We start from the raw sequence: 144,179 nt of genomic DNA, 5'->3' as shown, positions 1-144,179 counted from the left end.
GTTTATGGCCTTAAAGCATTAAGCAAACCTAATATCTGACCTGCATGATTTAGACTAAATGTATTTATTTTATTAATAATCTTTAAAGCTGTGTTTATTTCCCAAAGATTACTAAAGTTACATGAACTAAAAAGCATTACAGTTTTTATTTTTCTTCCAAAATATTTTATATAAGCACTTTGATTTAAGCCAATTAATTAGAGCTCTTATATATAAACGTTACACACACAACACATATATAACTACACAGACAGAAGAAGATTACTACAGTAGTTGTAAAACTTTTCATTTGCCAGTTTTAAAGTTTCTTAATTGGATTACTGGCTTTAGGGTGGAGTCCTTGAAAGAACAGGGCCAGGAATGGGTCTCTGGTGTCTTCTGTTTTTCCCAAGGAGTCCCAGGCTCTTAGAGCTTCAATATTCACTTTTAATTAAGCTGACTTTTAACCATAGCACTCTTTAACAAAATCCTTTTAAAATTTCTTATTACCTAACTTTAGCCAGGCCAAACAGCTGATATTTCTGGCTTTTAAACTTTACCAAAAGTAACCTCACAGGTGCTTTGAGAAAGGAAAATTCAAGACAACTGGTGGAGGGGAAGAGAATCAAAAAATGGCCAAGTTCTCCCAAATATCAACCAGAAAGTCTCATCCCCTAAGCTAGGGATTGAACCCTGAACTCAGGCCACCATTGTGAAAAGAGAAAGCACGGCCACATGGTTACAAGTTCAATCTCCCAAATACATAACTGAACATTTTGCTGGGCCATCTTGAACATCAGGCTTATGGGGTTTTAGGCATGCATTTTATCCTAAGGTACCACTCTTTATTACAGAACAATGCAGAAAGACACACAAAGCACACCAGATTCACTACAGCTTAAGACCAGCCTCAGAATTTTTTCATATTAATCAAAACTTTACAGAGGAGATAAGCAGTATCTTTTTACCCCTCATTTAACCAGTTTGCACAGAGAAAAAGAGGGAGAAAAGCCAGAAATCTGACTACCTAGGAATTCTAACACTTTTGCCAGCATACTAGGCTTCCCTAAGCAGCCCTAGTGACCTAGCTTGCTGCACCATCAACCTTGGGGCCAAGCCGCATAAAAAAGGAAAATTATCTTTTTTTTGTTCTGCCCAGAGCAAAATATGTGTGATGAAACGTAGACATTAGCCACTCTGCTTAACTCCCAATATCAAACTGTCAAGGCTTAAATTTGCCCTCAGATGAGCCCCATCATCTTTAATCCAACCTCTGACTACGAATTTCAACACGTGGTTTCTGGGCAAGATGGTTGCCCTGGGTAACAGAAAAGATAGGAAAGGAAAAGTAGAGAAAGAAAAGTATTGCCTGTGGCAGGGTGGGGAAGGTGAAGAGCTCAAGGAGGCCAGATAAAGACCTACCCACTGCAGTGACACTGAAAAGTTCAGGCAGCCACTGTCAGTAGCAAAGGGATCTTTTCCAGCAGTCCCATCAGGTCTCAAGTTTCCCCTTTTGGGGAGGAAAAAGCTCCCCATATCCCATGGTCCTGTAAATGCCTTATCCTGTCACCCATATCTGTCAGCAAAAAGTATAAGACAGATTAATCCAAAGGGAATAGCAGTTAACATGCCATAGTGCCAAACACATTCTTAGCCAAAAGGGACTTTACTGAGAGCCCTCATTTTTAAATGTACTTCAATGAATTGTTGTTCATTTGGAATGTTCTACAGTAAGTTATCTTTAGTAAGATTTTGCCATTTCTGTAAGACTTCACTGCCTTCTGGGCATAATGTATAAGCTAGAAAGAACCCAGTTTTCCAGAAATTAAGGATCCCATTTTTACCTAAAATATTGGCTTTAATCTCAGGTTCTCTTGATTGACTTAGCCAATGATTTTTCCTAAGCATGCAAGCAAAAGGAAACAAAGGGGTAGAACACAAAAATCCCCATGAATTTTCAAAAGCCAAATTTTATAACCCCTGCAATATTACTGCTTAATACCAGTTCCTTTCTGACCAAGTCAGATATATGGAGCCTCTAACTTGATCCAAGCCAGTTAATTCCTGGATCAAATCCATTCCTGGACCCAGCCCAGATTCTGTTGTGACTTCAAACCCAGTTTGGATCAGAAAGTTGCTTGAAGAAACTCAGAGGGCTAAAAGCACAAATCCATGGAGCTCTGAAATCTGAGAGAGAGAGAGCTTACCCATCATCCCCAGCTGCTCTGAGAGATTAATGGACAAAAGTGGGTCCTGCAGGCACCTTTTTGTTCACTCAGTGCTCCTAGGGCTTGCTAGAAGCTCTACTTTGGATCGCACTTCTGATACCGTCTGATAACAGAAAAACTTCAGCCAAAATAAATTTAAAGGAGTTTAATTGAGCAATGAGCAATTCATGGATCAGGCAGCCCCCAGAATCACAGCAGATTTAGAGACTCCAGCACAGCAACATGGTGGAAGATTTATAGACAAAAATGGGAAATGACATACAGAAATCAGAAGTGAGGTACAGAATGGCTGGATTGGTTACAGGTTGGCATTTGCCTTATTTGAACACAGTTTAAATACTCAGCAGTGTATGAATTGTTGAAGTATGGCTACTGGGACTGGCTAAGACTCAGCTATTGTTACAGACACATACTCCTAAGTTAGGTTTTCAATATTGTCTACCTATTAAACTAGGTTGCAGTTTGTCCATATGGACTCATATATAGAAGTACAGAGTCCCTTCTCAGGCCATATTTAGTTCGCTTTAACAGGAGAAACTTAGTTTACAGTTCAGCTTTGAAACAAACACAATAACAGTTTTTTCCCAAAACAAACCTTACGATTGTTTGAAATGCTTGTTCCCCAGTGCTGTAAAGAAATAGCACTTGAACATAAATTTAATTTACTCAGCAAGGCCATTTTTATACTTTCTGTAGAAAGGATACACTCGCTAGCAGTTTTGCCAAGAGAGTACAAGGAACAAAGGAGACAGGGTTATTTATAACCTGACGTGTCCACCCTACCACTGTGTCCAGTTTCCACTGGCTAGAACGGGACCTTACATTCTGTATTTGTCCTGATTGGCTAGCAACTTAGAATTTTTTAAAAGTAAAGGTAATGAGAACAAAGGAAGGAGGAAGTAACTTGTGGAATGCTGAGAAAGGTAAAAACACCTTCAAATAAGGAAGAGGAATAGGCTATGACCTAATGCTTGCCTGGACCAGTATAAGCATGCTAGGGCAAATATTTAGGCTAAATTGTGGGAGCTAAGAACAAAAAGTGTATTGATTTCTTTATCATGGCTAGCAGATATTTAAGAATGTTAGCACAGGTCTTTGAATACATTTTGCATCTAAGAGAAGTTACTATTTATTCCTAATTAAATGGGGAGGAAAGTCTTTGAAGAGGAACCTCTACTTTACTTTTTACAATTCCCCCTCTTTTTATTTTATAATTCCTCTTCAAACTTCTTTAATATGTTTTGACTTAATTGCTTTGTTTGTCCTCCTAAGAGAAGTAATTTTTCCAAATAGGGTGGAGGAGAGTTAGGAGTTAACTCTGTAAGAGTGGTAGAGACAAGTTTTTGTATAAAACTTTGAAGGCAGTGAATAATATAACAGCCTACAAGAATAAGTACACCAATAACAAGAACAAACAAGGTGAGAATTGATGTTAAAATTTTATTTTATCCACTGAACCAATGTTTCATCATTTTAGAAAAAGGGTTATTTATTTTAGACTTTTTGGCAAGTTTATCAGATAGGGCTGTTAATCCTTGTAGCACTTTTGTTATAGTTCCGTCGGGGCAGTATTATTAGGAACAAAGGTACAACATTGAGTTTTAATTATGACACAAACAACTTTTTTTGCTAATGTTATATTTAAAGCTATTCTATTTTTCTAGGCCATCTGATTTCTAGGTCCTAATTGCTTAGCTATCTCTTTGATGGCATCCCCAGTGTAATTTATGAATCATTGATGATTGTAATAGATATAGTTTATGTAGTCTAATTTTTTTTTATTTACCTACTGGAACAACGTGGATTTAAATTCTGCAGCTATTTGATTTTGTGCTTTAAACTTATTTGGCATTCTCACAGGACCTTAATAGCATTCATATAAACCTGAGGATTAAAGGACTCATAAGGAGTTTCCTTTGGCCTGCAGTGTTTTGTTTTTACCTTTTTAGATTGATGAAATGCCAGGGTGAAGGGGATAGCCAATTGGATTAGAGCCCAAGTACTCCTCCAATTATTTGGCAAGGTGTCCAGTAAAGGTCCTCCACAGTACCACCATACATTTGCTTGGGGATGGCTAAGCATGGATGGATGGGCAAGCTCTTAGAAAGGCTTGAGCTCCTTGCATCCTTTTATGCTTCCAACGAACACCGAATTTTCCCCCTCCCATGAGATGCATGAAGTAAACTTGGCATTTAGATGTGGAAGCTGGATTGCCCTCAGGGGCTGACCTGCAGGGTGTTGAATTTCAGGAAATTGCAGAGAGAGCTCAGCATGATGGATTATCCCAAGCAGTGGGATTCTGAAAAAGACCCACCATACAGTCCATATCTGGTTGACGAGGAGACCATCTGAGTGGAAAGGGGATAATCTGGGCCTCTGGCCTACCGTGCATACAAGCGTAATAATCGCTTTTATTTAAAGTGTGAACAGAGTATTTAATCCATTCCAACCAGGCATTTGCATCTTGATATTTTGTCTTGATGGCTAAGGTCTCTCTTAGATCTATTATTTTTACAATAGGCACCCTAGTTTTATTAGATGTAGGAGCACCCGGTGTGGGATCTAGAACTGAGGCTACTGAAGAAGGAAAGATGGGGGAATAATGCATATTTTAAAAATACCTAGGGGGTCTTTTCCATTTATGTCAATCCCCATACCATAGAAGTGACTAAGGGCAGGTCTAGAGTTAGTTAAGGTAGAGGTGGTGATACAGAGAAGGACAGGGTTACATTGATAAGGCTGAGAGTTACAAGGGGTAGTCATTTTAGTGAAATAGATGAGGGGTTTTAGATCTGCACAAATCTTTTTCGTGGAAGTCCAACTTTGCTCCTGAGTAGTTTAAAGGATGGAGTCCCATTTACTACAAGGTTGCCAGGCCATAGGAGCAGAAAATCAGCATCTTGGCTTTAGGTCATTACAACAATGAGTGCTAGGGGAAACTGTGTCAATTAGAGGGCTGGGACATAAATATTTGTGTAAAAAGGCTAGCTGTTATTGATCTTTTACATTTCCACAAGGTATGACAGAGCAAGCATTAAAGGCAATGGTCTAAGGTGTGTCAGACTTAGTTATATTAATAACAAGGGAACTAGTGACAGAATAAGGAAAGGAAGCAATATAGAAGGTATATGAAAGTTAAGCTTTCTTTAACTTAGGGCCTGATCCTAGTACAGTAATGCATGATTCTGAGAGGAGGATGTTTTCTTGACTTGAGTATGTTGGGTCCATTTTTCTCTTGGCTGTGTGGACGGCAGTCTCAGTGGTTAACAGCATAAAATAGGGTTCTTCCCAGGGTGGCTTGAGGTTTTTCTATCTTTTGATAAGGACTTGGTTTTCAGGCTGGTGCTTGTGTGCTGGATTTCTAGGGGTGGTACCTGTGCTAAAAGACTTTTAGTTCCAAGGGAAGGGAAAGTGGAAGATAAATTAAGTATATAATTTCTGCTGCATATCCTGGGGCTTGAGGCCCCATGGTGATGCCTCCCACTCCATTCCTGCTCAGCACCACCCAGGGGATGCTGCGGCCCTGCCCCCTTTTAATGTCTTGGCCTTCTTGTGGCCTTCACCACCCCTGCACGCTGTGGCCTTGGGGTTGAGGGGCCTTGTGACTTACCTGGCTGCCTTTTGGGACTTAAGAAAGCTAAACACCAGGCTGGGTGCGGTGGCCCACACCTGTAATCCCAGCACTTTGGGAGGCTGAGGCAGGCGGATCACGAGGTCAGGACATCAAGACCATCCTGGCTAACACGGTGAAACCCCATCTCTAATAAAAATACAAAAAAAAAAAAAAGCCAGGCATGGTGGCAGGCGCCTGTAGTTCCAGCTACTAGGGAGGCTAAGGCAGGAGAATGGTGGGAACCCGGGAGGTGGAGCTTGCAGTGAGCCGAGATCACACCACTGCACTCCAGCCTGGACGACAGAGTGAGATTCCGTCTCAAAAAAAAAAAAAGAAAGAAGGAAAGCTAAACACCACTTTATATTTGACAATGTTTTTTGTATGATTTTATACCAGATAAGTTAAATTTTACCTCTATATTAATGTGCTATTAATGTGAAACTTAATTTTCATAAAATCTTATTGTCATTTTTTCCACTTTTAATGTCTGACTATAAGGTAAGACTTTTATAGACTCTTTTTAACTTTTTATAATTTTTGTTAAAGAGCAGGTTAGTGCTTTAAGAAAAATTTATTGTGCTTTTATGTTAATGTCCAGTTCACAGAAAAACTGGATGATACCCCTTTAGCTTTAGCCAATATGTTTACACAAAGAATTTCCTTTACAATTAACATTTTAAAACTTGTTTAAACCTTTAAAACAAAATTTTTTAAACCTTTTTTTTTTATTATTATACTTTAAGTTTTAGGGTACATGTGCACATTGTGCAGGTTAGTTACATATGTACACATGTGCCGTGCTGGTGTGCTGCACCCACTTAAACCTTTTAATGTAGGTAAAAATCCATATTCTTATGCCTCCTTATAATCCTGTTATTAAAAGTATATTTTATCTTTCTTACATACCTTGTACATAATCTGGGTTTTTAAAAATAATTTTACATCCAAGAGGCCTAATTATTTTTAAATTATACAATATTTCTTGCATAAATTCCCTTTTATAGCATTTCTTATGACTTTCACAGACAATCTTCAACATGTCTTAACTTTCTGCCTTCCTTTTACATTATTTCTTTTCCTAGTTTCACCCTCTGTGTCTTCCTTTGATTTCTGTCTCTTCCAGTTTCTCTCTTTCTTACTCTTTCCCTTGATTTCTCTATCATTTGCACTCTATTTTCCTCTCTCTCTGTGTCATCCCATTTCCCTTTCCCCTCCCGAGTTCTCCCACTCCTGCCACCAGCAGGGCCAGGCCACAGCATGGGCCCCACCCCTGTGCACATGCTGCCATCTGTTTCTCCTATTTTTTTTCTCCCGATTCCCCTTTTTGCTTTTTTCCTTTCTTCTTACTTAGTTTCTCGGGGTGGGTGGGATTTGCGCAGCTGCAGTCCGGGCCCCGGGCAGTCACCAGCCCAGAGGCTTGGCAGATGCCTGCCACAAATTGCAAGAATTATGCCCCTTTCACCTCCTCTGCTCTCCCCCTGGCACTGGTCCCTGCCCTCTTTTTCACACAGAGCCAGGCTGGGGAGTGGGACCTAACTCTTGGTGTGCCTGCCTGGCTGTTTGGTGCCGTGTTTGCTGTTTTTGCTTTCTTTCTCTCTGAATTCCTCTCCTAGTTTCTTTTTCCTCTCTGCTGGTCTTTCCTTTGTCTTTGCCAGTGACCTATGCTGCTGTTTTCCCCTCTCTTTCCCCTTCCCCTAGGGGAGGGACCAGCGGGAGTGGAGCTACTGTTTCTTCCCCTAAGGGGAAAGGAAAGGGGATTCTGAATATTTTTCTTACTACGGGAGGTTTGTGTGAGGTTCAACCCCCACTCATGGGGATTTCTCACCTCTTTCTTATGTTCAACCCCCGTCCATGGGGATTTCTCACCTCTTTCTGAGGTTCAAGCCCCCCTCATGGGGATTTCTCACCTCTTTCTAAGGTTCAAACCCTCTCGTGGGGATTTCTCACCTCTTTCTGAGGTTCAAAGCCCCTCATGGGGATTTCTCACCTCTTTCTGAGCTTCAACCCCCCCTTCCCATGGGGATTTCTCACCTCTTTCTGAGGCTCAACCCCCACCCCCCGTGGGGATTTCTCACCTCTTTCTGAGGCTCAACAACCCGCCGTGGGGATTTCTCACCTCTTTCTGAGGTTCAAACGCCCGTCGTGGGGATTTCTCACCTCTTTCTGAGGTTCAACCCACCCCCATGGGGATTTCTCACCTCTTTCTGAGGTTCAAACCCCCTCATGGGGATTTCTCACCTCTTTCTGAGGTTCAAACGCCCGTCATGGGGATTTCTCACCTCTTTCTGAGGTTCAACCCCCACCATGGGGATTTCTCACCTCTTTCTGAGGCTCAACTCCCCCTCATGGGGACTTCTCACCTCTTTCTGAGGCTCAACCCCCCACCATGGGGATGTCTCACCTCCTTCTGAGGTTCAAACCCCCGCCTCCATGGGGACTTCTCACCTCTTTCTGAGGTTCCATCCCCCCTCATGGGGGTTTCTCACCTCTTTCTGAGGTTCAACCCCCCCTCATGGGGATTTCTCACCTCTGTCTGAGGTTCAACCCCCCCTCTTGGGGATTTCTCACCTCTTTCTGAGGTTCAACCCCTCCACGTGGTTTTCTCACCTCTTTCTGAGGTTCAACCCCCCACATTGGGATTTCTCACCTGTTTCTGAGGTTCAGCCCCCCACCCATGGGGATTTCTCACTTCTTTCTGAGGTTCAAGCCCCACCCCCATGGGTATTTCTCACCTCTTTTTAACCTGCAAGACATCCCGACTAAGGAATACTTCACGGCCCTGCTGTGGCTTTCTTTCCCTAGTCCCAACTAAGGAATGCTTACTGCCCCTGTGGTTTCTCTGTCCTTGGTATGTCCTAACCAAGGAATGCTTTACAGTCCTGTGGCTTTTTCCTTAGTCCCGACCACCAAGGAAATACTTTACTGGCCCCTGCGGCTTCTCCTTCCTTGGTCTGTGCACAGAGTTGTCGCCACGGTATGTGGCTAGGTTGCTGGCCAGTTAGTTTCTTTCTTTTCTTTTCTCTGCGTTGCTGAGAGTCCGAGTTCATTCCTCACACTGGGTGGGTCTCAATTTCTCATCCCTGAGGCCACCGCAATGAGGCGGAAGAGCACACTCCCTCCTGAGAGAGGACTGGAGACCGCCCCTGGAGGAGAATACATCCCCGTATGGATTGCCACCGAATTGTTTGAAATGCTTGTTCCCCAGTGCCATAAAGAAATAGCACTTGAACATAAATTTAATTTACTCAGCAAGGCCATTTTTATACTTTCCGTAGAAATGATACACTCACCAGCAGTTTTGCCATGAGAGCACACTGAACAAAGGAGACAGGGTTATTTATAACCTGACATGTCCATCCTACTGCTGTGTCCGATTTCCACTGGCTGGAATGGGACCTTACGTTCTGTATTTGTCCCAACTGGTTAGCAACTTAGAACTTTTTAAAAGAGGCAAAGGTAGAGGGGAACAAAGGAAGGAAGAAGTAACTTGTGGAATGCTGAGAAAGGTAAAAACACCTTCAAATAAGGAAGAGGAATATGCTATGACCTAATGCTTGCTTGGACCAGTATAAGTATCTCAAGGCAAATATTTAGGCTAAATTGTGGGAGCTGAGAGCATAAAGTGCATTGATTTCTTTATCACGGCTAGCAGATATTTAAGAATGTTAGCACAGGTCTTTGAATAAATTTTGCTTCTAAGAGAAGTTACTATTTATTTCTAATTAAATGGGGAGGAAAGTCTTTGAAGAGGAAACTCTGCTTTACTTTTTATGTCTGTGGACTAGACCAGCTAAAGCTGCAAGATTAGAAGTTATGGTAATCTTACTAAATTCAAGATGTAGCTATCTTTATTAAACCAATATCAATGTCTTATTTATTAAAAATTACAGAAACAAAGATCATTCTGTCTTGGGCTGGGTTTATAGTTTTGTAACCCCTATGCCCAATTTTGACACCTTGTAGTATTTGGCAGGGATAAGTATGAAATTGCTTGATTAATAAATGCAACAAATATGTATGCTGGCAATTCTTCAGACATTTCTAATATTACTTTACCAATAATTTTAAAGCTAGCTTATTTACTAAAGATTTTGCTTATGTAAATAAGAAAGCATTTGACTAGTCTTTTCTTTTTTCCTGATAAAGTATCTGATTCAAGTGTTTTTATTTTCTTAAGCCAATTAATTAGAGCTCTTTTATATCAGTAGCGAAACATTGTGTTTGCAATGCATAAATACCTAAATGTATTAGGCATGCCGATAGAAGTACATTTTATAGATTTATAAAAACCTTTTGTTTTTCCCTATCTGAGACTTTCATATTCTTGATAACCTGTTTCACAACCCTAGGCAGTAGTCAGTTAAATAGCCTTAAATTTGCATATTAAAGTAAACAACTCAAGTGAAATTCAAATAGCAAAATTTACATCATAAGGTACAGAAAGAGTAAGTTTGGTGGTGCTGTAGGAAGATTAAAGGTGGATGCAAAATCAAACATAAAATTATAGAAATCTATCATAGGATTGTATAAGGAGACCAATTTTATTTAAATAGGGACTATCTATGGATCTCCAAGCTCTGGGCAGAGCCCATACTGAATTGTAAATCTTCAAAAAGGGAAAATTATTATGAGGTTAGACCATGTGATGCTTTTACACTTGAAAAAAAATTTTTAAAGACACTTTTAAGTGTCTAAACCACACTCTTCCTTTAAAACCCAAGAGTAACTTCTCTTGTGGTAATGATTTTAGTCAAAAATAAAAAAACAGTTAACATAATATAAAACTAAGCAGTTTAAGAACTGAGACATATGTGGCTAGGTTGCTGGCCAGTTTCTTTCTTTTTTTTTCTCTGCATTGCTGAGAGTCCAGGTTTATTCGTCACACTCGGTGGGTCTCAATTTCTCATCCCTGAAGCCACTGCAATGAGGCAGAAGAGCACGCTCCCTCCTGAGAGAGGACTGGAGACCGCCCCTGGAGGAGAATATATCCCTGTAATTAAATACATTCCCCATAAGGAAAAACAGGTTTCTCCCCAAAAGGGAGTCTGGTGCTTTCATTTTCTTTAAGGAGCCCCAGGCTATTATAAAGTATTTTAAGTCCCTTATGCAGCAGCGGGTGCAAGAGAAAGGAGAGACAGCAGAAGTAAATGAAGAAAACAGAATTCAGTCAACTAAGGAAGAAAAAAACAACTTTTGCTCAAAAAGAGACATGGTTTTAGGAGAAAAACAAAAACAAAAACATGAAGGCCTTTTAAATACGGGCACACACATATGCACACACACACACACACACATCTTGGATGTTAGCTTTTAATTAAGCTGACTTTTAACCACTGAGTTGCTTTAAAAAAATCTTTTAAAATCTCATTACCATATTTCAACTAGGACAAATTGCTGCAATTTCAGAAGTATAGCCATTGCTCTTTCAGCTTGGTCTGGCTAGTAAAAGGTGGCCTTGTTATGTAAATAAAGCCCCTTGGTAGTCAAAATGAAAAATCTTTCCTCTTTTTTTTCCCCTTTTGCTGGCCATTTTTTTCCCCCGACCACACCACCTTTTTTTTTTTTTTTTTTTTTGGTAGGAATTTAGCTACTTCAGAGGCCTCGTTCCCTGTAATTTGGAACTTCCTTCAGATTTAATCAGGTCAGATAGAGCTGATCAAACCCAGTGGTAAAAAGACCAAAACAACAACAAAAACAGAAACAACCAGCAGCAAATAAAAAAGTTAAGCAAAACAAGTGATCACACAACTTATATAGTTACTGAGCGCTCTAATGGTAAGGAGAAATTAAGACCAACTGGTTGTTAATCTTAACTTTAGCCAAGACAAACCACAATTCACTTACTTATCTAGGATTGGGTCTCAAGCTGAAGACTGCTCTCTACCTTCCTAGAAGCAGGGAAAGAAAACCTCTTCTTCCCTGTTGGAAGCAAGCTCAAACTCCCCAAAGGAGTTACCTGCTGTTAGATATGAGTTCTAAATTTCTTTTCAAATAATTAATATGTCAGTATGTTCAATTCTTTGCCTTCTACTTTTAAACTTAACTTCCTCGTAAAGCAACATTTTTCAATTACCTGCTCCACCCTGACTCATTTTGATCACCTGCTCCACCCTAACTCATTCCAATCACCTGCTGCACCCTAACTCATTCCAATTACCTGCTACCAGCTCTGCCCTGACTCCCACCAAAGCACTCACTCCCTCATTCTCTTTAAATTAGCCAGCCAATCAGAATTAGCTTAGCCAGTGCTGTCTAACCCTAGCCAATAGGGGAATGACACAGCAGCAGGGGCCACGTGCATCAGGGATAAGAACCCCTTCCCCTCCCTTGTCCAGGTGTGCGCTCACCATTGCTCCAACTGTAAGGGTGCACCCTTCTATAGAAGTACCTTGCCTTGCTGAGAATTAAAAGAAAATTTTACATTCGAGTGCTGTTTCTTTTGCGGCACCAAAACTTTATATATAACACTGCCTACCATCGTCGTGGAAGCAGAAAAACTTGCCTTCCTTGTGTTGGAAACAAGTAAAACTCCAAAAAAAAAAAAAGTTGTACAGCAAAATAAACTAGTTCTCAACCAAATTTTGGGAGATCAGGGATTCTCTGGAGGGGATGCTTCCAGGCCTCAGCAAATTGTTCTATTGGTTTGAGTCATAAAGATTGCTGAAGCTGGTACCAAGCACCCATAGGAGATTTGTCAAAGGTGAAGGACACCTACACTCAGAATCCCTCCGTGGTTACCAAAATGTGAACCCCCAAATTCTGAGACAGGTCTCAGTTAATTTAGAAAGTTTATTTTGCCAAGGTTGAGGACACACGCCCATGACGTAGCCTCAGGAGGTCCTGATGACATGTGCCTAAGGTGGTCAGAGCACAGTTTGGTTTTATACATTTTAGGAAGATATGAGCCATCAATCGACATATGTAAGATGAACATTGGTTTGGTCTGGAAAGGTGGGACAACTTGAAGCAGGGAGGGGGCTTCCAGGTCATAGGTAGATAAGAGACAAATGGTTGCATTCTTTTGAGTTTCTGATTATCCTCTCCCAAGGAGGCAATCAGATAGGCATTTATCTTAGTGAGCAGAGGGGTGACTTTGAATAGAATGGGAGGCAGGTTTGCCCTAAGTAGTTCTCAGCTTGGCTTTTCCCTTTAGTTTAGTGATTTTGGGGGCCCAGGATATTTTCCTTTCACAGAAGCTAAAAGTTTCTTTGATCAAATAATCAATTTATTTTATTTCCACAGAAAGGATTTCTGTGTGCTTTTCTCCAAAGATTTTTGTATTCTTTTTAATAATTGTTTTTCCTCTGTTTTCTTTAACTATCACAGATAAGGAATGGTAAAGAGATTTTGGTAACTATTCTGACTTTCAGAACACTTTGTTGTTTCTTTTGTTGAGTAATAGAATTTCTTTTTGATTTTTAGAATTTCTAGCAATCAAAGTAATGCTCAATGAAAGAAAATTTGGAAAAAAAAAAAAACAGCAAGGAGGGAAGAATTGTCACCTTGAGTCACATCCCAAAGTCAAACATTACATTTCCAGTTTCTTCTTTTCTATGCTTAGGCTTTGAAAAGACAAAGAGTAATACTTATTGCACATGTTTCTGCATTACTATAAAGGTAAATTCATATCCAGTTACTTGAAATAAAATGCCTGCAAAATCCTGTCCTCTCATCTGCCATTGATAACAGCAAATTTTTCTGTTATGCAGCACAGTGATGAGTTCCATTCTTCATCCTTTGTTGGTGACCATAGGATTCCTTTCTCTTTGAGCCTTGAAATTATACTATATAATTTTTTTCTTCTTTTTCATGGCATTTCTATACCTTTACTGCAATTCTAGCATTATTTATAATATAATATAATAAAACACTGTGAAGAGTTTTATTTTCTCATGTTGTAAACATACTCATATATAACTTTACATTTTACTCTTTTCACTATTATATTTTTGCATATTATTTCAGTTTCTATAAATAAAAACTTAAATGTCTAAATAATAGTCCATCAAAAGTACTGTCTATAATTTAACTACTTTCTAACTATTGGAGTTTTAAGTTGTTTTTTGATTTTAGCATTATAAATGTAAATAACTTTGATCATAAAAAGCTTCAGAATGTTTTGAAGAATAAAAGATCTGTCTTTTCCCAGAACATACCTATTTATTTAGGTTAAGCTGAAAAGTCAATTTTTTTTTTTTTTGATAGGACGCAAAGTCTTGTTGATACTTACAGACTGCAGAGAAAATATAAAACAAAGGTACAGCCTTTATGCTTGAAGGACATACATGTTTTGTTGTTCCTCTTCTGGAGATGGCAAGCCTGTCTCATCTTTATTATGCTAGGAGGAATACAGGAGCTGCCACCATTGCTCAGCTTCTAGTTCACTTTCTGCCGACTTTTGGAGTTTTCACACATTGACTAAGGACCATAAGTATAAAGCTCTGGTATTTTTATCTCTGGAGCTTGTGGGTCCCTAAGGCTAAGTGTGAAGCATGCAGTACTTTTTTCCAAAGATTTTAACAACACCTTACATGATTGTTATTACTTGACTCCTTTGGGTAAGAGGAAACCAAGTGAAGGAACAAGGGTGCCTCTCAAGTATGGTAACTCAACGACACGCCCAGCAACTGTGTTCAAAATAGAGCTCAGAATCTAGCTTTAGTCTTTCAACACAAGAAAGATAGCAATCTCAAGAAATATGCTTTGTATTTGAATTTGGATTGGAGTAGATTGTTTGTTCAGATTCTCTAGGCTGGATACTCCCTCTCATTTTATTTTTTTAGTTTTCTTTTTTTGAGATGGAGTCTCACTCTATTTGCCCAGGCTGGAGTGCAGTGACACGATCTTGGCTCACTGCAACCTCTGCCTCCCGGGTTCAAGCCATTCTCATGCTTCAGCCTCCCGAGTAGCTGGGATATCCCTCTCTTGCTTTCTTTATCCTTATTTTCCCTCTCTCTCTGGAAACTTTTCTATTTTGTTTTATTTGAGATAGACTCTGTGTTGCCCAGGCTGCAGTGCAGTGATGTAATCTTGTCTCACTGCAACCTCCACCTCCCCAACTTCACTCCTTCAGAGTAACTGAGACTACAGGGGTGCCACCATGTTCTCCGCTGGAAACATTATGTTTGATTATCATCAAAATACTGGGGAGAGGGGCAGTGTTATCGGCCTCTAGTGGGTAATGGCCAGGGATGCTGCTTCACTGTGGGGGCTACAATGCACAGGATAGCCCCCACAATGAAGAATTATGGAGTCCAAACTGTCCATAGTGCCGTCATTAAAAATGCCGCTGTACATAACAAATGTGTACCTCTATGAGATGGATACTGGCCTTCCCTGATTTATTAAAAGCAAAGGGCAAGAAATAATTGGCCTAAACTCTGAAGTTACCTAATATCTTGCATGTAGTATTTTGAGAGTAATGACCATAGAAGGCATATTATACCAGGATAAATAAATATGCGGAAACTTCTGTTGTAGTTAGAAGGAGAATTTGGCAGCGCCAGGTACTCACGCCTGTAATCCCAGCACTTGGGGAGGCCAAGGCAGGCAGATTACCTGCCGTCAGGATTTCGAGACCAATCTGGCCAAAATGGTGAAGCCCTATCTCTGCTAAAAATATGATTAGCCGAGCCTGGTGGCGCACACCTGTAATCCCAGCTACTCAGGAGGCTGAGGCAAGGAGAATCGCTTGAACCCGGGAGGCAGAAGTTGCAGTGAGTCGAGATTGTGCCACTACACTCCAGCCTGGGTGACACAGTGAGACTCAGTCTCAAAAAAAAAAAAAAAAAAAGGAGTATTTAACTGTTTTTGATGTGTGGATCATTTTTATTACTTTCATAGTATGTCAGCACTGGAAGGAACTTTAGAGATAACCTAATCAACACCACATTTTTCCTTTGTACATAGGAAACTGAATTCCAAAAAGGAAACGAACTAACTCAAATTTTCCCTGATCTGGGATTACAAGCGTCAGCTCATTATTCCTGCAATAAAACCGATTGGCCAGGAGTTAACAGAAGACTTCTAAAAAATGAAAACCCCTGGCCGGGCGCGGTGGCTCACGCCTGTAATCCCAGCACTTTGGGACGCCGAGGCAGGTGGATCACGAGGTCAGGAGATCGAGACCATCCCGGCTAACACTGTGAAACCCCCGCCTCTACTAAAAATACAAAAAATTAGCCGGGCGTGTTGGCGGGCGCCTGTAGTCCCAGCTACTCGGGAGGCTGAGGCAGGAGAATGGCGTGAACCCGGGAGGCGGAGCTTGCAGTGAGCCGAGATGGCGCCACTGCACTCCGGCCTGGAAGACAGTGAGACTCCGTCTCAAAAAAAAAAAAATTAAAACCCCTGTCTCTGATAAAAGACATTTTAAAGATTAAACAAATTATGTATATGATTCTTTTTAAATATATTTGCTCCTTCTGAAGCACGTTGCATAAAGAGCATACGTTGAAAGTAACACAGAAAATTAAATTCTTCTACTACTTAACTTCTCTAAGCCTCATGTTTGTTCTTCTACAAGATAAAATGGGGGAAATAATTTCCACTTTACAGAAAGGAATAGATGAAGCAAACTAAAGTTTATCAAGTTGATGGGCAAAAAGTAGGATCTCAACAAATGATAATTGGCGTATCAGTTTAAGTTATGGATTGCAAGCAACAGAAACAAATTCTGGCCAATTAAAGTAGAAAAAGAATTACTGAAAGAAAATTGGGTAGCACAATGAAGTATAAGAATGCCTGGAGAATGTGAATTGGAAATGGCCAAGAATAAAGGAAGGCTGCATAGTCAGAATCACAAGCAAAATTGCGAAATTGCACCTCAGTTGAGTGAGGACACCATTTCCTGCTGCCACTACAGAACACGAGTGCACCAGCTTCTACCACAAACCTGAATCTAGCACAACACCAACACTAGCATGGCTGCTGCTGAAACTGCTATCTTCACTCCCTCTCCAATCCCTACCAAAAGGAATTCTCCCAATCCTGCCTCACTATCTCCATGTTAAAAATTTCAGGTGGATAATTCTAGTTAGCTGAGTCTAGGTCACAGCCCTGTGCTCTACCTGTCACAGAGTCAGGAAAGTGATCATCTGACATTTTCAGATTATGGAAGAAGAATTCTCTCTCTCACCAAGTAACATAAAATGGGAAATTCCCTAGAGGAAGGGAGCTCAAATATGGAGAGTATCCCACGTGTAGTGACAAATTTTCACTATAGAAGTCTTTTCATCCTAACTCCCTCTGCTCACCATGGCCACAAAAGCCAAACAAATTCTGAGTGAGTTACAATCATCTGGGGACAAAACAAATACTATCTCCAACAATTGTTGTGATAGAGCTTTTTGTGTAATAGTTTCACTACACTTTTCTGACTTTTAGTTTCTTTTTCTTTTTCCTTTTTTTTTTTTCTTTTTTTGAGACGGAGTTTCGCTCTCATTGCCCAGGCTGGAGTGCAATGGTGCAATCTCGGCTCCCTGCAACCTCTGCCTCCCAGGTTCAAGTGATTCTCATGCCTCAGCCTCCTGAGTAGCTGGGATTACAGGTGCATGCCACCACGCCTGGCTCATTTTTGTATTTTTAGTAGAGACGGGGTTTCACCACGTTGCCTAGGGTGGTCTCGAACTCCTGACCTCAGGTGATCTGCCCGCCTCGACCTCCCAAAGTGCTGGGATTACAGGCATGAGCCATGGCACCCGGCTGAAATTTCTAATTAGATAACTTACACTTTTCAGTCAAAACTCGAAAAAATAATTATTGTTGAAGGGTATTTGGAATACAACTGTTTGGGAGGCCCTTAGTAGACTAATTTATAAAAAAAAAAAACAGAAGGTGATGAAGGAAAGTCTATGTTTGATCCATACAGTCTGACACTTGAGAAATAAACAGTGACTTCACAGTGGACAAAAGAAGAAGAAAACATGAGTAGGAACCTCTGATACTACTGTTGATAAATGGTGGTTTCAGACAAGGCTGAAGCAAACCTGGAGCTGTGGGAAGTGGTAGATGAAGGATGTACATCGGGGAAAAGGGGAAAAGCAGGTATAGTCTGTCTTTGATAGTGTAAGGAAATAAAAATATAATAACAATGGTTTTTAAAAAATTTATTATGTTTTGATTTTAGGTTGAATGTACTATACAAAACATAGTATCTAGTAAATTTTAACAATGGAATAAGCAAAAGAATCCTTGAAGCCTAAATTATAATGGATTTATTAGTCAAATAAGCCAGATCATTGTAAAATAAAACTTCAGGTTTGGAAAAGAAAGACTAATATGTAATTTATAGATATCCTAATCTCTGAGGCAATATAAAAATATATTAATATTTAGCTATGCTCTCTAGCATGTATCACAAGTATGTCTTGAAAAGTGAAGTGACTGTTAGTTTCCTAGGTAGAATGATCAAATACCTTCATTATTGAAGTTATCACACAAATAGTTATAGCATTCCTACCACATTCTAGGTCCTGTGTTAGGACCTGGGATACAAAGATAAGTAAGATACAGTTATTGTTGCCAAGGAACTCACAGTCTAACAAGCTCCAAAATAATATGATAAATGCGGTAAAAGATATTTACAGGAAACTAATTGGGGATGGAGCCCATAGCATCATATGAGGAGAAAGAAGGAAGGCTTCCTGGAAGAGGAGGTGTCTGAGCTAATTCTAAATCACTGTACCAAAATTCTCAAGTTTTAAAAACAAGAGAGCAAACAGTTGTCCTGTTTTTTGTTTGTTTGTTTTTGAGACATGATCTCATTATGTTGCCCAGGAGGGTCTCAAACTCCTAGATTCAAGAAATCCTCCCACCTCAGCCTCTCAAGTAGCTGTGACTACAGGTGCACACCGCCACACCCAGATCCCTTTGTTTATATAAGGGAAATAATCAGGAGAATAAGGCTAATAAATCCCTTTGGATTCCTAAACTTACTTCTTTAGCATATGTATCTGAAATTTTCAAAACTGTTGGTAATATGAATAATAAATTCAATAAATATAAATAATATGTATGAATACAACACTCCAAACCTTTCCTACATTGATTAAATAAAATGCTAGTGGATTTTTACTTTCTTCATTCACCATACATACAACTTGTTATAGCCACTAACAGCATATACTTAACCCCTTCTCTTGGTAGGGTTACTGGAAACTAAATGAAACACGTGAAGTTAGGTACAGGGCCTGGAACACAGTAGAGTTCAATAAGTGATAATCTCCCTCTCCAGTCCAAGGTGGGTCTTATACACCCTTTTATTACAGTGCCCTTGCAATCAATGATGCTCCATAAATATTTAAACTATACACTGACCCCGCAGTTAATTACCAGTACCTATCAAAGAAATCCTTAGCATCGTCTCTCTTTCCCCAATTTCCTCAGTCTCCAACCAATTTATTTTTAGTAATGCCTTGTGACAAAACTCTGTAGGGATAAGTTCCTAAAACAAGAGTGTCACATTTAAGTTATATTTTTTAAAAATCACATAAGCATGATTCATAAAACAGTTATTGGAAGCTTCTGCCAATCCAAGTGCAAATAGAAGTATCAAGACTTTAATATCTGTGGAAAAACAAATCGCTCAAGTATTGACATTACATGCAATCTCCAATTCCAGAGTAGGTAAGGATAAGGCAGTAAGTGTAGATAGAGTACACCGACAACAGATGGCAGCACTTGAACATCAAGCCCCGATGATAAGCCCTCCTTTTCACATCCATGTTCTGCTGTGACTTGCAGATTTGCATAACCTCAATCAAGGTGGGCAAAAGATTATGTCTACATACTATGGTAATGAGAAGGGACAACATGACATGAAACTCGTCTGAGACACAGATGAGTCTATGACTTGTTGAAGTTGTAAAGGTAATAGATACGAAGCTGGGTTCTGCAATCTTGAAAATGGGGGTACCCACAAACCATTAGAGCACTGGAAACATATAAACACTTAAAATGTCACTCAGCTGCACCCACACAATGTAGCTGGAAGTTGATTTTTTAAAGAAATGAAATTTATACTCAAGTGTGGTTCATATAAATTAGAGTTACAAGTAATAGAAAATGAGTTATTACAATTTTTGGTAATGGTTCTTATATGTTAATAGATTTGTATATGGTTTCTAACTAGGAAGAAATTAAAAAGAACTTTTGGAACTGACTTGCTAGTTTATTATACTGCTAACTTTTACAAGAAGAAATAGATTCCTTCATTCTTCTGTATTACATGGTTAACAGCAACAACTTAGGAGAAAAAGACACCTAGATTGATATACTACCTCAATCACTTTCTAGTTTTGTGACCTTACCAAGACACTTAAGCTGTCTGTGACTTTAGCTGTTAAAAAGTGATTACTGGGTGTGGTGGCTCACACCTGTAATCCCAGCACTTTTGGAGGCCTAAGCAGGAGGACTGTTTGAGTCCAGGAGTTCCAGACCAGCCTGGTCAACAAAGTGAGGCTGCAGTGAGCTGTGATCGTGCCACTGCACTGCAGCATGGGCGACAGAGCAAGATCCTGTCTCAACAACAACAACAATAAAAGACGTGATCATACCTACCTCATAGGATTTTGTAAGGATCAAAGAATTAAAGAAAATAGCATAATGCCTAACACATAGTAAGGACTCAATAATTGAAAGCTATTATAATTGTGGTTCGATGTATTCTCCCCATGCCCTGCTAATTTTAAATTATTTACTTCACGTTCCTGAAAATGCATTGCTAACTGTATTATGTGTAGATAAAGTGGCTGGGAGCTTGATAGCTGTAGCAATGTTTTTGCAAATATTGTAGATGAAAATAAAGCTAATTTTGGAAGGGAATGGGGAAAGATGTAAATTTTAGTTTTACATTATTTATTGTGTACTAAAACCTGTATGAAGGTCCCTACTTAAGTCTAAGGTCAGGATCTCATGATCCATTTTGATTAGCTAAGTTTGCTCAAGCCAAAGGACTTTATTGCTTCATGCTAACCAGTCTGCCATGCAGTACAAAGACTGCAATAATAAAATTGTGATTTCTTGCTCCTCAGTTGCCTTGCATCAGCGAAGGGCACACAATGCAGGCTTTGGGTTGTGATTAACTGTAAGGGTCTGCCCCAAGAACAGATAACAGCAGACTGCACTCAGCTAAATATGCTTCTAGGTAATGCAGGAGTTTCCATCAGCCTACTCTAATCACACAGGTTTCTCTTTCCCTTTCTAGGACTGTCTACCCTTGAACTGGAAGTAGGCAGAATGTAAAGAGAGGAGTTGCTGGATACTTTTAAAGGCACTGAAAAATTCAAGTTAAAGTTATAGTTGAGAGGTAGTAGCCTCACTAGCCTATCTTGAGTAAGGGTCATGTCTCATTCATTTTTGTGTCTTCAATGTCGCAACAGAGCTCTGCATTCAATATATTTGTAAATATATGAATTCACAATTTTGATTTTCTGAAATGTCACGTGTGAGGACACTACCAGTTTTCAAATAAATACACCTTTTAAAGTACAGTTATGTGCCAAATAACAAGGCTTCAGCAATGAATGGATCGCATAAACTATGGTGATCCTATAAGAGTATATGACTGTACCTTTTCTATGTTTAGATATGTTTAAGTACACAAATAGTTACCACTGTGTTATAATCGCCTACCGTATCCAGAATGGCAACATGCTGTACAGGTTTACAGCCTAAGAGCAATAGGCTACATCATATAGCCTGGGTGTGTAGTAGGCTATACTATCTAGGTTTGTGTTTAAATACACTCTAGGATGTTCCCTAAGGGATGATTAACCTAAGGACACATTCCTAAGAACATATCCCCATCTTAAGTGAAGCACTACTGTAGTTGCTTTTGAAATGTGTGACCTATGGTGTATTAAGAGGAATACCGTGTGCCAAGAAGTGACGCTAAGCGTTTTACCTTACAACTGAGTTAAGTAAAATTTGGAAACTTGGTTTCGAGGTTAATACATGAAAGGCGACACAGGTAGTATGTGACAGAGGGTAAGAATTGAATCCAGGTCTACCTGACTCTTAATCACAAGACAAAAAGTCTTCTATTAATTCCGCAAAATCTGGTCAGCCGCTTCAATGCGCAGCTTTAGGCAGTCCACACCTGGAATTTGGGGTCTGGTTTACCAAGAACAGCCAGTGTGTACACCCACTCCATCCTATCCAGGAACTGGAATCGAGAAGGTAAAACGTGGCTATTGCGCATGCTCACACCGCCCTTCCTTGCTCTCCCCTCCCTGACCCTAGATGCCACCGCAGCAACTTTCTGGGAGGATTTTGGAACGGCTCCCGCCAACTGTTAAGTCAAACCGGCGGAAATCCTTCCTTTCTGCGACGTGGACACCTTTCTCATCCTCGGGCCTTTCCAACCAGGATGCAGAAACCACGCGCCTCCGTTTCTCAGGGATTCAAGCCGTAGTTTGCCAGTTGTTAATATGGCCGCTGACAGGCCGCTCCCAAGCTGAGGCCTTTCATAGGCCAAGATCGCATCCTGTCCCCGCCTATTTTGTCCCTCGTGGCTGCGTCCGCCCAGCTCTTCGCTACGCATGCGCAGCGGGGGCAGGCTGGGAGGTGGGACGGACTGAGTCTTCCGTGTGTCGCCGCCGTTGCCGCCTCAGCTTCAGCCTCGTTACTCCTGCGGTTCTGTGGCTGTGCTGCTGGCGTTAACGGCGCGAGGTGAAGGGAGGTGACGGAGTGTGCCCGCGCGCGCGGGGGTCCCCTCAGTCCCAGCAGTTCCCTTCGTGCGCGGGGGGCGGCGAGGGTCTTCAGCAGTCGGGAGAGGCCCTTGACGGCGCCATGTCGGCGGGCGGTCCATGCCCAGCAGCAGCCGGAGGGGGCCCAGGGGGCGCCTCCTGCTCCGTGGGGGCCCCTGGCGGGGTATCCATGTTCCGGTGGCTGGAGGTGCTGGAGAAGGAGTTCGACAAAGCTTTTGTGGATGTGGATCTGCTCCTGGGAGAGATCGATCCAGACCAGGCGGACATCACTTATGAGGGGCGACAGAAGATGACCAGCCTGAGCTCCTGCTTTGCACAGCTTTGCCACAAAGCCCAGTCTGTGTCTCAAATCAACCACAAGCTGGAGGTGAGCCGTGGGTGCTGGCGGCTATGGCATCCAACCCCAGGCTGCCCGGTGGCGTCAGATCCCATTTAACGCTCCAGTGAAACGACCCTAGAAAACTGCCCACCGGGGCTTCAAATGTGATGGGAGAGTGCATGTCTGAGGAGTGAGGTGAGGGTGGGGGACAAAAAGGGCCCTAGACCGACGTGTGAGTTCCCGGGGTACTGTCGTCCACCTTCCTAGTATCTCTCTGAGGAGGAAACTAATTACATACACCAGCCTCCATTGCACATGTTACATTAACAAACCTAACAAAGATTCTCTGTCATGAAAATACCGTAGGCCACCTTTTGACAATTGAGTTTTGCAGATCTGCTTTCACATTGATAAACCGAATTTGTATATGTTAAGACAGATACAGCACTGATTATTTTCATTTTAATTATTCCAGGTCAGCGCCTATGATTGCATACAGAGACATGCATAAACCATTTAGGGGAATCTGATCAAAGCTCTTAGGAAAATTTCGTGGTGCATAACGATAGTATCACTGTCTCGGTTTACATCCATAGTTGGTTGTTAAATTACAGGCAGATACCTCCAGAGAGCTCCCTGCAATTATTGAAATTACTTCTGACCTTGAGTTTTTATATGCTTGTACATTACTGTGTAATTTTCCAAAGTCTGGATTTATTTTTGAGAGAGTGTAAAGAATCATTTGCTTTAATCTCTGATCCTGGGTGTGGGTGAGGGTGGAGTGGCTGTGGTTCAAAAAAACAAAAAAAAACTATCATATTGTGCAGAAAATTTTAAAAGGACATTATTAAAATATTTAGAAATCAAGATAGATTAACATTATTGCATAAAGAGTACTTTCTAACTAGGCAATTTCAGAGAATGGGTCTTTCTTTTCAAAAAGTGTAATAGATAAAAATGGGATAATCAGTGATGTGCAAAACTCTGAACATGCTTTCCTAAGAAATCATCATTACTCGTTGTCATTGACAGTGCCCATTATATCTATATCAATATGAATGTCAGTTAAACATCCTCTCCTTGCCTAGTGGTCAGCATTCTTTCTCTCCTATTAGCCATGAAATATGTGGCATAATTAATCTTTGATTAACATAGATTTACATATCCAAGAATTGTGGCTCTTCTCCACTGCGAGAACTGTTAATTTCTTCTATCCTTTTTGAAAAGATTAGAAAGTGCTAATATGAAGGTAATCACTTCTTACTGTAGGTAAATGAAAACATCTCTTGATTTCTTTATTGGTAGTAATTTCCACAAGAAAGCTATTTTTCTCAGATAGTGAAATTGCATTTAATGTTTTCTAGAAATAGTACTTTAGCTTTATTTCATCTTATTTTATCTTATTATATTTTTTTCAAAAAAGAGATGGAGTGCTTTGTTGCCCAGTTTGGTCTTGAATTCCTGGCCTCAGGTGATCCTCCTTGCCTTGGCCTCCCAAAGTGCTTTGATTACAGACATGAGCTACTGTGCCTGGCCATTAGTTCTCTAGCTTTAAACAACAAAGATCAAGAGTAGCCTTTACCACATGGTATAATCCGAATGTGTCCCCCAAATTTCATGTATGGGAAACTTAATCCCCAATGTGACAGTATTGAATCTCCAATGTGGGGCCTTTAAGAGGAGACTGGATCATGAGTACTCTGTTCTTATGAATGGATTAATCCACTTATAGATTGATTTGTTATTGGATAAATGGATGAATGAGTTATCATAGGAGTGTAGAACTGGTGGTTTATAAGAAGAGGAAGAAAGACCTGAGTAAGCATGTTAGCATGCTCAGCCTCCTTGCCATGTGACACCCTATGCTGCCTCCATACTCTGCACAGATCCCCTGCCAGCAAGAAGGCTCTCGACTTCTCGAGATCTGGCCCCTCGACCTTGGACTTCTCTGTCTCCATAACTGTAAGAAATACATTCCTTTTCTTTATAAATTACCTAGTTTCTGGTATTCTGTTATAAGAAACAGAAAGTGGACTAAAACATCACACGAGAAATTTCATATCATTTACAACTGCAGTATCAACTGGGCATTAACAACTTTTTAAAAATGAAACAATATTTTATTTATTTTTAAAATGACCTAAGGAAACTTTAAACAGGGATTTGATGTCAGATATAAAAATTGAAATTGGGAGGAAGGATAATTTTCTGAGTAGGAGGCTGTGCTCCATTTTTTTTGTCTTTAAATATTTTAGATGAGTATTCAGAATTGTAATAAATTATGCATGTTCTTTTTTCAGAAATTAAAATCACACATTCTGACTTTATGTCCTGGTTTAGGAGGTTGCATTGTTTCTCAAAATAGGAAATGCTAGCATATCACAATGTGAGCATATTTTTTATGCTTGAAACTGTTGATTTAAAGATCTTAGGAAAATGGGGAGGGGAAAAATCCTAATGATTTTGGTTTGTTTGTTCATTTGTTTGTGTTTTTTCAGTTACAGTCAACTTATTTGTCTTTGATGTTAATCTGTACACGTTTAGCAGCTTCTGCCGTTTTTATGGAATCAATTGTGTATTGCTGTGGAAAGAAGCTCATTGTCAGCAGTGCCTTTCAAAGTAGACTTGCTGCTGTTCCATCTACAGAATTTCAGTGGTTGCTCCATATATTGTTTGAAAGCTTGAAACAATTTCCTTATTTTCTTGCCCTTTTTTACTTTTTAGGAAAAGGATTGAATTTGTTCTATTGTTTTAATTATATGGACATTAAGACATATTTGAAACCACTTATGGTTTAATATGACAAACGTGACATTCAGTGGTTTCAGAGGTTAATACCTTTAATCATATTACTGTAATAAAATATTTTTATATAATGAAGAAACAGATACCTCCAATTTGGGTAATTTATAATGTAGTTAACATTAAACACTATATTTATTATTAAAATATTAAATTTTGCTGCAAAAAAATCATAGGTTACTTTTTTACTTGAATAGGCTATTAGGGCTATTCTTTTTTATTTTTAATTGACATAATAATCACACCTGTTTAGGGGGCACAGTGTGGTATTTGGATACACATAATAATGATGAAATTAGGGTAATTAGCATATCCGTCACCTCAAACATTATTCATGTTAGAAACAATTCAAAACCTGCTCTTCTAGCTGTTTGAAAATATACATTAAGCTACTATTAACTGTAATTATCTTATGGTGCTATAGAATACTAGAACTTTTTCCTCTTATTTAGCTATAATTTTGTTACCCCGGGCTGTGGACCAGTACTGGTCCGTGGCTTCTTAGGAACTGGCTGAACAGCAGGAGGTGAGCAGTGGGCAAGAGAGCATTACAGCCTGACCTCTGGCTCCTGTCAAATCAGTGGTGGCACTAGATTCTCATATAGATTCTCATAGTAGCACAAATCCTGTTCCTGTTGTGAACTGCACATGCGAAATATCTGGGTTGCCAGCTTCTTGTGAGAGTCTAATGTCTTTTGTTGAAACCATCCCCACGCTGTCCTGTGGAAAAATTGTCTTCCACAAAACCAGTCCCTGATGCCAAAAAGGTTGGTGACCGCTGTGTTAACCAACATCTTCCTACCCGCCTCACCCTTCCCAACTTAACAGTAACCACTGTTCTATTCTCTACTTCTATGAGGTCAACTTTTTTTTTTCTTTTTTTGAGACAGGGCCTCACTCTGTTACCCAGGCTGGAGTGCAGTGGTGCAATCATAGCTCACTGTGGCCTCCAACTCCCAGCTCAGTTGATCCCTCTGCTTCAGCCTCCCAAGTAGCTTGGACTACAGGCATGAGCTACTATACTCAGCTAATTTTTCTTTTTTTCTTTTTTTTTTTTTTTTTTAGTAGAGATGGGGTTTTACTATGTTGCTTAGGCTGGTCTTGAACTCATGGGCTCAAGAGATCCTCCTGCCTCAACCTCTCAAAATGCTGGTATTACAGGTATGGGCCACCATGCCTGGTAGATCAATTTTTTTAGCTTCTACGTTTGAGTGAGAACATGCATTATGTATCTTTCTGTGCCTTGCTTATTTTACTTAATGTCCTCCAAGCTCATCCATGTGGTCTTCAATGCAGGATTTCATTCTTTTTTATGGCTAAGTAGTATTCCTTTGTGTATATATACCCCTTTTTTTTTTTTTAATCTATTCATCTGTTGTAGAAATATAGATTGCTTCTGTATCTTGGCTATTGTGAATAGTGTTGCAGTAAACATGGGAGTGCACATATTGTTCAAGATACTGATTTCCTTTTTAGGGGGCATATATCCCTAGTGTATATGTTCTATTTTTAGTTTTTTGAGAACATAGATTACATCTTAAAATTAAATACAAATGATATCCATGGGACTGCTTTTTGCCATAGCAATATTTGGGAAGAGTCATATCTGAGGAGAATGGAATAGCAGAGAATATCAGTGTATTTTGAGGTGGTGCCATTTCAGATTGCTCACATCTCTCACACTTTCCACGTGCTTGTGAGTTTTTGCTGTCATGAGCCACTTGATCATGGCTATGCTAGAATCATAGGCATTGATTGGAATAGTAGTGGCACTGTGGAAGAAAAAAAAAAAGAAACTTTTTATCTGAAGAATGTGCCCCCCTTCACCACTTCTATTCAATGTAGTACTAGAAGTCCTAGCCAGAGCAATCAGGCAAGAGAAAGAAATAAAGGACATCCAAATGGTTAAAGAGGAAGTCAGACTGTTGCTGTTTGCTGATGACATGATAGTATACCTAGAAAACCCTAAGGATTCATCCATAAAGCTCTTAGAACTGGTAAATGAATTCAGCAAAGTTTCAGGATACAAAATTAATGTACACAAGTGAGTAGCCCTCCTATATACCAACAGTGACCAAACTGAGAATCAAATCAAGAACTCAGCCACTTTTATAAGACCTGCAAAAAAAATTAAAATACTTTGGAATATACTTAACCAAGGAGATGAAAGACCTACACAAAGAAAACTATAAAACACTGCTGAAAGAAATCATAGGTGATACAAACAAATGGAAACACATCCCATGCTCATGAATGGGTAGAATCAATATTGTGAAAATGACCATACCGCCAAAAGCAATCTACAAATGCAATGCAATTCCCATCAAAATACCACCATCATTCTTCACAGAACTAGAAAAAACAATCCTAAAATTCATATGGAACCAAAAAAAGCCCACATAACCAAAGCAAGACTAAGCAAAAAGAACAAATCTGGAGGCATTAGGTTACCTGACTTTATACTATAAGGCCAAAGTCACCAAAACAGCATGATACTGGTATAAAAACAGACATATAGACAAATGCAACAGAATAGAGAACCCAGAAATAAAGCCAAATACTTACAGTCAACTGATCTTTGACAAAGCAAACAAAAACATAAAGTGAGGAAAGGACACCCTATTCAACAAATGTTGCTGGGACAATTGGCAAGCCACATGTAGAAAAATGAAACTGGATCCTCCTCTCTTACCATATATAAAAATCAACTCAAGATGGATCAAAGACTTAAATCTAAGACCTGAAACCATAAAAATTCTAGAAGATAACATTGGAAAAACCCTTTTAGATATTGGCTTAGGCAAAGACTTCATGACTAAGAACCCAAAAGCAAACACAACAAAAACAAAGATAAATAGATGGGACTTAATTAAACTAAAAACTTTGTACACAGCAAAAGAAATAATCAGAGTAAACAGACAACCCACAGAGTGGGAGAAAATCTTCACAGTCTGTACATCTGACAAAGGACTAATATCCAGAATCTACAAGGAACTCAAAACAAATCAAGAAAAAAACAAACAATCCCATCAAAAAGAGGGCTAGGGACATGAATTGATAATTCTCTAAAGAAGATATACAAATGGCCAACAAACTTGAAAAAATGCTCAACAACACTAATGATCAGAGGAATGCAAATCAAAACCACAATGCAATACTACCTTACTCCTGCAAGAATGGCTATAATCAAAAAAATAAAAAAAATAGATGTTGGCACAGATGTGGTGAAAAGGGAACACTTTTACACTGTTGGTGGGAATGTAAACTAGTACAACCACTATGAAAAACAGTGTGGAGATTCCTCAAAGAACTAAAAGTAGATCTACCATTTGATCCAGCAACCCCACTCCTGGGTATTTACCCAGAGGAAAAGAAGTCATTATATGAAAAAGATACTTGCAAACACGTTTATACTAGCACAACTCATAATTGCAAAAATATGGAACCAGCCCAAATACCCATCAATCAATAAGTGGATTAAAAAAATATGGTGTGTATATATACAGACACCTGGAATACTACTCAGCCATAAAAAGGAATGAAATAGTGGCACTTGCAGCAACCTGGGTGGAATTGATTGGAGACCATTATCTAAATGAAGTAACTCAGGAGTGGAAAACAAAATGTATGTTCTCACTCATACATAGGAGCTAAGCTAGGAGGATGCAAAGGCATATGAATGATACAATGGACTTTGGGGATCTGGAGTAAAGGGTGGGAAGGGGATGAGGGATAAAAGATGACACATTGGATACAGTGTACACTGCTTAGGTGATGGGTGCACCAGAATCTCAGAAATCACCACTAAATAACTTATTCACGTAACCAAACCCCACCTGTTCCCCAGAAACCTATTGAAAAAACAAAACAAAACAAAACCCAAACAAACAAAACAAAACACAACTGAATTCCTTTCCATTGTGAGACCTAGAGAGGCATTGGAATGAAACCGCAGTTATGGCACTCCCTTTTGACCTAAGCAGTTATCTCTGGAAGCCACCTTCTATGTAGGATTTAGACTAACTGACGCCACGTAGCCATAAAATACCATATGCTGGACACCATAAGTCATACCTTATAGTGCAACAATGAATAGCCAGTCACTAATCAGTGATTGTAAACCAATGAGAATTCTTATCAAGCAACTTTGTATCTGCCTTGTTCCTTTTTCCCTTTAAAATCTGCTTGTAACTCAGGTGCCAGAGCACTCCCCAGGCATCTGGGAAATATGTGTTGAGTAACTGTCCTCATTTTGGCTCAGGTAAACTAAAGTATATTTTGTGCCTCAGCCTTTTCCTTTTAGGTTTACAGTAGGAATAGTAATACTAGCAGTAGTAGGTGTGTTGGAATAGAATAAAGATTGTGAACCAATACTTTAAAAAATTCACCTCTGCCTTGAAAGAGTGTTCTGCCTGTTACTCCTTTTTTAAAGTAACAGCACAACAATACACCTTCTTTCACATCCTCCTTTCCCTCAGCAATTGCTCCGTTAGTATCTCTTTGAAGTGATTTACTATTCATAGCCAACAGTAGAGAAACTTTTAACTTTGATCTAGAGCCACATTGATAATGAACTGGTGATATGCTTGTCCCTTTGCTGCTTTAAATCTGTCCTGTTTTTAAATAGGCTGTTTTGCAACATTGAAGCTTAAGTTTAATATTGATCCAGTACGCACTTATGAACACGAATTATGTGCCAGATGCTGTATTGGGCACTTGGGATACAATGGAGAGCAAAAAAGGGATGTAGTCATGGCTTTTATGGAGTTTAGATTATATTGGAGGAATTTGTTGGGAGAATAATCATGTAAATGAGAAATTGCAACTTTGATGAATACTATGAAAGGTACATAAGAGTAAATGAGACCCTATTTTGGGATGTCAGAGAAGGCTTCCCTGAGGAAGTTATTGAGCTAAGACATAAAGGAATTATGTGTAAATAGGAATGAATTAAGCTAAGAGAAATAGGAATGCCATTCAACATTGCAGTAGAGGGAATGGGAAGTGAAAAGCACCTGTGGTGGGCAAGCGCATAGTGCATTTGAAGATTCGAGAGATAGTTGGTATGTGTAACAAGAGAAGAGGGCAAAAGAAGCAAGGCACAAGATAAGTTTGAACAGACAGGGAGGGACTATTTCTACATGACTTTATGGCCATGCAAAAATATTTGGGGCTTTATCATAATCGTGGGAAGTCTTTTAAACCAGTTTGTAGCCTCAGATATGAAGTTAGAATAGTTCACTCTGACTGTGGTATGGAGAAAATTGCAGAGAATGACATGAAGGAATGCAGAAAATTGTTTAGAAGGTTTCTGTTTATGTGAGATTATGATAGTGTGGAGTAAGATAATAGAGGTAGGAGAAGGTATTCAGAACAAGAGAAACTGGAGAGGTAAAAATAAAAAAAACCTAGAGATGGATTGGAACAGAGGGATGAGGGAGTTCAGGATAAATCCAAGTGACAATCTTGTGCAGCTGGTTGCCTGAATAGATAGATGAATGTGTTATATTATTAGCAATAACAATATTGCCAACTTTATTGATCAGTTACCATGGGCCAACCTCTCTTCTGAGTCTTTTACATAGACTGATTCATCCAATTCTCACAACAGTCCTGGAAACAGGTTTATTAGTATAGTTACTCCAACTTTACAGGGATTAAGTAAGAGGCCTAAGGCTACGGAGCTAGAGAAATCAGTCTCTGCACAAACACATTATGTCTGATGGGGGATGGAGGAGGTGGAGAGAAAAGCAGACAGAAAGAGTGAGTGTGGCTGAATAGATAGCAAGAAGTGAGATTGTAGGGTACAAGGGAGGTTTTGTTTTCATTTTGTTTTTAAATAAAAACAAATAAAACATAAGTCTGTGAGAAGCATCTACTTGAAAGAAAAGCCAAATATAGAAAAAGAGTGGGGTAGTTAATATTAGTAAGATTTTGTAATAGCTACTTAGAAGAGGGAGAGAATGCGAGCGGACAGTAGGAGGTTGTGGAAGTTTCTGTTTGATGGCTTTTATTTTTCTGTAAAATAGGAGCCCACGTCAGTTGCTGAAAGTAGGTGAGAGTAAGAGCATGAGGCTAGTAGAAGAGGTTTGAGATAGTTATGGAAGAGTGGGAGAGCCAGTTGGCCAGAGAAACAGGACTGCCAGGCATTGTTGAGGAATGGCTTGGGGTTAGTTATCATAAATTATGGTGCAACCGGTCTGTACTGTTGTGTGATTTTCTCTAGCAATGCATATCTGTTTAGGTACAGGCACAGTAATGAGAGTAATAACTAGGTTTATTCAATGTTATAGCAAAGGAGTTTGTTATACAGACAAGTGTGTTATTGAAGTGAAAGTGGTAATGGGGCTGATGAAAAGGAGATAAATTGAAGACTAAGGAAGGAGAATTGACAGGATTTGATAATTATGTAGATGCAGGAGATAAGAGAAAGGGTTAAGGATAACACTGCATTTCTGTTTGGGAAATGATTGATTAGTATCTGTAGTGGGTTGAATCGTATCCCTCCAAAATTCATATCCACCCCCAAAACCTCAGAATGTGACCTTATTTAGAAAGAGGGTCTTTGCAGGTGTAATTATGTAAAGATGGAGGTAAGATTATAGTGGATTAGAGGGGGCCCTAAATCCAATGAAAGTGTGCTGATAGGAGACAGAAAAGGCCACACACAGACACAGAGAAGAAGGCTATGTGATGATAGAAGCAGAGATTGGAGTGATGTATCTACAAGCCAAGGGATGCCAGTGATTGCCAACAGCACCAAAAGCTAGGAGAGAGGCACAGGATCTCCAGAAAGAGCCAGCCCTGTCAATACCTTATTTCAAACTTGGGGCATCCTGAAATGTGAAAGAATAAACTTATGTTGTTGTTTTAAGCCACCACGTTTGTGGTAATTTTTTTTTTTTTTTGACAGAGTCTCACTCTGTTGCCCATGCTGGAGTGCAGTGGCACAATCTCGGCTCACTGCAACCTCTGCTTCCTGGGTTCAAGCAATTCTCCTGCCTCAGCCTCCTGAGCAGCTGGGATTGCAGGCGCCAGCCACCATGCCCGGCTAATTTTTATATTTTTAGTAGAGACAAGGTTTCACCATGTTGGCCAGGTTCGTCTCGAACTCCTGACTTCAAGTGATCCTCCCGCCTTGGCCTCCCAAAGTGCTGGGATTACAGGCGTGAGCCACCGTGCCCAGCCTTGTGCTAATTTTTTGTAACAGCCCTAGGAAGTTTATACATTACTATTTACTGAAGTAAGGAATACAGGAAAAGGAGGAGCAGGTCTGGGAAAGATAATGAGATAAGATTAGGATATTTTGCATAATTAAGGTCCTTATTCTTCTTGCGTGTTCCTAACATAGTCTCCTAATCATTATTCCTTCCAAACCATCCTTTGGTTGCCTGATCATTCTAGAGTGATTCATATTAGTGGTTTGTATTTAAAAAGACAAACCTAATTCTGTCATTCTTCTTTCTGTATCTCTCTAAAATTCAAATTCTTTGGCCTGGTGATCAGTGTGCCTGTCTGTCTCTCCTTATCTCTTATCACCCCTTCTTAGCTGCTTTTGCCTCAATAAAACTGGTCTATTTGCAGTTCTGTAAATAGGCCTTGCTCTTTTATGGCACCTGTACTTTCACATAGGCTTTGGTGTATAATGCCTTCTCTGTACCCTTTGTCTACAGTATCAAACACACACTCATCTTTCAAGACTCCACTTACATCATTGTCTCAGAGAGGGCTTTCCTTACTCCACTCCTCTCTGCTCTTTATAGGCAGAGGCTGCCCTAAGCCCTTGAACTTATTTGTACTGCTAGATTTGTTACATTGTACTATAATTAGCGGTTACCACATCTTTCTACCTCTAGAATGTAAGCTGTTTGAAGGTCAGAACCATGTTTTAGGGGAAATAGTTTGAACCATGAAATGCTTTGTGAAGCTGATTTAGAAGGCAGCATTATCTTTTTGTGAACTTATTTTGGTTTCTAGGAGCTTTTTGTTTGTTTTTTGTATTCTTTGCTTCCATGCTCCCAAACCACATTGCTGAGTACTTCCTTTGGTATAGATATCAGATTGGTTTATATAAGGATTACAGAATTGGTATTTGGCCCCTTTTTAAAATTGGACATTTGGGGCCGGGTGTGGTGGTTCACGCCTGTAATCCCAGCACTTTGGGAGACTGAGGTGGGCAGATCACCTGAGGTCAGGAGTTCGAGATCAGCCTGGCTAACATGGTGAAACCCCATCTCTACTAAATATACAAAATTAGCTGGGTGTGGTGGCGCATGCTTGTAATCCCAGCTACTCGGGAGGCTGAGGCAGGAGAATCGCTTGAACCTGGGAGGTGGAGGTTGCATTGAGCTGGGATCATGCCACTGCACTCCAGCCTGGGCAACGGCGTGAGACTCCTTCTCCAAAAAAAAAAAAAAAAAAATTTGGAACTGATGTGTTAAATACCAGTCATTTTGATCTAGTTATTCCCTATTTCACCTGTCAGGTGTTTTCATATCTCACCTTTCCCTTTCCACTCCCTGTATTAGCAGATCTCCATTCAAAGCTCAGAGAACTTCTTTCTGACTACCTCCCCTTACCTCTTTTTGAATTGGTACATCACACGTCTTTCAAATAGTGCTTACCACACGTTGCATCACAATTGGAAATGTAATCTTTTTATTTATTTATTTTTTTTTTTGAGGCAGGGTCCCACTCTGTTGCCCAGGCTGGAGTGTAGTGACACGATCATGGCTTACTGCAGCCTCGACCTCCCGGGCTCAAGTGATCCTCTGACCTCAGCCTCCTGAGTACCTGGGACTACAGCCATATACCACCACGCCCAGCTAATTCTTGGTGATTTTTGTAGAGACAGGGTCTCACTATGTTGCCCAGGCTGGTCTCGATCTCCTAAGCTCAAGCAATCCACCCACCTTGGGCTCCCAAAGTGCTGGGATTAAGGTGTGAGCCACCATGCCCAGCCTGGAAATACATTCTTATCTTTTCCTAATAGAGAACTTCTAGAATCCATGTCTTATTCATCTTTTTGTCCCCAGATTGTGGTACACAGTGAGTACTCAATGTTTATTTGAATGAATGAATTTTTTGAAACGCATCTGGTGTTCTGCTATAAATCTTCAAAGATTACCCACAATCATTCTGTAATATAAGCTTCATGAGAGCTAGGATGGTATCTGTCTTGTTGACTCTATATTCATGTATACAGTGCCTGCTCCATTGCTGAAAGACTGATCTTCAGGTTCATTTATTCCCCTGGTATGTAATTCACAAGCATATAATTTGTGAGTTAATATTTCATGGTATCTTATTTTGGGAAAAAATTGAAACTGATTGAAAATAACTTTAAACATCATGAAATAAGAATATTGAGTATGGATTTAGTACTTGTGATATTCCTAAAATATTGAGTAGGTTGATTCTCCTCCCCACCCCATCTCCAGTTTGATCATGGAGCAACTGAGTGCTTTGAAATTAAAATGGAAACATTTTTTATTGATTGGATCTTCATTTGAGGTTTACGGCAAATTACTTGTCAGATTTATCAACTGGTTTCCATTTCACATCCCCCAACTCAGTTCATTCATGTTGTCTCTCATATTACACATAGCTGCCTTTTAAAAAAAAAACATTAGGGCTGGGCGCAGTGGCTCACGCCTGTAGTCCCAACACTTTGGGAAGCTGAGGTGGGCGTTATCACCTGAGGTCAAGAGTTCGAGACCAGCCTGACCAACATGGTGAAACCCCATCTCTACTAAAAATAAAATATTTGCCAGGAATGGTGGTACATGCCTGTAATCCCAGCTCCTGGGGAGGCTGAGGCAGGAGAATCACTTGAACCCGGGAGGTGGAGGTTGCAGTGAGCCGAGATTGCACCATTGCACTCCAGCCTGGGCAACAAGAGCGAAACTCCATCTCAACAAAATAAATAAATAAAAAATAAGAAAACATAAATTCATCAATTGCTTTTTGAATAAAATTCAAGCTCTTAATTTTGGCAGACAGGCTCTGCATGATCTGACATTTGGGTATCCCTACTATGATGTATCTTACCATTCTTTCCTCTTACTCTATCTCAAGCTTGTCTAACCCGCAGCCTGTGGGCTGCATGTGGCCCAGAACAGCTTTGGATGCAGCCCAACACAAATTCGTACACTTTCTTAAAACATTATGAGATTTTTTTGAGTGATTTGTTTTTTCTTTTTAATTTTAGCTCACAGCTATCATTAGTGTTAGTGTATTTTGTGCGTGGCCCAAGACAATTCTCCCAGTGTGGCCCAGGGAAGCCAAAAGATTGCCTACCCCTACTCTATATGGTGGAGCCACATGAGCCTTTTTTCAGAAAGTCTAAGTCAAGGTTCTCAGACTTTTTGGTTTCTGGAGTCCTTTGCATTCTTACAAATTTTGAGAACCCCAAAGAGCTCTTTTTTTTTTTTTAATGTGGGTTATATGTATAAATATATAAAAATATAAAATATAAAAAAAGTATAAATGTAGAATTTATTGTATTAGAAATTAAACTGAGAAAACCTTATTACATCATTTAAAAATAACTACAATAAACTCATTACATGTTAATATAAATGATTTTAAATTAAAATGTAATTATATTTTCTAAAACCAAAAACTGTTTTAGAAGAATAGCATTGTTTTATATTTTTTCAAACCTTTAAATTCCTGGCTTAATAGAGGATAACTCACGCCTGTAATCCTTGCACTTTGGGAGGCTGAGGCGGGCAGATCACTTGAGGTCAGGAGTTCAAAACCAGTCTGGCCAACATGGTGAAACCCCATCTCTACTAAAAATACAAAAATTAGCTGGGCGTGGTGGCGGGCAGTGGTAATCCCAGCTACTCAGGAGGCTAAGGCAGGAGAATCTCTTGAACCTGGGACGTGGAGGTTGCAGTGAGCCAAGATCATGCCACTACACTCCAGCCTGGCCTGGGTGACAGAGTGAGACAATGTCTCAAAAAAAAAAAGTTTGCTGAGGCCTCCCCAGCCATGCTTCCTGTACAGCTTGTGGAACCATGAGGCATTTAAACCTCTTTTGTTTATAATAATAATATTTATAAATTACCCAGTCCCAGGTATTTCTTTATAGCAGTGAAGACTAATACAGAGGCCAAGGTGAGAGCATCACTTTAGACTAGGAGTTCAAGACTAGCCTGAGCAACATAGTGAGACCTATTTTTAAATAAATACAAAAAATACAAAAAAATTTAAAAATGACCATGTGCTTATGTAGTCCTAGCTACCCAGGAGGCTGAGGTGGGAGGATTATTTCTACTCAGGAGTTCCAAGTCCCCAGTGAGCTGTGATCATGCCACTGCAGCCCAGCTTGGACAACACAGTGAGACCTTGTCTCAAAAAAAAAAAAAAGTAAAACAAAACATCAACAGTGACAAAAACTACAAGTGCATAGCAGCAAAGACTACAATGACTACTGATGGAGCTTGGTGCCACTGCATTGACTTGTACTAAAATCCCAACATTTTACTCATCATTACTTTTGTACCTTCAGTATGTCAACGTAGTGAAAAAGACAAATAATGTTTTATTATAATGAAAATAGTTTTGACCTTTCAGATCCCCTGAAAATGTCCCATAGACCTTGGGACCTGCTGCTTTAGTAATAATCAAAACTCTTCCCAGAAGAATAGCCATACACTTCCACTCTGCTAATTCTCTTAGTTTTCTTTCATACAGCTCATTACAATTTGTAGTTTTATATATATATATATATATATATATATATATATATATATATATATAACTGTTTGGGGGGTTGGTTTTTTTAAGAAATGGGGGTTTTGCTGTGTTGCCCAGACTGGCCTCAAACTCTGGGCTCAAGTGATCCTCCTGCCTTAGCTTCTCTAGTAGTTATGTATGCCTGGTTTACTGGCTTTTTAATGACCATGGTGAAGTTACCTAACCTCTCTGTACTTCAGTTGTCATATCTGGATAAAAAGTGCGTCTCTCAGAGTATATTATGAGGATTACATTTGCTTGTCTAGACTGTAGAATGTTATTTTTTGGGGGAGAACTAATGGCAGATGAACTTAGTGGTCATTATGGTTGGATGGAAAAAAAATAGAGTGAACTGATACAGCTTTCTCACAGAACTTTCATAGACCAGATAACTGCTTCAACAGCTGACCTGAAGTAAGGAGGAGTATTATTTCCTATCTTGAGGGATGGCAGAGATTTTCAATTTGACCTTTGAATATATTTTCTGTTTGGTCATAGTCTTGTGTTTTAGAGTAAGACTCATTAGATTTCTGTGATTTTGACCACCTCAGGCACATAGAAGAAAGAAAAAATAGAGGGAGATTTTTTATAATAAAGTGAATGAGTTAAATGATATTTTGAAGGTGTACAAGAAAAGGAATGGATCAAAATGGCTTTCATTAGTTACATTTTCTTCTTGACTTTTGTCACAAGAGAAAAGGTCTTATGAAGAATGGTTCTGCCTCTGTTGTCTGTCAGGTAGCTTAGGATCTTTTATGTAAGAATCTCTGTTCCTAGCACTTTGGGAGGCTGAGGCGGGCGGATCACGAGGTCAGGAGATCGAGACCATCCTGGCTAACACAGTGAAACCCCGTCTCTACTAAAAATACAAAAAATTAGCTGGGAGTGGTGGTGGGCACCCGTAGTCCCAGCTAACTTGGGAGGCTGAGGCAAGAGAATGGCGTGAACCTGGGAGGTGGAGCTTGCAGTGAGCCAAGATCATGCCACTGCACTCCAGCTTGGGTGACACAGCGAGACTCCATCTCAAAAAAAAAAAAAAAAAGAATCCCTGTGATGCATTCTTTTAAAAGTTTAGTTCCAGGAAAAAAGACAGTTTTGCCAGATAAAATGGAATTGCCTCCTCTAATGAGAAAAGGGGATTTGCATAATCTGTAAAGATTCTCTTATTAATTGGAAGCTCAATTTACTATATTAAATTTAATATAGTACTCAATAACTAATACGCTAGTATTTTTTATAGTGTTATCCTGCCATCTCTATATGATTTTTATTTTTTACATTTTTGTTTTTTTGACTATATGAGGTTTAAAGCCTTTTGAAAAGTAGATGGATGTCTATGATAAATTTGGGATATTGACACTAAATGGTATAATTGCTAGAGATTTAAATTCCAATCTGTACTTTCATCCTAAATTAACATTTTAAAACATAAAGAGAATACAGATATTTAAAAGGTGAAGTGATTACTTTTTGTACACATACTTTAAAACAAAAGGTGTAGAAGCAATTATAGGTAGATGTGACATAATATTTACACCTTTATCAGCAGCTTTTTGTGCTATAGTTCATTATAGTTAAATTGCCATGTGGAGTCAACTATTTTCTTCATAATTCCTAAACAACTTGGGGAATGTATGCTTTGTTTGCTTGCATATCTGTACCTGCATCTGTTCCTGTTTGCATGCCTACAGGTGTGTCTGTGTATTCATACCTGTGTATGCTCACAAGTACCAGTGCCTGTCTTTGTGCATGTGTATGGGTATGGGGTGTGTGTATGGGGTTCAGAATCTGCTGTTTAGTTAAAGCTTTGTCTAGTTCTGATATTTGGGGAATATGCTGTCATTTGGAGCTCATGGACTACATCTTCCCCATTTTTTCTATTATTGCCAGAATTACAAAGGATGTCAGGAGGAGGTCTGAGTTTTAATACCATGCAATTTGTAATTTGGGGCATCTCACATAATCTCTTAGGTCTCAGTTTCTTCATGTGTAAAATAAAGATGTTTTAGGTTGTTAGCTTGGACCTTCTAAAACTTTATCAAAAGAGCTCTATGGCATGCTAAAAGTAATGATTGAGCTGCATCCAATTTTCATGCTGTGCAACTTGATGTTCACAAATTTCTTGGCTTAGTTTGCTCCTCCTTCAAAACATGAGGCTTTTGAGGGGTGCTTAAGGTAAAATAATTGGAGTATTTATCCATAAGACAGTTAAAAAAATAAAAACCTGCTTATATTTAAAATGAAAATTGTGTAGTTGTTGTGTATTCTTAGAAAATAATACAGGTAGAGGATTAAAGTTTAGGCAAGTGGATTAATAGGAAACTGTGAATAAAAAAATTACTTTGATTTTGGTGCCTGACCTCCAGAGAGTGAAGGAGGCTTAGAATTAAGTTGATCACCAGTAGCCAGTATTTAAACCAGTTATGCCTCTTATGTTAATTTGTTTTTGTGTCACTATAAAGAAATATCAAACGGGGATAATTTATAAAAATTTTAATTGACTCACAGTTCTGCAGGCTGTACAGACAGCATGATGCCAGCATCTTCTGGTGAGGTCCTCAGTGAGCCTACAGTCATAGTGGAAGGCGAAGGCGGGAGCAGATGGATCACATGCAAGAAAAGAAGCAAGAGTAAGGTGGGGGAGGTCACAGACTTTCCAACAACCAGATCTCGTATGAACTGAGTGAGAATTCAGTTACCACCAAGGGGATGGTGCTAAACCATTCATGAGGAATTTGCCCCATGATCCATCCAGTCACTTCTCACCAGGCCCCATCTCTAACATTGGGAATCACATTTCAACATGAGATTTGGAGGGGACGGGCATCCAAACTATATCACCTGTGTAGTGAAGCCTCCATAAAAACCTAAAAGGACAGGGTTAGGAGAGCTTCTGGATAGATGAACACATGGAAGTTCATGGAGGCTGGTGCCCCCAGGGAAGGCATGGAGGCTCTGTGTCCCTTACCCCAGTCCTTATTCTGTGCATCTCTTTATCAGTATCCTTTGTAACATCCTTCATAATAAAATGGTAAATGTGCTTCCGTGAGTTCTGTGAGCTGCTGCAGCAAACTAATTGAACCTAAAAAGGGAAATGTGGGAACCCCAACTTGAAGCCATTCAGTCAGAAGTTCTGGAAGCATAGACTTGCAACTAGTGTCTGAAAAGAATGGGGCAGTCTTGTAGGACAGAGCCCTCAATCTGTGGGATCTGACAGTATCTCCAGGTAGATAGTGTCAAAATTGAATTGGAGGACACCCAACTGATGTCTGCTGCAAAATTGATTGCTTGTTTGTTGGTGGGGTGAAATCCCCCACATTTGGTCACAGAAGTTTCTGTGATGATTATTGTGGAATGAGAGAATAGGAAAAACACTTTGAGGTTGTGGTTGTTTTCCCACTAATCCAAAGAAACCTTTCTGATAAATCTATTCCTGGGAATGAGCTGAAATCATTGGAGTAGCTTTGATTAAAGGTCTGGTACTGAGCATAGAATATATTTAATAGCAGAACAAAGACTATTGGAGTTAAAGATGATGGAATAATATTGAATGCTATATGTGCTGCAATATAGATTTTGTTTTCAATTCTCAAAATGGGAGAAGAGTATTCTGAAAATGTGAAATAAGCTTGATGATCACTCATAGTTATTAGCTGGGAATAGAAGGATAACACTTTGTTAAATGTTTGAGAAGAGTGAGGGAAGTGAGATGTCAACTAGCTAATTTCATTAGTTCTCATAGAAGGGATAATACCTTAAAGATAATACCTTAAAATACAGTCAAAAGAGGAAATTAGGATATAATGTCACAGTAATCATTAGAGCAAAGATACAGAGCTTCCAGAAGATTAAAAAAAGGTACATTTTTAAAGCCACCAAAGAGAGCGATGAAGACTTTACATGTGTGTTATGTTATATACAAATATAACATGACAAATAGGATGAAAGGCTAAAAACAAAAGATCAGACAAAATTATACTGAGTAAATTGCAAATAAAATGAAACAGGAGTTGCAAACTTGATACCAGATAAGGTAGAACTCATGCCAAAAAAGCATTTACTGTTGGGGAGGAAACTATTAACGTAATGAGCTGCATTAAAATTAAGCACTCTGTTCATTGAAATACACATTTATAAAGTGAAAAGAAGCCACAGGATGGGAGAAGGTATTTGTAACTCATACCCAATAAAGGAGTTCATATTGATGCAGGATATTTTCTTGACCCCTTCATGGTACTCACGACAGGGGTGCCCTGTTTACTCAGCCCACCCTGCTCAACTCCTGGCAGGTGGGAGCACACGAGCAAATGAGTATGAGAACTGGCTGGCTGCTTTGGCACTGGCAGGAGCAAACTTGGTTCACTTGGGTCTGCTGCACTTCACCCCTCATAGGAGGGAGTGTGTAGGCAAGCAGGTGTAGAACTGGCCAGCTGCTTTAGTACCTGCAGGAGCAAACTCCATGCAGGCCCTGTGGCAGCATCCAGGTCTGGGTGCCTGCGATCCCAAGGCTCCAGAGGGCATGTTACAAGGTTCTCTTAGCTCTGCTGGACAGAAGTGTATTATCAGCTCACTGCACCTTTTGCCTTTTTGGGGGCAGCTGCCCTCCACCAGTAAGGGCAGAGGGCCAGTGTGATAGCCTTTTTGGGTACCTGCACTTGGTGGGTCCCGAATTCTTGTCTGGTGCCCAAGAAGAATGAGGTAATGTGAATTCATGCTGAGAGCCACTTTCATTCACTCAATAAAATTCTCTGCATTGACCATCCTTCATCCATGAATTGAAGGATGGTGAATGCAGAGAATTTTATTGAGTGATGAAAGTGGCTCTCAGCAGAGAGGGGAGCTGGAAAGGGGATGGGAAGGGCATGTCACTCTCCCCTGAAGTCAAGTTGCCTCTCTCTGATGTCCAGCTACCATCTCTGAAGTCATGATGCCTGTGCCCGAAGTCCAGCTGCCTCTCCTCTCTACTGGCTGAGTCTGGGGTCTTTATTGGCACAGGATGGGGGGCAGGGCAGGCCATAGGTAGTTTTAGAAAAAACAACATTTGATTGGTAAAAAGACCTTATTCAGAAAGAACCAGTCGGGAGAGAGTGGGCACACAGGGATGGAAGTTCTCACTTTGGGCTTCAGCTTTTAGGCTTGAAGATGGGGTTTTGCCGAGGACACACCCCCATCTGCCTAGAATTTCTCTGCCTCATGCCTCTGTCAATGTGTGTGTGTGTGTGTGTGTGTGTGTGTGTGTGTGTGTGTAGGGGGGGAGGCAGAGGGAGGGAGGGAGAGAGTGAGAGAGAGAGAGAGAACTTACAAACCACCAAGAAAAATATGGACAACTCTCTAGAAAAATGGGCAAGAGACTAACACAGGTACTTCACAAAAGAGGGTATTCAAATGGTCAGTAAACATATGAAAAGGCAGTTAAACCTTATTAGCAATGAGGAAATTTTAATTAAAACCACAACAATATACCACTGCATCCCTACCAGAATTGCTAAAATGAAAAATACTGACAATGCCAAGTGAAGGCAAGGATATGACGCTCTCAAAGTTCTTATACATGGTGGGTATGTCAGTTGCTACAATCACTTGGAAAAGTGACCTTTTCTCCTGAAGTCTAACGTACATACTCTGTAACCCAGAAGCTTCCCTCCTAGATATATACTCAAGAGAAATATATGCAATATGTATCAAAAGATAGATTCATAGCAACATCATTTTAATAGTCAAAAATTCAAAACAACACAAATGCCCATCCAAAGTAGAATGAAATAGAATGAGAAGTAGAATTAAGTTGAGGGAAAGTAGAATGAATGAAAAATAGTAATGTTATATATTTATTTAGTGAATACAATATTGCAGAAAATGAAGTGCAGCTATGCAAAACAAGCTATGAACAAATCTTATAAGCATACTCAAACATTCAAAAACAGGCAAAACTATTTATGGTGTTAGAAGTCAGTGTATACTCTGATGGTTACCTTTGTGGATGAAGGTGGAGGTAGTGATTGGAGCGGGTCAAAAGTAGGATCCTGGGGTGCTAGTACTGCCCTTTTTTTTTTTCAAGATCTGAGTGATAGTTAAATAGGTATTTTTTGTAATGTGTTACTTGTGTACTTCCCTGATATGTTTATATATGAATTAAAAAGTTATTTTTAAAAAAATGAAGAAGTTTTATTAATAGGGAGTGATCTCCAGGAAGTAAAAAAGCAAGAGGCAGCCCACTATTTATATTATGCCACATCTTGGTTAATTTATAGCATGCTACTTCTTTTCTTCTACCTCTTGGGCCATCCCAGTCCTTGATACTCTGTTCTCCCTGTAACTCATAGGATATGAATTCACATCTCTGTGCTCCTAGTGTTAATCCAGATCCTACCTTTTCACTTATTTATTTTCTTTATTTCCTACATTCTGTGGAATATTCCCTGTTGATTATATCATGGTTGACACAAAATCAGCATGCCTAAAACTTAAATTTATCTTTTTCTTTCTCTCATGTCTATATAAGCTGTCATCCTAATCTTACTGTTTCCATCAATGGCTTCATTATTCTCAAAACTGGAAGTACTTGCATTGTTCTTGACCTAATCTTCCATTGCACATCCACTGTACTAGATCACACTGTAACTAAGTATTACTAATGATTTCTTTTCAGCATTGTAAAATTCCTTATTTTCATTTACAAAGTTACCATGATAACATGTCATTTGATAAGCTACAAATAGGACGTTGCTACTGTGTCCTTGTCTTCACTTCCTTAATAGTGTTGCTAAAATGCCATTGAGAGAAAATGCTTCAAAATTACGTAGTAACTATGGTTGTACAACTTCATGAATATACTAAAAACCACTATATTATTTACTTTAAAAGAGTGAATTTTATGATATTGAATTATATCTCAATAAAGGTATTATTAAAAATAAAAACAAAAAATGTCACTTAGGGCATAGAATGATTTCCTGTTAGATTGAATATCAGTTTTAGTTTATCATCCAAAGCCATTCATTGTATTCAGCTTCATTTCTCCTATCGGGTCATATCCAGTCTGTCAGTATACCATCCCTTGAGGTAGTTTAGTCTCCTCGATAATAACATTTTCCTAATCTAATAAGTTCTTTTGTATATAAGATTAATAATCTTATGAGAATAGTCAAAGCCATGGATATTATCACTGTTTTAAACTGAGGGAACTTGAGACAGAATGTTTTATCTAGAATCACAGGGCTAGTATTAGAATTTATTTCAACTTTACAGATACTTAAATTTGAGCATCTTTTATGCACTAGGCACTGGTTGGTGCAGTTGGGATATAGAGACATATTCCAATTATCTGATCCCTATCTATGCTCAGAGAGGCTTCTAGTCTCTCTGCCACTTTGCCTTTGCTAGTCTTCCCATGTCTGTATTTCATTACTGCTTCTATTTTGTCCATGTTGTTGTTTTCCTTCAAAGCCCTTCTAAACTCACTTTCAGTATGAATCTTTTTCTTATTTCCCTTCTTTAAGCCTTCCTTTAGTTTGAATTCCTTGGGACTGGGTCAGTTCTCTCTCTATATATAACTTGCCACATTATTTTAGTTGGTCCACATGTGTATTTATCAACCCAGTTGATATGAAAGCTTGTCAAGGGCATAAATTATGATCTATGAGTTTTAAAAATATTATCTACAATTTTTTTTCTCATTGCGCTGGCATAGTTCTGGGCCCTTAGATGCTTAGCAAAATTATGTTGAGTTGAATAGGAAACAAAGGCATGTCTTGATCTTTAATCTACTGGCTAGCTGGGAAAACCAAAAACACAAGGGACACATCCTGTGCACAATTGTAAAACAATATATCAATTGTGCAAAAATGAAAACTTCAAACTGAATTGGTAAGTGGTCCTGATGAGTTGCTCTGCTATGCCAAAGCTGAAGACTTACAGTTAACTCTGATCTTTAGGCTTACCATAGTCTCAGAAGTTGATACCTTAGCACCTAAAATAACTTTACTAGATAATGATTGGGATGATTTGGGCTAGTATTCGTTGGATTGAAGGCAGAACACAACTCACTTACTGACATATTCTCTAATACTGTTAATGTTAGTGATCCACCACAGCACACATTGTCTCTACCACATGGTGAACCACCTCATAGTTTTGCGTTTTCATAAGCTTTGAAGATAAAGGTGAAACAGTAAAAAGGTTTCTTAAAGTAAGCAAAGTAAAATGGAAGTAGCATTCTGTGTTATTAGAAGATACAGTTTATAGTAGATTTCTCTTGCTACCGAAATATCTGACTTATACTATTGATTTTCTGTCAGTTTAGATGGATGTCTTGTATCTTGGATAATATTATTCTAATGTTTGTGTATTTATTTCAAAGGTGGTCTCTCTGTTGTCATTCTTGAATAACAATTATTAGTCAAAAGAAAGAAAATTAAGCATCCTTAATTTCTTCTGTTGTTTTCTTTATAAGGCACAGTTGGTGGATCTGAAATCTGAACTGACAGAAACCCAAGCAGAGAAAGTTGTTTTGGAGAAAGAAGTACATGATCAGCTTTTACAGCTGCACTCTATTCAGCTGCAGCTTCATGCTAAAACTGGTCAAAGTGTTGACTCTGGTACCATTAAGGCAAAATTGGTAAGTAGTTTAGAGAGTGACATGCCCTTGCATGTATTTTACAGGGTGTAGAGGACAATTTTGAATGAGACTTTTAAATTATAAAATATATGTGCTTATTGTGGGAAATTTAGAAAATATAAGAAATATAAAGTTTATGATCATTATGATAATCTGCAATCTCATCACCTATAATCAGTGATATCAACAATCAACTGATAAAATTTTTCCTATTTAAAATATATGTATAAATATGTTTAAAAGATATTTGTGATTATAACATATAAGATTTTTTTTGTCCTACTGTATCAGTTGGATTAAATTCAGTTGCATATAACAGAAATCCCAAGTAACATTGGGATTATTCTTGAATAGTACTTATTTTTCTCTGAAATGAAATCTGAGACCGGCAGTCTAGAGTTGATACGGCAGCTCCACAAATATTAGAGATCCAGATTCCCACCATCACTGTGCTCTGCCATTTTTAGCTTATGGTTTCCATCCTCAGGATTTCTTCATGTCTGCATTTCAGGCAGGAAGAAGGATTAATCTAAGGAAAGGGCAAAAAGATGCTTCTCCATGATGTTAGCCTTCTTTAAAGAACTTATTATTAAATCTTTCTCAGTAATTTTTGCCAGCATTTCATTGACCATCCCCAGCTGCATGTCAGTCTCCTATTGGCCATATGGCCACTTCCAGTAAAACTGGAGTCTGTTAATAAGGAAGAAGTAAGAAATGGAATTGGGTACCAACCAGTAGCACATTCTTTTCTTTTGCTCTTAATATATTGTAAGCATTTTTCCTGCCACTGTGTACCACATATGTTTTGAGTGTGTAAGAGATAGCAGATATTTTGTTCCTATATGGGACACAGCAATAAATAAGACAGCTATTGCTTGGCAGAGGCAGGACATGAAATGATGTTGATGATATAATGAGAGTAATACATTTATAAGTTTTATTTGTTTTCAGTTAATTTCATTTGGTTAATTAGTTCCTAGTACTGATGTGTTAAAATTCATGAAAATAATTTTAAGTAAACTCTTAAGTTTTCTAACTCTGTGAATCTGTGTTAGAAGGGTTTTATTGAACTGAAATAAAAGCTCATAACTGCTTCTTCAAGCTATTTGACATTAACATTCAGAAACAATCTAAATTTTCTCTAGAAAAGAATTTACCTGAAGTTTTAACATTAGAATTTGAAAGAGTATGATGAAAAGAACACTGTACCAGTTATGTTGACTAATTTTGATAAAACAAAAAATTTTAATCTAATGCTATTACAGTTACTATTGTTTATAGATTGCAAATATATTTGTTCTAATGAACTTTACCCAAATGATATTCAACATGTGGGATTCTTCCTTATAATGATTATACCACTAAATAAAATCATTTGTTTGATCTTTTTCTAATTATAAAACTTTTTTCTTATATCTGAAGTCTGGCCCCTCTGTGGAGGAGCTGGTAAGTATATTGTTTCTGTTTTGCTTTAATATGTCACGCTGAAGTGTTCTTAGTGTTTTATTTGCATATTATATGTTGTCACTCATTGTATTTGAAAATAGCATTAATGATGGCAATTTTTTAATGTTCCAGTACCTGAAAAGTTCAGTGGATGGCCCATTGCTCTTTTCTCACTGCATGTTGTTAAACATTTTTCTTTTGTTAGTGATTTATAGCCATTATTTGCAGAGCCTGTCAATTTTTGACAATTTTTGAGCCTTGTAGCTTGCTCATACCTCTACTTCAAAGAGCAATTGGTTTTCCCACTTCAGGGTATTGAAGATATATCAAGCAGGCTTAGTTTTTAACCCCCTTAAGTTTCTATTTGAAATTATTTCCAGAAAAGAATGTGCATGTTGGTTTCTTCTTCATCTACTGCATGTGTTACAACTTTTCAAGAGTCTTGAGAATAATCGTATGGCCTTTGAAACAATTGAATTTTGAAATGCTTTAGCAGAAGTTATTTTAGAAAATAACAATACATTTTTAATATTTTTCTCATTACCCCAACCTAATCAAGTTCCAATTTGTCTTATGGCTTTACCTCTTTTGAAGATATAATCTTTGGTATCTAAATGTAAAATGAACATCTTGGGTGTTACCTAGTAACAAACAGGTTAACTAAGAACCAAGAAAATTTTTTTCTGGAAATCTAGAAATGGTTAACTTCAGTTTCCTTCATCTTATTCTTGCTTACCTCTGTTAATTTCGGGCCCAAGAGTTTGTCAGATTCATTAGGGATTTGAATCATTAAAACCCCAGTGAGTGGTAGCTTAGTATGTCTCCCACATTTCATTAATGTAGTATAAATAGCTCATTAAAGTAATTGAAAGTAGGTAATCGTCAACATAAAGTTTATTTAGCCCATAAGCCAAAGAAATCTTGGTCTAGGAATGCTCTTTCAAAAGTTGCATCAACTTTAACATGTCATAAGAAAGATTTTTGTTTGTATCTCCAAACTGGTTTCTTTTGAAACAGATACTTGCCCTTTTAGGACATAGGTTCTGAAATAAAGATTTTAATAATTCCAAAATTATGTTAAAAGGAGGATTCTAGATTGAGTTTTTCTAACCCTTTAAAACCAGTATCTAGAAATTACGTTGTAATCTTTTTTTTCCCCAGAAATTGAGTCTGGTAATCTTTCATCTGTTTGTCATATATATAACAAATATTTTTAATCAAAGAAGTGATAAATATATCTAGCATTTAGTAGTTGTCATTAATTTTAGCTTGTATGTGTGTGTGTGTATATGTAAATATATATATTTTTTAGGATTATCATATTTATTGACTAGTATTCAAATATATCTATTTTGATGTTGTTCAAAACAGTAGACCAAAGGAGGCACATTAAATTAGTACCAAAATATATTCCATGAATTGCTGAAAATTTGCTTAAATTTGTTTCTTAGCTTCTGAATATCCAGAATAAAAAGGGAAATAATTGTGTAAAATAATCAGTGCCCATACAATAGAAACAATACTATTCATCATTTCCTCAAGAGAAACAATTTCTCTGGTGCTAAGGTAGGTTTTTATTTACGTCCTCACAAAAGGGACAAAGGGGGTATAGGGAATAATGTCTTCCACATATTGTGAACAAATGTAACCATGTTTTCATAGGATTTGTGGATTCTGTAAAAGCAGTTCTGCTCAGGATAAATGCAAGTTTTCAGTGTTTACGTGGTTTTTTTGATCTATAAATAACAGTTAAAATGTCTATTGGGGTCCTTATTTAACTCTCAAAAGGGTTTTATCTGGCCATATAGTTTTGTGTGTGTGTGTTATAAGTTTCTTGTGGTCCTCCAAGATAAATTAGTTATAAAGTGTATATGCAAGTTCTGACAAGTCTACTTTATAGACTTGTTGCATTAAAGTTAATTAAATGTTTGGGAACAACCACCAAAATGATTATTTTTATATTAGTCCAGTTTTCTAAGTCAGTTTTAGAAGTAAATAGCAGATTCAACTATCCATTGAAGCCACTTTTACTAATATGTGATAACATGAGCTTAGAGTAGACTACTTTTCTTACTATACTCCATATCAGGGTAACCCATGGCGTGCAATTATTTTATCTAGAAGTAGTTCCAAGATGTTATGGTACTAGTTCAAAAGAACTACATCCAGATCTTTGTGTTCCATTTTATAGAGATGATACATTGTTGAACTGTAGGCTTTTGTGCATTTTCAGGAACATGGTCTAGTGCTAAAGAGTTTTTATTTTCATTAAATTATATGCTTTTAAAAATTACATAGGAAAGAGAGCTTGAGGCAAACAAAAAAGAAAAAATGAAAGAAGCACAACTTGAAGCTGAAGTGAAATTGTTGAGAAAAGAGAATGAAGCCCTTCGTAGACATATAGCTGTTCTCCAGGCTGAAGTATATGGGGCGAGACTAGCTGCCAAGTACTTGGATAAGGAACTGGCAGGAAGGTGTGTAAAAAATGGGTATTATTGTACTCTTAAGTGACAAATTGGATATTTAATGAGGTTGACTCTTACTTCTTTTTTTTTTTTTTTTTTTTTATTTTTTTGAGACAGAGTCTTGCTCTGTTGCCCAGGCTGGAGTGCAGTGGCATGATCTCTGCTCACTGCAACCTCTGCCTCCTGGGTTCAAGCGATTCTCCTACCTCAGCCTCCTGAGTAGCTGGGATTACAGGTGCCTGCCACCACGGCCAGCTAAATTTTGTATTTTTAGTAGAGATGGGGTTTCACCATGTTGGCCAGGCTGGTCTCAAACTCCTGACCTTGTGATCCATCCACCTTGGCCTCCCAAAGTGCTGGGATTACAGGTGTGAGCCACCGCACCTGGCCTACTCTTTTTTCTTATGGTAAATGAAGCATTAATCTTTTTCCTCAGAATTATTTTACAGTTGGTTTTAACTTACTGTTGTTAAATTAATACTGACAGCATTATGTATCGCAGATCTAGTTATCCATACTACATATGTTTAGTTTACACACACAAACACTGATAGTATCTTACTGTGAAATGCTAACAACTCTGTAGAGCAGCACTTTTCAACTATTTTGTGCCTTGAGACCAGTACAGCCGATATTCACATGCATAGCAGAACTTCCGTAAGGAATTCTTTTTATGATCACTGAAACCCAGTCTTTCTTGCCCTTCAAAAAAACGTGTTGGTATTTAGTTAATGACAATGATTTTATCATAATCATACACAGAATTCTGCTTGTATTTATTAAGTAAATTATTAACAAACTTTGGTGACTTATTAGTACTAAATCATTTTGTGCATATTCTTTTAATGTCACATTAAAAACATGGAACAAAGAAAAAAAAATTTGTATCATCTTGAAGTACAAATTTTCTAGTAACTTTTTTTTTTTTTTTAATTTTGTGAGATGGGGTCTCACTCTGTCGCTCAGGTTGGAGTGCAGTGGTGCAACGTTGGCTCACTGCAGCGTCCACCTTTCAGGCTCAAGTGATCCTCCCACCTCAGCCTTCCAAGTAGCTGAGACCACAGGCACGCCACCATGCCTGGTTAATTGTTAAGGTTTTGCCTTGTTGCCCTGGCTGGTTCTAGTAACTTTTAACCACATTTAAAATAATCATTTTGTGAAAAGAAACTCTAATTAGAAGAAATATTTTTGTCCATTTATCTCATCTAAAAGCTAACATTTAATAGTATCTGAGTTCAGTGACTTTGCATGCAAGACATAAAATAGATTGACATTAATCTCATAAATTATTTTTTTAGATTTATTTGAATTAAGTATATGACTAAAGGAGTTCACATTAATTCCTTTAAAAAATGTTTTTACTGGTTTTTCCCTTGAAGATACCTGTTCTTTTCAGAGTTTTCATATTTTTTTTTATATCTGAGAGACATCAAGAAGTTCCTGAGTATTAGTTTTATCACTAATTTGAGATTCATGCAAAAGCTACTTATGTTCAGTAATTTTCCTGAATTCTCACTATAGTGAATAGAATGAAAAATCAATGTACTCTTTTCCCAATATGAAGGGTCCAACAGATACAATTGCTAGGACGAGATATGAAGGGACCTGCTCATGATAAGCTTTGGAACCAATTAGAAGCTGAAATACATTTGCATCGTCACAAAACTGTGATCCGAGCCTGCAGAGGACGTAATGACTTGAAACGACCAATGCAAGCACCACCAGGCCATGTATGTTTGCTTTGCTGCTGCTTCCCACCCAGCCTCTTCTTTCTTTCTTTAATCACAGTTGCTTTCCATTCTTTCCTTTATTCTAGTATTGTTTGAAACCTTTATTTAAAAGTGAAAATGGGATTCAACTTATTCAAAGTAGATGAAGTTTCAACACCCATAGAAATTTTAGTAGCTCTTCACAGACTTACTAATGCCCTGAGAGTGCTGCAGACAGTGAGCCATTGTTAGCAAATGCATATTGCTAGTATGTTGGATCATATTTCCAGTTTTTCCTGGATCATGATTGGGCATGCTTGAATTTGTTTTAATCTTAGCTTAGAGTGTGTGGTCATATTGATAATTTGGCAAATATTTTGGGGTAGTTCTTTAAGGGAACTTTTAGTAACTGAATACAAATGTAGATTCTGAACTAACATTTACACCTGTTTGGTCTTGGATTAAGATAGAATTTGAGATCTGTAGCCAGTTGTCTGCTTCTGTAGCCACCATTATATAAAAGCTTCTATCTGGATAAATCTTTATTGAATTTTATCATAACAGCTGCTTGATAATATAGACCTTAATATATGAAAGCATGTCTCCCAAGGGTTCACATATCTTAGTACCAGATAATGTATGGCCTTAAATAGTAAAATAGTTTGTTGCCTCTGCAAAGATTTTTGTAAGAAGAATTGGTATGTAAATAGAGTTGGTGGAAGAGAAGTGGGGATAGCGATAAGCACTTATGCCATTGTTTTCTAGGACACTGGTGGTTCCCATTAACTTCTAGGTCCAGTAGATTTGGGAAATGGAGCGGTTAGGAGAAAGACAAAGTAGTTTGTATCAGATGTGTCTGAGTGATAAAAGCATGCTTGTTAAATTAGCTAAATATGAGGTTGGGGTTTTAGGTAGTGGCTGGATTATAGAAATTATTTTATACTAAATAGAGGAATTTTAACTTTAACCTGATAATCATGGAAGTTTTAAATAAAATGGCAGACTTCATAAAATTTACATTTTTTAATAGTTATTTTGGTATAGTGAAGAGGACCAAGTTGGAGTCAAGGAGATATATTAGAAAGATACTATGGTCATCCAAGGAGAAAGTGATGAGGTCAGGAGAAGTGGCATTTGAGAAGGATAGATTTGAGAGGATTATAATCAGGAGGGCTTGATTGGTGACTAACTGCTTTTGGTTAAATAGTGAAAAAGAAGAGTCTGGGCTTTTAGTTTGAGCAACTGAGTGAGATCTGGCATTCACTGGGAAGGGAAATAGAAGAAAAGGAAGGATTTGGGGAAAAGATGATGAGATCAGTTTTAGACAAGCAGGGTTTGAGGTGACAATGGGATGTCCAAGATACATCCAACTGGACATATGACTCTGGATTTCAGGAGAGAAATCTGATTTGAAGAAATATTAGGGAAACTATCCTTCTATTATACTTGAAACCTTGGAACTGATTAAGCCTGTTCCAAGTATATATGTATATATAAAGTATATATGTAGTAAAAAGAATAGGAGGCCAAGGATAGAAACTTACGGAGTGGGAGAAGGAAAAGGATCACTAAAGGAAGGAGCCTGGGATGGAGCTGTCAGATACAGGCCATCTAGGAAAGTAGTGTAATAAAAACTAACGGAAAGAGTGGGTTTCAAGGAGGGGTTGATGAACAGTATCAACTTTCTGCAAGTTTGAAGTAGGATAGTGACAAAAAGTGTTAATTGTGTGTAACAATATTGATTACTGGTGACCACAGAAAAGAAAATTCCAGTTGTGCATGTAGGGGCAAAACTCTAATTACAGAGACCAGAGGACTGAATGTGAGTGGCAAGGAAGTAGATATGATGAGGATGAACTTCGTGTAGAGGTTAAGGAAAAGGGGAGGATGGTAGTTGCTAAGGAAGATAGTGAAGGATTGAAAGGTTTTTTGTTTTGTTTTGCATTTGCACATGATCAGTATTTTAAAACTGGAAGAGGCTTGTGATTCATTTATCTGCTGAGTAGGAAAACAGCTTAGTAGAGACAGAAAGAGTAAGGCTACCAGAGAAAAGAGTATTAGTGGATCAAGGCCCTTTATTTAAGAGGTAGACTCCAGAGCACCAAGGAATGTATAAGTAATTAATGGTCCAATTGGAAATTTGTTTTTCAACTCTACAACTCAGCTAAAATGAATGTATATCTTAAAGATATCCAGTGAAGATAGACACTTTTATTTTTTGAGGATATTTGTTCCTCAATTAATTCCTGGAAATCATTTCTTTTATAATGCCCTACAATTTAAAAAGAAATGTATCAATATTTTAAACATTATTGGCAAAAGGGTGAGAACATCATCTATAAATTTTGCATCAACAGAATAGCTATTTTCATTTTTCCATTTTATCTGTTACTTTCTTAACCCTGTACTGTTTATCCATTCCAGGAAGTTAATACAGATTTCTAAAAGCAAGTTATATAGTATGAGTTTACTCTATTTGTTATGCTATTTAAATGATACTACTTTTTCTTCTTTTTTCCTCCCAATAAGGATCAAGATTCCCTAAAGAAAAGCCAAGGTGTTGGTCCAATTAGAAAAGTTCTCCTCCTTAAGGAAGATCACGAAGGCCTTGGCATTTCAATTACAGTAAGAAGTAGTACTTCCAGTATCATTTTCTACAGTTATCCAGTATAATCATGCTCCTCTGTTGGACATCACTGGGGAACAGAATATTCTGGATGTATTTTTTAAATAACTAAAATTTATCCCCATGGGGATAAATGTTTGCTTTTGTGTAAATATTTTTTTAAGAAATAAATATTCCTAGCAACTATTAAGTGTACCTTTAGTAAGCATAGTTTAACATTCTTATTATGATTCACTTAATAGTTCTGTGCCATATACTGTGATGCCTCTAGGAGCCCTTGGGAATAGACATGGCTGTTTTCTTCTATGTTAAATGGCTTCAGATTGTATTGTTCTCTCTTGGAGTACGTGTATCTTTCTCTTGCCTCATTTATTAGCTGTCAGATTTCACTGTCTCTTGGGTCCAAATGTTATATATTCTTTTTTTAAATTCGATGCCTTTAGGAGTCATTTTGTTGTCATCTCAGTGCTTTAATGAACAAGGTGGCTTTAATTTTCATTTGATAATACTTAGGCACTGAGCAAGATCATTTGTTTTTTTAGTATTGCTTAATGTAGAAATGTTTCTTATAATAAAAAGCTCATCTAATCTATATTTCTTGAATACTTACCTTTTTTAATGTGCTGAAGAGCATACATTTTAGCAGGACAAATAAGACACACACACACACCCCTACACATTCGCAACAATGATATAAGCTAGAGAGTGATAGGTACCAAATACTGCATTTTTTCAATTCTACATTGCATATATTTTCATATTTTAACTTCTCTGAAATTGAAATTTATCTTATAATCTTAAAATTATTTTTGTGGCACCTAAAATAATTGGTCTTGTCATTCGTAGTGATTTAGACTTGATAAAATGTAATGGTGCTATGGAGTACTAACACATAAGTTTTTTTTAATTTAAGAATTTAGCCAATTTCTGTTCAATACTCTTTGATAATTTTTACCATTACTTAAGTAGCAAATAAAATTTTACCCAGCATTTATAGAGACAGCATAGGTGTTTAATGAAATATATTTTTAAGAAAATATTTTATCTCTAGATTAATCGGTAACTGTACCTTACAAAGAGTACTTTAATTTACTGCCCTTTGTTGTTGTTAGGGTGGGAAAGAACATGGTGTTCCAATCCTCATCTCTGAGATCCATCCGGGGCAACCTGCTGATAGATGCGGAGGGCTGCACGTTGGGGATGCTATTTTGGCAGTCAACGGAGTTAACCTAAGGGACACAAAGCATAAAGAAGCTGTAACTATTCTTTCTCAGCAGGTAAATTCCCTTCATATAATTAGAACTGGATCTATCAATTGGTTATGAATCTATTGAACACTGTATACTTCCCTACAAAGTTTCTAAAGTAGTAAAGTGTTTACACATAGTTCTTGTTTCCTTTGATTTAATGCTTTTATAGATGACATTCAGTCAGATTTACTGAAAATGGACCATTCCGTTTTGTTTATTTCATAACTTTGAGCAAGTTACTTAAGTCCTCTGTCCCTCAGTGTCCTCACCTGTGTGGGAGGGATTGAAAGAAAGCTGTGAGGATTAAGTATGTTAATACATATAAAGTACTCAGAACAGGACCTGAGACTGAAAAAACAACATCCTTAATGCCTAGAACACTATATATAAGGTATTACAGAAAAGACAGTGCTAGAAGTAGATTGATTTTAGTCATGGAATATTAAAATTGAAATCACACATAGAAACTATCTAGCCCAACTCTCTTAAAATGAGTAAACTAAAGTTCTTAGAGATGAAAGGATTTACTCAAAGTTGCCGAGCAAATAAATTATAGAATTGAGATTCATACTCAGGAGTCATATTTGTCATACAGTTGTACTTAAAATGTTGTTTTATTTTGTTTATTTCTTTCAAGAATAGAGTTGAGGGAATTAGAGGCATTGGTAGTACATTGAGATTTTTCTTGGATTATCAGTGTGGTATGCCTCTGTAGAATTGAATCTCAGAGTTGAAAGTGAATATTGTTCATTGGTTCAATTCTATATGATGCATAAATCTTTGCAACATCACTACTTCAATAATTATATTACAGGGAAGACTTGCTGGTATCAACCAGTCCATTCCATTGTTATACAGTACTGATTTTTAGAAAGCTTTTTCTTATATTAAGCCTGAAATCTGTGTCTCCATGACAGCTACTCACAGATCTAATTCTGTCATCTAAAACTTTGCTGAAGACCACTGCATCATCTGTCTCTTTCTGCAAAATGGTATTTTTAAAGCATTAGCTGACAAGAGAGATCTAAGAATGCTACGCTATTCTCTTAAGTTAGTGTTTTATCAATCCATCTTGACTGTCATCCAGTAGCAAAAGAGTGGGATAACTGGTGAAGGAGCTATCAATGGGCAGCCATAAGTTTTAAGGAAATGCTAACTAAGCACATATTAAAATTCTGAGGTATAACCTTAAACTGCTGGGAAAGAAGAGCACCAAAGAGACTAACTTAGTGAGTAGCAGTCAAAAATGGCGTGTTTTCTTTTGAGCAAAGGCAAGCCATAGTTTTCAGAATTGCCAACACCACACTTATATGTAGTGGTTGGAGTCTCTTATTAAATGACAATTATAGCTTGGAAATTTTTCTTTTAACATAAAACGATCTGTAACATTTTTTTTCTTTTTTGGAGCCAGGATCTCACTTTGTCACCCAGGCTGGAGTGCAGTGGCACAATCACGGATCACTGCAGCCTCAACCTCCCAGGCTCAAACAGATCCTCCGACCTCAGCCCCCCGAGTAGCTAAGACTACAGGTGCCTGCCACCATGGCCAGCTAATTTTTTTTTTTTTTTTTTGTAGAGATGGGTTTTGCCATGTTGCCCAGGCTGGTCTCGAATTCCTGAGCTCAAGCGATCCACCTGCCTCAGCCTCCCAAAGTGCTGGGGTTACAGGTGTAAGCCACTGTGCCTGGCATGATCTGTAACTTTTTACTTGAATGTTTCATTGTTAAAGAATGACAGTACAAATATTACACAGTTAGTCTAGCATAATATAAAGATTAAGGACTTCAGAGTCAAACTTTTGTTTTTCTTTATTCTTGTTCATTATGTAGGGAAAGTTATCTGCTTTCTCCAGGACTCACTCAGCTTTCTCGTTCATGTAAAAGAGACTATAATAGGATTATTCTGGGGATTGAAGGCTATAATTTATAGTAAATATATAAATATAGTAATTACTATTAGTACGAGACAGAATACCTTGATTAACACTATGTCTATGTCTGGTACTCAGTGTAAGTTCTTACTCAAGACCTATTGAATAAGAAACAAAAAATCATTTTGTAGGAGTTTCTTGAATTAGTTAAGAAAAGATTTATATGATGTCCTTATGGCAGTGTACAAAAATCATTTTGTAGGGGTTTCTTGAATTAGTTAAGGAAAGGTTTGTATGATATCCTTATTTAATATCTGACTATTTAGATGTATTTGCTGAATTGCTGTATGCAGTACAAAGTAGCAAATAACTTTAAAACCGAATACTTGTTCCAAAATTCTATAAATTTAATAATTAAGCATCCTCTTAAATTTTAGATCTATTAGCAAAAAGACTATGGTCAGTAGAAAGAGCTACTATAATGTTTAAAGGAACTGTAGAGAGGATTCACGAGGCTGATCTAGACATGATGGCCTCACTACCTCTTTAGATTCTAGAATTTTATTATTTATTTTCTGGAAATCAGCTATCTCTTAGATCTCTCTACCCCTAAGCCTTCCCACAAAGAATTTGGAAATCCTTTTTAAATTACAGTTACAATAACTTGACTTTCTTATTTTCATTTCCTGTTTTAGAGAGGAGAGATTGAATTTGAAGTAGTTTATGTGGCTCCTGAAGTGGATTCTGATGATGAAAACGTAGAGTATGAAGATGAGAGTGGACATCGTTACCGTTTGTACCTTGATGAGTTAGAAGGAGGTGGTAACCCTGGTGCTAGTTGCAAAGACACAAGTGGGGAAATCAAAGTATTACAAGGTAAAAATCACTCTAAAAATTATTATTAACATATTCATTATTATTAAATGTTTAAAATGTGAAGGCCTCAGAATTTCTTCAGTAAAACTGTTTTGTGAGGAAATCAAAGGAATGAAGAGCTTTCCCTTGTTTATTGTTTTATTGTATACTATGCTAACAGTTTATTTACCGTATATGTTCTTCTATATTCATCTTGGACTGTTAAGACAAGTACATTACCAGTTACTCTACTGCAAGTGATCCTTGAAAAATAAATAAATTTTTTTCTAGACTCTGAAACAAAGACCAACATACTACTTTGAGTAGATCTATCTTGTAGACTACATTGTCTGTCTGTCTTGATGCAAATTCATGTCTCACAATGAATTTTAAGCTAATTATGAATAAGTATGAAGTATACTGTCACCTTATGATTGCTATTAGAATCAACTTATATTATCTTGGGGATGTTTGGTTTAGTTCCTTTGCTATCATTTAGACATATTTTAAGGAAAAACTCTAGCACTTCCTTTTACATAGAGCAGTGGTCCTCAAATTGTGATCTGTGGATCTCTGAGGGTCTCTGAGATATTTTAGCAGAGTTCATGAGGTCAAAGCTTTTCATAATAATACTAAGATATCGTTTGTCTTTTTTTGCTATGTTGATATTTGCACTGATGGTATCTGGTTGATGCAAAAGCAATTGGGGTAAAACTGCTGGTGCCTTAGCACTAATCAAGGCAGTGTTGCTAATACTAGTAACTGTACTAGTAATCATTGTTTTCTTCCTTGCCATCCATTCATAGTAAAAGAAGAAGAAGATACCAATTTTGCTTAAAAATATCTTTGATGAAATGGCAGTAACAGTTAATTTTTAAATATTGACCTTTGAGTACCTGTCTTTTTAATATTCTTTGTGATGAGATGGGAAGTATGCATAAAGCACTTACTCTGCACACTGAACAAAGATGCTGGTTTCAAGGGAAAGTACATAAGTGACTGAACTAGCCATTTTTCTTCATGGAAGACAATTTTTACTTGAATGAATGACTAACAAAGTATGGATTTTCGGACTATTTGGAAGCCATTTTCTTAAAAATGAACAAAGTCCATCACTTCAGGAAAGACAACTGATAATATTTATTGCCAGTGATAAAATGTGAGCTCTCAAGTGAAAGTTAGAACTTTGTAAAACATACATTGATCACCATGAGCTTGACAGCTTCCTAACACTTAAGCTTTTCTGATGAGATTGATGATGATATTAATGAATGTGATTTTTTGATACAGTAAAGTGAAATGTGTCAACTTTTGGAATTGCTATATAACTTCATGGTCCAATATTTTTCAAATCACCAGTAAATGATGTTATAAAATTTTGCATGGGAAAAGATCCATTCAAAATGCAAGATAGGCAAATGGATTTTAATATAACAGAGTGTGAAAAGTTCACTGATAAGGTTTCAAATTCCACATTGTCAAATTTTTGTATAATATCAGAGAACAATACTGACAGTTATCTGAAAAGGCTGTTAAAATACTCTTCCATTTAGCAACTACATATCTGTGTGAGGCTGAACTTTCTTCATATACTTGTAACAGATTGAATGGAAGCAGATATATGAAAATACAGCTATCATCTACAAAGCCATTGAAGAGATTTGTAAAATTGTAAAATAATGCTACTCTTCTAACTAGAATTTTTTTTGTTTGGAACATAGAGTTATTTGTCATTTGACAAATGTTATTTATATTAACATTCTGGATTTATTGTCATTTTTAACAAAGAAATGAATTTTTTTTTAGATTTTTCAGTTTTACCTACTAATATGGGAAACATCAGTGGCTATAATCCACATAAACAGAAGCTTCTTGGAGTCCTCATTGCTTAGTATAAAGGCCTCCTGAGACCAAAATGTTGAACTCCTGGCATGGAGTTTTATGGTGAACTGATAAACTGTTGCACTTTTGATAAACTTGTGTGTTGTAAACTGTCTGCACAAAGATAGCAGTAGCAGTTACTGTTTTCACTGTGCATCTTGAGCAAAACTATTGTGGCAGTATGTCAAAACCTTACACTGTTGGGCTGCTCTCCATATGGTTTCATTGTATTTCACACTTGTTGTTTTCTGTCGGGATTAGAAAGCCTGTCTCTTCCTTTTTTTGTAACTGAGGCTAGAAGTCTTCTCTGTCACTTATGCAAATTGCAGACACTTAAAATGTGACTCAAATAACTAAAAATTTGTGTGTATATATCTTTTAACTGACTCGCTTAAAAAAATGTATCTGTTGGTTATTGTTTCACACATGTCTATACTTTATAGATATCTATATCACCTAAATAGGTGATATAGTCAACACTTATTTATTTATAAGCCTATTATTTATTTTATAGATGATCAGAATTCGTTTTAAATTTTAGCTAGACATCATCTTGCCAACAAATTACATTTTAAGCAATTAACTAGTATATGCCTCAGTTAACTGAAGTTAATGTAATATGAAAGCAACAATGAAAAATAAAAATATAATTCACAGTTCAGTAGATATTTATATAAGTAGAATTGACTGAATTTTACAATTATATGTATTATTTCTAAGTCTTACAGACAGCTTGATGGTGGCTCATGCCTGTAATTCCAGCACTTTGGGAAGCCAAGGCAGGAGGATCGCTTGAGGCCGGGAGTTACCAACCTGGGCAACATAGTGAACCCTGTCTCTTCAAAAAAATTTTTTAAATATAGCTGGACATGGTGGCACATGCTTGTAGCTCCAGCTACTCAGGAGGCTGAGGTGGGAGGATTGCTTGAGCCTAGGAGGTCAAGGCAGCAGTGAGCTGTAATCATGCCACTGCAATCCAGCCTGGGCAATAGAGTGAGACCCTGTCTCAGAAAAAAAAAAAAAAAAAAAAAGGAAAGGAAAACTTGATAAGAAACTTAATACAATTTTTACATAAGCCCAATATAGTATTTTTAAATCTCTACAATATTTGATACCTGCCATAAGGGGGAAGAATTCCCCTGTTAGGAATTACTGATTTGATTAATATAAGGCATTATTTTTGCCTCCGATTACTAATGTTAATTACTTGGGCATTCCTTTGTTTTTCACTCAATAAACTTATACAACTAACTTTTTTTTTTTTTAATTTTTTTAATTGAGACAGAGTTTCACTCTGTCGCCCAGGCTGGAGTGCGGTGGTACGATCTCAGCTCACTGCAACCTCCGCTTCCTGGCTTCAAGTGATTCTCCTGCCTCAGTCTCCCAAATAGCTGGGATTACAGGCATGTGCCACTATGCCCAGCTAATTTTTGTATTTTTAATAGAGACGGGGTTTCACCACATTGGCCAGGCTGGTCTCGAACCCCTAACCTCAGGTTATCCACCCACCTTGGCCTCTCAAAGTGCTGGGATTACAGGTATGAGCCACTGCACCTGACCAAAACTAACTTTTTAAACCAGAAAGTATCTGCTTTTTTTTTTCTCCTTTCTTTCAGGATTTAATAAGAAGGCAGTAACTGACACACATGAAAATGGAGACCTGGGCACTGCAAGTGAAACTCCGCTAGATGATGGTGCTTCAAAATTAGATGATCTGCACACTCTGTATCATAAAAAACCTTATTAAATTGACCATATCTCCAGACAAGATTGTTAATCAGACTATTCTGAATTTGGGGCACTGGGGAAGATGGTGACAAAGACTACAAAATCAGGGGAGGCTGTTTGTTGCCTAAATGAAAGGCGGGTACCTCAGGGCTTCATGTGAACAATTCTCAATGCATAAAACACCCTGTTTTCTGTGGTAGACCATAATTAGCTATTGCATGTAAAGCAATTTTGATTTTCTTGAACTTGTAAGCACCAAAGCATGTGTTTCCCAAAGGGGTATTACTGGGCTCTTAAGTACCAAATGAAACCCTACTGTTTTACTTGGTTCCTTTTCCCTTTAGTAGGAGGACAGTGCTAATTGGAATTTTATAAGGAGTACCCTTTAAAATACAGAGTAAGTGAATTCATATTTTATATTCTAGAATGTTAACTGTGGTATTTCGGAAGACAGAGTTTGACTCAATGAATTGTAGAAATATAGGCTTGACTTAATTTTTGTAACTGAAAGGCTTTAGACTTAAAAAAAATTTATTGTGCATCCTAAAATCTAAACCAATTATTAATGATCATTTATTGTAATGAGTTTGCATTTCAGCTTTATTCAATGCAGTACGAAATAGTTTTCTTTAAGCAGTCTTTTATCAATCAATGCTGCACTAGAAATAGATTCTCAAAAGTTACTAAACATTTTACTTTTTTTGTTTTTTAAAAGAAATGCAGATGAGTGTAAAACATCTGTTCTCAATTATGTTGATCTGTGTGCGCGGTACTGGAGCATTTACCCATTCATGTTGAGCCTCAAATGCTTGTTTTCTGGGGTCCACAAAAGACAGTTTTATACATTTTGAGTTGTTCATAAAGTTTGTCTTGTGATAGTCCTGGCACTTAAAGACAAATTTTTCTGGTAGTAAAAGTTCAGATTTATTACTATGTCATGAAACACAGTACATTCAAATCAAACGGCAGTTTTCTTTCTAAGTAAATGATTTCCAGTCATCTAAAAGGTGGGCAAGATGAGATAAAGACATTCTGATACAGTAATTGTTTTGGTTGGGTTTTCATGTCAGTTTATGTTTGACTAAAGCTCTCTTCATATGCAGGTTTATAAATTTGTTAGGTCTGTTGTCCCCTGATTAAACATGGAGTGCCTCCTCTCTGATTTAATATTCTGCAGGTCATTGTAACCTGCTAGGCAAAGTCACAACATTGCATTAAAGAGGTGATAGCTTTGCTAATATCACTGTTTTAAAGGACGTACAGTTAAAGGAATATTAAGTGGGAGAAAGCCTACAAGGCTTTTAGAATATTATCAGTGTCTTCATTTCTGGTATTCAGATGTTATGTGATAAACACATTTTTTTTGTCTTTCCCAGATACACTATATATTTGTTCAAGGGTAAATCTATAAAATGTATATACTTTATTTTGTGGTTTTGCTATTTATAAATTTAATGTTTTAACTGTTGCTCATTTATGGTTTGTTTTGGGTGGTGGTGTTCATCTGTATATCACCATGTTAATTTGTAATGGAAGTGCACTTCGTAGTGTATATTGTTACTGACATTAAAATACTTTATAGCATTGTCTCTGAGCAAAAGCTAGTATTTAATTGTACAAATGAATAAGCAAGTTACATGTTATTGTTTGCTCTTGACAGGGTAGGCCTCTTAAAAGAAAAAAAAAACTTGTTTTTTTCCTTATGAATCCCCTATGCCAAACACATACCTTCCATGCATGACATGAGATCTGCAAACTGGATTTTAGCCACCGTATTTATTTAGTCAAAAAAATTGTCCGTTGTAGCAGACCCGAAAACCTTTTTGCTGTGACATGAAACCATGTTATTCTTATCTTCTTAAAACACAGCCTGGGATGGAATGGCCATGGCATTTTTTTCAGAGAACATCCTTTATCTGCTATGACTGAATCCTTAGGAAATGTAAGCTTTGATTTTCAAGAACTACCGAATAAGTGTATGAAGAGGTGGTTTTTTAAAACTTCAAGTTGGAATTTTTATGAGGTCACTGTGTAATTTGAAGAATTGTGTGAGATTGTCATGATATAAATTCCTTTTAAGGACTGATAAATAGAATGAAAAGTTTCCAGGTAGTTTAAAACTCCACAGGTCAGTTTCCTTTTCATTCCTGCTTCACTGTGGTTTGTAAGCCTACGGGAGAGCACCGTTGCTCAGATGCTACTGTGAGCTTCCTGTCCGGTGTTAGAAAGTAACCAGTTAAAAGTTCATTTTAGAATGTATGGTTTTTGGGGATGAACTAAGAATTAGTTATTAGTTCCAAAGGACTGAGAACCAATTTTAATATTTTCACATTTATAGGAAAGAAATTCATATGTCCCTGAAACTTCTAGGACAAAACCAAACAAGTAAGGAGGGAACTGTTGCAAAGCCATTTCATCGAGAAGGGGACAGAAGGAGAAATACACACATGTATACACAAACAGAATGGTTGAGAAAACGTTTTAATAAAATGTGAGGGTCGTATGTGTGCGTGTATATATTTACACTTAACCTCTAAAATTCTCTTCTACAGTATCTCTGTTATGAATATGATGGAAAAGCAACATTTTGGTGGTGAGACTATTGTTAAAATAAATTTGAGAAAGATGAAAATTTTGTGAGTCTTGATAATTACAAGTCAACAGCTATCGAAAGTTAGCACAGCTTGTCTGTGGTGCTGTTTTTTTCCCCACCGCAGTGGACTTATGCTGTTTTCATGTTTAGAAACAAAAAGGTTTCATGTGATTCATGTGTAAGATGCACAGTATTTGACATCCTGATTATGTAATCCCTATTCCATCTATCCAGTCTTACACTTATGGTTGGCCTCAAATCTATTGCATTTATGATAATGTATTATATCTAGTTGAGTTTAATATTTTTTATTAGCCTGTAAATAAAGATGGCATCTTCTACATTAAAATGATATTGATCTCATTTTTTTAAATAAACATTTTGTTTCCTTGACGTTAAATATTTTGGCTTGTTATTTATTTCTAGTAGTTCTATTATTTTTACCAACATGTCATAAAGTCTGTGCAAAGGACTTGGCTTAATTTTGTGTTATAAATATTGCCAGCTGTTGTTATCTATGAGGAAAACATTGATGAAAGTTAGAAAATCAATCCTGTTTTTAAGATACTATTCAAAAGGGTATTCTTCCATTTTGACATCTAAGTATATATGATTTAGAAGTTCCTAAGTTATATGTAAAATAATTTTTGGAAAATACTTGTAAATGAATTACTTGAGTTATGAACATTTAGAAATGTTATGAACATTAGAAATACATTTTTGTCACTGACTAACCTTGATTTAGTGCTAATACATATATGCTTTCCGTGTGTTGATTTAAGCTCCCAATTCACCAAGTGATTTGAAAAGAAGTCTTTTCCCCAGAATACAACCCCATAGGATACTGGTCAATTTATGAATTTTTTTTTGGTCAGTTTATGAAATTTTAAAGAGAACTTGTATTTTCATTGTTAATCAGTATTTTATTTTAGGTGGTTTTATAACTAACCTTAAAGAAACACTTTAAAAGTATTGCAAATTACCGTGCACTGTTGGTGCTGAATATTTGTTCAATAATGAACCTTTTTCAGGTGTGATTTGAGAGCTATAACCACCATGGCAGCAGCCATGAGAATGCATCTGTCAGTTCTCGTGCAGGAGGGAGCATAGCTTACTGAAGGCCCAGCTGCTGTGGTCTGAAATCCATCCCTGTGTACATGGTGAGGCTATGCTCCTCCACGCTGCTGCCAGTCAGTGACTGATTATGACAGGGATATTATATGATGACTCCTCAACTTTAGCTGGAGCACTCCATGATGGTCTTGCCAAACTCCCTTAGGATTACATTGTAGTCCAAGTTGCTTTCACCCAACCTTCCTTCCTCCTTTCATTCACCTTGGGTCTTAACTCCATTGTGATCTCATTGCCTTCCAGCCTCCAATCAACTCCAGCTTCCTACCTATTTTTCCTCACTGGCATTGCCGTTAATAAATCTGTTGCACAGCAGATCCCTTTTTGGTGTTGGCGTCTGCTTCTTAGAGAGGCTAGACTAACACAAGTGACCATGAGTGAGATTTGAGGAAACAGGTAATAAGATGGGCATTAGGAACCCACCCAAAGGGTAAAGACAATGACATCTGGTTGGTAAGTATAGTTTATCTAGTCGCTGGCACAAAATCATGGCTCAGTGGCTATTTCACAAATGGTGTGCAGAAAAGAGTTAACAGAACAGGCCTGAACCTGTTGTCTTTAGGTCTGCTTGCAAGGTTGGACCTCGGCTAGCGTCCAGCAACTTGGATATCAGGAGTATTCCCATTATCCCCTAGCTGGTAAGTGTGGTTTACTGTGCCTGAAGTGTTTGTACAAACAATAGGATTTTTGTTGAACACTTTCCTCTGGGAATCTAGAATTTTGGTACATGCTAGGCAGAGGGTACCTACACTGACTTCCCTAAAACCTTGACTCCTAGGTTCAGTCAGGCAAGCTTCCTAGGTGGACAACACTTGATGTATTGTTACACATTATTGCTAGAGGAATTAAGCATGTCCTGTGTGACTCCATTGGGAAATGAATCTTGGAGCTTGTACCTGATTTTCTTGGGACTTTGCCCATATGCCTTTTCCCTTTCCTCATTTTGCTTTATATTCTCTGTAATAAATCATAATTGTGAATAAAGCTTTGCTTAGTCTGATGAGTCCTAGCAAACCACTCAACTTGGGGAGAGTTTTGGAGACTTGGGACACAGATAGTAGCTTATGGAGAGGGGAACTCTCCAGGAGGGTCAGTGATGCAGACATTTGAAAAATGTGGGGGAGAACAACATCTACAAGAATAGCAGAGTTGGCCGGTTACAGAAGGATTGTATTGATGACCTACAGAAATGGATGGGGTGGGGCAGCTCCCAAGGAGGCCTTACCTCCTACAATGGAGGGATTGAAACAGCTGAGCTTCAGGCTGAACACCTAAGTGTTAAGAGTTGCTGAGTTTCAGACACTTGAATGTTCAGCGAAACCTCTTCTATTTTGTGAAAGTCAAGGCCCTGGTGAGGAAAACCTAGAACCATGGGGAGATCTGGATGGATGCACCTGAGAGACTTTGCAATCTCTACTGGACCGTTGGTCTTAAGAAGAAGCCCATGCTTCTCTAATAAGACCTTGTACCTTGTCTATGCTCCAAGATGTTACAGAGGCTGCTACTAACCACATCCCTAAGGCAATACCTGCCCCTACCTAGTCTCCTGCCAGGCCTGTAACTAGGGCTAAATCCTAGTAAAGCCAGGATGGGAGATGTGCTGGGCCTGATAAAGGAGAAAAGAAACTACACAAAAAGTGTAAGAATTAGCTAGCACATTCTGGCAAAAGCCAAAGGAGTACTCCTAGAATTGAATTTTATATTTATTATTATTTTTTTTTTTTTGAGACGGAGTTTCACCCTTGTTGCCCAGGCTGGAGTGCAATGGTGCAATCTTGGCTCACTGCAACTTCCATCTCCTGGGTTCAAGTGATTCTTCTGCCTCAGCCTCACAAGTAGCTGGGATTACAGGTGCGTGCCACCACACCTGGCTAATTTTTTATTTTTAGTAGAGACGGGGTTTCACCATGTTGGCCAGGCTGGTCTTGAACTTTCTGACCTCAGGTGATCCACCCGCCTCCCAAAGTGCTGGGATTAGAGGCATGAGCCACCGTGCCCAGTCTAGAATTGACTTTTGAGAGTGCTTGATCAGGGTGTAAACTTATTAAAAGAAAGAACTGAAATTGGAAAACATTTTATTTAAATTGGAAAAAATCCAGCAATATGTTGTTTAAAAGGAACATACCTAAAACATAAGGACATAAAAAATTTGAAAGTGAAAGGAGAAAGAATATACACTGGGCATATTTTCTCCAAAAGAACATGGATACAGTTATATTTTTTAAAAACAGACTTTAAGAAAAAAACCATTAGGGATAAAGGTTACTTAAATTCTTAAAGAACCAATTTACTACAATGTTAAATCTATCATCATAGTGGGAGATTGCAACAAAACTTTCAGGGAAATTAGGAAAGAAGGAAGATTTGAACAACAAGCTTGATTTAAAGTTTTAAGAGGGCATTTGGTGGTAAAAGAAATACCTCTGGCGTCTAAGTAAGAAGACAAAAAGTGAGCAAAAACCAGATTTTTCAAAAGAAAACATACAAGTGGATGATAAACATGAGAAAAAAAAAGTTCAACATCACTAATCAGAGAAATGCAAATTAAAACCACAATGAGATATCAACTTACACCAATCAGAATGGCCATTATTGAAAAGTCAAGAAACAGATGTTGGGGGAGACTACAGAGTAAAGGGAGCACTTACACCGTTGGTGGGAATGTAAATTAGTACAACCTTTACGGAAAACAGTATAGAGATTTCTCAAAGAACTAAAAATAGAACTACCATTTGATCCAGCAACCCCACTACTGGGCATATACCCAAAGAAAGAAAGAAATTATATTGAAAAGATACTGGCACTCGTATGTTTATCACAGCACTATTCACAATAGCAAAGATATGTATGGAATCAACCTAAGTGTCCATCAATGGATGACTGGATAAAGAAAATGTGGTAAATATATACCATTGAATACTATTCAGCCATGAAAAAAAGAATGAAATCATGTCTTGCAGCAACATGGATGGAACTGAAGACCATTATCTTAAGTGAACTAACTCAGAAACAAAGTTTACTACCACATGTTCTCACTTATAAGTGGGAGCTAAATAAAGGGTACACATGGACATATATAGAGTGGAATAATAGACGTTGGAGACTACAGAAGATAGGAAGGTGGGAGGTGGGTGAGGGTTGAAAAATTACCTATTGGGTATAATGTTCAGTATTCAGGTGATGGTTACACTAAAAGCCCAAACTCCACCACTACGCAATATATGCATGTACGGAACCTGCACTTCTACCCCCTAAACCTATAAAGATAAAAATATATTTTAAAAAAGGAAGATAGGTAATGGACTATAACAAGGAAAATTAGATAAAATGTAGGCCAACACTAAAACTTGGAGTCTATGCGTTGGAAAGGTAGAATTTGCAATTTGGTAAATTGCCAGCAGGGGGCAGCAGATTCCAGATGCATTATTAATTTTACTTTTATTAGCGGTGTAAGGCTTTTTGAAACTCATCAAATAAAATGCTCCTGTGAAGATCAATAAATTGAAGGCTGATTTTTCCAGGGTCACACAGCTAGTTAAGTGTCTGAGCCAAGACTCAAATCCCTCTCTTAATTCTACTTTAATAGGCCACAAAGAAGGAAAGGGGAAATATAGATAAAATTGTCAGCTTTCAGTCCTCCTATTCCAACAATTATTTTTATTTTTTCCATGCTTGCCAACTGCAGTAGAATTTTTCTAAATTTTTCTTAAAAGGTGCACGGTTTGATGGACCCTTGGCTTGATACAGTTTTGATGTCTAAAAATGATGATTGTGCTGGGTTTGAATTTCACAAGAAACTGTTTGGCTGTAGTGGAGTGACTATAGAATGAGAGAACTCCTAGAGTTACATAGTAGAATTCTAGATCGTCAAGACTATAGCATTCCCCTGCCCCCACCAAATACGGAATAAGTTATTTCTTGCTTGTGTGCATACTGTCCCCATATTCTTTAGGAAGCAATACTGCAACAAGGATATTTGTGTCCTTTTGTGACATTTGAGGATGTGTCATGCTCACTAGGTGCCCTCTACTGTCATGTTCACCATGGTTGAGGGCATTTTTAACCTCTGCCTAAGGCAGTAACAAATGGGTTGCTGGCTTCTGAAACAGGAGAAGTAACTACAAAAAAAAACCCTGATTTTTCAGAGGAAAAAGGCAAACTGCTGACTAAACTAGTCATGAAAAAAGGGAGTAAATGCAAATATACAAAACAAGAAATGAGAGAAATACCCATAAAAGAGAAAACTAAAAGGATAATAATGGACTACTTTGTTCAATTCTATAGGAATAAATTTGAAAACTTTTCTAGGAAAATGTAATTTATCAAAACCGTTCCCAAGGAAGTTTTAAAATCTAAACAAACCAATTTCCATAGGAAAAATTGAAGAAATTGTCAGAGTGCTCTCCCCACAAATTACCAAAATACATGATTTCACAGGGCAATGCTACTAAACGTTTAAACAACAGCTAATTTTAATGCCTAGCAAGAGAACCAAAAAACGGAAGAAAAATTCTAAATTGTTTCTGTCAAGCTAATAATATCTGATCAAGATTGCCACAAAGAAAGAAAAGCCCTGATTCACAAAAGATTTTTTTTTTTTTTTTTGCAACCGAGTCTCGCTCTGTTGCCAGGCTGGAGTGCAGTGACTCGATCTCGGCTCACTGCAACCTCCACCTCCCAGGTTCAAGCGATTCTCCTGCCTCAGCCTGCTGAGTAGCTGGGACTACAGGCACAAGCCACCACTCCCGGCCAATTTTTATATTTTTAGTAGAGACAGGGTTTCACCATGTTGGCCAGGACAGTCTTGATCTCTTGACCTCATGATCCGTCCGCCTCAGCCTCCCAAAGTGCTGGGATTACAGGCATGAGCCACTGCACCTGGCCCACAAATGAATATTAATGTAAAAATCCTAAGTAAAATCCTATCCATGCAAATTTAATACAGTAATGGATTCATATACTATAACCAGATGTTTAACATTGGGACATCTAATTATGTAATTAATCATCTGACTGGCTCTAGGGAGGAGTCCTATGGAGGAAAATCATATCTTCCATAGATGCTGAAAAGACTTTGGTCAAAATTAAGCACATTCCTTGTGAGGGGGAAAAAAAGGAATAAATAGATGCTTTCTTAACATAATAAAGTTTACCTCAACATAATAAATCTATCTCTGCCTAAAAGCCAGCATCATGCTAAGGTGGGAGCTACTAGAAGTATTTAATATGGTACTGGAAGTATTGCCAATAGAATTAAATGTACACATAAATATTGGAAAGGAGATAGCACTAGCACTATTTGCAAACGTGATCAAATTCCAGAAAAACCTAAGAGAATCAACTAAAAGCTACCAGGAATAATAAGGACATTTAGTAAAGGAGCAGCATACAAATTAGTCACAGAAATCAAACAGGAAGACTGCATTATAATAGCTAACACCACGTGGCACTTATCATGGGTCAGACACTGTTGTAAGGGTTTTATGTACATTAATCCTTGTAATCTTCACCACAACCCTATAAGGTATATACCATTATTATCTCCATTTAGAAATAAGGAAATGGAGTCATAGAAAGTAAGTCCTTCTTGGTCACAACTAAGGCAGAATTTGAGCCCAGGCAGCCTAAGCCCCAGAATCCATGCTTTTTACCACTAGGCCATACTAGTTCTTGATACATAAAAGAGGAGGTGGGGACAATTTACAATGGCAGCAACAACAAAAAAACAACTAAGTATAAATTAAACAAAAAATGTGCAGTACTTATGTGAGCACCCTTTAAAATCCCCTGAAAGGATGCAAAAGGGGCTTGAACAAATGGAAAGGGATACTACGTTTTGTGTACCTATATAACTGACTAAAAACTATATTAGAAAAAGAATGAATGGAAATAAGGCATACAAAAATTCCAAGAAAAGATCACTCTTCGAAGAAAGACAACAGGTAATTAGAAGGGCTTAGTATATTAAGGGAGAATTCTTTATACTTGGGAGAGATTTGAGGAAGTTTAAAGGCTGAGGGGGAGACCTCCAATGAAAGGGAGAAGAAGATAAAGGAAAAAGGGATAATAGGAGCAAAGAGATAAGGGGAAGGCAGTGGGATTTAAGATCACAGGTGAAGGTTTATAACACTTTTTCCATTGACACAGGAAGGAAGGAGGAAAGGAATGAAGTGGATACAGGTTTTGTGAGAAGAGGAATCAGCAGGAAGTTAGTTCTGATTTTAATGACTTATTTTTAGGTGAAGGAAGTGGCAAGATCAGAGTAAGGGAGAGTGTGAAAAGTGGCACTGCTTTGGAATAATTGCTAAGGGGTACGGAAAAAGGGATCAAAGATAAATAAAAGCGTTGAGGAGTGATGGGCCCCCAGTAAACTGGAAACTGAGCTTTTGTAACAGCCACAGTGTGAATAGTTTTGCAATGTTCCCCTGCTGCTGTGATGAAGATGGAGAGATGGTATTCTCAAGGGGAATTATGTTGTTGGGGTCTCATGGTTCGGGGCTCCTGGAAAGAAAATGGAGTGAAAATGCTGAGACAAAACAGTTCAATGATGGATAGGGAAGGAAATGCAACCCAAAAGGATTAACAACTAGAGGAAAATGATGGGATCTAGGGGTTTGGTATCTAAATGAGATCAGTGACTAAGTAGGTGGAAAGCTGAAGAACTCAGGGGGTTTTGAGCTGATAGAGAATTGCTGGAGATTAGGTTTACAGTGCTGGGGTTCTTGCTGATGACAAGAATGTGGACATGTGTGGGAGTGGTTTAAATGGAAAGGAGGTTACTAGAGTGGAAGTCAAGAAACCATAAAAATGACCATGTTGGGCACTTCATTCTCTAGCATGATTACAAAGGAGGAATGAAGAAGACCTAGAATTAGGTGAATGTCCTCAACGAATGGAAAAAAGTGGCCTGGAAGATATTAGGTGTCACAGCAAAAAGAAAAAGGTGGTAGAGCTAGGTGAGAAAAAAAGGGAGAGCTTTGAATGGTGGTGAAAAAGTAAAAAAGGACGTGGAAGTAGTCTGTTGGGAGGAGGGTGTGTGCCACAGTTAAGTGCATTTGTTGGGAGGACAGGCAGCCTCCACTTGAAAAATAAAAAGGACTCTAAGGCAAATGGTGTTGGATGACTTCAGATTGGGCAGAGAGAAAATAAGCTAATATTGATTGATCATCTAATGTATACAAAACACTATAATACAGTCTGCACAACAGCCCTTTTATAATAATTTCCACTCTGGGAATAAAGAAGTAGATTTAGAAAGCACCAGTAATATGCTTGTAATCACATAGTTACAAAGATTAAATCTCCAGTTAAACCCAAGCTCTATATGGTTCTAAACCTGTGCTATTTTCTCTTTTTAAAAACAACAACAACAACAACAACAAAAACATGGTCTTGCTCTGTTGCCCAGGCTGGAGTGCCGTGGCGTGATCTTGGCTTACTGCAACCTCCACCTTCTGGGCTCAAGTGATCCTCCCGCCTCCCCAGTAACTAGGACTACAGGCTTGCACCACTACAACTGGCTAATTTAATTTTTTTTTTTTTTTTTTGTAGAGAGGAGGTCTCACTACATTGCCCAGGTTGGCCCCGAACTTCTGGGCTCAAGCTATCAACCTGCCTCAGACTCTTAAAGTGCTGGGATGTGTGAGACACCGTGCCTGGCCTGCTATTTTAATAAATATGCTTTCTTGTACCTGTTGGGGAGGCATCATTCCAGCAAGAGGGCGGACTAAATAAGAAGAAAACCTGTCTATTATGAATTCCTAGGAATGTCAGACCGAATAAATCAGAATTCTTCACAAGGCCTAGCTAATCTCTTAAGAAATAAAGGGAAGTTGGGCGCGGTGGCTCACGCCTGTAATCCCAGCACTTTGGGAGGCCAAGGCGGGTGGATCACGAGGTCAGGAGATCCAGACCATCCTGGCTAACACGGTGAAACCCCGTCTCTACTAAAAATACAAAAAATTAGCTGGGCCTCGTGGTGGGTGCCTGTAGTCCCAGCTACTCGGGAGGCTGAGGCAGCAGAATGGCGTGAACCTGGGAGGCGGAGTTTGCGGTGAGCTGAGACAGTGCCACTGCAGTCCAGCCTGGGTGACAGAGCCAGACTCTGTCTAAAAATAAATAAATAAATAAATAAATGGAAATACTCAGGTATCAGAATCAAAGATAGGATGAGAAGCTCTAATGAGCATCCAATAGGATTTCCAGGAGAAAATAAACAACCAAAAAAAAGGGCTGATCATTTTCATAGTTGATAAATCCTAAGATTCAAGAGGCACAAGTCCTGAGCAATGTGAACAGAAACAAATTCATAGTTCAATACATAGTAGTAAAATTGCAGAATACCAAAGACAAAATAAAAACCTTTAAAGCCCCTAGGGGAATTTATCCCAGAACAAGGAGAGGCTGGGAGCAAGATCAGTGGGAGACGGGGGATCTGCAGTGGGATGTGAACACAGCAGTGTGGGTGGGTGTGCAGTGTGGCATGGGGTGACTGCATGGGCTGTGTTTTGGGCAGGAAATACTTGCAGGTTGGGGTGTTTGTATTCACCCTAGCTTCTCATTGGAGGGATTCAACTGCTCTCAGATCTGGGGGAGAGACTAGGCATTCTCTCTTTCAACTTAAGAAAGTACAGGGTAAACACTGCTCTCAGAACCTCAATAACTATTTGGTACGTGCATGAATGCAAGATAAGCATTTTAGGAATAGTGAGGTCAACCCGGTGGCCACACTTGGACTGCTGTGACTGGTCAGAGTGGGGAAAGGCCTCGTAGCTATTCATGGTATATACAGTTGTGCCTACAAATGTGATTTCATGTTAAGAATCCAAAGCAGTATAAAACAAACACAAAACAATCTCTCACATCCTTTCTATTTTCTAGGCTGATTATAAATGTTAATGAAAATTTAAATAACAATAATAAAACCCAGAGCAAAGCTTCAGGAGCCTGTGTAAGTGTAGTCTTGCTTGTCATAGCAAATGTGTTTCAACCGCAAATTTAAGAAGTGGCAGAATACAATCTTTCCCTCCCAGTAGGATTTGCTAACATAAATCAGACAATTAGAATTGTCTCATTCACGCCTTATCATATATGCTGATATTGCAAAACACCAAAAAAGAAAGATGTAAAATTTTTCTGCCCTTATCCTCTAGTTTAGGTTTAGCTGTGTAGGGTTTATCAGACCTTTCCACTCACCCAACCTGCTCTACAGAGTCTACCCTGAGGAAGTGATGATCCAAAAAAAAAAAGTCCTGTTCTCCCACTGGTCATGATTAGATCACTAGTGCCGCAGAAGAACTGTGATAGATGAAGACAGCTCTATTGTAAAGAAGGGCTGTAGATCTAGGCCTATGCTTATGGTCTAATATTCCAATATTAAAATTCTGTAAACGGCCCACTGAAGGCTTACATTAGAAAAAAGGACTTACTATAGACAACACTTTGATAAATGTTCCAACTAATTTTTATCAGTAAGTTTTGGAGGAAGAAAGCACGACAACACCATTTTCAAACATGAGGAAACCGAGTATCATCATTATATAAGCAGCCAGACTTCTCTTCTGTGGTAGATTGGGGTCTGGCCTAATCTGGCACCAAGCTCTTTCTCTTTCCACTGTGGCACCTGCCTTTTTACGGAGGCTGAACCTTGAGTGCCTCTAACACCCCAGCGAGCAGGGCTGACTAGTGAGAGTCAGGGGCAGTTTGGTTTGGCATAGTTTATTACAATTAGTGTGCGCATAAAACCATGTAAACTCTACAAAGTAAACCATTTCCCCTCCACACTAACCAGCAGCTAGTCTGCCATGACCTTCCAGCACCCCCATTATTTTAACATATATACATTTCACAGGATGGAATAACCACACAAATAGGGTTATAATACATTCTTCAGGGAAAAAAATTTTTGGTCCATATTTTCTATTAAAAAAACACACACACTTCCCTCTTTGGCAAAAGAGGTTAAATCTCCCATAGTTAACTCACAAAAGAAACTCAAATAAAAACTACTGAGCATGAGGTACAGCTGATGTCTGGACTGTTCTGGAATTACAGACGCCTCCTTGAGGGGAAAATCATTTCTTATAAAATGAGATCAGTTTCCAACAGTTTCATGTCAGTAGAAAAGCTCGATTTAGACTTGGTCAGAATCACTTTTGCATGAACATGTTCTAAATAACTTTGTTTTTCAGAGGACAGTGGAAGTCACGAAAATGTGCTACTTCTGAAGAAAGTCATGAAAATTGTGGCATCTGACCTCAGCAATATTTTTAATCTGAGGTACGAAAACATCTGACACAGCCATTCACACTGTAATTCCTGTGCCACCTTCATGGTCACGGGAGCTGGGCCGACCTCTTCGCATCCCCCTCTGAAGTGGAGACTAAGGAAACGGGCAGCTGCTGAGGTGTTGTTTCTTTGCTTGTTTTTAAATCTACAGTCATAATTGCTAAATAAACAACCACCCTGGTGTGCTTTTCATGCTTCAAGTAATTCATTTCTTCCAGGAGAAGAATGTTAAAAATGCTTTTAGTTCTAGTTATCAAAGGAGAGGAAATGACTCAATAACAACAAGACTAGGTTTAAGCAGACCTGCTGCTAACACAGTATCAGATAATATACTGAAAAAAATGAACATACTATTTGTATACATTTTGCAACAGCTGCATTTTCCCACTTAACCTCTGTGCAGAACTAAAATCTGATAGAGCAAACTTAAGTTACTTTTATTATTGTTAAATACAACTCTGTACACATTACACCTTTAACAACAAAGCAGCTCAATATCAGTCAGAGGAATGAAAACGCCATCTGAAAATTTTCATTTTTCTAGCCCAACAAAACCCAACAGACGCACCTTAAGGGTCAGCACAAAACCAGCTGCACAATTTTGTAAACAGTATGACAGGTTGTCTCTAGGATCCTACTGGATCACACACACACACACACAAGTGTACACACACACCGATACACACGCACACTCTGGACCAGCAGGCTCCCTTCTTCCAGTGCCTTGCGACAGCCCGACGCTCAGTACCACAGCAGGCTTCTTTCACATTGTGTTCACAAAAGGGCAGTCATGGCCGTCTGGTTGAGGGGTGTGAGGCAGTCTCTGGGGGCAGAATAGCTGTCACTCGTCCCGGGATGCGTTGGGGGCTTCTGAGAGTCAGAGTGCCCGCTTTCGGTGGCGAAGGCGCTGACAGCTTTGGGCCGGTCGTAGCCCCTGTCCGCAGGCTGTGCGCTGTGTGGCCTTTGATAGTCTCCGTCCTGGGCGCCCACACCCGCTACGGGGGAGAAGCCGCCCGAGGAGAGGGAGTGTTTGTGGCCGGGCTGGGGCCCTGGGACGCGGTAGCCGCTCTGCGCAGAGAACGTGTGGGCGCGCAGCAGGTGCCGCTCCACGATGGGCGTGGCGTACTCGGGCTCCGGGGGCGCCAGGGGCAGCGCGTACTCGTGGCGGCCGGCCCGCTGCGGGCAGTCATAGTGGCCGCCGGCATCGGTGCTCACCCCTGCCTCCTCGGCATCCGTGTCCATGGGCCGGAAGGTGGAGCCCTTCCTCGTGACTGTCCCGGTGCCAATCATGAGGGGCTGCTGGTAATCTGAAACCACAAGACAGATGGCAGCTAGCGGGCACCACACACGGGCCGGCCTGTCAGTGGCAGACGGGGATACTCTGCTTCATGTCGTGGTGACTGACTTTCCCCCCGGGTGCCCTCAGGTGTCCCAGGCACTGCGGAAAACCCTGATGTGAAAGCCACAGAAGCCACCCGCAGGCAGTACACAACCGCACCGCCTGCTCAGGAAGCCTCGCAGGGTCTTCTCAGAGATGGGGGCGACGACGACGTCCTGGGGCATGGGGAAATACTTCAGGGAGGAAGTGGCTCTGAAACTGGCTCTGGAGAAGCTATGGAGGTGGAAGTCACACAGTGTGGAAATGGAGAAAAAAACAGCCTCGAAAATAGAGTTGATATGGCCAGAGTATGAGGGACACAGAGTAGTTTGTTTAATAGGATATGAGGACCAAAGCAACAGGTCAGGGCCTAGTGGTGACAGTGAGGATGATGCCAGGAGCTCCCATTTATAGAGCTCCTACTCTTTGCCAGGCGCTATTCCAATAGCAAGATGTTAATAATCTTCAAAAAAATCCCCTGAGGTAGGGACTGTTACTCCATTTTACAAATGGGAAACCAAGGCAGAGAGAGACTAACTTTTCCTAGGTCACACAATGGGCCGATGGAGTAGGATTCGAACGCACATCCTGAGTATATGCTGTTAGCCACGCGTTAGAGCATGGAAAAGCATTGATTGTCTTGCTAGGAAGTCTGGTTTAATTCTATGGGAAACGACAGACTGGCACTTTCAGAGGTAACTGTGGAGGTTGACCCAAGAGGAAAAGATCAAAAAGTGAGAGGTAAAAAAGCAAAGAGAAATGCACATAGAAGTCACAAACTAGGAAAGAGGAAAAGTGACCCTTTGGACAGGAATCAGGAATTTGTTACCAATGAGAGGTGGGGTGTGAGGAAAGATGGGAGGCAAGGACTCTTTGAGGCTGGGATGTGCAGTCGAGAAGCCATTAACAAGGAATGCACAGAGCATGTGTGGTGAGGGTTAGGAACAATGGATTCGATTGTGGTTGCTGAGGAACGGGTGACATCTGCAGGTGGAGGCGTCCAGCAGGCTGCTGAGAATTATGGACTGGGGACTGAGAGGGAAGTCTGGGTGTGAGAAGCAGCATGGACAAACATGCAGGGAAGGGCACGGCTGGAAGTTGGGGAGGGTGTGGGACTGTTTAGGGGAGAGACTGTGGTGAGTGGGGGTGAGACAGAACCCGGGTCATTGCACATTTAAGGAGCCTGAGGATCATTCAGGGAGGAAGGAGGAGAAACTGAATTAGAAGCTGAAGGAGAATGAAAGGCATAAGAGAACAGAAATTAGGTTCTCCCTTCATGTCACTTCCAAGGAACAAGAGGATGGATTTTGGTTGCAGAGGATGCTCTCCTTGTCCACAAAGTGACTCAACCAACCCTTAGGCTGACAACTCCCAGTCACTGATGTGCACAGGCGTCACCTGGGAGCTTCTAGTTCTATGGCCTCCCTTTCTAACAAGCCCCCAGGTGATGCCTATACTGCAGGTCCTCAGGCTGCACGTGAGGAGGGAGAAGCCAGAGCGCAGTGCTACTCAGAGCATGCCCCACAGAGTCCTATGTATCTGAGAACTGTTTTTAGCAGTGCCACAGAGACAGGTGCAGAAATTGAGATTAAGTGTCAAGAAACTACTCTTAGTTTACTCTTTATTACTCTTAGAGTAATTTTATGTCTGTTGAATCTAATAATAAAAAATTAGAGCTTTGTATTTTGTATCTTTAAAATTTCCTTATTACTAGTATTTTATATTGCATTTTACAGTGTATTCATTCATGATGGAGTAGAAATTTTAAAAAAAGAAACAAAAAGCATTTCCCCATAGATGGTTTGGGAAGCTCGACTCTTGATGTGGCTTGTCAGGGACACTGAGGCCCTTCTCATACTGAGAGAGTTCCTTTATTTCCTATCTCACCTTCCTCAGGGCAGGAACTGTATTTAATTCCTCCTTTCAGTCCCTCTGTACCAGTGCCTTAATCAAAGCTTTGGTAACAAAAATAGATTCAGGGCTTCCAGATACAAGTAGTACATCAGGGCTATCACTATGGATGTCACTATATCCCCTGCAGGTGAAAAGACTGGCTGAATAGGGCTTTTAAGTAATATCTCAGTGTCAGTTTGTAATTCTGTGCAGAATGCAGAAAAAACACATTTCAGATTTATTGGACCCTATCTAAATAGAAAAGGATTTTGCCTTATTTCTCTCCTGTCTCCCTCCCCCACAAGCAGCACCTCCAATCTAACAGCACAGTCCTAGAAATATGACGCTTACCTGCCATATCACTTGTGATGAGATCTAACTTTTGTGTCATCTCCTTCTCATTATCATAGCTGATGGTAAACTCAGCTGACTGATGTCTGGCAAAGGGATATTTAATCTGCTTCCAACAGTCTGGAATAAAGGTAACATAAACCAAATGAATATGTCAGAAATGTAATGCGCGTCCTCCAGAACATGTTCCTTGATGAGTCAGAGGTCAGGCTGCCTCCTGACAGCTGACAGTGATCAATGTCCTCCTCAGGTGTGTGTGCTAAGAACAGCATGCCAAGGTCATTAACCACAACAGCAAACACTACTCTAACCATGCTTTCCGCTGTGCCTTTAAAAGGTATTTTGCCCTCATCAGGTCCCAGATTCTCCCTTTGTGAGATCATCTGGGTATGGTCTCCGACAATCTGCACTGGCAAGGCATCTGTGAGGCAGAGGAGACACTGCAGCTGGTGTTTAGACCCTGGGGAGATGGAGTCTCAAATGGTCCCTGAGCTTTCTCAGGGGTCCTGCCCCACTGCCCTCTCTCTCTGGACCATGGCTAACTCATTGCTTGGGCACCTGTGTCTGGGAAAGTGAGAAAAAGACCAGATGGGGCAGGATTATCTGAAACCTGCACACCAGCCCTGCCTGGTCTTTTTCTCACTTTCTCAGGGTGGAAAGTACAGCACAGGCCTGCAGATGCTAACAACACGGGCCTACTTCAGTTCACTGATAAGGCTTTTGTCATACCTCCTTGATGGCAGACAGTGTCGTGGCCTAAACTCCAGTGGCCAAGAAAAAAGGATGTTGACAAATGATAGGGGATGACATTGAACAAAAGTAAAGTGGCCATTAAAGAGACAGGACACAATAAATTTCTTCCTTATAGATATGCTACTTTAAAGGCTACAGGGCTTATGTCTTTTAACCAAATAAATGTGGGCCACTGGCCTCCTTATGCTTTCAATCAGCAGATCCTGTCCCCTCCTCAAAGACAGATAAAATTGTAGATAGAGTTTTCAACCAACCTGTTTTCTGAGCCTCTGCTGATCCATACGGACTTCCTTTCTTCTTCTTCCTATCAAGACAAAAAGTCCTACTGAATATTTATAAGCCAATGTATCTGCCTCTCTCTCCCTATATAACATAAGGATCATAATAGTACTTACCTCATAGGGTTGATGTGAGAATTAAATGAGATGGCAGCTGCCATGTGCTTTAGAAAATCATACAAATATGTAGAATTATCTATAAATTTATCTCATTTATAAGAAAGGTCACAAGATTTCACTAGAAGAATATATACTAATCTTATTTTGCATATTAGAAATCAGTGCCTTATTTAGTTTATCACTAGCTCATGCAGTCATCCTGGAGCAATTCCTCATGACCACATGGTCTCACTTCATCTCTACTATACTCCAGTCCAAAACTGTGGGTGTCTTTAAAAGCATTTCATACAAGCACATTACACTAAGGCATGCTTTAACTTATGAATATCTACCTGAACCAGAGACTTTTGTGCCTTCTCTCATGATGGCAGAAACTATTCTTCATTCTATTTGTACTAATATACACATTATAGATTCTGAAGTTGCTTAAAATATAAGAAGAGAAAACTTCAGAATACTTTCCATTTTTTGTTTAGATCCAACATCTAACATTTGTCAAAATAAACATGGATCTCAGGGTTCTGGAAGAGATTCAGAATTCATCTGGGTAAACTATATTTTATACATAAGGAAACAGGCTTGGGGAGGCTGAGTTATGGGGCAGCTTGGTGATACCCCAAGCAGCCTATTTAATATTCCTTTTACTCTTCAGGGAGGAGAAGCACAGATACTTCTAAAGCAATATATCAATTTCAGGATACTTCAACAATACTCAACGGTTAAGTCTTTACCAAAGGTCTCTAAATGACAAGAACTGCTTATAAAGTAATACATGGTGGGGTGTGGTGGCTCATGCCTATAATCCCAGTGCTTTGGAAGGATCAAATGAGACCAGAAGTTTGAGACCAGCCTGGGTGAGAAAGCAAGATCCCATCTCTACAAAACATAAAAAAATTAGCTGGGCATGGTGGCACATGCTTGTAATCCTAACTACTCAGGAGGTTGAGGCAGGGGGTTTGCTTGAGCCCAGGAATTTGAGCAATCTCACCACTGCACTCCAGCCTGGGAGACACAGGGAGACCCTGTCTATAAAAAAAGATTAATAAAGTAATACTCGATCATTTCTACTTTTATCTAACTTGTTTGTAAAATATAAGTTAACATTTTATTTTGAAAGTAGCCATGCTGCTTTTGTACATATGCATTTCTGAAGAATAAACTTTTTGGTTTTTTATTGTTCGCATAATTAGAGAAGAAATTTAAACATGTAAAGTCACCATACTTTCTAAAGGCTGCAAAGATCCCCATTCCAGCAAACACCAGGACAACAAGGAGCACCAATGGAATAGCCACCGTTGTAATGTTTATTCCTAAAGAAGACGGAAAGCCATCACGTTACAACATAAATGACCAACAACCACTTTTCATGATCTAAAACTGAACATGGAATTGAAAAGTCTTTAAGCATTTAATATAGGGGGGAAATGAATACATGTTAGGCATTTACTGATATTGGAAAGCAAAAAGAAAGGATTCAAAATCCTGGCTAAAGTTTGGGAAAGTAAAATTTCTCCCCCAGCCCCCCAGAGACAGTTTCCAATGTTCCTCAGGGACTAACAGGCACACTGGGCTTGTTGCTTGGCCCATATTAAACTCCAAAAATCTGAAATGAGGGGAGAGTTTAACCCCTCCCCCACCCCTCAGGTGAGAACTATTTAGACAGGTAAATGATTTAAGCACAGTGTGGAGCTCCTACTTTGGCTCAAGCAACACATTTCCCCAGATGGCAGGCGGGTTTGGACCTGTACCATAACAATAGTCTGGAAAACTGGGATCCTCGTTACAGAGCTCTGGGGCTGCGGACTAAGAGGAAGTGCAGCCTGATGACCTCAAACAGCATTTCCACTATGTTGCATGAAACACCACACCATGTTTTCCTGCAACTCTTTCTGCTCTAAAAAAAGGACACTTTGACAGCCACCAAGGCAGGCCCCAAGTTTGTAGAAAATACACAAAGTAAAGGAAAAATATTTGCTCTTCATCTTTCTCTTCTGTGATCCCTGGGAAGAAAATAAAGGGATGCTTAAGAGTGGAAAAATGCAATTCATGAAGAAGGGGAAAAGGGATTTAGATGAAAACCAAATTTGTGTATAAGTAACAGAAGTGTTATTATTACTTTTTTTCTTTTGTTTTTTTTTAGAGATGGAGTCTCGCTCTGTCACCCAGGCTGGAGTGCAGTGGTGTGATCTCGGCTTGGGCAACCTTCGCCTTCTGGGTTCAAGCAATTCTCCTGCCTCAGCCTCCCAAGTAGCTGGGACTACAGGCGCATGCTGCCACGCCCAGCTAATTTTTTGTATTTTATTAGAGACGGGGTTTCACCATGTTGCCCAGGCTGGTCTTGGACTCCTGAGCTCAGGCAATCCGCCTGCCTCGGCCTCCCAAAGTGCTAGGATTACAGGCGTGAGCCAATGTGCCCGGTAGCGGTGTTATTTTTAAGAGTGAAAATTTGGGGAAAATCAAATAACTTAAAGCATCCAACAGCAGGGGAATGGTCAAGTAAATAATGGTTTATCCATGTGAAAAAATACTATAAAGACATTAATAATTGGGGTTTTCAACCTTCCAATAACATTGGAAAATGCTCATAATACAATGTTAAATGAAAAATATATGCTACAGAACAGAATAATATGATATGCTACCATTTTTGTTTTAAAGTTAGAAACATAAATATAGTTGACTAGAAACAGTGAGATTTGGTGATTATCTATGGATACTGATTTATGACTAATTTTTGTTTTCTTATTTGTGTTTTTCTAATCTTTCCAAATTCTTATAAAATTGATATGCAAATTATTTTATATTCTGAAAAAATGTACTTTTAATGTTATTTGTTTAGATTATATACTTATATGTTCAAAATGCAAACCGTATACAAAAGTATGGAATGGAATGTGTCCCTCCTACCTCTGTTCCTCCTTCACAGAAAGCTGCATTATGTTTTCTTGAAATTTTTCTAGAGATACTGGAATGAATATTTATTCTTTGTTTCTCCTTTTTGCAGAAAGGGTGGCGTGCTACTTAGATAGTTCTATATTTTGCTTATTTTTTTTAAGTTGCCACTATATCTCAGACAGCTTTCTATATTACCAATTTCTATATTTCCATTGTTTTTTGTATGGCTGCAGAGTGTTCCACTGCATGGATGTGCTAATGTTTTATTTTTCCACAAAATATGTACCTAGTGTTTGAAGGGCACATAAGTTCATTCCTAATCTTTTTCTATTTATAATACTGCAATGAAAAGCTGTAAACATACATCATTTTACATATGTGCCAATACCACTGGATCATCCACCTCCAATGTTTATATGACAGAGAAAAGGAAATTTTGTTGAAGTTACTGATATTGGGTGGGTTACCAGTTATGCTCCTTATGAAACCACAGACAATCACGGCTCTACCTGTGGATGTTTCTTCCGAGGGGATGGGCCTTGTGATTGTCTCATCTTCTTTCTTAGTTGAAACACTGGTGCTTTGACTTGTCTTGCGCCACACCAATGAATCATTACCTGAGACAGGAGGGATGTCGGGAAAACCACATTAGTAACAATGATAGGCGAAAAAAAATATGACCAAACTTGAGTAACTCACTGGCTTGCCCTGAGCCCTACCTTGTGTAATCTGGCAACCAATGAGCTCCACCTTCAAGGCTATCCTCTGGTGCCATGTCTGGGGGACAACCCGCACATATCTGGCCACGATGGGAGGGATGAAATTGTTTTGCACTGGGTCCCGAAAGTTAGAGTTACCCTGAAACACCTATAGAAGGAAATTATGTTTACCTTAAGATTCTATTAGTGAGTTTTTAGGTGTTTATCATCCCACTTATACGTGGTTATATGAAACCAAGGCAAGGATTCTATGTCTGTTGCATTTTTCTAGACACTCTTGATATTGAAGATACGAGGCTTTGCAAACAAGGGCCAATTTATCTAACTAAGGTGGTGCTGCTCAACTGTTTACTGATTTAAATTTCATTTTGGATAAAGAAGCTAAAATTGCCTTGTTGTATTATTTGACCTTAATATTCCTACATTCAACTGGTGCTATAGACAAGCAACCTCAAGAGCACAAGGCTTCAGCTCTCTCACTTTTGCCATTTCCTTCCGAATTCTCATTGTCACTAACAGGATCCCAAGACAAATGTCCAACTCAAACATCCACCATACTTATACTGAAGCAGCCATTTTAAATGGCCAATTTTCACTTCCCAAGAAAATTACAAGTATTTCATTCCTGAAGTAGAAAAGAATTAAATCACAAAGATCTCTCAAGGTTTTTATTGACACATTTCTTATTCTTGGATTTGGATGCCAAGAAAGCCCCATCTTTCTTTTTTTTTTTTTTTGAGATGGAATCTCGCTCTTGTCGCCCAGGCTGGAGTGCAATGGTGCAATCTCAGCTCACTACAACCTCCGCCTCCCAGGTTCAAATGATTTTCCTGCCTCAGCCTCCCAAGTAGCTGGGATTATAGGCACCAGCCACCACGCCTGGCTAATTTTTGTATTTTTAGTAGAGATGGGGTTTCACTATGTTGGCCAGGCTGGTCTTGAACTCCTGACCTCAGGTGATCCGCCTGCCTTAGCCTCCCAAAGTGCTGAGATTATATGCGTGAGCCAGCGCGACCAGCCCATCATCATCTTTTTAAAAATTTTATTTTATTTTAGAGACAGGATTTTACTCTGTTGCCCAGGCTGTAGTACAATAGCACAACCATAATTCACTGTAACCTTGAACTCCTGGGCTCAAGTGATCTTCCTGCCTCAGCCTTCCAAGTATCTAGGACTACAAGTGTGCACCACCACATTTGGGTAATTAAAAATTTTTTTTTGTAGTGGTGGGGTCTTGCTATGTTGCCCAGGATGGTCTCAAATGATCCTCCTGCCTTGGCTTCCCAAAGCTTGGGGATTACAGGCATGAACCACCATGCTTGGCCTCACTGTCTTTTATTAATGAGATATTTAATGTAAACACATTGATGAAAATATATAGAGGCCTGTTCTCCTACTCAGTTCTCTTGCCTCTAGGGTTACCTCTTACCTTTTCTTCATTATTCACAATTCCTTTATAGGTCTTCCACTTAGAATTATTGTTTTTGAAGTTCATCACAAAACTCTTAACATAAAAGTTGAAGTTCGACTGTGTAGATCCTGTGGTCCTAATTCCTTGTAAGAAAATAATATTTACAGGCTATTTTTAAAAGTTTGTTAAATATAACATCTATTATAATTTCAAGTTTCATTTTTTTCTCCCTCATTTGAAACCTCAGATCATCTCACAGGCCAACTTATATTAGTTGCATTTAAAAATCTCTTCACAGATTAATGTTTTCACACTGACAATACACCATATAAAGATTTCACCATTGAAGAATTATCTCTCTAATCCATATATCCATATTTACAACTTGCATACAGATTCTTTTCACAGAAAGAATGTAAAGATTTGTTACATTTTCAAATATTTCAAGAACTTGGAGGTAGGTAGAGAAGCACCTATGTAAACAATAAGCGTATTTTCAACTGCGAGTCATTTACAGTCATGAAACTACTCCTGCACTTGGCACTTGTGTTATTTTCTGCACCTGTTATTTTCTTTTTCTCCCCCAAATCGATCTCCAGCCACTCTCGTGGTTTGTGGTTGTTGCTACTGTCGCCCGAAGCCCATGAAGGGCCTTGGTCCTGAAGTCGGGCTTGGCCAGGAGACCAGTGAACTTGGTCTCCACTCTCATTGACCGACTGCCATGAGGAAGAAGCTCTGATTTGCCCGTCAGGTTCAAAACTCAAGGATCTGCTGCAACCTGAAAAAAGAGTGCAGTAAGATATTTTAGATACAGACATAAAATAACAGCAAAAAAAAAAGTAGTACCACATCTCACCTAGAAATATTCAACTAGTTGACTTTTATTCTGATATGGAGTAAAGTGTTTAATTACCAGCTTTTAAATGGTCCAGACTTGCATTTCACTCATTTGTACTACCATGCCTTGAAACTGTTATTGCTTTTCTTTTTAATAGACCTCCAAGTCACATCCTTTATAAGTGACACCTCTTCGTCCCCACTGTAGATTTTATTTTCTAACCTTCTATATTCATCCTGATTTCAACAAAATGCAATCTGTGTTAAAGGTTTAAAATGATGTGTTCCTTCTCACTTTAAAAGATTTAGAATCAGATGGGAACCCCATTTTTTCCACATACTTGAAAAGCAGATGTGTCTAAGTCGTCTGAACATCAGTAAGTTGTACCCAATATTCATCCAAAGGACCTTAACTATACTACGCCCAATATACCAATGTGAAGGCAGCAAATAAAGGCAAAGAAGAAATATTTGTAGTGTTTTCCTTGAAACGGTTTATGCTAAGGGAGAAGATTTACATAGAATACATTCCATGATGGAGAAGCTAAAAAGCCTTTATTTTATATACTCATTTTCAGTAACTTTATTCAAAATAATAACAAACCAATTGCAATATTTGAAAGCTTTTTCTCTTAAAATCTAAGATAAAGGGATTTATTTTAAAATAAATATTTCACTTTTTATTCTTTTTGGCAAAAGTTTGAGAGTTTAGATTATAAAGAAACATATTTTCTGCTTAATGTTAATTAGGCTTATTGTCCTGTGGATGGTTAAGTCAAGAAGATTTGGTGTGGGTGGCTGAAGTAAGAGGATCGCTTAAGCCCAGGAGTTTGAGATCAGCCTGGGCAACATAATGAGACTCTGCCTCCTTAAAAAAAAAAAAAAAAAAAAAAAGGTGCTATGTAACCTGAGAAAAAAGAAAAAAAAAAAAAAACCAACCTTTTAAACTATATAATCTGAAGGGTATGGAGGAATAAACTACTACTGAAGACTTTTAAAATATCAAATTCTTTTTTTTTTTTTGAGATGGAGTCTCGCTCTGTTACCCAGGCTGGAGTGCAGTGGCGCAATCTCAGCTCACTGCAAGCTCCGCCTCCCGGGTTCACGCCATTCTCCTGCCTCAGCCTCCAGAGAAGCTGGGACTACAGGCGCCCCCCACCATGCCCGGCTAATTTTTTGTATTTTTAGTAGAGACGGGGTTTCACTGTGTTAGCCAGGATGGTCTCGATCTCCTGACCTCATGATCCGCCTGCCTCGGCCTCCCAAAGTGCTGGGATTATAGGCATGAGCCACTGAAAATATCAAATTCTTAAGGAAAGCATGATCCTTACCATTGGAGGTAAACAGAAATCGCTTGTCTGACAGGGAACCACTGAAACAATAAAGACAAACATGAGAAGGTAAGTTGCTCACCTACATCTTAGTGACTAATATAGCTACATCCCAGGGCTCACAGAAATTTCCCACCTGTGCTTCCTTACATGATCCTCACAACACCCCTGCAAACCTACTGCTATTATCTTCATCACTGGTATTTTATAGAACAGGAAACTTAGGCCCACGGAAGGTAAGCAACTTTCCTAAGTTCATATAAGTGACAAGGGGCTAGGAAAGGGGCTAGGACTCTGAGATGCTGCTTTTGAATCAGAATCCTGTGCTATTTCCACCATGCTGAATTTATTGGAAAGGAATGTGTAGATATACAGCCTCAGGAATAACCTTAAATCTCAATTAATTATTGCAAGATGATGAAGACAGAAAGGATTACTGCCCTGAAATCTCCCTTTGTTTCAGCAGTCACCTTAAAGTGTCCCACTCATTTCCATCTGCCTTCCCCAAAGATCTCGTGACTCTCACTGAGGATGTTTCAGCAGTGTTACTCTGGGGACAGTCTCTGCCCTGTCTCTCTCTCCACGGCCACACTCCTACCTACTGTAGCAACCAGCACCAAGTCTTGAACCAGCTCCTGCTTCTGGATGACAAGGTACAGCTGGAGAAAACACACAGCATGTCAGTGAGCTGGCCTTACTGCCGCTTCTATCACTATCACAGGAGAAATGATTGCATCAGCCTCATTCTGCAGCTCAGTGCAGAAGACATTCCTAAGGCCACAGGAATGTCCTTATCTACCTTTGAAGACCAGATCAACCTTTAAAATAATCCCTCACAAAGTCAGTGGTATGAAAAATACAGAGAACGAATGGAAAATTTGGGGGCCTCAACATTAGCTTTATGAGCACAGTATTAGATACTAGAGGTAAACACCAAAAGGTAGATGCCCCTGTTGTGTCCAACTTTTTACAACTATTTTACAATCTCAGAGTGCTGCTTATTATTTTAAATGTTTAATTCTGAATTATAGATGGGAATAATGGACACAGAGAGTACTAAAACATGAAATCCACAAAGAACCCCAAAGTACTCTGGCCAAGAGTCTAAGTACCTTCCCATCAAAAGCTCTTTTTAGAAGTAATGGGTAGTAAAACTCTCTAGAATAGATTTTCTCTTTCACATTGTCTATGCTTGGCAGACTCCATAAACCCTGGTATTCCACATCTAGGTTCTTCTATAATCTCTGCACTGAATATAATGCAGGCACCAATCATTACTTACACGAGAAAACTCAGACCCACTTGGGTCCTGGGACTTGCCTAAGTTCACAGTTAGCAAAAAAGCTTGGATGAGAACTCTCCTGACACTTAAAGAAAGGCGCTAATCATATTAAAATTGTATTAAGATTTATGTGGAGCCTCTCTTTTGTCTGTTTTTCCATTTTCTCTAACGTTCCTACGCTGTTACATTTGAAATGTGGCTCAAATAAGCCTAAATAATGCTGCGGCGACCCTAAGAAACTAAGCTCACTTGCCATGAAATATTAATTTTGTTGTTGACCAAAAAGTATGGAAAGGATAACTTTGGAGTTAATCCTGAGAAGAAACCAGGAAAAGCTCTGCTTCTAACAGCTCTCTGCCTGGCTTTCCTCCGTTATCAGCTGGAAAATGTTTTTCCATTTCATTCCATTGAACGAATTAAATACAGACCACTTAAAGAATTCTATAGGTTAATAAGCCTACTCTTTTAAAAATAAAAACACCCTAGGGAGATTAGGGTTCTGAAGCATTCACACATTAGAGTGAATGAATTCAATCAGATTACAGGAATAAGGAGCCTTCCCAGAGGGCTACAGAAGCAATCAAGATTAATCTGATGGAAACAGAAAGAAGGTTTTCACTTCTGATGGTTAGCACCATCGTCCTCTGTATGAGGTCAGTCCCTCTTCCTGATACCATTCTGGTCTCTTCAAATCAAGGAAATGACCTGACCGGAGATGAATCCCAGAAGAGCCCTGGATATTTACTTTAGGGACTCCTTCTTCCTCAGCTGCAATACTTCCTTCTCTGGTTTTTCCTGAATGCCAAACAATCATGCGTGGGAACATAAGTTCAATGACCGCATGTACAGTGTTTCCCCAGGAGTAAAACAACACAGATGAAAACAACTGCTCCCTGAAGATTTCAAATCTAAATGAGTGGAAGAGGCTGTGTGAACATACAGTTAACTATTTGCTCAGTGCAAAATCACAGATCTAGAAATAAGAGATCTTGATATAATTCTGAACTTTCTATCTACTCCCCTCAAAATAAAAATCAGACAATTAGTACAAATAATTATATGGAATATGAAGCAAAACCCTTTCTAATTCACTAATGGTTTACATTTGTGTACTCTACTTTTTGCATGGAAGTTTAACGTCAAATTATATAAAATATATACTTTTCAAATTATATAAAATATATTATATATGTATGTATTAAGTCCAGTTGATGTAGCAGAAGTTAACTAAGAACGTAAAGTCTAATTTATTAAATAGTTTTAATAATGTTTGTTCAAAAGTAAGATAAAATCCAAGTTAAACTTTTTGTTATCCTGTTTTCCTACAAAAGGGGCATTCAAAGGTATACAAATACAGACAAACGATTCCAAAAAACAGATTGAGAGCCAAAGGGAAGTTCTTTGTCCCTGTTTGGAGGTGGTAGCACCTAATAAATTCAGGCTAGAGCCTGTTATCTTCCTGAAGTAGCACCCTCGTATCAACAGAAGAAACCATCAAAAAACATAAAAAGGAATACATTCTCAAAAGTCAAGTTCAAGTTGGCATTTAAAGGTTTACTGTGCATAAGTGATCACTTTTACTATAAATCAGGATGTAAACTTTAAAATAAAATTTAATGTTCTGAAAAGTATGTGGCAAATATTTATGTGAAAAATGTTATATATATGTGTGTGTATATATGTATAATTTTATTGAGTGAAGATTTTAATTTCTAATAGCATACTGTTACTAAACCTTTGGATCTTAAACCTTGGCACAAATTTAGAGACTAATTTGTCTTTGAATGTTCAGGTAATATGAAAAGAATACTTTGTGTCCTCTCATAGCTAAAAATCTATCCAGAAGGGGAAAGTAAATGGGAGGGTTATGGTAGGCAGAGAACACAAATATCATGAGGTAAGCCTGCATGTCCAAGTGCACGGCATGCACTGCTGTCCTTGGTGGATGGAAGTCTTTTGAGGATTACGTACAGTACTACTTGCATTGCTTGTGAAAGAGTTATGTTAGAACATCTTCTCTAGTTACCCCCACCCTGACCCCTGAACTCAGAATTGCCAGTGAGAGGCTCTGCCTTTTCTCCACAGACACCCACCAGCCAGCCTCCTGGCCGTGAGCATGGTGTGCTGATGGCCACCACCACCCCTCTCTAACATTGCTCCTCAGTCTTGACTCTACCCCTGTAATCTCCCTTAACTTCAGTTACTGCTTCTAAATGCCACTGCCTATGAACATGGGCCAACAACCTCAATCATAAAATGGGTGTTAGTCCCAAAGTTTATATGCGAGTTCATAAGTCGGTTCTTCAGAACTTAAGACACATTTTCCAATAAAAGCAATGTTATAACTTGTGGTCAGGATACCTATTTGACCTATGACATTGCTAACTAAAATACACTTAAATAAAAAGTAGGAGGGGGAAGGAAAATACTACTAAACAATTATCAAAATAACATCAGAGTCACCATATCTATGCTGACTAACTTGAGAACCTATCCAAGATAAGATGGCCCATCATCCATTGTGAAAATGGAACAGCAAAATACGACCATGTTCCTTCTGATGCAAGAGGGGGCTAGGACAAAATAGCAAGGGCAGGGGGAGAATGTCATACAGATTAATGAGTGATAGAATATATAGGTCCTGACATTTTTTCCCCCACTTCTGGATCCCAAAACGCCTAAAACCTTTGTCTTGTGCCTTATTCTTGGAACCCAGGCCATATGAAAACCTGTCCAAAAAACAGTTGCAGAAGGCAGAAGGAGAGAATGAGAGAGAGAAATACAGTGGCTCGAGGAGCACTTTTCTCTCACTAGGTTTCCACTCCAGGAGTGTCTCCCACTTGGCCATTCTGAACTGCCTGTTTATATGTGTGGACGTCTGGACCACAGGGTGGGCTGACACTGAGTTCTACACAGCTCTAGTTTTACACCTTCTAGTGGCTGAGGAAATTTGAAAATATGAAAAGATTAAGTTGAACCATTTAAAGCACTTAACACATTTTTTTTCTCATGAAGCTAAAAGAGCACAGGATAAAAACAAACGAAGAATATAACGTTAACAAAGGCCATCTTTTTAAACAGTGTTAACAAAGGCCATCTTTCTTCACTTCCCAAACTCATCACTCAACAACTGTCTCTAGGAGTGTTCTAGGGAGCTCAGTGGTTCTGTAAGGGTTTCAGATGATGATAACATTGGAGACAACCATTAACTTATAGAAGCTGTAAAAACCCAAAAAGGATTAAGCCTTTATTTTCTCCCACAAAAGCACCTGAGAGTAAAAACACTCCTCTGCCCCAGGGCTTCAGAGTGTGCCATTTTAATTTACATGTCAGCATAACCAGTGAGCTTTCTGATTGCTACATTTATCATCCATGCAGAGACCAGAAATGCTGCTCTAAGCACTCATGCATATTTTTCCAGTTGACAAACCCTTGCTATCACATCCCTGCTGTCTTTTCAAAGTTGTGAGCTGGTTAATTATCCTTCAGGGTTACCTTCTACTCAGAACAAACGACACTGAAAAAAAATACTTACTCCCTCGAAAGCACACCATTGGCCAGAATCCCTTCATATCGACTGATCCCTTTGCGCTGAAGCACACTGATCTGGCCACCTAGTTCATCAGCAATTATTCCTGCATGGATGGCAGCTTTGCACAATAAAGAGGTCTGAAACACAGCAACATCATTATGCAGAACTTAAAAGAACACAGTTAAAATATAGTTGGAGTTTTCTATTTTGTTTCTGTGGTAATTTATAGTAGTGGCCCCAATGAATAAAGCCTTCCAATGGCCATGCCCTGGAGTTGTCACCTCCCTCACTGACTCTGGACCATGTGGCTGCTTTGTTCTGCTGCAGATAACAGGGCCTAGCCAACTGCTACACATGTGAGTGAAGCCACCTTAGACTCTTGAGCCCCAGTTAACCTGCCATATGATGGCAGCCACAAGAGTGATTCCAGGCTAAGGGAGCTTACTAATCCAATCTAGTGTGGGTGGAGGCAAATTGCTCACCCTCAAACTCATCAGCAAATAAAATGGCTGCTACTTTAAGCCACTAAGTTTTGGAGCGGCTTGTTAAGCAGAAATCGATAACAGATCCAGTTTCTTATACTTAGGCTATTAGACACACATGCCAAGTTATCATTTAAGAAGCTGAACTTTCAATTCCACATGTTCACTTTTAAATTAGAGATTTATCAAGGTACCAAAACCACAATGGTAATGACAGCCACAGAACATTCAATGGAACAGAAAGCTTAACAAAGTTCCTAGAGGGATGATGAGCAACTCAGGGCTGACAGCCTCCATCTCACTTCCTGAATCCCCTCAGGAGGCATCAAAAAGCCAGTGCCAGCTCAGCCCTGCGATGTTCAGTGTGAGGTGTCAGCAGGCTGCTGGCTGTTCTGACAGATGCAGCAGGAACAGCAGACTGGCTCTGATTTACAGGCAGTTGTGGGATTGGAATCGGCTCTGTCAGGAAGTGGGGCTACAGAAACGACTAGAACTTTCTATGGGGTGCCCAGGCCTGTGGGTCCCCAAGTGTAGACCTCTGTGGAAGGGTGTTAAGGCACTCAGACCCAGGAGTGAGGGGATAAGAAACATAATTTCCTAAATAAACCTCAGCTATGCTCCACTTCTTCATGACTATTAATGCCAACATAGAAAGGCAGCTCATGAAATTTATCTCAATAACTGGACTCAAGAATTTCTCTTTTTGTTAATGACAATGCTGCTTATCTTATTTACAATGGAAAAGTTCCCTTAGACTTAAGTTACAACAGTATAAGGACTAATGAGACAAATCATATTTTGCAATATAGTTGCAATAAAGTTGAGAATTTTGTGATATTCAATTTAGAGAGTTCATATTTCCCAAACTAGATTAGGTTTGGCAAAGTGAGTCAGTTTTGCAATAACTGTTATCATAACAAAAGAGAGGAAAGATTTCATGACAGAAAGAAAAAAAAATGAGAATACTGAAACAGAGATGCAAATACTACCCTCCCTAATTTTGGAGGAAAAAAAGAATTAAAATTAGAAGAGAAAAAGATCGTACTCTTTAATAAGAATGCAGGTTGCTTTTTTATCTTTCCTGAATTTTCTGTATATGGTTCCTGAATTTTCTTTCATTAAAAAGCTTTCTTATCATCAGTTTGGACTCCTGGGTTCAAACAAAATGGAGGAGCCAGTTGAAGAGGAAAAGTCCTGAATTTAAATTTAGCAATTTATCTTGTCATCCTGGCTTTGCCTCTAACTCCACAAAGTATATACAAGTCATTCCACTGCTCTTGACCTGGCTTCCCATTCCTCTGGACAATGACAAGCCTGGACTGGATGTTGTCTAGTGCATGGGTCCCCAAGCCCCCAGGCTGTGGACTGGTACTGGTCAGTGGCCTGTTAGGAACCGGGCCACACAGCAGGAGGTGAGCAGTGGGCAAGCACACATTACAGCCTGAGCTCTACCTCTTGTCAGATCAGCAAAGGCATTAGATTCTCAAAGGGGTGCAAATCCTACTGACAACTGCGCATGTGAGGAATCTAGGCTGTGTGCTCCTTATGAGAATCTAATTCCTGGTGATCTGAGGTGGAACACTTTCATCCTGAAACCATCCCCCACCCCGTCTGTGGAAAAACTGTCTTTCACAAAAGTGGTCCCTGTTGCCAAAAAGGTTCGGGACTGCTGGTCTAGTGTCTTTTCTGAAGGTCTGTCACCTTGTGATTCTAAAGGGTACCCAGTACACCGTTTATATTATAGGACCCATGCAGGCCTGTCTCCCTCGCTAAACCCCAGAATGAAAACCAGATCAGTTCAGTGGTCTGCTGAGCAGCTATTCCCACTGTCCTTGGGATCCCCGGTCTTCATCCTAGGAACCCTGCCTATTGAGAGCTCTCACTGGACTTGGCATGTCCCAGGGCCTCCTTGGCTGTAAGATGACAGGTTCACAGGCCAACGAGCAACAGGATCTAACAGCATCATTGGCCAACAAATATTCTCGTTTCTCACAGTACCCAGTATTGAAGGAATTCAATGGTGAATACCTTTTTTATAAAATTTTTATTTAATTGCAGCTATGGCTTTCCATAATAGGTTGATGCAAAAGTAATTGCGGTTTTTGCCATTTCTTTTAATATTAATTGTAGGCTATAGGATACATCTCCAAAAGACTAGCCATCAAGTCTCACTATCATATTATTATGATAAAATTACCAACATTTTCCAGGATTATTTTCTTTAAAATAGTCACTCCCTCATCCATCCAACTTAAAGGAAATTGATGTTTATTTGTCACTTTTTTGGTATTGATTTTTAAAATTCACATTTATTGTACCTGATTTTTGAAAATTCCCTTTTGAACGGATGGTACAATTTATACTTTTATTTTCTAGCTATTTTGAAGTCTAAGTCTCACTGAAATGTAAATATTGGAAAGCCATATTACCTAACCCATGTACATGGGTACATATTACCTAGCATATGTACCTAGCCTATGTACATTCTGCTCTGTAGAGCAGAACGTCTCTACAACCAGCTGGGCAGAATTTGCTGGAAAAAGAAAAAGAAATAATTTATATTTTATTAAATTACACAACCAAAAATACTAAACTGTACTTAAATTTTTAAAGTACTTTCTGCCCTCCGTATAATATCTTGCTTTAATGGCAAATTAGAAACCTGATTTGTGAAAATATAGATTGATCTACAATGTTCATCTGAAGGCAACTTTTACACAATAATTATTTGTTTTATATAAGGATTCACCATAAAGTCTATTAAACAATGAGCTTCCTTGGCTGGGCGCAGTGGCTCACATCTGTAATCCCAGCACTTTGGGAGGCCCAGGCAGGTGGATACAAGGTCAGGAGATCGAGACCATCCTGGCTAACACAGTGAAACCCCGTCTCTACTAAAAATACAAAAAATTAGCTGGGCATGGTGGCAGGCTCCTGTAGTCCCAGCTACTCATGAGGCTGAGGCAGGAGAATGGCGTGAACCCAGGAAGTGGAGCTTGCAGTGAGCCAAGATCATACCACTGCACTCCAGCCTGGGTGACAGAACGAGACTCTGTCTCAAAAAACAAACAAAAAACAACGAGCTTCCCTAATGCATTTTACTTGATTCTAAGATGTTCAGCTATCCCTGACAAATGGTTTTAATTAGTAAATTATCTTAAACAAAATATACTTAAACAGAATAATGTAAATGTAATAATTCTTTAGGAAAGGGAATGCAATGGCCAGCTGAAGAGAATACCTTCATGCCTCAAGCAATTGCAGGTGGATGGCATTATCTACAATAAACATTTCTGAAGTTCACTAAGCCATAAATGATGGCCAAACAGATTAGTGTGAACTAAGGCTAAACAACTTTCAAGCAACTATCAAATCATCCCAGAATTTTCTTAACTCTTCCTTTAGGAAAAATCAACTTGTACTAAAACAGTGTTGGCAATGTTTTAAAAGGAAGTGTAACAAAAAAGTAAACATTTTAGGTTGCATTTAATAAAACATGAACCAAAACCAGTAAGGTAGAATAAAACACATGCTTAAAAATGTTGGTGGAATGATAGCAAAATGTTAAATTATCAAATATATGCCCCTTTCCATCATACGAATTATTTCTGTGCTGTTACAGTCCTCCTAATTACCATATCAATAATGTTTTCTTCATAAAATGTGCATTCTTTATAGAAATGTTGGAAATAATGAAAAAAAATCACTCATATTGTCATTACCCAGAGATAATCACTTGCCATTATAATGTATTTCCTTCTGGCTTTTTCTGGGTGTGTACAAGAGGCCCAGTTTCTCCCCTTCTCCTCCTAAACTGCAGCGCACTACATGTTTACTGTCTCTATTTTACAGTACTTCTTGAACATTTTGGGGAGAGGAGAATTGCTGAAACAAATTAATTAAGTGATATGTTCTGCTTAAAAACAGATGGTTTAGTTAGCAGGCTGGGGAGAAGGTGCCAAGAGAAAAACTGTTCTGGGGGCAGGTGAGGCAGATCTTAAGAGAAGCCCATATTCCTTCATTGGCATTGGAAACATACACCAATTTGGATGCCTTAATTTGTCAGTAGGAGACAGAATTACAGAATCTCAAAAATTCAAAAAGGACTTTAAAGATCCCCCCTCACACCTCCTGACAGACCACCCCCATCTCCACTCTACTGCACCTTTCCCACACAAAGACAGTCTATCCCTGACAAATGGTTTTAACATCTACACCTGACATTTTCAGTGACTAGGAAATCACTGTTTCTCGAGACAGCCTATCCCATTTTGCATTGTTCAATTATTCCTTATATGCAGCTGAAATTGGCATCCCTGCAACTTTTATCCACTGATCCCAGTTCTGCCTTTTGGAGCAACACAGAATAAACCAATGCCTTTTCTATAATAGCTCTGTAAGACAACATATTCTTCCCTGAGACAGGGTACCTCCTTCTTCAACAGCTCCTCTAGTTATTTATTTTACATATTCTGTTATCCTGACCTATAGGATATGCTTTGGTTTTGCAAAGATTCTTCTGAAAAGACTTGCTACAACTGAACGCATTTCCCGAGATGAAGACACTGCGGAGGCAGACTCTAAGATAACCCCCATGATCCCTGCTCCCTGTATCCCCTCTTGTGGAATCCCTCTGAATCCCCCTGAGTGTGGGTGGGGGCTGAGATTTTCTTCTAAGTCTATAAGAATATGGCAAAAGTGATGGGATACCACTCCCATGATAACATTATATAAGAGTGTAATCTATCTTGCCAGGAGATCCCTTTGCTCAAAGACTCTCCCTTGTTTGCTTTGAGGATTCAAGTGGCCACGTTGGGAAGGTCTACATGGCAAGAACTGAGGATGGCCTCCAGCCAAAATCCAGGAAGAAACCGAGGCCCTCAATCCAATAACACACAAGTAACTGAATGCTGTCAACACCACATGAGCTTAGAAGCAGATCCTTCTCCAGTTGAGCCTCCAATGAGATTGCAGCCCCAGCTGACACCTTTGTTGCACCTTTATAAGACCCTGAAGCAGAGAACCCAGCTAAACCATGTCCAGTCTCTTAACCCACAGAAAATGAGATAATAAATATGTGCCACTTTAAGCCTCTAAGTTTATGGTAATATTATTATGCAGCAATAAATATCTAATACATCCATGACATTGACATACACAAAAAAGGCACTAATCCGAGTTCTTTGAAGAGAGTAGCTTTCAAAACACAAAATTTCCTTGCAGATAAAATCATTCTAAAAGCAAATAGTGCAAAATTAGTTAGTGGGTCAAATAGGAAACCTGCTTGCCAGCACTTAGGGATCATGTACTCCCATCTACCATGCAGGAAACCATTTACCTGTTACGCTAAAAAATATAGCTCTGTCAGGAGGGGTAAGATAAACATCTACAGTAAGAAAAAACTATGCTATTTCTCTTATTGTACATAATTCTTACATTTCTTGCATAGAACAGGAAAATGATAAATAAAAACTTTCTATTGCTGGGAGTAAATGTCAACTTTTTATTTCTCTTAATTCCCTGTAGTCATTTAAGAATTGCCTGAGCCAAGTAAATCTTCAAACTGAAATAGTATAAAACATTTTAAGAGTCAATTTATAGGTCAAATGAGTATCCAGTGTCAATCTTGTAAATAAAAATACAGAAAAGGGGAACGAAAGGCAAAATAACAAAATCTGCTGTTCCCAGAATCAGAATGTGCTAAAAGAGAAAATCACAGTCAAACTTTTTCCCTATGCCACAGAGGATTTATCAATCACCTAGAACAAGTAGATAAAGGTTATTTTCCCACAGGCATAAAAATACACGTTAATAACTTTAAGAACAGTTTCACAACAATAGGTTTTTGCTATAGATTTCTAATAACTCAGGCACTTTCCAAAAGCTAGGCTATAAACCCAACTACTTCAAATAGCAATGTAAATTTTTAAAAAATCAGATACTAGATTTCCAGGACAGAAATCTGTAAATAGAAACAAGTGGAGGATTATGTATCTGAGATACAACATGCAGGAACAATGTATTACTACATAACCCAGGAAGTCTTACTGGACATAAGAACTTGGTTTGCAAAGAGAGAGGCGAATAAGAGCAGGATGGATGGCTTCACTGGCCCCAGACACAATGTCACTATTCTATGATACGAATATTCATGTCCTTTGCTCTATTACAGGAACCAGTTGGAATGTTAAAGAAATAAACCATAACAAAAAGGATGCAAATCTATAACCTCTTACAAAAAGTGGATGGAATAATACTCTCAGATGGCAAAGTTTTCTTTTTCATTTCATTTATAGTAAGCTTAGCTGGAAATGCTAGAAATAGGAATGAATGCATGGGTAACCTTGGTTTTTATACTTATTTCATTTATTCTCAGAGGAGAGAGACTCATGCATCTATCTAGAGTTTTATATCTCATTTGACTTTAGTCAGTAATTAATTTAGGCAGAGTAAAGCACTTACTCCTTTTAATTCATTCTCTGCCATTACCCTCAGTTACTTACATCTCTATATCCATCTACCATATTCCCAGAAATGTCTCCTGCTACGTCTCTACAACCAGCTGGGCAGAATTTGCTGGAAAAAGAAAAATAAATAATTTATATTTTATTAAATTACACAACCAAAACAATTAAACTGTACTTAAATTTTTAAAGTATTTTCTGCCCTCCATATAATATCTTGCTTTAATGGCAAATTAGAAACCTGATTTGTGAAAATACAGATTGATCTACAATGTTCATCTGAAGGCAACTTTTACACAATAATTATTTGTTTTATATAAGGATTCACCATAAAGTCTATTAAACAATGAGCTTCCCTAATGCATTTTACTTGATTCTAAGACTTCCAATAAATATTTTTCAGAAACAGGAATATTTCTAAACATTATATATAGTATAATCTTGTTTCTATAAGAAATGTTTAAAATATGTAATAATTTTGTTCTCTATGGATAAAAAAGACAAAGAAGAATATCCCTAGATTCTCTCTGGGAGTAGGATTGTGAGGAACTTTCACTTTCCGTGTTATACATATTGTAATATTGCCATAATATTAGCACTGTCTGATAGAAATATAATGGGAGCCACATATACAAATTTAAATATTCAAGTAGTCACATTTTTAAAAAGTAAAAAGAAATATGCAAAATTAATAATATATTCTATTTAATCCAGCATGTTCAAATTTTATCATTTCTAAATGTAATAAACAGAAATAAATACCAATAAGATATTTTCTCTTTTTTTAACTTCCAAAATCTGGGGTGCATTTTATACAACACCGCTCAATTTGCACTCACCACAGTTCAAGTGCTCATTAGCCACCCGTGGCTAGTGGCTACCGTATTAGATGGTCTGGCCTACATTAGTCATGAAATACTTTTGCAATCAGAAAAAAAGGATATATTTTAAAATTAGGATTCCAAGGCCGGACACAGTGGCTCACGCCTGTAATCCCAGCACTTTGGGAGGCCAAGGCGGGTGGATAACCTGAGGTCTGGAGTTCGAGACCAGACTGGCCAACATGGTGAAACCCCATCTCTACTAAAAATACAAAAAAATTAGCCCGGTGTGGTGGCAGACGCCTGTAATCCCAGCTGCTTGGGAGGCTGAGGCAGGAGAATCACTTGAACCTGGGAGGCGGAGTTTGCAGTGAGACCAGATTGCGCCACTGTACTCCAGCCTGGGGACCAAGAGCAAAACTCCGTCTCAAAAAAAAAAAAATTAGGATTCAATTTACTTAACAGTCATTTTTCAAGAAACTTTCCAGAAACATGTCATAGCATGTGGTGCAGCTGAAGGGTGTCAGTGTTAGGGGCAGAGTGACACAGGCTCCAGCACTACCTAGCTAGCAGTGGGACCCTGATATTGCATATAATCTCTCTTAGATTGTTTCTTCATCTCTAGTCCCTTCAAGTGTCAACATATCAACAAGATATGAAGACAGCTATAAACATCTATAAAAAACACACAAAAAGGAAGCCAAAGTATTACAAAAATGTTGTCAGCTTTGAAGATGCATGCCATGTGCCCTTACTTCTATATATACACCACTTTACATAATGTTTACTTGGTTTGTTTAAAAAGAGTGTACCAGCCCAAACAGATTCCAGAATAGAAGTTGTTTTTATTTCATTTCCTCTCAGTGTCCTCCTGCTGACTTGGCAAATTATATATGTAACAACTAATTATAAAAACTATCCAAATAAATATTCCATAATTTTTTCCCATTGACCTTTTGGAGTCCCTGCATTGCAGCAGTACTCACGGAATTAAGAAATAAAAATAATGGGAATTCCCATTACAGGGTAACAATTCCCTAGAGCCAATTCCCTTAGAATCAGCTGTATTTCAGAATTCAGAATTTCTTGGATTCTAGAAAAGTAAAACAGTTCTAATGATGTATATGATGTAATACGCTGGTGGGGTCTGCACACATTAATAAAAAACATTAAAATACTTGTGTCAAATGCCTTAATAATCATATAAAATAACATATGTAAAGACATGTTAATCTAGTCCAATTTTGCTGTCAAACGAATTTAAGGTCACATTAATCAAGAATCACCACCAAATGAGTTACAAAAGGCTTTCAAAACTTTCTATACTTCATAATTATGGATGAGGGCTTGTGGACCTGTATCAGTCACCAGGCCTTATCTTTAATCTAAACACTACAAAATGGCTGGGCTAAAGCTGAGATAATCTGGCACCATAATGCCACCCTGTAAACTTGGATATATTCCCTTTCTTTAGGAGAACAGGAAATGACCATTTGATGTCCAGTGGCCCTATCACCAACTGGGACTGTAGAGGTATAGCTAGAATAGATAATACCGGCATATGTGTATATTGGATGAACGGTAACTTTAAAACCAATATTTAATTATCGCTCATTTTCATTTTTCCCCCTATTAGACATAATATTAGTTAACACTAGAGTTGTTTCTGCACATAAAATAATCTCATATATTAGAATGTCCAAATGTCCGAGATAGGACCACAGGCTCTTAAGCCTGACTCCCTGGCTACACTTATGAGGTGTGTAGCCCTCAGCAAGTCTTAATTGGTTTGTACTTTGGTTTTTAGGATGTAACAGAACCTTCCTTGCAGACATGTTGAAATGTTCACAAGAGCTACTTACTCTGTGCTAAGTGCAGAGAGCTATACCAGGCACTAGGAAAGCACTCTAGAGAGTCATAGCTGGGTGCCATGATTCACACCTGTAATCCCAGCACTTTGGGAAGCTGAGTCCAGAAGTTAGAGATCAGCTTGGACAATATAGAAAGACACCCATTTCTAAAAAATTTAAAAATTAGCCAGGTATGATGGTGCACACCTGTTGTCCCAGCTACTTGGGAGGCTGAGGCAGGAGCATACTTTGAGCCCTGGAGTTTGAGGCTGTAGTGAGCTATAAATATACCACTGCACTCCAGCCTGGGCAAGAGAGCAAGACACTCTTTCATAAAAAGAGAAAAAAAAAACAGTCATAGTTTTTGTTAGTGTTGTTGACAATGATCTCTAGACTAGTGGTTCTCCACTGGGGGCGATTCTGCCCACCATGAGACATTTGGCAATGTCTGGAGACATTCTTGGTTATCACAACTGACATCTAGGACATAGAGGCCAGGGATGCTGCTAAATATCTAACAACGCACAGGACAGCCCTGCAATATAAAGAATTATCTGACCCAAAATATCAATAGTGCCAAGGCTAAGAAATTCTGCTTTAGACTGTTTTACTTGATAGATGAGCAAACATACATCAAAGTGACTAAGTAGTTTTTCCAGCTAAAGCTGGGTTGAAAATTTTCATCTTCTTATTTGCAGTAGGTTTTTCTCTAGTGGTAAAGACAAAATGCACCTCCTCCCAAATGAAAGAATTTTAAAAGTCACTCCCAAATACCAGCCAGGAAAAAAAATACAGTCTAGACTCGGTAATGATTCATTGGCCCTACGGTGGAACTCAGGGGTCAGCAAACTATGGCCTGTGAGCCAAATCCGCCCTACTGATGTTTTGGTAAATACAGTTTTATTGAAACACAGCATGTCTGTTAGTGTATATATAGTGTCTATGGTTGCTTTTTTGCTACAACAGCAACAGAGATTATATGAATAAATGCAACAGAGATTGTATGGCCTGGAAAACCTGAAATATTTATTATCTACCCCTTGACAGAAAAGGTTTGCTGACTTCCTGCTATATAAGAAACTATTTTAAAAATTCCTCATTAGTTACAACATGAATGGTAAAAAGAGCTTTAAGTACAAACGTATCTGGTTTAACGTGAAAGAAAACAAAATGTTCAGCAATACACGACTGCAACACAGTTAGGATACCTATACTTACCTGTATTCTGTCTTCAAATAATGGCTAGCTCGTTCCAAACACGTTATTAAATCTGTCATAAATAAAGATAACTGCAATTAATAGAATGAATAAAAACTAGGACACTCGTGCTGCAAAGCTTTCTTTTAAAATAAAAGACAGTTTTTAAAAAGCACTTATTCACTATGTAGTTATCAGAATTTTCCTTTTAAAAATAAACACTGAGAATCACTGTCTCCAGTATTTAATGAGTTCCTTTCGTTTCTTTTTTCTGCCACCAATGACAGTTTTTCAACACAATCACCTAGTAAATGATAGCAGAATCTGTAGTTAACAGAAAAAAACAATATTCTTTAGTTGCTATCCACTATATGCCTACAAAGACCATGTGTATAATGTCCCCTGGCAGGAAGAAAATAATTTCGAAAGCCCAACACAGTTCACAGAGAAGGTTCCCACAAACATTTTCATTCAATAATTTAGCCAGTGGCATCTGGTGACAGAGAAGCACATCTTTACCAAGAAAACCTACAGCATATAAGCTTTCATCAACCAGGACAAAGCATTTTAAAAAAGAAGGTACTCTCTGGAGTAATTTACAGAACCAAACTAATATTCAGCAATAGAGGCTAAGATACAGTGGACCTTGATGCATTTAGATCAACATAATATGGTTTCCAAAATATTCCACACTTACTGTAATAGTTCTTTGGGAACAATATATGGTGAACACTGGCAATGCAGGCATCTGCTGTGATTAGTCAGAGCTGATTGGCTAAGAGGAAAATGAATGGCGCACCTCATTCTCAGAGCTTTTCTGCCAGAGAGGACTGACAGCAGTAAACCTCTATGGCCATAGGCAGACATGGTATGGGCTGCACAGTAATTACTCTGAAGCACAAGAGCCCAGGACAGGAGCCCGTGCTTCTCTCTCTCATCAGTGTTCGTGTTTCCCTTCCCTTCTCTCCCATACAAGTTTCAGCTTTAAAGTTATTACACTGTGTGACACTGACTTCCTCATCCTACACACACTGTGCATGCCTCCCGTGCTGGTGTACTGGTGTGTGTTGCGGAGGGGCTCACTGGTGAAAAGCCTTGCCCCTGAGCTAGGAAGGAGGATGGGGGAGGGCTCCAGAGAATCATGAAGACTTCGAAGGGTCAGGAGGGGAACACAAAGGTGTGTTATCCAAGGTTTTTAGGAAAAATGAGATGAATCCTATCCCATATAAGTCAACTGATCAATCTAATATGCTAATAAGCTTGTCCAACCCATGCCCCTTGGGCCACATGCAGCCCAGGATGGCCTTGGATGCAGCCCAACACAAATTCCTAAAGTTTCGTAAAACGCAATTATAAAATTTTTTTGCAATTTTTTTTTTAGCTCATCAGCTATTGTTAGTGAATTTTATGTGTGGCCCCAAGACAATTCTTCTTCTAATGTGGCCCAGGGAAGCCAAAAGACTGGACACACCTGTGCCGCAATATGATTCAGTTCAGACCTAACCATTTACAAAGATACCATGTTCCTCTTCTCCCTCATATCTTAATTCTGCATCTGAGTCCACAATTATGTCCAGGGATGGGGATAAGTGGCAAGAGGAATTCTTAGACAGATAACGTTTAGAGATTTGTGTTGATTCTTCCGTTATACCTGGATGGTCGCTGCTCGCATAGGTCAGCAAAAAACCCCGGCCAGAAATGTGGGATCCACTCTCAAAGCGGACGGTTACTTCACTTGTGTTCAACAAGAGTTCTTTGGGAACAGTCATACTTCCACAGTATGGACCTAAAAACAAAGCACACTTGTGGCACATTTCAAAATTTATACCAGCACAAATGATTGGTATATGCCATTTTTTTCCTTGAAAGGCCAAATTTACTAGACAATACATATGTATGATTATAATCTTTACCAACTGAAATTTAGCTTGACGCTCAGACTGATAATTTCTGACTGATTGTGAACTAAGCCAAGGGGGAAAGTGGCTTACTCTAGACAAGCAATAGGCTGGAACTAGTTAACTGTGAGCAACCCAAGAGATAGGTTTTGTTTTTTGTAAAAAGAAGACAAAGGTCAAACACATTAGGTAGTAAAGAAAATTTTATTACAAAAATGTTATTCTAGGGGCCTCCTAAATTTGCTCAAATAAACTAAAAAAATCATTTTTTTCGGGGAAGTTTTAAAGTTAAAAGACTTTGGAAAGCATGGTAAGAATTTTATTCACATGCAGCATTACATGCAGCATACACACTGATTTTCCTTTACAGTAACTTCTGGTTAATCCCCAAAATTCATTTTGATTTATAAAATGTATACAAAAGCAGAATAACTTCTAAAGCATTTTGAAATATTATAGTACAAAATTATACAATTAAGGGTATAACATTGTTTCCAAAGTAAGTTGCTTGAAAAGCAATAGGGATCTCAATGAACTTTCAAAGGGCAAAATTACATTTGGAGCTTAAAATAACAAAAACTCTTCCTAAGACTACTCAAACTAAAGTTTAGCTTTTAACTTGTCATTTCGAAAGTAACATATGCAAGACAATCTCTATGAAATAGGGATTAGCAAGCAAATTTTGAAGAGAGGTATTATTTATTAACTTTTCTCAAAAACAGTATGGAAATAGTCAGCGGCAACAACAATCATGATGAAGGAAGAAGAATAAAAGAAAAAGACTGCTCCAAGTCAATATGAATAAAACCGGGTTATATTAACCAGAACCAATAGGGACAAAACTGCTTGATATGGTTTTGCTGTGTCCCCACCTAAATCTCATCTTGAATTCCCATGTGTTGTGGGAGGGACCTGGTGGGAGGTAACTGAATCATGGGGGAAGGTGTTTCCCGTGCTGTTCTCATAACAGTGAATAAGTCTCATGAGATCTGATGGTTTTTTTAAAAAGGAGTTCCCCTGCACGAGCTCGTTTCTTTTGTCTGCCACCATATGAGACATGCCTTTTGCCTTCTACCATGATTTGAGGCTTTCCTAGCCATGTGGGACTGTAAGTCCAATTAAACCTTTCTCTTGTAAATTGCCCAGTCTCAGGTATGTCCTTATCAGCAGCATGAAAACGGACTAATACAGTTAAGTTGGTGCCAGTAGAGTGGGGTGCTGCTGAAAAGATACCTGAAGATGTGGAAGTGACTTTGGAACTGGGTAACAGGCAGAGGTTGGAACAGTTTGGAGGGCTAAGAAGACAGGAAAATGTGGGAAAGTTTGGAACTTCCTAGAGGTTTGTTGAATGGCTTTGCCCAAAATGCTGATAGCGATATGGACAATAATGTCCACGCTGAGGTGGTCTCAGATGGAAATGAAGAACTGGTTGGGAACTGGAGCAAAGGTGACTCTTGTTATGTTTGAGCAAAGAGACTGGTGGCATTTTGCCCCTGCCCTAGAGATTTGTGGAACTTTGAACTTGAGAGAGATGATTTAGGGTATCATGTGGAAAACATTTCTAAATAGGAAAGCATTCACGAGGTAACTTGGGTACTGTTAAAGGCATTCAGTTTTATAAGGGAAGCAGAGCATAAAAGTTCAGAAAATTTGCAGCCTGACAGTGTAATAGAAAAGAAAATCCCATTTTCTGAGGAGAAATTCAAGCCAGCTGCAGAAATTTACATAAGTAATGAAGAACTGAATGTTAATCCCCAAGACAATGTGGAAAATGTCTCCAGGGCATGTCAGAGGTCTTCAAGGCAACCTTTCCCATCACAGACCCAGAGGCCTAGGAGGAAAAAGTGGTTTCCTGAGCCAGGCCTAGTGTCCCTCTGCTGTGTGCAGCCTAGGAACTTGGTGTCTTGTGTCCCAGCTGCTCCAGCTATGGCTGGAAGGGGACAACGTAGAACTCGGGCCATGACTTCAGAGGGTGCAAGCCCCAAGCTTTGGCAGCTTCCATGTGATGTTGAGCCTGCAGGTGCATGGAAGTCAAGAATTGGGGTTTGGGAACCTCCACCTAGATTTCAGAAGATGTATGGAAATGTCTGGATGCCCAGGCAGATGTTTGCTGCAGAGGCCCTCATAGAGAACCTCTGCTTGGGTAGTGCAGAAGGGAAATGTGGGGTCAGAGCCCCCACACAGAGTACCTACTGGGGTACCATCCAGTGTAGCTGTGAGAAGGGGGCCACCAGACCCCAGAATGGTAGATCCATTGCACCTGAAAAAGCTGCAGACACTCAACACCAGCCTGTGGAAGCAGTGGGGAGGGAGGCTGTACCCTGCAAAGCCACAGGGGTGGAGCTGCCCAAGCATGGGAACTCACCTCTTGCATCAGCATGACCTGCATGTGAGACATGGAGTCAAAGGAGATCATTTTGGAGCTTTAAGATTTGACTGCCCCACTGGATTTCAGACTTTCATGGGGCCTGAGCCCCTTTGTTTGGCTAATTTCTCCCATTTGGAATGGCTGTATTTACCCAATGCCAGTACCCACATTGTATCTAGGAAGTAACTAACTTGCTTTTGATTTTACAGGCTCATAGGCAGAAGGGACTTGCCTTGTCTCAGATGAGATTTGGACTGTGGACTTTTAAGTTAATGCTGATATGAGTTAAGACTTTGGGGGACTGTTGGGAAGGCATGATTGGTTTTGAAATACGAGGACATGAGACTTGGGAGGGGCCAGGGTCAAAATGATAATGGTTTGGGTGTCCCCACCCAAATCTCATCTTGAATTCCCACGTGTTGTGGGAGGGACCTGGTGGGAGGTAACTAAATCATGGAGGAAGGTCTTTCCCATGCTGTTCTCATGATAGTGAATAAGTCTCATGAGATCTGATGGTTTTAAAAAAAGGAGTTCCCCTGCACAAGCTCTTTTCTCCTGTCTGCCACCAGGTGAGACGTGCCTTTTGCCTTCCACCATGATTTGAGGCTTCCCCAGCTACGTGGGGGAATTAAACCTTTTGTAAATTGCCCAGTCTCAGGTATGTCCTTATCAGCAGCATGAAAATGGACCGATACACATGCTAAAGAGTCAGAAGATCATGACACAACTAAGCATTGCCCTTCTGGTATAAAGGATCCAATTGCTCTCTGTTTCAAGTTTCACATACTGAAGATGTGATAGAATAAGAAAGAAATGCTATATGCTTACCCTCACATGCCAAATTTCTAGCATTTCCTATTACTAAATTATGGTGAAATCTAAATAAAAAATGTTCACTTCCCTCTTTAGAAACACTCATCCTATGTAATTACTTACATGAGTTAATACTTTCTTTTTTTTTTTTTTTTTTGAGATGGAGTCTCGCTCTGTCCCCAGGCTGGAGTGCAGTAGCATGATCTCGACTCACTACAAGCTCCGTCTCCTGGGTTCACACCATTCTCCTGCCTCAGCCTCCTGAGTAGCTGGGACTACAGGCACCCGCCACCACGCCCGGCTAATTTTTTGTTAGTAGAGATGGGGTTTCACTGTGTTAGCCAGGATAGTCTCAATCTCCGGACCTCGTGATCTGCCCGCCTCGGCCTCCCAAAGTGATGGGATTACAGGTGTGAGCCGCCGCGCCCGACCAATACTTTCAAATTACTTAGAATAGTACTCAGCACATAGTAAGAGCTATATAAGTGCTTGTTAAAAATGAATATATTAAAAAATAAGTAATACCTATTTTCTCTTCAGACTGTGTTCCATAGTGCAAGGAACTTTTATATCCATCCCTTTATCTCCAACAGACTGCATAGTACCTGGCAGGTGACAGCCTCCCAAAAACAGTTTGAATTGAATTGAAATGCTCTTTTTACAACAGTTTCTAAAAGCCAAATCCAACTAAGAGATTCATAAAATATTTTTAATCTTGTCACTTTTGAATACTACGGAGAAGTCAGGAAGAGAAGTGTAAAGAAGCAAGAAAAAAATTTCTGTAATGAATAATATGGATTTTTATAAACTTTACTCTTGCTCACAAGTACACCAGATAGGCAATTCAGACTAAATAAGTAGAATGATAAGCATTTTTGCAAAGTTAAGGTGAGTCAGATTGCTATACTTGCCTTTTCCAACTTATTCTGTTTGTTTTAGATATGTTTGAAATTCCTCTGTTCTTTGCACAGATAAGAGGGGTGAAGACACTTGCTTTGTAAACCTAAGGATGAATATTGTGAAGTAACTAGTAACTTGTTGCTTGTAATAAGTTAGAATATTTTCAAATCACATTTTTTATATTAACCCAGTAATACACCCCTCCCCAAATGGTGATGATGATAATAATCTCTCCTTAAATTTCTATAGCATTCCATGAGTTCTAATGAAAACTGTAGGTGGCCAGGCATGGTGGCTCACACCTGTAATCCCAGCACTGTGGGAGGCCAAGGTGAGCGGAGTCAGGAGGTCAGGAGTTCGAGACTAGCCTGGTCAACATGGTGAAACCCCATCTTTACTAAAAATATTTTAAAAATTAGCCGAGCATGGTGGTGGGTGCCTGTAATCCCAGCTACTCGGGAGGCTGAGACAGGAGAATTGCTTGAAGCTGAGGGGTGGAGGTTGCAGTGAGCCACGATCCCACCACTGCATTCCAGCCTGGGTGACAGAACAAGACTCCATCTCAAAAAAAAAAAAAAAAACCCCACAAACTGTAAGGTAAGCAAGTCTAAATTGATTATCAGTGAGAACTTGTTTAGATTTTTTTTTTTAGATTTTATGAAATAGTTGAAAGGAAAAGTTGCAAAAAGTATACATATTTTACACAAATAAGAGTGTATACCATCATACTAAGTTGTTGTGCAATATATATGATTTCCTAGACCAAAAACATATAAATATAGTAAAATTCTAATTTGGTTTCAACCTCCCAGTTATGACAGGCATGTAACTATTTCTGGAAGCAGATCAAAGAAGGAAAATGTAAACACATACCCCTTTAATTACCCTTACCACACAGGCATCAATCCCTTTCATATTTTCATTACTGTGCTGCAAAATTGTAACTAGAGGGGTACGAGATACCCTCTCTATATAAATATCATCATTGAGAGGATTTTTTTTTTTTTTTTGAGACAGGGTCTTTCTCTGTCACCCATGTTGGAGTGCAGTGGCGTGATCATGGCTCTTCCTGGGCTCAAACAATCCTTCCACCTCAGCCTTCCAAGAAGCTGGATTACAGGTGTGTGCCACCATGTCCAGCTAATTTTTTGATTTTTTTTGTAGAGATGAGGTCTCACTACATTGCCCAGGTTGGTCTCAAGCTCCTGGTTTTAAGCAATCCTCCCATCTCAGCCTCCTCAAAGTGCTGGGATTACAAACATGGGCCACAGTGCCTGGTCTGAAGAGTTATTTTGATCATTTCATCATAATCACAAACATCAGAATAGCAAGAATGAGTTTTAATTCATGGTGGGGGATAATAGTTGAATACTGGCTGTAGTATTGCCTATGGCAAAACATCCAAATTATTGCCTGTCTCAAGGTCTGACAGATGAAAATTCCTTTCATAGACTAGAAGTTAATAATTACATTCCTAGAGTTAAAAGGCAAGAAAGAAAAATGGAAAAATATGATAGCAGTGAGAGGGAAAAATAATTAATGGGAAACCATGGAAAGACCCTGGGAGTCTGTCCTAAGCAATGTCCTCAGTGCTCCACCAGACTCCTTTAAGGATAATCTCTTGTCTTATGAAAGAAAATCTTTCTCCACTCACCCCTGCCCACGTGATATACTTCACTGTTGGTACTCTCCAAAGGTCTCCTGACTTAAAAAGGATCTACACCTATATTTAAATGTTTACAAAGACAATTTCACTGGAAACCCACATGAGAGCTCGGTGACTTCTAACTTTGATTGTGGTTATATTCTTGGGCTCAGGCAGTGTTCTTAGATTGGCAAACATACTTCAGTTCAGTCAGACTGAAATCCAACCCCTCCCTAAAAATAGGATGCACAGTTTTGCATGGATGTTTGCTTCAGAACCAGCAGTGCTACGTGTTTTATAGCACTTGGACTTGCCACCTAACTTCCTACATTCTCTCACTTCTATCTATGCCTGTCTGCAAGGCAGGTTCCATCTTACTTTGCAGTCACAAATTCCCATCACACTGGAGCACAGCAGTTAATCAAGTAGGCAGAAAAATCAGGAAAAAAGAAAAACTTTTATCTTTTGTGGAATGTAACTGGCGGCCCTATATTGTGGGAAGAGCTATCAGAGATACCAAATGGAACAGCACTGTGGCATTTGGCACCAGACATGAGACTCCAGCAGACAATGGGCTGATTCCTTGGACAAAGGGAATAAAGGGCCAGGAACTGTAGGAGTTGCCTTCTTTGAGCACAGTAGGTCAGTTCCTCTCAGCACATTCCCTGTTTCGGGATACTATTTCATTAGCAGCTGCAAGGGAAACCCTTTATCTTTCCATGTGTGAATAAAAGAAAGCTGTCCTATAAGGAAGAATAAACTGTCTGCTACAAGCCAAATCTGAAATCCTCTTGATTCTCTGGCAATCTGACAATCTGTACAGCAATGTATAGTACTTCTCTATTCTCCTGGACTGTGTGCCCAAGACTCTGGGCATTACAAGGCAATGATGGTTTGGTTAAAAACTGTTTGTTCCAAGTCACTTCAGATGGGTATAAGGTTTTGATCTTAAAACTAATAAAACTAAGTTATTGTTTTATATATAGAAGGGACATATTTGAAAAATAGTATGCATGTCATTAGAGAAACAAAGAAACCTCTTTCCCTTAGTAGTATTATTTCTGATTTTTTTTTTTAACTACCATACTGTCAGTGGGAAAAACCATTGAGAGATCAAATAAAAACTTAACTCCTGAAAGGTTTGTCATAAATCGACAACAACAACAACAACACAAAACCTCCAAAAAACCCTCATTAACCTTCTGGAGCATCATCTGAAGCACACAATTCTTTCTTATGACAGATAAGAACATGCCTGATTGACCTAAGTGACCCTCCCTGGGAGTACATGTGGGTGGAGCCAGCCACATGGAATATTTGGCTGCCAGGCGAGTGGTACTTCTCGTGGCCCAGATCTGTGCTCAGAGGTATGCTGATAAAACAATCTCCAGAAATGCTGAAGCTGCAAACACCATTAGATTTGTGTCCATTTTCAATTTGTTTTTGATGCAGTCAAATCGCAGATCTGTCCTTGCTTGCTAATTGCAGTAGGGTCATTGTACAACATTACAGAATTTTCAAGGCCATTTTCTTTGAAAAGGAGAGAAATTAGCATAAAAAAGGGATATTCCTGGACTGTGCCATTAAAACCATAGTCACGTAACAGTAAGTGGTATCCCTGGAGAATTTTGGTCTCTCATTCCCACACAAAAATCAGTGACAGATGATAAATGAAGCAGGCGGATTCTTAGACAAAGGTGTGGCTTTCCTTGGGGCTACAGGACCCAGGTCAAGAAGTGTGTCAACGCTGGGAGTTCACTACCCACTTAAGCCATTACTTCTCTCCCAATGAAAGATGGCAATTACTGAAACTGAATCACAGTGAGTCTCCAGGGAATTATTTATGGGGAAAGAGGAGGAGGAACCCAATAGCTTTTTCTCCTTGAGGCTTATGGTTGTGTTAAAAAAAATACCTAGAGTACAGCATTCTGGCTGATATAACGTTTTATATGTTCAAGATTCTTTCTGAATTCTATCTTGGCATAAAAGGCAAAATAAAACAAACAAAGAAAAAGCAGTCCTTCTCAATAATTTCCACCAAAGTAGCCTCAACCATAGAGGAGGACGCACTTCTAGGGTGTCTGCAGCCCAAAACAGCTCTCCGTGAGCTGGAAATTTCCTTGAAGTCTATTTGTTTTATCTTTAAAAGCCATAAACATTTTTCCTTCTACTTCATAATATGTCTGAGAGACATATAAACCATTTGTAAAACAGAGACTGTCAATCTTGTGCTTTTCCCTCTTTGGGATTTAAAAAACTTCAACAGATAAGATGTAATTACTAGATCTTATTGCAATATGTCAGATATGTATCATTCTAAAAAATGGCATACAGAAACCTGTTGTGATTATGAGTCTAACCACTTAGTATTATTTCCAACTATTCCTATTTCTCTCATTCCTAGTGTAACATAAACATTAACAGTTGACTTCACATGATTGTGCTTCTAAGTCACTGACAATGCTTAAAACAATATTGTGATTGGAAGTGGAGGTACAGAAAACGTAGAACAATTTTTGAACCTCCTGGTGCAAATCATTATGCAAAACACAACCAATTTAACTTCCATTAGGATCCTATAGTAAAGAGTTTCTTTCTATCACTGGCCACCATGCCTCCTCTTAGCATTTTGACTAAGAAACATTTTTTGAACTTTAAACTTATACTGGAACTCTACGTAAGTGATTTCTCAGACTCCCACTTTATTCTCCGGATACTCCTGTGGAGAGGCCTGGAGAAGTTTCCATTTCTTCCAGCAAGTGACGAACAAGAACTACACCTCAGGTCTTCTTATGCACAAGCCACAGGAACAGATGGCTTTCAACACAAACACTGAATCGGATGGTGCAGAGCTAAAGAGCAGGGCCTCTGGGCATTTGAGCAGGGCCTCAAATGCCCAGACTTGAATCCCAGGTCCCGCTAAGTGATCTTATAAGCATGTTAGTTGGCCTTTTTTGAGCTTCAGTTTCCTTATGTGTAAAGGTTGGTAACAGGATCTATCTAACAGGGCTGTTATAAGGGTTAAATGAGTTAGTAACGCTAAGGTTTACTAAGCCCAGTGCATCGCACATAGTTGAATGCTCACTCACAGGCACCTTCCACATTATTACATGGTCTTTTCCACATAATAAGCATAGTTTTAAAATTTTATGTAAACCAAAGCTTTCTTTAAATGCAGAGGGAATGTTTATAGAGGAATCTTAGTGTAAATTTCCCTACAGTGTGAATAATGACACTCCAATTTCTCTTTTGTAAAAAATCCAGATTTTTTAATATGTTTGCCAAAATCAAGCTACTTATAATCTCAGTCCTAAAACACTGACTGAACATCTGCAATTGTAAGACTATGCTAAATATTAGGTGAATAAAAGAGCATGAATAAAATGTAATTCCTGGCTCAGGGCACCCCGTATCTGACAGAGAAGCTAAAATAATTATCCCAACTCGAAACTGATGCTCTACTGAAACTTTAGAAAGAGAACATGAGCACAGAAAAGGGACAAACTGATGAACATCAGAGAAGGTTCTAGGGTAGGCAGCCCTCAATTTGAAACTTGAAGGGTTTACTTTTACGTGTGTGTGTGTGTGTGTGTGTCTGTGTGTGTGTGTGTCTGTGTCTGTGTGTGTTAGAAGGGACAGAAAAAGCAGGAAAAGAAGAAAAAGAGGGGGACATGGAAGGAATAACATCAACGACTGTAAAAATGTACTAGGCCATGAAACCGTATGATGCATTTGGGAAACGGCATGGAGATGAAGGACTCAGAGATGAGGCTAGAAGTGAGAGTGAAGAAGAAAGCAAGATGATGCGTCAACACTAAGCTAGCAAGTTTCTGTAGAAGTGGGGCACAATTAACAATTTTTGAACTAAGGAAAGAAATTATTGCAACTATTTTTAATTACACAACATTAGATGGCCTGGAAGGAACTGAGACTGGTGAAAGGAGAGAGGAGAAAAATCAAGAGGTTCTTCAAGGAGAAAAAGATGCAAAGACGTAGACTGGCAGTGGCAGTGAAGTAAATAAAACAACCAAATTGAATATACTGTGGCTTGGAGAATATGTGTTCTCTGTTCATCTCATGAGGCTGGAGAAAACCTGTATATGGAGCTAGTTCTGGTTCAGTGAACCCTTGCCACCAGCTTGGCATGATTTGGGCAAACTCTTGGATTACCAGGAATCCACCAGGAGGAGTCGGGTAGGGTGTGCTGCTGGAGCTCAGCCTCTGCCTGGTGAACAGAGAGTGCTCAGGGTATTACGAGGGGAACAAGGGCACATCTTAGACAAACAATATTAACAGTATGCAAGACAACTCAGGAGGAGGAAGAAGAAGAGGCGGCTGGGAAGAGGGAGGGGAAGAGTAAAGTAGAGGGGCAGAGGATAGGGAAGGAGGAGGAAAAATAATGGCTAACGTTGACTAAGTGCTTACTATGTACCAGGTGTCATCCTTTAAAGTCATATATAAGTGTGCCAGTCACCTATATGTGGTAGATACTATTATTTTGCCCATTTTGTTTTATTTTATTTTGAGACAGTGTCTCCGTCTGTCACTCAGGTTGGAGTGTTGTGGCACGACATGGCTCACTGTAGCCTTGACCATCTGAATTCAAGTGATCCTCTTGCCTCAACCTCCCAAGTAGCTGGGACTACGGGCATGTATCACCATGCCCAGCTAATCTTTGTATTTTTTGTAGAGATGGGGGGTTGCCATGTTGTCCAGCCTAGTCTCAAATTCCTAAGCTCAAGTGATTCATCCACCTCAGCCTCGCAAACTGCTGAGATTACAGGTATGAGATGTTGCACCTGGCCTGCCCATTTTAAATATGAGGGAATAGAGACACAGAAAGTTTAAATAATTTGCTCAAGGTCAAGCAATTTAGAAATAAGCAGTCAGGGCCAGGCACGGTGGCTCACACTTGTGAGTAGGCAGGAATTTGAGGCAAGGGAGTCTAATCACAGAGTTTGTGCTCTTAAACACACGTGTAATATCTATGCAGCAACAAAAATTTCAATCCATTTTCAAGGCCAGCCTGGTTTTATTGATCTACACTGATCCAGGTGGTAACGTCTAGAAGTCTCCATCAGAACAACCTCCTTTGAGACCCTGAGATGCCTATGAAGACTGGCCAGCGTCTGGTTCCTACCAAGACTGCTCCAACAGCTCTTCAGGCAGTCCCGGACCCACCCCAAACTCCATCCAGTGTGGAGGTCACCTTTCAAGGGAAAACTCGGACCCAACCTTATTGAAAGATCAGGAAAACAGAAATGACCTCCTCTGAGGTCCCTACAGGCAGTGGGGGCAAAAACAAACCTCTGAGTGAATTCAAATCTCTAAGTCCATTCTGGTCAGCAAGACTGGAAATGGAATTTACCCAGAGGGCAAGTCAAGGTTACATGGTCACTAAAGAGCTGTAAAGTTAAGAGTAGTATCTTCAGTATGAATGCAAAGCCTTCCCTCTTCAGTGTTATAAATAAATACAACATTATATATTTAATATTTTAAATTTGTGTATATTAGTGTGACACAATGCCTGAATCAGCAGCTATTTTTCCTCAGAGTGTAAGATATTTCAGTGTTTTATATAACTAACCTCCTGTTATTTTACCACATATATGTAAAATGAGGGAGGGAGGAACTGAGAACAGGACCAAGGCAGTCATCTTAAATGTCTTACACAATATGTTTAAATTTAAAGAGATGTTATTTAATAAACCACTTGTCTGAATCTCCAAATTCCAGGTTTCAAAGTGTGTTCAATCCTAGAACAGCCTGGGTAGGCTACCTTAATCAACTTTCTATTATCTTATGTGCCCAAATTTCTCCAAAATTGTCTTCTACAAAAAGGCAACACCTTATATTTGAGTCCTTTCAAAGTTTCATATTACATGGGCCTCTTTGAAGAACAAAGAACTGCTCCAGGAAGACACTTCAGCTTGAAATAACCTAAAAATCAATGCCGTTTTGATAGAAAAAAAGAAGAGTCATTTAATCAAACAGTCAAGAGGGAAGCAAAGAAATGTAATGCAGATTTAGTTCTCATTCTTGAAGGGACACATGACCTCATAATTTCTAATGTTAGAAACTGTTATAAGCAAGCCTTTTAAAGATTACTTTAAAAAGCAGTAGTATTATGTCTGCCCAGAATATATAATCTGAATTCAATCACAAGGAAACATCAAACCAACTCAACTGACAGACATTCTGTAAAATAACTGGTCAGTATTCTCAAAAGATGAAGGAAGACTGAGAAGTCAGGACAAGTAACTGCTTTATGATCCTGAATTGGATCACAGACTGGAAAAGGGATATTAGCATTTTTTCAAAGGGAGTCTCAGTTACTTTGGTCTGTTAAACAAAAACCTAGAATTCCCTTAGCTATAGTGAAAATGATGTCTACTAAGAAAAGTACGATACTTCTTAAAGATTTTTTGTTTTGTTTTGGCCAGGATAATATTAATAGCACACATATCTCAGTGTCTTAATTCAGCCACAGGCGTACAAGTACATTCTTCTAATGGATTCTTGAATCTGAAAGATCAGCCGTAATTATAATATATGACAAACAGAAGAATAATCCCATTTTGTCTGTATTAGGAAACAGTGAGATCAAGTGCATATTTTGCTGGATTACTGTGAAAGTTGTTGTGGGTGTTTACACTTGTTTACAACGCATTTTTGTTAGCAAGAATATGAATTACCAAAATACCCAAAGTATATAAACCAAATATTTAAAACAAAATTGAGATGGTGGGGAACCATTAAAAATTAACTGCATAATGATGAACACCATACAACTTTAGCATATTCACAATGGTTAATGTAATCACATTCCAAGTATGTCCACTCTTGGCAGACACGGCAAACATTAATGCCAGAAAACATTATTCTTTTTCAAAACATTAACTCCATATTCAAATTCTGATAGTTTTAAGTTTTAAAATCCTTTGGCAGTGGGTTTTAACAATTAGTTGGTTAATAAAAAATATCGGGCAGGATAAACTAAAACGATTCTTCTGTTTCAGCCACACACATAATCATTAGAAGCCACCATATTTTGGAATTAAATGTGGTATTCCAGAACATGCATTCTCTCCCTGCTGAATTTCAGCAGACATTCCCTTCTTTTACTGGTTCAGGCAATATAGCTCTGGATCCTTGGGACCCTGCAAGGGCACTAGGGCCTTGCCTCTGCAGCCATGCCAGATCCTGTGGCCACATCAGTTTGCAGAGGTGCCTCCCACCCTTCCACCCTTCCAGGAAGCTGGGCAACAGCTGCACAGGAATGTCCACTCTCTGAGCGCCAGCCACTGAAAGACAAAGCACTTCTGTCTCCTCCTCCTTCTGCATTCCTGGAGGATGTTCAAACAGACCAGGGGTTTATTTAACTAAGTTAAAATATAGGTCTGGTTAGTGTTTTTGGTCAAAGGAAATCTTTAAAGTAGCCACAACACAAATTCTGAGCATCATTACGTAGTTTATCTTAAGCACATCCTCAATCAAAAATACTACCTACTTCTTGTGTTTTAGACGAAATTGCTGTACAATGTAATAATGGGCCAGTCCACCCAGGAAGGATGATAGTGCAATGTGGGTTTTTTGGTGATGGTGAAACCAGGAGACAACAGCAGTGGGAGTAGGTGTCTTGCAGCCACAGAGACACAGATATAAATCTCTCTTTCACCCCTAATTGTACACTCTTGGGATCTTGGGCATGTTCACCTAATCACACTGTGCCTCGGTTTCCCTACCTGTGGAAAGGCATTGATAATATTTACCTTGGAAGGTGGATTAGGGGATTCTAGAAAATACATGTAAGAGCCAAGCAGGTGCCTGGCATACAATAGGCACTGAATATGTTTATTTCTATAATAATGAATGATAATAATAATACAGATGAGCATACATTTTATTTTCAAAAGACAAATGTTCAATTTATATAGAAAAAAATTCAAGGAGAAAAATTAATTGGCTTTATTGCTGCGAATGAATTGCAACTCATTATTCATCTTCTAGTGATGCATCTAAGCTTGGAAGCTCAAGAATCTAGAAATGGGGAGGATAACACCCTGAGGCAGACCATGATCACCTTGCAAGCTAGCTTGAGATACGTAGCTAATTCCATTCTTTTCTGCTTTTTTTCTCTTATAATGTAGAGATGGGGGTCTCACTGTGTTGCCCAGGCTGGATCGCTTGAACTCCTGAGCTCAAGCGATCATTCCTCCTAGGCCTCCCAGTGTTAGGATTACAGGCATAAGCCACCGCCCGTGACCTTTTCTGCCTTTGTTTATATTTATGAATATACCTCAAAGATGATGGAGGAAACTCCCTGGTGTGGGAAAGCCACATCCATTCTCCACATCCTGCTTTGGGAGGATTTTCTTCCCTTAGTTGCTCTCACTTCAGCCTCTGACGTGACAGAGTCTTATGCAACAAAATGATTCCTCCACTGTTATGTCAGCAGGTGGAATGAAATGCTCATCTTCCAGGCAAGGCAGATGCTTCCCCCAAGAGACCTGTGTGGAAAAGCTGCTTCCGGCCCTGCAGCACTTTGCATCACTTTTCACACTGCAGCTCTGACACTTACCCCCTCCTCAGAATCTGAGAGAAATCTCCTGGCTAATGAGGGACTCCCTGACAAATGCCTCCATAAGTTAAGTTAAACACATTAGATTACCAGAGGTAATGGAACAATAAGTGTTCCCAGGGGCCTTCAGCATCCCTGGAAGTGTCATCCTGCCCATTTGAGTCAAACTACAGTTAAAAAGTTACCAACAATTATATGGAAACTACCATCTTGACTTTCTCGGAGTAACTCAACCATCATTAAATAGACAATGCTCCTAGGGATTAAAAAGCAATCTTAGATCTTTTTATCCCATGGGAGCTAGTTTAGATTTCTGAATCGTCTCAGGGCTGATCTGGGCTTCTAAACTGTGGGAAGAGGCAGCAGGAGTGAGGAAGCAACTCTGGGTGCAAAGGTCAAGACAGGTGAGAAAGCTGTGTGTGTTTGAGAAATTATCAGTAGAGCTACCAGGCAGACAGGATTTTACCTAAAACTTATATCATTTTAAAAGTTGTGTGCACAGAGAATTTCAGAAAATCTCTATACTCAAAAGAATGTATGTAAGATTTTGTTATCGTTTTCAAATTGTCCAACCTGAGCTATTTCCTTGGGCTTAGGATCAAAGGGTCATTGTTACTGTGATTTCAGGTTCCAGTGCGCTAACAGCACATCTCAAAGCACAAAACACTACATTTCAAAGGCTATTTAGGAAACTGACCTTTGCACTTGCTGTTTTCTTCCCCAGACAATTCTGACCTCAGTCATAACGGAACAGTCCATTCCCTTACCTCATTTTGGGTCTCTGCTCAAATGTCCACTTACTGATGATGCCTCCCTACCATCCCATTTGAAGTGGCACAAAAACACTCAAACGCAGGCTCTACATCACCTTTGGATGCCTTCGTTTTCATTATTCCTTTTCTTTCTCACCATCTCTCATACTATAGATGCATTTGCTTATTTTCTGCCTTCCTCTCCCCGCAGATGCAAGTTTCATAGAGGAACTTTGTTTTTTCACTGTTACATCCCAGTTCCTGACAGAGTACCTGAAACATGGTCACTGCTCTATTCAATAAATATTTGTCAAATGAATAATGAACTGTATAGATGGTTTACCAAATGTCACGTATCTCTAATTCTCTTCCTAGCAGCACTGAAACTCTAACAAAGGTTCTGAGACACACACACAAGGCTCACATCTCCTTAGATGTCTTTTGCTGTTTCAGCTTATGAAGCAAATGTATCCTTCTAAGTTACCCCAAAGAATTTACACAAGCAAGTTTCTCTTCTAATCTTCTCAGGATATAGTGTTAATTAACACACCACTTGCCCTTCTCTGCAAATATCAAAAATTTTGATGCTCAGAGAAACCTAGTTCTCTTTTCTTACCATATTGATCTGAAGAGCTGGTGAAGAGAAGATAATCAGAAGCACAGGTCTGGGATTCGATATCCAAATCTCCCAACCTCAGAATCAGTCTTTTCCCCTTTGGTACTGTAATTGTCTTTTCGCAAACAGTGTGATTGGGGTAGGTCCCGGGATAATTCTTAGATGTCATTGTGCCACTATCCTGATAAGTCACTAGGTGCCCACAGCCATCACCTGGTAAAGAAAAAGAAGGGGGGAATAAAAGAAGAAGGGGTCATTAATTCTTACTGAGGATTGAGAGTCCAATACAATCTCCAAGTTATGTATTTTATTGTTTTTGAGCAGAAGGAAAACCAAAAAACAAAAAAAGAAGATTGAATTATTAAACAATATCTATTGTTTCAGGTTATTTCATTTCTTGTTTTCCAGTTTTATCTTCTTGTTGATCAAAACATTTCACGCATTAGAACGGAAAGCCCTTAGGAAACAAATCATTTAATCATTATTTTTTCTAATCATCTATCTATCCACCCGTCCAAACTTGCTCAGCAGGCCTTGCATGCATTTGCCAAGCCAAATGTCATGTAATAATTCACAATGGAGAAAAAATATTACTCACTTTAGAAGGTGGTTGTGCTGATTAAATGAGATAATGTACAGAAAATGCTCCTGTTAGAATCTGAGGCTTAAGCTGATGTAACTTTGTTTAGCTACAAGTCATTTAGCTGGGGACTGAGCCTAATAATCATTTGAAATGTATGTCTTAGTTAATGACACTCACAGATTCTAAGGTTCCTCATAGACTTGGGATGTACAATCAGAAAATGTCAAGGATCTACTATGTTGAGTGCTTTTCATAACCAGACATGGTATTAAAAGCTGGAAACACAAAAGCAGCACTTGCTGTCTCATAGAACTCAGAGTAAAATGGCAAATAGTCACACATTCAAATAACTATAATTCTAGGTTCTATGTGTTATATATACATCAGGGGTCTAAACAAAATGCAAAGGAGAGAGGCAAGAAAGAATGTTGCAGCGAATTACCAGCATTTCATCAAAACAAGAAATTATCTGAAGACTTTTCTGAATAGGGAAGTTCACCTATTAACCTACAAGTTTCTCTAGTTGATTGAAGTGACTTAGTCAATCACACAACTATCCAAGGACATGCACAACTGGGTGGGCTGCAAGGAGAATGAGCATACGCTGCATTCAGATTGCAAAATGTCTGTGGTTAGCACAGCTTCACATAAACGAAGCAAAAATTTCTGGTCTCAGCTGGAGGGAGCGAAGCAGAAAGCTGTTGAAGAAGGAACTCTCAAAGGTAGTAAAAGAAGGCCTCTCCATCCCAAAGTCTCTGATGGAGAAGCCTCACCTTGGGTATACTGTGAATCTGAGGACCTCAAAGCAGCCCTCTTCCCTCCCAGCCTCTTCCCCAGTTAGAGGTGGATTCAGGAGTCTTCCTTTATTCCACTTCCTTCTTGCCTTGAGGTGTCGGGGCCAAATGGTAATAGAGGTTTATTAAAAAATAAAAATAAAAAAGAAAAAGATTTGAAAACTCCAGAATCTACATCATCTCAACAGCCAAGGCCTAGGGAAAGGATCTACCCATTATCCAGAAACTCCCACAAGATTCCTGGCAGCCCCTGACAGGGGGCTGAATTGGGGAAATAGAGTTGGCTTTAAGGGACCAATGGGTTAAGAAGTGCCGGGGGGAACTTTAGACAGCCAAGATAAAACTACTATGAAGCCCTGAGATCTAGGCAGAATTAGTGAAATTTACATGGTAGGCAACAAGGACACATAGAATTTTTTGAGTGGGAAGATAACGAAAGAGGTATTAGAAAAAGATGATCAACCTGGCTGGACAACGCTACAGGAACTAGAATGGGGACAGAATCTGGATCAGAGGAGCAGTAGGCAGGCTAGCAATGGGGGCAGCTGGAACAGGAAGGAAGGGAACAGAAAACAGGCAAATTCTTGAGACAAAATCAACAGACTCAGGTTTGGGGGAACTATAGTGGGAAGAACAAAGGAGAAAAAACACCAAGGCCTTGTTCAGTCCAGAAATGATTGCAACACAGAGGCCAATATAGACAGCAAAAAGAGTCCAGAGAGGGAGCAGGTTTAGGCACAAAGGTTGCAAGTTTGGTTAAGTTTGAGGTGACAGCTAAATTCCTTGGGCTCCCTGGCAGTTGGTAAACACAAAATTGCCAAGAATTAAATGAAAATGATACAAGAGAGAAGCATAGTGTGCAGGAGCACACAGTGCACGGGGCTTTGATTTGAAATCTGAATTATTTGTCGGCTTTAAAGGGCTTTAATAAAATATCCAATTTATAGTTTCTCTTTAAAACTGAAGGACAAACTGGGAGTGGTGGCTCATGCCTGTAATTCCAGCATTTTGGGAGGCCAAGGCAGCGGATCACCTGAAGTCAGGAGTTCGAGACCAGCCTGACCAACATGGTGAAACCCTGTGTCTACTAAAAATACAAAAATTAGCTGGGCATGGTAGCGCGAGCCTGTAATCTCAGCTACTCGGGAAGCTGAGGCAGGAGAATCGCTTGAACCCAGGAGGCAGAGGTTGCAGTGAGCTGAGATCATGCCACTGAACTCCAGTCTGGGCAAGAGTGAGATTCCGTCTCAACAACAACAACAACAACAACAACAACAACGACAACGGAAAGACGTGACAACCACATGATCAGGCATTCTCACAGGGCTAGTGACACAGTGGCTGTCCCTTGAAAGGAGCCAAACACCTTAGTTCTTCACCAGGTCTTTGTTACTCATTTCTGTTACCTGCCCTACCTTTGTAAGCATTTATTTTGAGCACCCTCATAAAGCAATCCTAGGGTAATTAGTACAAACAAATATGCATCTCAATATAAACACAACACAACCTCTCCAAGCCACCAAGAAATCTCCTGATCAAATATTTAAATGTCACTTTTCTTAGGACTATGAAATTCTCCTTTCATAAAAGAGGAAGAGAAAAACTTTTTTTTTTTCAGAAAACACAGTTAAATATGAAATAAGGAGCAATTATATGAGTCAACCTACATGTGACTATCATATTCTAAATTTTATTTTTTTAAAGTGACATGTGTCAGCAAAAGAAAATCTTAGGGTGTCACTTTTTTTTTTGAGACGAAGTCTCACTCTGTCGCCCAGGCTGGAGTGCAGTGGCAGGATCTCGGCTCACTGCAGCCTCTGCCTCCTGGGTTCAAGCGATTCTCCTGCCTCAGCCTCCCGAGTAGGTGGGACGACAGGTGCATTTACGTCCGGCTAATTTTTTGTATTTTTAGTAGAGACGGGGTTTCACCGTGTTAGCCAGGATGGTCTCGATCTCCTGATCTCATGATCCACCCACCTCGGCCTCCCAAAGTGCTGGGATTACAGGCGTGAGCCACCGCACCCGGCCAGGGTATCACTTTTATTCAGCCCTGTAATTGTATTTCTTTCCGACCACTTCCACTGTAAGGCCTAAGAGGAAACTTCTTTCACCCAGCAATGCTGGCACAATGCAGGCAAGTTCAAATCGTCAACATTCCCATCATTACTTTGCCTGGGGATCTGTACCTCCTTGGGAAAATTTCTCTCTTCCATTAACTATCAGAACAAAACCCCATGAGTCTTTGTTCTGCCAAAGAACCTGAATCGCAAAGGAAGTGCTGAGTCCTAATTTATTAAAAAGCGAACTGTCATCAGAAGTTCTAGTATCACTCTAACCTATGGAAGTAGACTATTTATGGAGTTTTCTGTGGCAAGACTAATATAATAAGTTTATTCCATGGGTATTAACTACATCAGGAATTTTCACTCTCTTGTGCTTCCACAGTTTGGGTGATTTCAAAGGATTAAGTAGAAAGATGCCAAAGGGTAAAATGAAAAACTGCTAGGGAGAGAAAATGCCTACAATGTCATGTGTTGAAGAAGGCAGATGCGTACACATGAAAACCAATAGACAAGTATTATTTATTTATTTTTGAGACGGACTTTCGCTTTTGTTGCCTAGGCTGGAGTGCAGTGGCGCGATCTCAGCTCACCGCAACCTCCGCCTCCCAGGTTCAAGCGATTGTCCTGCCTCAGCCTTCCGAGTAGCTGCGATTACAGGCATGCGCTACCACACCCAGCTAATTTTGTATTTTTAGTAGAGATGAGGAGAAGCATTATTCTTATTACCTCATTCTGACACTCAGGTAGCCTACCTCTCATAGCCTGACTCTCTAATTGACAATCACTGACAAAGAAGACAAAAGTTACTTAAAAATCTATCAGTTTATCTTCTTTGTCTTACGTATCAATGTCAGTATCCTGGTTGTGATATGGTATTGTAGTTTGCAAAGATGTTATAATTGAGGGAAACTAGGTAAAAGGTATACAATATCTCTCTGTATTAGTTCTTCCAATTGCATGTGATCTACAATGATCTGAAAATAAAAAGGTTAATTAAATAATTGAAAAAATAATGTCAATCAAGTTTGCCTGGCTGGGGATGGAAGTGAGGAGGCTTTTACTTTTTCTATTTTATACTTTTTTATACTCTTTGCATTTTGTTATCCTGTATGCTTTTTCTCTTTTTTTTTTTCTTTTTCTTTTTGAGACGGTCTCATTCCATCACCCAGGCTGGAATACAGTGGCACAATCACAGTTCACTGCACCCTCGACCTCTGAGGCTCAAGAAATCTTCCCACGTCAGCCTCCCAAGTAGCTGAAACTACAGGCACACACCACCACACCTGGCTGATTTTTTTTTTTTTTTTTTTTTTTTTTTTGGTAGAGATGGGGGCCACACTATGTTGCCCAGGCTGGTCTGGAACTCCTAGGCTCAAGCGATCTTCCCACCTTGGCCTCCCAAATGCTGGGATTACAGGTGTGCGCCACTGCACCTAGCCTAAAATTCTTTTAATTAAAGCATTAAACAGATCTGCAAAAAAAAAGATCTCTATGAAATACAGTTGACCTAGTTTCTTCAGCAATGAATTAAATGAAGAGGCACACACAAAAAAGTGTTTATTTTAGATTTAAAAGACACTTATGTGCCATAGCAATTAAGTGAGACTTGCTTGAATCCTGATTTGAAAAACCAACCTTATAAAATCTTTTAAATAGATAATTGGGATATTAAATAATTTCAGATAATTATAATTTTATTAGGTGAGATAATGGCATTGAGGCTACATAAGAAAATGCCATTTTTTTGAGGGATGCCTACTGACATATGTAGGGCTGAAATGACATAAGGTCTGGGATTTGCCTTAAAATACCTGGCAAAAAAGAGGTGATGCAGAATAAATGAAAAAATACGGAGAAATGTTGATGGTTTCTATAAATGGATGATGAGGGCTCACAGTTCTAAGAATATTAAAAATTAAAAGAAATAAAGATCCATCTTTAAGGGAAAAAAATAAAACCACAATCTTATGATTAAACTCCAAGTAGTGTTGTGGGGAGGATAGGCGGGGAGTGACACAGTAAAGTGCCACCTATCTAACATCAAAATAGGGGGAATGGGGAATGAAGAGGGGAGGAGGAAGTTTTGCCATAGGGAATTTGACCACTCTTCAAAGTGGCTACACTACACAATGTTTATCTGTTCCTTCCTTTCGACTGTAATTTCTTGCCAAAGCACATGATGACTAAACTAAGTATCATTTCCTCCTCTTCTAGACTGAAAGCTCCTCTCAACTATAGAATATTTCTAGGGTGGTCTCTCTGTAATGGGCCTAAATCCTGGTGTCTGTTTGGAGCCACAGCTGGTTTGTGACACTGACCACCACTTCCTCAAAACAATTTACAAGAACAAAACTAGATGTATGAAGCTTAGATTCTGGAAAAAGGTGCAAGTATTCATGAATATTTCAGAACTCCCAAAGTGATCTATGTACAGAATTTAAGTATACAGATTTTAATTCTGAACATTTGGAAACAATCTAAATTAGAAATGAACAGCCAAACTGATATCTCCAAGCAATGTGATGTTAAGGAAGTTACTCATGTTTTAGAAGAATATTTAACATGAAAACACTTTAATACAGAATATATTGTACACACATAGATGTGTAATATTTAAAGTGTTTACTTCTATGGTATAAGTTTACAAGTGATTTTCATTTTATTTATACATTTTTCTTCTAAATATTCTATAATATGAATACATATAAAGGAGAAAAATAATATAATTAAAACTACCAAATTCACCTAACATTCTTTGTAACACTAAAGGCTACTTTCAACATTAGCCTCATAATACAGATAGGAAGAAGTCTCGGACTGTCATTAAAAATTCAGGAAACAAACAACTAGGAACTTAGTATACTGTAGTTCTCACTTCAAGAAGTCCAGTCAAGAGAAGAAAGATATATTAACAAGTAAATTCTTGAGACTAACTTGACAGAGTTACAGAGATATGGACTCAGTATCTATTCTCCAAATGCCTGAAATTAATGGATAGGTCTCTACCTTTTAGCTTTTAACATCAGCTATTCAAGAGTTGTCGATATACAAGCTACTTTCTAAATAAGCTTAGAACAAATCCTAGATGCTTGTATACACAAGCCAATCCTTTATTTAGTCTACTTTAATTCCATCCACTACAAAAGGAAAACAATAACTTCCTTAAAAGACTATTTCCCTTTGATAAGAAATCATGTTCCACTAAAAGAAAAGCAAAATAAGATATACCTGGTATGGACTAAGTTCTGCAATGCTAGAAAGTATGATTAGACTTTAAAAGAAAACTTGTAACTGAATTGCACTTGTTGGAAAATGATTTGGGTGGAGTAAACTGAATAGTGCAAATATACTTTAAAAAAATTTTTTTTGAGACGGAGTCTTGCTCTGTCGCCCAGGCTGGAGTGCAGTGGCGCAATCTTGGCTTACTGACCTCCGCCTCCCAGGTTCAAGCAATTCTCCTGCCTCAGCCTCCCGATTAGCTGGGATTACAGGCATGTACCACCAAGCCCGGCTAATCACATATACTTTTTAGATTGATTATTAACTAGTCCTTAGAGTAAGACAGAAACCTCAAGCTTTTTTAAAATTATTATTATGGCCTAGAGTTAGAACACAGATTTTTTTATCACACCCCAAGTAATCACATATGCATACACATGCATAAACAATGAACAAAAGTTAAATGATACCATTATTTTATTACATGTAATGCACTGTGATTATTTCCTATTCTATTCAGTTTCATTTTTGTTTTTGTTAAAGCATACTGGTTGTGCCTACTGAAGTGATTTCATTACCTATTAATGGGTCCTAACCTGCAACTTGGGAAAGAGTGCTCTAAAATATCACAAAAGTAAAACCATTTCTAAAAACATGATTTCATTAGTTGTATCCTTGCTCTTCTAATATTCAAGTTACAACAGGTCTCAACACATATACAATCATCCATGTGTGGGTGTGAGAAAATTTCTTCCCATGTCTAAGATCAAGTGAGCTCTTGATGACTACAATCTTTTCAACCACAAAGGAGAGCTTGCAATTATTACAGAGTTTTGTCTGATGGTAGGGCAAACAGATTTTCCAAGATATCATTAATTCCATTCTCAGCCTTACTCTCTTAGAAACTTTGCTCTTCTTCAATTGTGCTTAGCTTTTTACCTTGTAGGCCGCCAGAAGCAAAAGAAAAACAGGAGCAAAAGGGCCTCAGTTGCTATGTGAGAATGAACAAAGGCAAAACAGAACTTGTAATGATAAAACAAAATAATTATTCAAAATCTTCAGTTTTTCTGAAAGGAATATGGATAATAATACTATGCTGAAAGAAGTTACAGCTATCGACTAGAAACACATGACCATGTTTTATAAAACTGTTTGACAATCTCTTTCAGCTTTATTCTCACCACATATAAAATAGATGCTAATGATATGACTAGTGATCTAATAAGGATGATAATGCTGTTGACTCAGCAGATGAAACATTTGAAAGTAAAATAAAAGGAAACACAAGGAATATGTCAAAAGTCTCTCTGTGGAAACTTTCAACATTCCTATCAGCTAAAAGTATCACTTAAAATAAATCAGTCTGAATGTATGAAAATGAACCAAATCATTTAAAGAGATCCTATCTACGATTCCTCTATGATTCTCTATATAATGTGGGATTACTTCCATCAGTGTCCAAAGACATCAATAATTACCATGTTAAGATATTTCAAAGATTCATAATTTGCTGCCAAAGGAAAAAAATCTCAAAATCTAGCCAATGCTATTCTTTAATGTGCTATACATAAAATCAGTGAACACTGCAGTTCTTGGTCACTCTCCAGTCTTGAGACTTCTGCTGAAAAGCAAAAGATTATTAGAAGGCTTGTGATGTGGGGGAGGAGAGTTGACACACCTATCATTTCCTAATTCGTAAATTATTTCCATATACTTGGGAGGTGACAGAGCATAATGGTTACAACCTGGATTCTGGCACAGCCCTGCCTAACACTGGCTTTGTGGCCTTGGGTGAGTCTTTTTACCTCTCTAAGGTAAAACTGAATTCCATCATCCATAATATAAAGACAACAATAGTGCCCAATTTCATGAGCATTGAAAGGGAGAATGCTAATAAAAACAAAGTATCAAGCAAAGAGGCAACCATATAGCAAAAATTCAATATATTAACTGCTACTATTTTTATCTTAAAATTCTACACATTATTAAAGTATCAAAAATATTGCTTTGAATTAGCTGACTTTGTCCAAATTCCATCACCCCTTGGCTGTATGATCCTAAGAAATCCCCCATTTAGTGAATATCAATTTCCCTCATCTGTAAAATTACCAACCATAACTGGGTGTGGTGAAGATGAATAAGGCTGTGTGTGCTTTAATCGGCTGAGAAAGTCTAATTAGAGTGCATTTCCCAGTATTTATCTAATACCCACTTACTGCTATGTCAGCATGTCCTGAAGTAGATACTGTGGTACTAGTCTGGGTGGTTTACCAGGGGGTTATGCCCTCACCCTCCTCAAAAGAGCTGCAAGGTCAGTAAGCTTGCAGAATCCCACCTTTTTCTTTACCACAGAACATCTCAAAGCCCTTACAGTGCATAGTGAAGCTCTGATGCGTGTTGCAGTTTACAGCATTTCCCAGAAAACTCTTTCCTCTTGGGGTATCTCCTGGGAGTAGTGTTCTGTGAGACATAATGGTGAACTCCTGGGTTAGACTCTCACAAGTGGGACACACAGAGAGATCCCATGATAGGGCTTCTGGGATTGAAGATCTTATGTGGAGAAGTGGACTTTGGCCTCTGGAGTTCTAAAAATGATACTGAAGTTATATTATGTGACTTGATTCAAAAGCAAGACTTTTCTCACCGTTGTTATTAAGTTACAAGTCCTTTGTGGGCATCTACAACAAATTGGACACATTGGTTAAGAGAAGTTTCTTAATTTCAAAGACTTTTAAGAAAAAAAAACTTGTTTGTACAGCGAAACAATTCTAAGACAACTGTTTTATCTCTGTTGAATAGATGCTTAGAATAAGGAAGTCAGAGAAAAGAGGCTACTGACCTTTGTTAATAATGTCAGGATGTTGATGTAATATCCAAGCTGCCACTGCTTCAGTTGAAGATTAAGTCAAGAAATCTTTCCTGCCGCTGGAACATGCTAGCTTTCTCACCTTGGTTTCATGTTAAATATGCATACTGCCAATATTCAGATAAAGTGTAATATTGATACTGACTTTTCCCTCTGGAGTCCAGAAAAATCCAATATTACCAAGTAAAGACAAAGTTAAACTGAGTTTTATAAATTAAAACTGTAAACACTTCTCCTTTGCACATAGATGTGAGCTTTCACTTTCACAGATAATAGTTTTTTAAAAATTGAGAGCCAAAAAGTTATTGGGAAAGGAAAAAAATAAAATTATGAAAGGGCCCTTACTAAAAACTAGCATTTACCAAACATTCATTGTAAAAAGTAGCAGATACAGTGTTCTAAGGACTTTATATTACCTTACTTAGCCTTCATGACAACCATATCTGATAATGATAGTTTTTAAAAATTGATTACAAATTATTTCACATACATATATATACAGATACACACAAAGAGTAATTTCACAAACATCAAAGTGTATACCCAGTAGCTTATAAGATAGGACATCTCCTATACAACAAAACTGAAGCCCACAATACCCTTTCTTCACCACACATCCCTCCTATTATCTCTATTCTGTGTGTGAAGGAGTCAAGGCTCTGAGATGCAGCATAACTCAGCCCATGTGGCTGGGCTGGGATCAGACCCTAACCTGAAGCTAGTCTGACCTCAAAGACGATGGAATGGAATCATGTGCTCTAGTGCCACTACTGCCTAAGTCACCCATCTTAGAGGTGACAAAACTGAGGTAGCGATATTTAAGACATTGCCCAAGCTCACATTACTGCTGAGCAGCATAACTGATATCTAGTTTTTTGTAGTCATACTTTTTGTCTCAAAATTAACATGAGAAAAAAGTCATGTTTAATTAAGAGTTTTTTTGTAAAAATTATGATATGAGAAGTTCTATCATCCCCCTTTTTAAATTATCGAAGTACTCTTTACTAGACTATTAAGGGAAAGGTCTAATGAGAGGTGCGTATTTTACTTCCAACAAAGGTTGTTCACTTTGCTTAGCTCCTGAAAGATGCTTTGTAAAAGAAGGTGTCAGTGTATTAAAGTGCTACTTCTCACACTTCAGTATGCAAACTAATCACCTGGGGATCTGTCAAAATGCAGGGTCTGGAAATTCTACACTTCCAAAAAGCTCTTATTAGTGACTGTTCTGTTGGATCCTGTAAGATATATTCTGAGTAGCAACAGACTGTAAAAGCCCTCATTATTAAGAGGGATATTGCCATGAATATTTTTTAAAGTGAAAGAAAATCCTCAAGATAAAAATTTTGTATGGTTTAATTTTAGTATCTATTCCTAAAATTGGAACACATCTGTATCTGATACTTATTTTCACTCCAGATTTCATTTATAAGTCTAGGACAGGCAACAATAAGTTCCAGGATCTATAGTTAAGCCAAAATGGCATTTCTGAAACCTGGATAAAAGTGTCAATTCAGGAATTACTTGAGCATACTGTGGAAAATAAACAAAGAAATAGGATGGGAAGGTTTGTGCAAGCGTAGGTTTATGCACCATATCCACAGAACAAGCAATCAATGTTTACTGACAAGAAAATAGCAAATCTCACTGGGGAGACAGATGGTATCTTATCATACATCTAATAAGGTATGAAACATGAGAGTTGAGATAAAAAATAAACCTCATAAAACTCATATCATAGTCCAGTCCTGAAAACTATACTGCTTTTGCACATTCCATATTCTGTACTGCTGGACGTATTGCAATGCTCTAAAAGCAATGGTTAGCTACCAGTCAGGACTTTAAAAAAATCTTAATATTTCTATGGCAAATGTGATCACCTCAAATATAAACCAAAGACTATGAATTTCAGGCTTAATTGCATAAGTAACCCCCTCAAACTGTGTTCCCCTATGACTTCTTTTCTAACTTTTTCTCCCCTGGATAGGAACATATGATGGGTATCCTTGGAGACAAAGGGCAGGAAACCATTTCAAGGCATTTAGAATTGTAAGATACGTGCCTGGGTCCCACTTTGGGCACACAAAGTAAATGTGTCTTGGGTAAATAATTGTTTCTCTGAATCTCAGTTCCCTCAATAGCTCTCAGAATTGTTGGGATTAAATTCGATGTAAAAAACATACAACGATTCAAAATACATATGAAGATAGAGGTTTAAAATTTGTCTATATGAAAAATCAGACTGGACAAGCAACAACAGTGATTGGATGCTTAAACCATACAGTGAATTGTTGACAGGGAAATACTTTCACTGAGTCAGAAACTAACATTCCAAAGATTACTTGTAAGTCATAGAGAGACGGCAGTTTTATAATGGAGAGATCGATGTATCACTTCCTAAAGTCACTGGTGATTCTGAGCATCACTAAAAGTGGAGCAATAATCACAACAATAATAACATATGCGTCCTATTGTGATACAATTAGAAGTACATAGCACCTTTGAGTACTTTTACCAAAAACACTTAGTCTGAATCTAATCGAGTCTTTAGGTCAAATTTCGGGCTTATACAGAAATACAGGTATAGCGCACCAAGTAAAAGATAAACTACTCCGAAGCGGTGAGTACACTTTAGGACGTGAGCTGTGTCACAGAACAACGGAACCTGGTTTCCTTGCAGGAAAAGAAAAAGCATGTGGGTGGGGGTCAGTGATAGATTAAAAGTGACTAAAGAGCCATAATAACTAATATGTAGACCTTGTTTGGATCTTTGTACAAACCAAAGGTTAGAAGACATGTTTAGGATAGCTTGGGAAATTTGAATATGACTTGAGTATTAGAAGATATTAAAGAAAAACTATTAGTGTTCTTAGGTGTGCTCATAACATTGTGGCTATGCAAGAAAATATGTAGAGATTCAAATTAAATAGGAAAAAAGTCAAGAAATCCTTAATAAATTTTTAGTTTATTAATAGATTTTGAAGTCTCAAAAGACTTGTAGACCCTTCTGAGCTGGCAGCGACAGTAGGTACAGGGCCATTTTTCTGTCTGCAATAGGCCATCTCTTATTTTAGTCTCTTGGCAAAGCAGGAGCTTTCCAGGGATCCCAAAAAAATGGTGGGCGGAGTGGGGGCAAACCCTGGTTCATTTTATTCTCAAAATAAGCAGCCTCCATTCTAAAATCCTCAGAATGGAAGCAATTCAATATATGAATCTCATGTTCCAGTGGTCCCATGGGTCATTAAGCCTCTACAGTTTTCTCTTTTGGGCTGAAATCAACCACATTTTAATATGAGGTAAACTTGCTTTTGTGAAAAGCAATAAAAAGGCTGAATTAAATCCACTCAGCCACTTAAAAGTTAGGCAACAAACGCATAGATGTTTATCTATTTTCCCTGTAGGAAATTTTATGCCTTGGTAATTCAAATTTAACTGGACATCACACTTTTAATATCCTTTTGTCCTGTTTTTTGTCAGAAATAATAGTGAAATAACGTTTTTCTTTCCTTTGTTTTTCAAGAATATCGTGCTTCTTAAAAATCATTTACACTCAACCTTTAAGCACAACCACTAAACATGCTCAAATGCAAAAATGGAGCTATACATATTATTAGTTTGCAAGGATTTTAATTTTGTGATGAAAGAAAACAAAGACTATTCTTTTTTCAGTAAATGTAAATATGTTGAACACTGAATAAGAAGGCCACAACAGCGGTTATAATTTGAGTTTGAAGATGCTGACTATAAAAACTAACTTGGGTCTCAATAAACTCCAAATAGTCTAATAATGAACAAGCCTGATCCATTCAATACAAATTAAGAATCTCACCAAAGAAGGATTAAAAAAATACACCTTACCTTTCTGATACTTAGTATGTTTAAACTTATGTACTTTTCTCAAATAAAGTATGAATAGGCAAATTATTTGACTCCATTAGTAACAGAGAGTAATTTGAATAATATAAAACAAAAACATTGACAAGACACATCAATTATAAGTTGGCCTGGACAAAAATTCCACTTTCCCATTAGATATTTCTCAGTAGCAATAAATGACTTAGAAATAAGTTTTTGGTTTACTTCAAGGCAAATTCTAAAATAAATATAAATATGGAATTTTTCCAAGTAATATAATAAAAAACTTTCAATAAAACACAGATTTTAAAAATCAGAATATAAAAGCATACACAGACTAGGTAGCAGATGGGGGAACCCAGGTATTAGTTTTATTGTTGTTCTTTATACCTTTATTTATAGTCTATAATTTTGTGTCTACACAATATTTAATAAAAACAATAGTAAATGTGTGTGTACACACATGTATTTGCTATAGGGGTGTGTGTGTGTGTGTGTGCATTTACATAAAAATATATAGAACCAAAACATGTCCTCAATGGTTCTGTGTGTAGCATTTTCCATGATTATGATATATCAGGACAATGTTATTTATTGACACCCTACTTTGTTTCACAATTGTTCTGCTTCTGTTGTAAGCATTAGGGAAGATCATTGGGAAAGTAGGGAAGAAAGCTCCAACCTAAGAGAAATTTATTCTTTTTTTTTTGAGACGGAGTCTCGCTCTGTCGCCCAGGCTGGAGTGCAGGGGCGCGATCTCCGCTCCCTGCAAGCTCCGCCTCCCGGGTTCACGCCATTCTCCTGCCTCAGCCTCCCAAGTAGCTGGGACCACAGGCACCCACCACCACGCCGGCTAATTTTTTGTATTTTTAGTAGAGACGGGGTTTCACCAAGTTAGACCATGATGGTCTTGATCTCCTGACCTTGTGATCCGCCCGCCTCGGCCTCCCAAAGTGCTGGGATTACAGGCATGAGCCACGGCGCCCGGCCTCTTTTTTGCTTTTTAAAAAAGAAGCTCAAGCACAGCTCTATTTTTAAAAGGGGGGTGGAATGGGGGTAACACAGAGCTACTTAAGCTGTTACCTCATTTCAGTATTATCCTTTGCAGCTTTTCCTACAAAAAAATCTACCTAGCCTAAAATTATTGTTGATATGGTTTGGATGTTTTGTCCCCTCCAGATCTCATGTTGGAATATGATCCCCAATGCTGGAGGTGGGGCCTGGTGAGAGGTATTGGATCATAGGGACAGATCCCTCATGAATGGCTTGGCACCATCCCCTTGGTGATAAGTGAGTTCTTGCTACTACTTCACACAAGAGCTGGATGGTTAAGAGCATGTCTCTTGCTCTGTCTCTCACTATGTGATGCACATGCTTCTCCTTCACCTTCTGTCATGATTGCAAGCTTCCTGAGGCCCTCACCAGAGGCTGAGCAGATGCTTATGCTATGCCTGTACAGCCTGCAGAAACTTGAGCCAAATACACTTATTTTCTGTATAAATTTCCCAGCCTCAGATATTCCCTTACAGCAACACAGAACAGACTAATACAATCATATATAATTATATACAAGACACAAGGCATTTCTGCAAATATTGGGTATATTATTACACAGCATGTAGCTCCTAAGGAAATAGCTAATAACGAGATTAATAAATCAAGTAGAAATGGCAGTAAACAGTAAAGTCATACACGACAATATGGCTTAACACAGTGCTGATGTCACATATGCCTAGACACTGTCCCCAAATGATGTTTGAGGTGAAGTAGGCCCCTGATACCCTAAATGTATAAGCATTAGCAGACCATAGGGGACCCCCGGTCTAAATCAGTGGATCATTTGCTCCCCCCTCTAATCTCAAGACTGCCGGCCCCTCACTCATGGCAGTTTTCCTGCTGTTGCCTGTAAAAGGGTCTCGGAGATTCCCGGTTCTTTTCAGAGTTGAATTTAGTTATTTTCTTTTTGAGACAAGGTCTCACTCTGTTGCCCAGGCTGGAGTATGGTGGCAGCATCACAGCTCACTGCAACAGCTGCCTCCTGGGCTCAAGGGATCCTCCCACCTCAGCTTCCCGAGTAGCTGGGATTACTGGCATGTGCCACCACACCCGGCAAATTTTTGTATTTTTTGTAGAGTCGGGGGTTTCGCCATGTTGCCCAGGCTGGTCTGGAACTCCTGGACTCAAGTGATCTGTCCACCTCAGCCTCCCAAAGTACTGGGATTACAGGAGTTAGCCGCCCTGCCCGGCCTAGTTATTTTCTTAAATACCTGCACAGTGTTTCCTAACGCTCCACAATAGTCATATATACAATTTCTGTTTAAAATAACATGAATATTATCCTCCTTTCAATTTTTTCAAACCTCAACCACAGCATTCATGCGCTGACTCAGGAACTAGTAGTTATCTGGAGCCTGCTATGTGCCAGGCACCGTACTGGGTGCTAGTGGTGAAAGAAGAGGCTGAGATTCATCTCTGCTTTCATGGATCTTAGGGAATCCTCCAATGCTTACCCCACAATCCCACAAAACCCCTCCTCTTCAACTCCCACTGAAAGGCAAGTTTGGCAGTTGGTTCTAGATTCAGCATACCAGCGCTCACAGTCACGACTCTACTTCCACATCGGGTAAGAAGTCATCACATGCGTTTGCTTTACTTTTCCCATAAACTAAGTCTCCCTCACCCAGTAAGGCAAACAACTATTTTTTTAATATACAAAGCAGACAATGAACATCTGGAAGATGACATCCACATGACTCCTCAGTTTGGAAAAAGGCAAAACTACTCCTCAGTCTAATGAAAAAAAAAAAATCTGAAATTCTGGCTGTATTTTTCCCTTCACCCTCAATGCCAAATTTCTAATATGGCAGAATGAATTTCTCTATTTTACATATATACTTTCAGACTTTTACATTCAACATTGGATTAGACATACAATTTCATTACTTTGCCATGTCCAGGTTTTAATTTCTTTTCTTTTTTTATTTGAGACTGGGTCTTGCTCTGTTGCCCAGGCTGGAGTACAGTGGCTCAATCTCAGCTCACTGCAACCACTGTCTCCCAGGCTCAAGAGATCCTCCCACCTCAGCATCCCGAGTAGCCGAGACCACAGGACACCACGACACCTGGCTAGTTTTATTGTATTTTCGCTAGAGATGGGTTTTCGCTATGTTGCTCAGGCTGTCTCAAACTCCTGAGCTCAAGTGATCCGCCTGCCTCAACCACCCAAAGTGCTGGGATTACAGGTGTGAGCCACCTCTGGCCTGTTTTGATTTCGTAACTAGAGTGAGGTTGAGTCTTACAGGGCAGGAATTGTGTTTTCACTGCCTTCTCACCCCATCCTCACTAAGCACCCATCCCCTATTGAGCTCCCAATATGGCCACTGTTCAAGGCACAAAACTCATAGACCTTATAATCTAGTAGGAGGAAGGCAGACAATCTAAAGTGTAAATTATACACTTTGTTGGAAGAGGGTAAGTGCTCCAGAGCAGTGGTCACCAACCTTTTTGGCAACAGGGACCGGTTTCGTGAAGGACAATTTTTCCGTGTATGGGGCTGGGTTGGAGGGGGATGGTTTCTAGATGAAACTGCTGCACCTCAGATCATCAGGCATTAGATTCTCATAAGGAGCGTGGCAATCTAGATGCCTCAAACACGCAGTTCACAATAGAGTTCAAGCTCCAATGAGAATCTAATGCCCGGCTGATCTGACAGGAGGCGAACTCAGGCGGTAATGCTCCATTATTACCTGTTGCTCACATCCTGCTGTGTGGCCCGGCTCCTAACGGGCCAGTGACAGGTACCAGTCTGCAGCCCAGGGCTTAGGGATCCCTGCTCTAGAGAAAACTGAAAGCTAAGAAGGGGAATATGGAGTTCTGGGAATGAAGAGAGGGTTTCAAGTGCTTAGGAAAGTTCTCCCTGAGAGGACAACATCTAAACAAACACTGAAGGAGGAGCAAGCTTTGTGGATATTTGGGGCAAGACTATTCCAGGCAGAGAACAGCATGTGCAAAGGTTCTGAGGTAGAACAGTGCTTGTCATTTTGGAGAAATAGCAAAAAAACCAAACGGCTACAGAGGCCTGAGTATGGGGGAGCATTTCAGGGAATGAGGTCAGAGAGGCAGTGGAGGAGACAGAACAAAGAGTCCTCAATATTTGTCAAATCAATAGTAATAAACAGTAATGAATACTAAGATAGCTAACATTTATTGATTTGTTTTAATAAAGAAAAACAACTAATTGCTCTAATACGTACAGAGTTGACTTTATGCTTTAAGACACATGTAGAAATAGGTGTAAACACTATGGGGTATATTTCCCAGAACAAACTTTTTTTCCCTGCTTTAACACAACTAAAACCTTTGCTAAATGCTGCAATTAAATTCATGCCCCCATGTATCTTAAAAATAAGACATAATTCCTCATAAATGTCAGATGCCTTACTAATTTCCAAGCTGTGGTTTTTTAAAATGATTTTCAAGTCTGTGTCAGTTCCACAAGGTTAAAGGGTTCAAACTGTAACATGAAAAGTTAATAAAAACAGTTTGGGACATTATTCAGAGTTCAAATTCTGCTTTAAACATATCATTTGATTTGTTTAATGAATTTTTTAACATAACCTCTTTCTTCTCTGAAATATTAATATATAACTCACTGTTTCTGAGTGTTACAAATTATATCTACTAGAGCCAAAAGATATTGTACATATTGTTCTGCTGGCATGTTCCCTTCTTTCTGCTGTATTTTCATTTAAAAGGCATCCTTACATATAGAAATAAGCATGCCAAGAGAGCTGGGCTTGATAAACAAAATTAATTAGTAGAAGCAGCAGATGTACACCTTTATAAAGAATGTCAGTAGGCTCTTTATTACTTGGTTTCCATTAGTTAGGAAGTAATTTGAAAATATATCCTAAACACAAAGAGATTGTTCAGTTCAACTCCAGGAACACTGAGCACCTTTGTCAGATACTAGGAAGACAAAGACTATATAGTCCCAGTCTCTGCCCTCAGGATCTTACAGTCTACAAGGCTAGCTGTCCAGATGAGACAACAGAACGGTGAGTGCACACACTGGTACAGAAGGTGACAGAATAAATTTGTGCTGATTTTTAAAAAAGCCACTCACCTAAAACATCATCTATCAGCTGATCCTATGTCTAACCCAAAATAAATGACAGATGATTTAACAGCAGACCTTCTAAATAACAAATTAAGAGTTGGGCAGAGGGTTTTGAAGCAATTCTTAAGTATGCAAGATTTGAATCTACACTTGGAAGTTTCCTCAGAGATCAAGCGCTCATTTTGATTCTTCACTTAAATCACAAGGGAATACTTTAGCTAATAACCATTTGCAAATCTTGTGGTGGAGAGAGAAGCAGGGAGTTTTAGGTTGCACAAATTCATTACACAAATGAAGGGTATTTTATTCTACAAAAATGTATATCAAGGTAATAAATTTGGACTAAATCCAAACCTACGAATTTATACAAGTGGAATAAAAACTAATGATCAACTTAATGTCTTATTATGAAAGGTCAAAATTATGTGAAACAATCTATGTAAATATGTACCTTTAGTTAAATGGATCCAGAAGAACAGGGCATAAGGAGCCGAAATAATCCCAAGCTCTGGCCACTAAACCCAAATGCCTGGACCTGGCTGGCTGCAAACAACGGGAGGGGTGGACACTTTTTTAAAAATTTAATTCAAGAAAAACACCAGATAGGCAAGCAGTTGCCCTACAAAGGACCCAGTATAGCTTTATGGGGTCACCAGACTCTGACATACAAAAAATTAATTAATTGTATTGATTAGGCTTATAAACATTCAGGTTAAGTTATACCATTTGTTTCCTAAAACCACACAATAAATAAAAGTCTAATACGAAATTGCCTATAACACAGATGGTAGCATTTTATCACAACCCTAACATTATAAAATTATAAAGATTTGAAGCCCAGTAAGAATCTAAGCAACCACACATGCCTGTAATCCCAGCACCTTGGGAGGCCGGGGTGGGCGGATCACTTGAGCTCAGGAGTTCAAAACCAGCCTGCGTAATATGGCTAAACCCTGTCTCTACAAAATATACAAAAATTAGCCAGGTGTGGTGGGATGCACCTGTAGTGTCAGCTACTCAGGAGGCTGAGGTGGGAGGATTGCTTGAGCCCAGGAGGTTGAGGCTGCAGTGAGCTGAGATCGTGCCACTGCACTGCAGCCTGGGCGACAGAGTGAGACACTGTCTCAAAAATAACAATAATGATAATAGGTTTTTAAAAAGAATCTAAGCAATCACACTTGTTCCTAGAGAACCGCTCTCACAAAGTGCCCAGTTAACAGCCTGGATGACCATACAAAATCTAAATCTTTATTGGGAAAGATAAGTGACAGCTTTGGCCAGATTAGTACAGGAACATACTGCTGGACTGATTCTCACAGACGTATAGTATTAAAGGTGCACCTTCAAACTGTGAGTTGAGAAAAAAATAAAAATATTTAAAACATCCATTATAAAAGTCCTACGCATTTAACAAAATCTTACGTATTTATTACAAATTTACAATCTGCCTAGTATTGTGCTACAGTATCAGACAAAAATCACTTTAGGGTTTTGGGGATTTTGTTTTTTTAAACAAATTGGTATGTAATATAAACTTAGGAACCACCACCACCATCTCGAGTATCAATGTTTCAGAATGGAGGCATAGTTCAGTGAAAAAAATGCCGGCATTGGTTTTAGTTTTGATTCTTGTTTCACCAGAAAGCATGGTGGTTGGGGGAGCTGTCAAAGTACTCCGGATAGACTCAGCGCCATTAAATAAGCTCAGGCATATAGGGCCAGGAGCAAGGGAGGAGAGGAAACACTGAAACAACTCGGCAGAAAGCTGGCCCTTGCTATTAAAAAAAAAAAAAAAGCACTAATTAATGAGGACGAATGAAATAGGGACACCCAGGGCTGGTAAAGGGGGTTGCTGCTTTAATCTGCTGGACAGGCAGAGGGTAAACTCGGTTGTGGGTTAATTAGGTCTAACTCCAAGTCAAAGACCAGCTCCAGAGAAAAAGCAGCCTGGTTGAGAGTCTACCGGCTCAAATACACAGGAAGCCACACGATTCCAACTTGCGGCACCAGCAGGACACTCGAGAGGAGGTGGCAGCACCGCCTGCTCGCCAGCGTCCAAGGCCAACCTCGGCAAACGTGCCCCGGCCATTCCGCACGAGCCCCGAACGCACACGCCGGGATTCCAATTCCGCGCGGGAGGAGCGACGGCAGGGAGGGCAGGGCCCAGCGCCGGCCGAGGAGCGGCTTTGTCAAAAGGCAGCTGGAAAGAACTGGCCCTGCACACGGCTGTCCCCTAAGGCGACCCTCGGGGTCAGGTCACTTCTCACGGGGCCAGCAGAGTCAGGAAGTCTGGAAACTAAGTGAAATGGGCTGGGGGCGGCGGAGAGAAAGTGCAGAGACGCCAGGTTAATTCTCTGGTTTTGGGGGAAGGAAGGAGTTTGGTGGGGGAGCGACAAGGAATGCAGTAACCTACTTCACCCCCAGCCCCGCGGGTAGAGCCGCACTCCGCGGATGGCAGGCGGCGAGCCCGACTTCCTCCCGCGCTCCGTCCCCCCAGGCCCGGCCCGCCCCGCAGCCCTCGGCCCGGCCCGCCCCGCAGCCCTCAGCCCGCCCCTGGCGCCTCGGGTCCCGCCGCCAGCCGGACGCGCTCCACTCACCCAGCTCCTCCGCCTGCAGCCGGAGCGGGGCGGAGACCGCGAGCAGCAAAGCCAGGAGGCCCGGCCCGGCAGCCCGCGCCAGTGCGCCGCCGCCGCGGGCGCCGGGCACCATGACCCCGCTGGGCGCCAGCTTGGCAAGCTCGGCCTCCCCTCGACGGACCCCGAGCCGCAGCTGCCCGGGCCGGGCCGCCTCCTCTGCGGACGAGCGCGGCGCCGGGACGGGGCGCAGTCGCTGCCCCGCACCGAATCCCATTGGGGCGGCTTTGAGCCCAGCCCTGCGGGGGCGTCTCCCGCCCGGCCCCGCCCCGCCCCGCACGTCGGCCCCTAGAGGAGGAAGTCGCGTTCCCAGGCAGTGACCGACGGCGAAGCCGGAGGCCAGCCAGGCGCCGCCCGCGCTCCCCTCCACGTATCTGGCGCTCCCTGCTGCGCTCCTTCCTTGCCTTCCTCCCCACCTGCACCAGTACACGTGAACCTGCTAGGCAGCAGGACACCTCGCCGCCGGACCCGCCCCTCGCCGCATGGTGCGGGAGTCATTCCTAGAGGGGCTGAGCCCGCGGCGGTGCCTTGGGAGGCTGCCCCCTCCAGGGTTTTGCCAGCCCGCGGGGATGGGCATGCCAGGGATAGCAACACCGAGGGACTCGAAATATTTTGATGATAGGATGATGACAGTGCCAAGTAGGACCGTCACTCATTTATTCACTCACTCATTCATTCATTCATTCAAAAGTTACTCAGTTCAGCAGTGTGCTTGTCAGGAGCAGGGCTAAACCCATGTGGCACTTGCAGACAAAAATAATCAGGCAAGTATTCAATGCAAATTGCAATCAGTGACATGAAAGGTGCTGTTGAAGCACATTTAGAGAGCTGTAATTAGATGGCGGGTAACAGGGGTGAGGGCGGGAATCAGCTAGGAAAGGCCTAAGTGGCATCAAAGCTGAGATTAAAGCAGGAGCCAAAACAGACAAGTTGTGCAAAGAAGCTGAAGGAGGAAAGGGCCAGGTAGCTGGAGCACAGTGAACAGGTGGGTACACGGCCAGATGTAGAAGCTAGTGTACAGAGTAGGGGCCAGGACGTGCAGCTAAATAACCTAAAGGACGTTTAACTTGGTCCTCGGAGTAGTGAGCAGCCACGGAAGGTTCAGAAGGGGGAAGGACTCCACCCGATGATCCTCTTGAGGAGTTGCGGAGAAGGGTTTGGGGAGGACAGATTGGAGACTGGAGAATTACAGGGTTATCACCGAGTAGTTGAATAGGGTGGTGGCAGTGGAAAATGACGAGGACAGATTAGATATGTATTTTAAGGACTATCTCACGTCTCTGGTCCCCTGCAGTCCCCGTTTACTTCCTCTGCGCGCTGCCCTCACCTTCGCACTACCGCGCGGCACGCTGAAGTTTCACCTAGAGGTGCAGCGCAGGGAAGCATGGAGGCGGAGAGGAAGCAACAGCCCCTCTAATGGCAAACATTGGCCCCTCGTGATCTTTGGATACCCTGGACAGACTCATCTCATACTTGCGTTCCTTTTTTCCTCTTCCTTTTCTTTTTTTTAACTAAATAAGCTGATAAAATCTCAAATGAGATTGTCTTTGGGGCTTTGCTTTCTCTGAGGCAGCATATCTTAGATGAAAGAACTTGGGCTTTAGAAATGGAGGGGATCCCGGTTTGATTCTGGACCTCAGCTTTGTTGAAGAGCTGAGGTCCAGAATCAAACTGGGTATATATGTGTATATTCAGTGTATACTGAATTTGTATATTAAGTTCTATCATGTAGAGAAAGTACCTAACTGAATGTGTATATTGGGTTCTAGCATGTAGAGAAAGTACCTAATAAACGGTAGGTTTTATCATTTTTTAACAGAAAGTAAATTCACACCCATAAAAATATTGAGTATTCTTACACTCAAAAACACAAAACGATACTTTGATACGTTGAGTCTCCTCCTAACTTCAGTTTTCGCTTTTTCTTATTTCTCTTCATTCTTTCTAAGTGAGTTTGGGCAGCTGCTTCCAGGCTCCAACAGGTTTGACACTGTGAGCTATGAATGAAGCAAAGACAATGGGGAGTATTGTTT

At 39.2% G+C, this 144,179-nt stretch overlaps 2 protein-coding genes across 7 annotated transcripts; one reads left to right on the top strand and one right to left on the bottom strand.

Annotated features, from left to right (window-relative positions):
* Positions 1-19,348: 19,348 nt before the first annotated feature.
* On the top strand, positions 19,349-64,832 carry GOPC (golgi associated PDZ and coiled-coil motif containing). Of its 2 annotated transcripts, XM_003827584.4 has the most exons (9): positions 19,349-22,893; positions 45,845-46,009; positions 47,432-47,455; positions 49,754-49,929; positions 51,485-51,650; positions 54,159-54,254; positions 55,368-55,532; positions 58,071-58,251; positions 61,728-64,832. In XM_003827584.4, the coding sequence occupies exons 1-9, from the start codon at positions 22,609-22,611 to the stop codon at positions 61,856-61,858; spliced, it is 1,389 nt and encodes a 462-aa protein (XP_003827632.1). In that variant the 5' UTR covers positions 19,349-22,608; the 3' UTR covers positions 61,859-64,832. The 2 variants fall into 2 exon arrangements, with proteins under 2 accessions (XP_003827632.1, XP_003827631.1); XM_003827583.4 differs by lacking the exon at positions 47,432-47,455.
* A 10,432-nt stretch (positions 64,833-75,264) lies between these two features.
* On the bottom strand, positions 75,265-142,644 carry DCBLD1 (discoidin, CUB and LCCL domain containing 1). 5 transcript variants are annotated; one of them, XM_034962757.3, is made up of 16 exons: positions 142,111-142,245; positions 139,965-140,056; positions 121,018-121,230; positions 105,096-105,230; positions 103,466-103,517; positions 99,616-99,688; positions 92,634-92,767; positions 87,817-87,857; positions 86,211-86,426; positions 85,667-85,791; positions 84,238-84,385; positions 84,028-84,135; positions 81,846-81,933; positions 80,480-80,529; positions 79,473-79,592; positions 75,265-77,157 (listed from the first exon to the last, which is right to left on the bottom strand). In XM_034962757.3, exons 3-16 carry the CDS (start codon positions 121,184-121,186, stop codon positions 76,625-76,627), a joined length of 1,992 nt encoding a protein of 663 aa, XP_034818648.3. In that variant the 5' UTR covers positions 121,187-121,230; positions 139,965-140,056; positions 142,111-142,245; the 3' UTR covers positions 75,265-76,624. The 5 variants fall into 5 exon arrangements, with proteins under 5 accessions (XP_034818648.3, XP_034818646.3, XP_063461070.1 ...); XM_034962755.3 differs by lacking the exon at positions 139,965-140,056 and having other exon boundaries at positions 142,111-142,629; XM_063605000.1 differs by lacking the exons at positions 139,965-140,056; positions 142,111-142,245 and adding an exon at positions 130,048-130,162.
* Between the last annotated feature and the right edge of the window lie 1,535 nt (positions 142,645-144,179).

The sequence above is a fragment of the Pan paniscus genome, chromosome 5 (genome assembly GCF_029289425.2).
Source record: "Pan paniscus chromosome 5, NHGRI_mPanPan1-v2.0_pri, whole genome shotgun sequence".
Classification (NCBI taxonomy): Eukaryota; Metazoa; Chordata; class Mammalia; order Primates; family Hominidae; genus Pan; species Pan paniscus.
This window is presented reverse-complemented; position numbering and strand designations above follow the sequence as displayed.

What these genes read in the sequence shown, in the direction of transcription:
- GOPC (XM_003827584.4), top strand. Translation starts at nt 22,609, where the DNA reads ATGTCGGCGGGCGGTCCATGCCCAGCAGCAGCCGGAGGGGGCCCAGGG. An exon ending in GATAAGGAACTGGCAGGAAG is followed by an intron (nt 49,930 to 51,484) that starts GTGTGTAAAAAA and finishes CCCAATATGAAG; the next exon opens with GGTCCAACAGATACAATTGC. An exon ending in GGAAATCAAAGTATTACAAG is followed by an intron (nt 58,252 to 61,727) that starts GTAAAAATCACT and finishes CCTTTCTTTCAG; the next exon opens with GATTTAATAAGAAGGCAGTA.
- DCBLD1 (XM_034962755.3), bottom strand. Translation starts at nt 142,363, where the DNA reads ATGGGATTCGGTGCGGGGCAGCGACTGCGCCCCGTCCCGGCGCCGCGC. An exon ending in TATTTGAAGACAGAATACAG is followed by an intron (nt 99,689 to 103,465) that starts GTAAGTATAGGT and finishes TTCTTTTTCCAG; the next exon opens with CAAATTCTGCCCAGCTGGTT. An exon ending in CATCACAAGTGATATGGCAG is followed by an intron (nt 77,158 to 79,472) that starts GTAAGCGTCATA and finishes TTGTGGTTTCAG; the next exon opens with ATTACCAGCAGCCCCTCATG.